This window comes from Artibeus jamaicensis, unplaced genomic scaffold (assembly GCF_021234435.1).
Source record: "Artibeus jamaicensis isolate MK-2021 breed Jamaican fruit bat unplaced genomic scaffold, CSHL_Jam_final contig_685, whole genome shotgun sequence".
In the NCBI taxonomy this organism is placed as follows: domain Eukaryota; kingdom Metazoa; phylum Chordata; class Mammalia; order Chiroptera; family Phyllostomidae; genus Artibeus; species Artibeus jamaicensis.
This window is the reverse complement of record NW_026521924.1, coordinates 12,158,554-12,260,269: the sequence shown is the minus strand read 5'-3', so window position 1 is coordinate 12,260,269 and position 101,716 is coordinate 12,158,554. Positions and strand designations below refer to the sequence as shown.

The window sequence follows — 101,716 nt, the reverse complement described above, 5'->3', positions numbered from 1 at the left end:
TGCCCTGGGCGTTCTGCACCTCGCAGAAGTAGAAGCCAGTGTCGGCCCTGGTAGCCGAGTGCAGCTGGAGGGTGCGGCTGTGGGCCTCCTCCAGCAGGGCGTGGTTCTTGTACCAGGTGTAGCTCAGCTCACTGGGTGCTTCTTTAGGCACGTTGCAGGCCAGCGTCACTGTCTGGTTCTCCTGGATGGGGCCTGCTGGGCTCACCTGGACCTCGGCCACTGTGGGGGCAGCACCGGGCACACTGCGGGTCTGCAGCCGACTTGCAGGACAATCCCTCAGGGTCCCAGCCACTCAGCCTGATCCCTCACGGTCTGCGTCACACCCCTCCTGCAGCGGAGCCTGCTGCATCTGTCCTGTTCACCGGCATCCACCTGACATCCCACCCTGCCAGGGAGGCTTGTCATCTGTCTGAGGCAGGGCTGAGAATCCGCACCCTCATCCCCTCAGCCTCTGTGGCCTGGGCCCTTTCCCCGCCCTCTAGTCAAGACCCAGGTTCACCCCCGACTCACTGAAGATGTGGAGGCTGAGGGGGGGTGAGGCCGAGGAGCCCACGTCATTCTCAGCTTGGCAGGTGTAGACTCCAGCGTCGTCCCAGGCTGCCTGGGACAACTGCAGCACCTGACTCTGGGCTTTGAGGCGCGTCCCATCCTTGACCCACTGCACGGAGCTGACCGAGGGGTAGCTGCTGTTCACCTGGCAGGTGAGCGTGACCAGATCGCCTGGATGAATGTTCCCCTCTGAGGGGCTGAGGAGGATCTCCACACCTTTTGGGGCATCTGCAGGGCACAATGGGGGACATCGGGTAAGGGGCCCAGGGGTTCCAGGGGAGCGCTCTTCCTCTCCTCTCTCAGCACTCTGCCCTAAGGAAGCCCACCCAGATAAATCATCAGCTCCATGGCTGCACTGCCCGCCACCTTTCATTCCTCACCCCTTCCTTCACCCCCAAGAAGCTGATAATACAATGCCTGGCCTGGCACCCAGCCCACCCTGCCTTCCAGGGCTTTCTGCCTCGTGATACTGCCCACTGTCCTCTGTTTGAGTTGGGGCTGTGGGTCCCACCACACTGCTCCCTTTGGTGGCCCATGGTCACTGTTGGTGAGGGACCAAGCACCTGACAGAAGGCGCCAAAGGCAGAGTTAAACTTGCTGTCAGAATGGTTAACCCATGTGTAAGAAGGATGCCAAAAATACAAATAAACTGCATTTCCTTAAATCTTGTTCCCAAGCTTCTCTAAATATGCTAATGAAAGCTCACATTTTCAAGTGCTTTATCTACATAGATACGAAAATGGTAGAAGGCAATCGCTTTGACTGGTCAGTGTGTGCGGAGCACCGCTCTGATTTCCATAACAAAGCTAAGAGGTAGGTTCACTCTTGCCTCCCCTGCACAAACGAGAAAATAGAGGCTCTAAGAGGCAAGTAACCTGCCCAAAGCTTGCTCATCTAGTGCACGGTGGAGTCAGCCATCTGATGCCTGTGAACAGTGCTTGTTCTAGAAGAGGCTGCCTTATTTCACTGTGAAGGGACGGTGCTCGGTGAAGTGGAAACTCCAGCTCTGCCCCACAGCCTCTCCGCCATGTCTGGGTAATGCCCCAACCACCATGCATGAGCTCAGCCTTCGAAGGGGTTGACCACCCCCACCCCAGCATCCTCCAGAGCTGAGCGAAATCTCAGGGTCCTTGCTGCCTGACCCCTAAGTCTCTGGCCTCAGTGACTACAGGGAAAAGGGAGCCATCAAACAGGGCTCCTTGTGCTTGGCAATCTCTCTTCACCTGCCCCACCCAGGAGGCCAGAGGGCACCCAACTTTGCCTCAGGGGCAAGGGCTCTCTTCCTGCGCCCTGGAGAAGGAACTGGTTTGCTCTGGGAAACCGCAGCTGTGGGCTCGGAAACCGGGGTGTGGCCCCCAGCACACTCACGCTGCACTTGGAGGTGAATCTCGCCCTTTGTCTTGTCTTTGGCCACCGAGAGCTGGCAGCTGAGGGTCCGGCCGTGGTCCTGCCAGGATGGGGCCATGCGGAGGACGTCCTGGTGTCTGATGCCCGTGGCCTCCAACTTCTGGAGGTGGAAGGTGCGGGAGCTAGCAGGGTCCTGGCCCTCCCACTGCAGGCTGATGGACTCTCGCAGGCACAGGTAAGGAGTGGAGCAGTTGAAGTCCACCTCCACACCCTCTCGGAGCTCTGCCGGTGAGGCAATGGTGGGCACCCTGGGCTTCTCTGAGGACAAAGGCAGGAGGCTCAGGACCCCCCTTCACCAGGCCTGAGACCTCCTGCCCTGCAAACCCCAGCTGAGAGGCTCCAAGGAGAAGGAGACTGCTTTCTACCCCTGCCTTCACATTGGGTAAACGCATGGAGGACGCAAGGCCGGAGTTAGGCGGGGGATGGGGCCAGGTTTAGGACAAGAGTTGGGGCTGTGAGTCAGTGGGGCCAGGAGCAGCTTGGGAGCCCCTTACAGGCAGTAGCCAGGCCACCCTCTTCCTCACCTGCCACAGTGACGGCCGTGCCTCTGACGTCCAGCCAGCGGTTGACCTCACTGATCTCAAATCGAAATTGGTAAGAGCCCGAGTCCTGGGGGCTCAGGTCCTTGAGCAGCAGGTTGCACATCCTGTGCTGTGTGTGCCCCAGAAACTGGGCACGGCCACGGAAACGCTCTTGCACCAGCTCAGGGGCCCTCGAGTGGTGGACCACCTGCCGAGTTCCCGAGTAGTCGAAGTACCAGATGGTCGTGATGCCGCTTTGGGGCACCTCCACGTCGTCGGGGAAACTGAAGACGCAGGGGATGACGAGGCAGGACCCCTTCACGCCCTCCACGGACTCAGGACTGGAGACACCCCATGAGGCCAGGACTGAGGGAGGGGTAGACAGACAGGAGAGTGACGCAGGCTTGACAGCCCCACAGAGTCCTGATATGCCCTATGGAAGGTGCCCCCAGTGGGCCCCCAAGCCCTGCCTTGCCCCCAGCACTGCAGCCCCTCCGGGAGCCCCAGGGAGCATCATTGCTCCCTGCCACTGCCTCCCGTGCCTGCCCTTGAGCCTCGGCAGCCACCTGTGACCAGTCTGCCGGGCCAGCAAGGGCTGGGCTCTTGAAGGCCAGCGAAGCTTACCCGTGGAGAAGGATGAGACCAGGAGGAGAAGCCGAAGCAGGCAGCCCATTGCAGGTTCTCACACTGGTTCCGGTGCCAAGAGGGAGGTGAGCGCACCTCGGCCTCAGAGCCTGCTGAGAGAGAGTCCAGCCCTTCGTCCCCGTGCGCGCTGTGCTGGCCGGCCCACTGAAAGGGCAGTGCTGCCAAGGACCCCTGGAGTGACTGCCAGCTGGGAGCCAGGAGTCACGTTCACGGCTGGGGCTTCACCCAGGAATGCCCTCCCTTGGTGGAATGCATCGGAAAGCCCTCTGTGTGTCCCTAAGCCCCACCCCAAGTTCTGCTTTCCCAGACCCTCAAGAACCTTACCCCAGAGCAGATGAGCAGCTGTTTCTCCCTTTCCCTCCACTTCCCTGCCCCTCCCTGCCACCCAAACCAACAGGAACTGGAACCCCGAGAGGCCCAGCGACTTACTCCAAGGCAATGAGCAAGAATGACTGTTTCTTACTTGAGCCTTACCTCCTACCTCTAGCTTTACAAGCTATACGCCATATGGAGCTTGACAGAGCGTTTACCGAAGTGCTGTCTTGAAAGGCTGCTCCCTCGCTCAGACACCTTCTATGGCTCCCCATTGCCATTGAGATGTAGGCCCAATACATCCCTAACAGGTTCTCATTTCTTATCCCAGCTCTGATCCCATTCCTTGCTCCCCACACACCCTCCTTGCAGACAGTCCCAGATGCTCACAGGCTCTCCAACTGACTGGCTGCTCCCCTACCACCTATGATCTTTGATCTTTGCTTGTTGAAACTTTTTTCAGCCTTCAAGGTGCATCTTGAAGGTGGCTTCTAGCTGAAACTTCCCACTGGGGTTCCTGTACCCGCCCAGCGTCATCTCTGTGCTTGCCTTGCCCTCGGCATCGTGTGAGCCCTGGAACTGGGGACATGTGCCCTGCAGCACTGGAGAGCATCATAGATGTGGTCCTTGGGGGGCTTAGGGCTGGTGACAGGGTCATTCTAGGGGCAGCACAGGGCCCAAGGGCCCTGCACAACACAGACCCCTCCAAGCATGAGCTAATTGCCTACAGTCTACCGTACATAAGAAGGGGAGGGACCCTCCACCACAGAGTGCCCCCGATGAGGACGAGGGCTCTGGGGGGTGCCGTCAACGTGAATCCGAAGGGCAGAGGACAGAAACACGTATGACTAAAGCTATAAATCTGCTAGAAGAAGACAGGGATGAAAATCTTCATGACCCAGGGCCAGGCAAGGATCTCTTCAGTATAACAGGAAAGGTACAAGCAACAGAAGAAAAACAGGTAAATTGAACTGGATCAAAATTAGAAATGTTTATGAATCAAAGAACATTATCAAGAGAGTAAAAACAAAACCTCACAGAAAAGGAGAAGATACTTGCCAGTCACGGGATTAGTATCATACATAAGGGATTAATATCTGGAATATTCAAAGAGCTCCTACAACTCAGCACCAACAAACTCCAAACAACCCAAATTCAAAAAACGGGCGGAGGGCTCGAATAGCCACTTCTCCAAAGATGATAAAAAATGGCCAATAAACCCATGAAAAGATATTCAACAGCACTAGTCGTAAGGGAAATGCAAACCAAACCATGAGCTGTTGTTTCATGCACTTTCCAATGGCTTAACAAACCAAACCCCCAAATAACAAATGTTGGAGAGGACATGGAGGAATTAAGGAGCTTAGCGCGTGCGCTGCTGGTGGGCATATAAAGTGGCGCAGCTCCTGTGGGAAACCGCTTGGCAGCTCTTCCGAAAGTCAGACCTAGCCCTGCCTGGGTGGCTCTGCGGGTTGGAGTGTCATCCTGTGTGGGTTCGATCCCCGTGCAGGGCACATACCTGGGCTGCAGGTTCTATCCCCTGTCAGGACAAGGATGGGAGGCGACCGATCAATGTTTCTCTCAAATCAATGAACACATCCTTGGATAAGGATTTTAAAAAATGGTTAGAACAGTCCCTTTCACCACACTCACATACAAACACCCATGTTGCCAGCTTTGCAGTCCGCCCTAGTCCTGAATGCTGACTCGACAGAGGGAGGGGGAGGGCCTGGGGAGGCTGGAAGTAGGGACAGGAAACTCATGACCACTCCCAGCCCCCGGCCCATCAGCCCAGCTGATTCTGGCGGCTACCAGGGGCCACACCTGGGGAGGGCTGGGCAGACACCCAGGGCCTGCATGCAGGCGGAGCTGCCTGTCAAGATGACAAAACAGAAATGAGCCGTGCGTGCTAGGAGGAGGGATGGCTTTTGGGGAGCATCCTATCAAAGCAAAGGTGGGGGAAGGCCCGGAAGAGCACTGCCCCCCAGGAGACTCGCTCCCTCCCCCCCCCCACCTTGGCTGCTCCAGCTGACAGGTCTGGTCATTTTCTGAGACCCAGTGGCTCCTCCCCGGTTCTCTGCACAATCCTAGGCTTGCTCTACCCTCACTTTCCACACCAGATCTTCAGCCATAGGAAAGGTGCTGGCTGGCCCAGGCTGGGTCCCGTGACATGGATGCTGGCCTGAAAGGCAGCCTACTGTGCTTGGCTGGGGGCACATACGGCCCCGGAGCCTACAGCCACACTGGGTATCAGGGTCAGACCCGCTGCCTCTGGGACGTCAGCAGGACAACAGGAGGGCGTCTCACTGAGATCCCCAGCTCCCCCTGCGATTCCCATTTGCGGCCCTGGAAAGGGCAATGCTGAACCTAATGGTGGGATTTTAGACATACTGATCCCAGAATGGAACAGGGATTTGGGGTATGTGTGAGAGAACTACTCCAAATTACATCATGCAGGTGTCACAACTCTTAGCCCATTCTCAATACTCGAGGGGTCAGTTCCACCCGAGTCCAGCTTAACAGCTCAGCCTGTTCCACCCTAGAGACCAGTCTCCACCCAGGGAACTGTCCAAGAAAAAGAAAGGGCGAGAAAGACGACCCCTGTCTCTGAAAGTCTGGTGATGAAGGCTCAGGTTAAGCGGCGTCCCAGTGTGCACCAGCGCCCCCTGGTGGTTGAGAGGTGATTGTGGGTCCTGGGGAAGGGGGTGGGCATACGGGCTGACGGTGAACACTGCAGCCCTAAAACAACCTGACCCTTGGGCAAGGACTGTTTGGGGAGCACTGTTCCCCAGACCTCGGGAAGTTCCCGAGGTGCATCCTTGCAACCTCAAGTCTTGGGCTCTCTGAAGACAGTTTTAAATCCCCACTTCTACCTAGAAATGGTACAGGTTGCATCATGGTTGGAATGGCATGGCCTGGCCCATGGTGGGCTCCTAGGTTTGCTGTAGATGCGACTGCAAGTGAGTAGGTCAAGTCTGTGGGAGACCAAGTGTGCCAGGATGCCTGGGGAGGGCAGGCTGGAGCTCCGAGACCCTGACCTCTGATGCCACCGACCTAGCCCGGCCTTGGGGGAGAAAGGTCAGAGCAGCTTCACTGCAGGCAGCGAGGCGGGATTCGGTTTCTGTTTCCCAACACGGGGCTTCTCCCCAACTTCCCTCTCAGGCTGGAGAAGGAGGGAACTGGGGCGATGCGGCAGCTGGAGTGCTCTGCCTGCTGTGAGAAAATCAGGGCACAGCTGGCAATTCCAGGAGAGCATTGTAACTGTGGAAAGCCCCAAAAGTTTCATTCTGAAAGTCAGATAATCCATAAATGAGGTCCCCGGGCTTTGCAATTGGCGACGGAAAGTATCCATTTTATTCTAGCCATCCGCGCCCTCGGCCTGAGCACCGTGCCCGAGCTTTGCTGATCAGTGCTGGGGTCCTGCATTGGGATGGTGGCGCGGAGGGGGACGGGGCAGAGTGAGGGGAAGACGAAGGTCCGGCTGCAGCTGGGCAGGGGTGAAGGCCAAGTTTAGGCTGTGATTTGACGTGAAGGTGAGAATGATGGGGTTGGGATGAGTAAAGGCCAAGGCCATGGCTATGTGGAGACGATGATGATTAGTAGAATTGTCTGTGATGAGACACAACTGAGGGTGAGGTCAGATTGGAACAGGCACCAGGGCTGGGCAGGATGGCGGTTAGGATTGGGACTGGGATTAGGATGTGGGCTGGGGGCGATTTGGAGCAGTGAGGGGGTTTAAGATATGAGTGCAGCTTTGATTAGTGTCTTGGGCTTGGGTTGATCTGGCGTCCAGCTCCCACACCCAGATGCCCCACCAGTCAGCCTCAGCCCAGCCCCGCTCCCAACCCTCCGCTTGCCCTGCAGGGCCAGAGATGGGCGTACCTGCTCCACAGGGAGGGGGCTGCCAGGCTGGTGAACTGCAGGTGAGCAGAACAGGAAGGAAGTCCAGGAGCTCGTGGTGCTGCTGGTTCTCCAGGGCTTGTCACCCTGAGAGAGGAGATCCAGCCTCAGGGGCTGCTTCTGCTTTTCCCAAAACCTCAGCCCTACGGCCAGCCCAGAGGCTGGCCCGGGAGGCAGCTGCAGGCCTTATGCAATACCAGCACAGGAAACACCTCATTGGCAGGGGACGGTCCCCTGCAAGGCCGGGAACTCAGGGGACTTGAGCAAGCAAAAGTGGGATCTGGGGTCATGCTGGAGGCTCATCTCAGGCAAAGTGTGAAGTGGAAGGTTCTATTGACCCCTCTCTTGGGGGCCGCTTGGACTTTTTAGGGAGTCTGAGAGTGGAAGGGGGCTTTCTGCACACTGTTCCTCCTGAGAAGAGAAGGAGACAAACCCAGCCTGGGGAAGACGAGGTTTCCAGGGCATCCAGACCAAGGTTTTCATTCTGAGCCCTGTGGGCCCCTCCCAGAACCCCGGTGTCACCTGGATACTTTGAGAAGAACCCCATGCCCCAAGGACCAGGCCCTAGTAGGGGACACAGGGGTTCTGACATCCATGACACCCCTCAGGCTGGACAGGTCTCCCTGATTCCTCTCCTCATCCCCACTGTCCTACACCCCCTGCCTCCCACACGTGATTTCAGCAAGCCCCCTACTCCCACTGAGGCAGAAAAGGAAAGACCTCAGCATAGCTGAGTTCCTATTATAATTTTATTGAGGGCCTACTATGTGACATTTTTATTGCGAGCCTACTATGTGTCGGGCACTTGACATACGAGACAGATGTTAATTGCTCCAAACAATCCTGAATACAAGTGACAACACATTTCTTTGTTTTGTAACCCAAATTGACTTCAGCTCAGCCCCTGCCTATTAGCAGTGGCAGGGAGCCCAGTGACAGCACATCAGTCCCTCTGTCCTGTGGGCAAACCCCATGTGCAGACCAAAAAGGGCGGGAAACCCGGAATCAGACAGACCCAGGATCCCAGGCTACAGCGGCCCAAACAGACGTCTCCTGACATTCTATCCTGAAGTTCTCAGGCCCCAGAGAGCTTAGGCTTCTAACGCTCTGTCCTCTTTGTAGCCCCTGTATCACTCTTAAACTTGGGTCATTTCTTCTTTTGACCCAGACATAATGGGTTCATCCCATTGCATCCTCCACCAACCCCAACACAAAGCTTGTTAGTCCAGAGACCCAGCAGTGCTAGGCCTGGGAAGAGTATCGGCCCCAATTCTTTCGTCTCCTGTGGACTGTATCTATCCACCCCATGGTTTCATAGTGGGCAAAGCATAGTCATTACCCACTGATTTGGTCTTAGCCAAAACTTACGTGGTCATTGGATATGCGTGGACATGACATAAACAAAGTTGTGAAATGTACTTGCACAGTTGGCCTTGCCCTCTTGCATCTTGCCACGCAAAGAACATACTCCAGCTGACCCACTGGTCCAAAAAGGAGGACAGACTTGGGGAGCAGGCCTGAGCCAACCCTGCAGCCTGAAACAAAGCCCAGGGAGCCCAGCCAGACCTGCACCCACCTGCAGACAGGTGTTCACTGTTGGACGCCGCGGAGAACTCTGTGTTGCTTGTAGGCTGCAGCAGCAAACTTATACAAGAACCTGCTCAGTTTTCCTTGGGCTAAGGAGAACCAAGACTTGTCTACTTTGCCTACTCAGAGAACATTACCTTTTGGGGTTTCTTCGAGTCTACAGCGGCCAAAAGAAATTTAAAAATAAAAACTCTTAGGCTATGTTTTCAGTCAGTCACGTCACTGCACACACTTTTAACTTTCAAAACCCTCAGTGAGGTGGGTGCTGTTATTCTCATTCCAGACGTGGGAAACGAGGCAGGGGCATTTAGGAGGTTTACCCAAGGCATAATACCTTGGCTGCAAAAAGATAAATGAGACCTCACCGAAGATATATACATATGGTGAATAACCAGATGAAAAGATGCTCCACACCAGACATCATCACAGAAGTGCGCATTTAAACAACCCCGAGGCACCACTGCACACCCGTTTGAATGGCCAAGATCCAGAGCATGGACGGCACCGAGTGCTGGGAGGATGTGGAGCAGCAGAAATTCTCCTTCGCTGCCTGCGGGAATCGGAATGGTGCAGCCACTTCGGAAGACAGTTTGGCAGTTTCTTGCAAAATGAATCATACTCTCACCATACAATCCAACAATCGTGCTGCTTGGTACTTTTTCAAAAAATTTATTTGTTTATTTTTAGAGAGAGGGGGAGGGAAGGAGAATGAGAGGGAGAGAAACATCAATATGTGGTTGCCTTCCACGTGCCCCCCACTGGGGCCACCGTCTGCAACCCAGGCATTTGACTGGAAATCGAACCGGCGACCCTTTGGTTCTCAGGCCCACACTCAAGCCTCTGAGCTACACCAGCCAGGGCTGCTTGGTATCTACCCAGTCAAGCTGAAAAGTTATGTTCACACAGAAACTTGCATATGGACATTTATAGTAATTTTACTCATAATTGCCAAAACTTAGAAGTAACAAAAATTGTCCTTCAGTAGGTGAATGGATAAATAAATGGTCATATACACGAAACAATGGAATATTATTCGAAGAAATTAGCTGCATATCAAGCCATGAAAAGACATGACGGAACTTTAAACGCATATAAGTGAAAGAAGGCAATCTGGAGAGGCCGCACACGGCACCATTCCAGCAACGTGACACTCTGCAAAAGGTAAACCACGGAGACAGTGACAGCATCAGTGGTTGCCAGGGGTCGGGGAGGGAGGGATGAATGGGGGAGCAGAGAGGATTTTTTAGGGCAGTGAAAATACTGTGTATGATATTATAATGAGGGATACATGTCATTATACATCTGTTCAAATCCATAAAATATGCAAAACAACATGAACTGTCACATAAGCTATGGACCTTGGGTGATGATGCTGTGTCAGTACAGGTTCATTAGTTATAACAATTTTGTGGGAGATGTCGATAACTGAGGGAGGTGGGGCCTACGCATGTGCGGAGGAAGAGAGCATGCGGGAAGTTTCTGTACCCACCCCCATGTTGCTGTGAACTTAAAACGTCTCTTAAAAAAAAGAAAAGGACAAAGGTCATTCCACTCACTCCATTCTCCCAATAATTCTGGCCGTAAATGGTAGGCGCTGTAACTTGGACATCATTTACTACGTGAAAAGAATGCCCTTGACTCTTTAGACCACTGACATTTTCAACCTTGAGTAGGTGGCTCAAGTAGTGTGCATAACTGCATCCATACCCCTGTTATTTGGAGGGCGTAGATAGAAGGAATAAAGGTGAGGAAGAAACTCTTTAACAAGTCTTGGACTTTCGTGTCCCGATATTCCATCTCATTGTAATTAAATATATCAGATCAAAGTCTGCCCTAAGAATGGCAGATCCTAAAATAGCAGAACTTTTCAGAATTGGCAAAAAGCATGAGCAAAGATGTCAAACAATTTTTTTTAGTGGCGATGTTTGACATGTGAAATCTTGAGTATGAAATTAAAGCTGGCTAATAAATGAATTTACTTCATGGCTTAATGGTGTTACTTTGAGTAAAATTTTAATAATGTTGTTTAATTTTGTTCTGAAATAGACAAGCATAATTTTTTTTCAAATGAAAAAAAAACAACTGTGGCTCAAGTACAGGAACTCCAAGTAACACTGGTTAAAATAAAACAGAAGTGTATCTTTCTCTCCCTCAAGTAAATGTTGACTTCTAAAGCTGATATGGCAATGGCACAGTAAACATGAAACCAGACCACTTCTTAATTTTCTGCTCGGCCATCTTCAATGAGCTACTTCCATTCATAGTCCATGATGGCTGCTGAGTTCCAGCCATTACATCTGCATTCCAGGAAGTAGAATGGAGGAAAGAACAAACCTGTGTCCTTTAAAAAAAAAGGTTTTATTTATTTATTTTTAGTGAGAAAGAGAAACATTGATTGATGTAAGAGAAAAACATCAGTTACCTCTCGCATTCACCCTGACTGGGGACCAGGTCCACAACCTAGGCATGTGCTCTGACCAGAAATTGAACAGGTGATCTTTTGCTTTGCAGAATGAAGCCCAGCTAACTGAGCCACACCAGTCAGGGTTAAAACCCCTATCTTTTTTAAAAATATATTTTATTGATTTTGCTATTATAGTTGTCCCATTTTTCTCTCCTTTATTCCCCTCTCCTCTGCACGCTCCTCCCATCATCACTCCGCCACCCCTTCATTCATGTCCATGGGTCATGCATATAAGTTCTTTGGCTTCTCCATTTTCCATACTATTCTTAACCTCACTCTGTCTATTTTGTACCTACCATTGATGCTTCTTATTCTCTGTAGCTTTTCCCCCATTCTCACCCCACCCTTCCCCAACTGATAACCCTCCATGTTATCTCCATTTCTATGATTCTGTTCTTGTTCTAGTTATTTGCTTAATTTCTTTTTGTTTTTGTTTTTTAGGTTTGTTGTTGATAGTTGTGAGTTTGTTATCATTTTACTGTTCATAGTTTTGATCTTCTTCTTTTTCTTAGATAAGTTCCTTTAACATTTCATATAATAAGGGTTTTGGTGATGATGAACTCCTTTAACTTGACCTTATCTGGGAAGCACTTTATTTGCCCTTCCATTTTAAATATTAGCTTTGCTGGACAGAGTTATCTTGGATATAGGTCCTTGTCTTTCATGACTTTAAATACTTCTTTCCAGCCCTTTCTTGCCTGCAAGATTTCTTTTGAGAAATCAGCTGAGCTGATAGTCTTATGGGAACTCCTTTGTAGGTAATTGTCTCCTTTTCTCTTGCTGCTTTTAAAATTCTCTCCTTATTTTTAATTTTGGCTAACATAATTATGATGTGCCTTGGCATATGCTTCCTGGGGTCCAACATCTTTGGGACTCTGAGCTTTCTGGACTTCCTGGAAGTCTATTTCCTTCACCAGATTGGGGAAGTTCTCCTTCATTATTTTTTTGAAATAAGTTTTCGATTTCTTGCTCTTCCTCTTCCCCTTCTGGTACCCCTATAATCCGGATGTTGGAACGTTTAAAAATGTCCTGGAGGTTCCTAAGTCTCTCCTCATTTTTTTGAATTCTTGTTTCTTTATCCTTTTCTGTTTGGTCATTTTTTCCCTCCTTCTGGTCCACTCCCTTGTTTTGAGTCCCAGTTTCCTTTCCATCACTATTGGGTTCCTGTGTATTTCCCTTCATTTCAATTAGTTTAGCCTTCATATATTCCTCTAATTTGTGACTAAAATCAACCAGTTCTGTGAGCATCCTGATCACCAGTGTTTTGAACTGTGCATCTGACAGGTTGGTTATCTCTTGGTCGCTTAGAAGTATTGGCTCTGGGGCTTTGAGCTGTTCTTCTTGAGCCACAATGTTTTAGTCTGTTTGCACCTGTTACATATGAGGGGCAGAGCCTTAGGTGTTCACCAGGGTGGGGGACCCAGTTGCCAGGTTATGATGCTGTATGTGGGGACAGGGTCAGAGAGGGGCAATGGCATTTGTTCTTCTCTCTCTCGGATTTCTGTCTCCTCTGCTGCTTCCCGCAAGCAACTTGGGCCCTTCTGGTGCTAGTTCCCGGGTGTGTGGGCTTGTGCCCCCTCCAGGACCCTGTGGGTCTCTCCCACAGACTCTCTGTGAGCCTGGGAGCTTCTCCCGTCACCTTGACCCCAAAAGTTTTTCCAATTGGTGCTTTTAGGCTTTAATTCCTGGCGTTGTGGTCCTAGCCTTCATAATCTGTCTCACTGCTTGCTCCTTCGCCTGGTTTATTTGCGCGCAAATGTGTGACCGCGGTCAGCCAGCCACCTTGCGCCCTCACTGGGTCCACCCATTGCCACCCCACACCTGGGATCCGCCAACCGCCGCCTGCACTCCTGGGTTAGTCCGGGCCGCTTCTTCCGCACCACCCGCTCAGCCAGCTGCTGACCCCGCCCCTCTTACTAGTCTGGATGAATGGTTCGTTGTTGTCATACTTCCATACAGTTCGATTTTCTGTGTTTTTATTGCATTTTTGTTACTAAAACTTTGTTGTCTTTAAACTTGATTGTGCGAGGAGGCACAGTGTTTCCACCTACACCTTTATCTTGGCCGGAAGTCCATTTCTGTGAGCATCTTGATTACCAGTGCTTCGAACTGTGCATCTGATAGGTTAGCTATCTCTTTATCACTTAGTTCTATTTTTGGAATTTTGATCTCTTCTTTCATCTGGACTATATATATACACACACACATATATATATATATATATGTTTTTGTTTTTGTTTCTGCCCTCCTGTTATGTTGTCAGGGGCAGAGCCTTAGGTAGTGACCAGAGAGGGGCAACCCATGTCACTGCGTTGTGGCACTGTATGTGGGGGGAGGCGTCTGAGAGGGAACAATGCTGTTTGCCCAGCTCTCTGCTGACTTTCAGTCACTTCCCCACCTGCCCATAAGCAAACTGGGCCCCTCTGGTGCTGATTCGCAGGTGGGAGGGTTTGTGTATGTTCTAGGACCCTGTGGGTCTATCCAACAAACTCTCCTGTGAGCCTGGGAGTTTCTCCCACTGCTGCAACCCCCATAGGTTTTTTCAGCCAGAGTTTTGGAGGCTTTATTTCCCTGCACTGGAGACCTGGGTTGCACAGTCTGTCTCACTCCCCAGTTGTTTCTCCTGGTTTATCCATACACAAATGTGGGAGCACCCGCTCCACCAGCCACCACCTTACAGAAAGCCCTCTCCCCCACCTTCCTGTCTCCGCCCCTTCTATCAGTCTGGATGAATATTTCTTCTTTAACTCCTTGGTTATCAGACGTCCACGCGGTTTGATTTTCTGGCAGTTCTGGTTAGTTTTTGTTTTTAAATTTGTTGTTGACCTTCTTTTGGTTGTGAGTGTATCTACCTATGCTTCTATCTTGGCTGGAAGTCCTACAAACCCCTATTTTTAAGGGTAATTCCTTAAATTACAGGTTTTATTTCTGCTTGTATCTCACTAGCCAAAGTTAGTAACATGGCCTTATGTCTTTATTCTAATAGATGAGGTGCTCAAGTAGGTATCGAGGGCTAATTACTAAGAGATAGAGGGGGGGGGGATAAAGTCCTGCCCTTATATGGTGCGATCAGGGCCCTAATCCTATCATTCATTTTTTGGATCCCAGCCCCAGGCCCTTTTCCCAACTCCCAGACGGCACTTCTGCAGAGCCTGCTGTCTCCCCCAGAGGGCGCCAGAGTCCCCGGCTTCCTTGCCTTTGTCCTCAGACCCAATTGCCAACATCTGAGTTGTGGACAGTTCAGTGCATAGCAGCCCGAGGGAGATCTTCTGGACTGTGCTGTGGTCATTGTGGGGGCAAGTGGGAGTGGCACACTGCAGTGGTTAAGGGCCCTGCATAGAGCTGAGTTCAAATGCAGGCACTCACCCCCGTGTGATCATGGGGAAGTCACTCAACCACTCTAAACCTGAAGTCCTCCAGACAGCTCATATGAAGCCCTCCCCACAGGGTTTGGAACATAAGATGAGCTCCGTGAGCTCATAATGAGAGTCACTGAAGGCCGTGTCCTCCCTCTTCCACCCAACAGGCCCTCTACTCCCGTAGCTACACACATTTTCCACTCATTCAGCCACTCCACTCATCTGCCGTCTTTCCCTCTCGCTATCCTCCCCCGCTTACACCCCTTGTACTCCCTCACTTCTGTTCTCTGAGTTCGATGGCCCAGGGATTCTTAGGGAACCTGAAGGGCCACCCTTCTCCCCAAACCAGCCACCAGGTCTGTGGGATGACCCACTGAGGGACTGGCTTTGAGGCCAACAGGCCCACTGAGGCCTCACAAGAAAATTAAAAGGCCCAAGTTGTGAGTCTGCCCTTCCTCCTTCCTGTAAGAGGACTGTGTGTCCAGTGTGAACATTTACAGCCCCAAGGGACCCCATCTGTGCAGAGAGGGGTGGAGTTAGACACATTTCAACCACGTACTGACTTCCAGTTCTAGATGGGGGGCTGAGAGTATGTCTCTTCTGCCCCTGGCCTTTCGAATGCCGCCAAAAGCACAAAAAGAAAACTAAAAGCAGAAATAAACCCATAGGAGGGCTGACAACAAGATGGCTGGGGGCGGGGCATCAACTGCCCATAGATTTTGACTGACATCCAGAAGAGAGAAAAAGGGCTGATTGCAGTGAGGGACAAACGGAGGCAGAGGAAACCAGAGCCGAAGCATGCCTGAGAGATAGCTGACCCAGGGGCTGGAGCAGGTAAGGAGAACAGGAGTGAGGTCTCTAAGGGGGACAGTAGACACAAGGACCTCTCCGCCCCCACTGCTAAGGATCCAGACACAGGAAATACCCCACATCAGTGCCAATACCAACCAGCTTTGACCTTTGTTCATAAAGATGAATTGGTCAGCAGGTATTACCAGACAGCTGGGGGAAAAAAAAAAGAAAGAAAAGTAGAATTAAGAAAATAATAGCAAATAGCTATTGAGTTCTTACTGTGGGCAGAGAGCTGTTTAACTCGTTTAACGGCCCTCTGAGCTGGGTGCTATTGTTATGTCCTCCTCGGGAAACCGAGGCACAGAAAGGTAGCGTATCTTGGCCAAGGTCTGCGCAGCCAGTGAGGGGCAGAGAGATGGAACCTGAGCTCAGGCAGGCTGTGTCCTGCATTATACTCTAAACTACTCCGCTATACTCCCTCTTCAGTAAGCTAAACAGAAGATGAACCAACTGATCCCAGAAGAAACAGACCATGGAAAGAACAGAAGAGAACTTACAAAAGGACTCTAATACTATCACATTCATAAAACAAAAGAGAGACAGCTGTGAAAATAAAGCACTAAGGAACCCTTGGAATTTTAAAATAAGGTCACTGAAATAAAAATAAATTCCATAGAAAAGAGCATGACCATTTGTGGTTTGGGTATCCAAAATGAATTCAATCATTTTCAGGTATTAAAAACACCCTCTGATTCCCCTGCTGTATTTGCAAACCCTGCGGATTGGGTAGGATTGACAACTACCACCGCCCCTTCCCACTTGCTACATAAGAGGAACTTGTTGCTGCTGGAAGTCCACCCATGAATAGCCAGGGATACAGACAACGCCAGGGCAGAGGAAAAACATATAGTGGTTTGGGTCCTCGGTGACATCCTTGCAGTCCCTGGATCAAGCCTTACCTGAAGCTAAAGGGGTGAGTGCTTCTCTCTTTCTCTCTCAATATCCACTGATAAAACCCCATAGAAAGACTCCATTTTCCACACCTCAGTTGTGTGTCCATACCTCAGATGAGTCACCATCAAGGAGAACTGCCAGGCCTTGGGTACAAACCCTCCTTAAAGGCACTGCAATTGAACAAACCCAGGTCACACGGTTGGACTAAGGGAACAGCCACTCACCAAAACAATGCTGGGTAAACACACCAACAGCGACCACATCTCACTACATGTACAAAGGACCCAGGCACAGGGAAGTACGCACGGCAAGTGGACTTTGTGGTCACATAATGGAGATGACATCTGTTTCTTCTCTCAACAAGGAAAAAGAAAGGTAATTAGAAAACCAGAAACAACAAAATCTATTCTATGAACCAAGTGGGAAGCAAACACGTGTGAGGCATGATTTGGGGCAATTAGTGGAGTGTAAGCAAAGAAACTGTGCTTGACCTTAACATTTTGGGCAGCAAACACCCCCTACGAGGAGCAGAGGGTAGAGGAGGCACTGGACCCACCTCATGACTTGGTTCTGCAGTAAGTGGTGTTTATATCATCCTAAGACTGGTTAGTTCTTAGCTCTCAGAATGAAACCGAAGCCGAAGAATGGCAGATGTAATTATAATTACAGAACACAATGTGTTATAAAATTTGACCATGGGAACGCAAAGATAAAACGGACAGGAATTAGAAGGAGGTGGGGAAGGACGGTGGCGGGCGGCGTGGAGGGGCTGACTGTTCATACACAGTGCTGGGGCTCGAGAAACCTTGTTTGAGGCAGATGGACGAGAAACGAAGTTTTAAATGCAAGTGGCCACGGGGGAACCTGGGAGATAGCGTGGTTTAAATTCTCTCTTTAGTGATGAGCTATCATTAGATGCTCTCCTGAGTTACTAAATGGAGAAACAGAGGTAAAGAAGGTGACTTACTATTCTGACGTTAAAACTCCCGAGTAGCTAAAAAAGAAAGAGGTTCTGAGAAGTGGAACTGGGTATAGGAAGTTTTGCTGTTTGTTTGCTTGTTTTGTCCCATTCGCTGGTTGAATTTCTCTGCTGACACGTATTACACCCGCATCAGAAGCCCCCCACCCACTCCCGGCTCCACCTCCTGTGTGTGGACGGAAGGTCGACACTCCCTTCCCACCTCTTTCTAGTTTGTTTTCCTGTTTATATTGAAGAGGCTGGGAAAAAATGTACATTTCCCAGCCTCCCCACTAGCTATGTTCATGCCGACACCCCACCCAGACATAATCAATTTCTCACTTCATCAAACGGGTCAAATAAGAGTCTGTTCCAAAAATCTGGAACTGGAGCTGAGAGACACAATTTGGCCTCTGCTCGTAGCTGGAATGAAGGGCAAATAAACTCAGGAGCTGTGGAGGGATCGCATGCCTGGAGGAGAAAATTGGTAAACAAAAGGCAATCTTTTAAGAGAATGAAAACCACAGACTGGGAATATTTGCAAAACAGGTATCTGATAAAGGACTTGTATCCAAAATTTACAAAGAACTCTTAAAATTCATCAATAAGAAATCAAACAAGCCCATTAAAAATGGGCAAGCCCCGGCTGACTAGCTCAGTTGGTTGGAGCATTGTCCAGATACATCAAGGTTGCAGGTTCGATCCCTGGTCAGGGCACATACAAGAATCAACCAAGGAATGCATAAGTAAGTGGAACAACAAACTGATGTTTTTCTCTCTCTCCTGAAAATAAATAAATAAGTGATTTTTTTTAAAGGGCAAGAGGTATGAACAGGTAACTCATCAAAGAAGATATACAGGTGCAAATCAGCATATGAAAAGATGCTTCAGTCTTGGCTGGTGTGGCTCAGTGGATTGAGCTCAGGCCTGCAAACCAAAAAGTCCCTGGTTTGATTCCTAGTCAGGGCACATGCCTGGGCTGTGGGCCAGGTTCCCAGTTGGGGGAATGTGAGAAGCAACTAATTGATGTATCTTCACATATCAATGTTTCTCCCCCTCTCTTTCTTCCTCCTTTCCCCTCTCTAAAAATAAATAAATAAAATCTTTTTAAAAAGCAAGATGCTCCACATCCTGTGTCATTAGGGAACTGCAACTTAAAATAACAATGAGGTACCACTGCACACCTATGAGAATGGTCAAAATCCAGGACACTGACAGCAGCCAATCCCGGTGAGGATGTGGCCTCTCACGCTTCGCTGGTGGTAACGCAAAACGGTGCGATCGCTGTGCAGGATAGTTTGGCGGTTTTACCATACAATCCAGTGACCAGCTTCTAGGTATTCAATGGAGTTGAACACTATGTCTACACAAAACGCTGTACACAAGTGTTTATAGAAGATTTATTTATAATGGCCCAAAACCAGAAGCAACCAAGATGTTCTTCAGTAGGCGGATGGATAAATAGTGTTACATATATACATAGAGTATTCTTTAGCAATTAAAAAAAGGAGCTATTAATTCATGAAAAGACATGGAGGAAGCTTAAATGCAGGTTACTGAGTGAAAGATGCCAACCTGGAAAGGTTATATACTGTATGGTTCCTACTCTTTGACATTCTGGAAAAGGCAAGACTTTAGAGAAAGTACAAAGATCACCGGTCGCCAGAAAATGGGGGAAGGGAGGGATGAACAGGTGGAGCACAGAGGACCTTTAGGGCAGTGGAACTGCTCTGTGTGACAATGTGCAGGTGAACGCATGGTATGTATTTGTCAAAACCCACAGGCGTGCAACACACAGAGTGAACCTTAATGTAAGCTGTGAGCCTCAGCTAATACTGTATCAATATTCATTCATTAATGGTAGCAAATACGCCACACTAATCCAAGATGTTAATGATTAGGAAACTGTGTGTGAGGGAGAAGACAGATGGAAATGTTCTGTACTCTCTGCTCAATATTTCTGTAAATCTAAAACTGTTTTAAAAATAAAGTCTATTAATTTTTTTAAAAAAGCAATCTGCAGCAAGAGAAGACTGTAGTGGAACAGGGGAGAGGAGAGTCTGTGAGGCAACAGGGGGAGGACAGCAGCCCGGGGGACAGTGGCCCAGACAACAGCTCCCTAGCCGCTAGAACATGCCCAGCTCTTCGTTCCAGGCCTTGGGAAGCCCGGATGCACGCCTCCGCCCCCAGGTTCTGCACCGTACAAGACCTGCGTTTTTGACATAGCTTCTCCCTTCCTTCTGCTGCACTCAGGGAGTTTGGTTCCCCGTGTAATATTCCTGAAGCCATCGTCCAAGTGGACCAGTCTCCGGTGGTGTGATGACAGAAGAGGTCCAGTCTAGCAACCAAAAACTAATTTCTGCATATTTCAAGTTTCACGTGTGTTCTCGAGTATCATAAAAGGGATACTTGCCACATCTTATAAAACCTCCTTTTCTTCTCTGATCCACCTTGCCACATACCATGGCTGCTCCTACAATTCTTTCTTTAAAAATTCCGCAAAACAGCCCTGGTGTGGCTCAGTGGATTGATTGAGCATCAGCTTGAGAACCAAAAGGTCACTGGGCACATGCCTGAGTTGCAGACCAGGTTCCTGGTTGGGGGTGTGCAAGAAGCAGCCTAACGATGTTTCTCTCCCCCTTTTTCTCCCTCCCTTCTCCTCTCTAAAAATAAATAAAATTAAAAACTCCTCAAAACACTTTCCCCCAACCCTAGTCTCTACCCCTTTTGTCTGTGCCCTGCATCCTGACTCTGAGCCATCAAAGCCAAGCAGCCTCTGGGAAGACAGAACCCTCCTGAAGTTGGGAGGGGTGGGTGAAACCGAGAGGCAAAGCTTGTATCACGGGCAAGGGGTGGGCTGGCAGCCCCCGTCCCTCGCCTCTCACAGTGCACACTCTGCCCGGGTGATCTCATCACTCTCGTGGCTTCAATTACCGACTCCACGAGGACAGCTGCCAAGTTTCTGCCCGCAGCTCCGAACTCCGCTCTGAGCTCCAGATCAGTATACCCACAGCCTCATCCACGTTTCTCCTTGGGGTCGGATCAGATAGGATTACGTCCTGCTAGGAGTAACAGAGACCGAAAATACTGTACCCTAAACAAAACCGTTTCTTTTGCATTTAAAAGTCTAACGGTGCGCAGCCCTGGGCTGGCGTGGAGGCAGTCCTCCGTGCCAGCCTCCTTGCAGGTCACTGTTATGCTATCGCCAGGGTGTGTCCCTCAACCTCAGAGTCCAGCAAGGTGGTCAGGTCCCAGTGACCCCGTCCGCATTCCATGCTGCAGGCTGGAGAAAAGCAGGATGAGGAACAGGAAACAATGGGCAACCAGGGCCGTGATTCAGGCTGGGAGATGCCACACAACATATCTCGATAGCCAGAACTTAGTCACACGGCCGCACCTAGCAGCAAGAGGGCTGGGAAACCTATTCTGTGTGCTGGGTGGCTGCATAATTAAGAAAAAGAGAAGAGATATGGGGGAGGCAGCAGCCAGCACTGTCTACACAGCAGCCCCACAATCTCCTCCAGCTTTAACACGACCGGAACGGAATCAACCACCTGCCACCGACACTTCCGTCTCCCTCAGAGTCTCTGTGCCCCCCACAGCCCAGCACAGGGGCAGTTCCGTGGGGCAGGGGCTGGCAAGGAGAGGTGTCACCAGAGCTGCGCGAAGGGATGAGCAGAGAGAAAGTTATTCGAAGAAGCTGAACTCCTAGACCAAAGACCCCGACCAGAGGCACCCAAGTGGAGCAAGTGAAGTTGGAGCTTCCTGAGCAAAGGGCCAGGGCGCCTGCTGAGGTAGGAGACAGAGATAGGCTAGTCCTGACCGGTGTGGCTCAGGGCATTGGCCATCGCCTGCAAACCAAAAGGTCGCTGGTTTGATGCCTGGTCAGGGCACCTGCCTGGGTTGCGGTCCAGGTGCCCTGTTGGGGGTGTGCAAGAGGCAACCGATTAATGTGTCTCTTACACATCGATGTTTCTCTCCCTCACTTTCTCCCTCCTTTCCCATCTCTCTAGAAATAAATAAATAAATATTTTTTAAAAAAGAAAGATAGGCCTATATATGAAAGCGCCAGGGACAAACACACCCAGCCCCTCATCCAGCGAGCGGCTGACCCTGTCCCCTCCATCCCACCTCCTGTTCCATCCACCAGCCGGGCCTCCACCCGCACTCTTTCCTCCTCCTGCGTCTGCATGAGGGTAACTCTCTCAGGCCTCCTTCGAGGCTCAGACCAGGGTCACCTCCTCCAGGAAAGGTTCCCTATGTCCCTTCCAAGGGCTCTAATAACATCCCACTGGAGAAGGGGCTGCAAGGGGGGCAGTGTCCGTGCAGAGTTCTGAGAGAAAAGGGCAGTTCTGGTGCTTTGGGTGTTGCGTGGGGTGGGGTGTGGGGCAGGGTATGAAGGAGGCTCCGCAGGAGTAGAGACCCCAGGGCCTTCTTTAATATGAAGGAGGAGGTACCAGCTGCCCCTGCAACCATGGAGGTAGGGCACCACTGAGGCCGAGCCTTGAACTCCTGGCCATAGGCTGGGCCTCCCACATTCTCATCCCCAGTGAGGGAAATCATGCAGACGGAGGCTGTGAGCCACCCAGAGGAAGTCCACTGGGGCGGGGGCAGGCGGAGTAATTCCTGGAAGGAAGCTCGCGCACCTCAGGAATCTAGTAGAGGAATGCTCTAGAGGCCTCTGTCCCAGGACCCCCCACCTCCTGCCCCCAGGAAGAGACAGGCAGTGCTGGGCCGCCCTGCAGGGGTTCCGCCTCTGGGCTCCCGGGAACCGCCCTCCCTTCACCAGCCTGCCACTACACGCGGCACAGGCACGAGTGGACAGCCCGCTGGGTCTGCGCCCTGTTCTCTCAGTCTCAGCTTTCTCCTTTACAGAATGAGGATGCTCCCCGCCGCCCCAGGCTGTTGGGGCAGCGGGAGGAGCAGAGTAAGGTGCCCAGCTAGGCACCAGCACACAGAGACACAGTCTGCTGGTGAAAAAAGCCTCTGCCTCCCGAGGCGGCTGCGGGGGCACCTCCTTCCCGTGCACACGGATTCAGGGGTGTGCCCGCACGTGCGCGTCCGGAGCTCTGGGGTAGAGCGAGCAGCAAGGCTGAGGCACGAAGTTTTCTCCGTGGCCCGTCAGCACACATAAGCTTAGGTAGGGGATGACACGTCCTAAAGAGAAACGGCAGCCTCTGCTCTAAAACTGCCACCAGGCCAGTGGGCACCTGAAGCGGAAAGTCTTCCTAAAAGCCCCACCTGGTGGTGACCAGGGCTGGGGGCTCTCTGAGAAGACACAGCACCCACGACAAGACCCAAGGGCCAGTTTCTCTCCCAGGGCCCAACGGACAGAGGGGTGTTGTCTCAGATCAGGTCAGGACTGAGTGCTGGCCCAGGTGGAACAAAGGGTCAGGAGTGCAGAAGGCAGGTGTGCTGGAGGGGCGGGAGAGGGGCGGCCCTTTGCCCCCCCCCCACTCCCAGGCAGCCACTGCATCCCTCCCAGGCCTCGCCCGCCCCTGAAGTGAATGGGAGGACTGCCAGCCCCCACCCTGCACCGCTGCACACTCACAGACAGACAGACACTCACACTCAAAGACACCAGATACAGTGACACGCATTAACTACGCACAGTCAGACACCCCAAGAGACACACAAAACCAGACACACAGATACACACAGTCACAGACACACAAACACACCCACACACATATAAACACTGACTCAGCAACAGACACACACGCTCGTACAGACACACGCGGAGCGGCCAGTGGAGGCTGCTGCTTGGATACCTTTGCTGGCCTACTGGCCAGGTAACAACAACCAAAACTGTCTGGTGCAGGCCCTGACTGGTGTGGCTCAGTGGGTTAGGTTCTCTCACAAAGCAAAGGGTTACCGGTTCGATTCCCGGCCAGGGCACATGCCTGGGTTGCGGGTCGGTCCCCAGTAGGGGCACATGAGGGAGGCAACAATTGATGTTTCTCACATCAATGTTTCTCTGCCTCTCTTTCTCCCTCTCCCTAAAAATAAATAAATAAAATCTTTAAAAACCACGAATGCAGTACACCTCCACTGACAACCTCCTCACTGGTGGCTCCGGGCCAGTGGTCCTGACAATGAGGACAACAAGCCTAGGAAAAGTGACATCAGCTGGGGAGCCTTTTAGGTGAGCAGAGAGGAGGAGGGAAAGGACTCCTGGGAGGGAAGAGGCCCCCTGCAAAGGGTTCGGGGTGGGAGGCAGTGTGGTACTCAAAGAACTGGGCAGGCCTTGCCCTCCGAGGGGGTGGGAGGAGCGGACAGGAAACCAGGCACCTGAGCAGACAGCTGGGGCTGAGAAGCTGCCCTTGGCCTCCACGGGTGTCCAGCCTGAGCCCCTCTGGGGGCACATTTGGTGGAGGGAAAGGGGCCCCGGCTAGGGAATACCAGAGCAAGGAGGTCCTGGGGGGCAAGGTCAGTCAGCTGCCTTATAGGAGCCTAGCCAAAAGGGGTCTCCACCCTGCAAATCCCCTTCTTGGAGGCCACAGCCCAGCACCGCCAAGAGGGCCTGTGCTAGGTCGGGAGGAAGGCTGCGAGCCCCGGGAGGAAAAGAGCTGCGTGCTGCTGGTGCAGGTGCGGTGAGCTCTGAGTGAGCCCCTGGCGGGGAGTGGGGCCCCCGCCTGTGAGTACCCCTCCCTCCCTGCCCCAGACTCCAGCAGGGGCCGATCTGGCCTCAGATCCAAGGGCCTTCGCCCTCGATTCAGCCTCCTGTCTCTGACCCTAAAAGACCAGGCTAGGGATCGCAGGGTGGGTGGTCTGGGTCCAGGGACTGAAAGGGTCTTGGACAGGGTATGGCGAGAGGTCTGGGGTGGGCTTGCCCTCCCCAGCATAAGGGCCCTCCCGGAGGGGTTGGCGTCAGCCCCGAGGCGGGCCTGTTGGGGAAGGCAGGGGAGCCCCTCCGCAGCTGAGCCGCAGGAGGCCGACGAGGGGTATGGAATTCCTCCTCCTCTGCTTCCACCTCCCCTCCTCACCCTTCTCACCCTCCTCCCCGACCCCACCCCCCAGGGCTGCTCTGGAGCCGGGCCGCCAGGCGAAGGGGAGGCTCAGGGAGGGGCCCTGGACGCCGGGCTAGGCTGGGCCCCTCGGCGGAGGCCCCGCGCAGTCAGGCCCCGCCCCGGCCTCGCACATCTGGGCTGAGAGCGCGGGGCCCACCCGGCGGCGGAGCCCGAGCGGCCATCCGGCCTGGGGGAGGGGGCGGCGGGCGGGGTGGGCGGCGCGGGGCCCGGCGCACGTCGAGGGCTGCGGCCGCCGCCCAGGGCGCTGCCACAGGCTGCGGGGCGGCGACCGAGGCAGCAGGACCCAGACTGCGCTGTCGGGAGGGCGGAGGTGAGTTCTGGGGTGAGAGGCTGCGGGGCTCCCAGAGAGGAGAAAGGCACAGAGGTTAACCATCCATCCCATCCTGGGCTGTTGGCTGAGACCCCCGCCACAAACCTCCTGAACTTGGGGGGCCGGGTTGGGGACAGGTCCGCAAGCTCCTCGCTGGAGCGGGGCTGCGACTGTGGGCTCCCATCCAGACGTTGGGACCCCCCACACACTCTGCAGACAGTGAGGGGCTGGAGAGACTCCTGCGCTGTGGGATGGGGGTGGGAGCTGGAGGCTGCTCCAGGGGGCCTTGTGGAGGGCACGTCCCTATACCTGGGATTGCGTGTGTGTGTTGGAGAAGCATCTCGGATTGGGGGTCCCAGGGCCTGTGGTCCCAGAAGTTCCAGAGCGGCTGGATGGCCAGGGTGCCACAGTACCAGACTGGGGACTGGCCTTCTGACCGGGACCTCCAGTTTCTCTCTGCGAGGCTAGCTTCCGGGTCCAGGTGGGCTGGGGTCGGGGCTCCCCGCAGGACCCGGAGCCTGTCTGTGCAGCAGGCTTGTGGGGAGGGGGGAGACTGAGGGGGAGTGAGCTCTGAAACACCGACTCCCTGTGAGCGCAAAGGCAGCTCTGGAGCCCCAGAAGGCGAGGGAGGTGATGGGGCACCGATGGGGGGACGGTGGGAGGGGCTTCAGGGCCTGGGCTCTGTGGGACAGAGGTTGTTTGTGAACCGGCTGCTCCCATGATGAGGACCCATGGGGGTGGAGCAGGATGTATGGAAAGAAAAGGCGAGGACGGGAGGGGCCTCGGGAGGCCATTCCTGTCACCCCTGCCGCAGCACAGGAGGCAGCCCCCCACTGGTCTCTCTTCTGGAGGGCTCCTCTCCAGAGACAGGTCACAGCAGGCTTTGGGATTTCTGATCTGCCCCTTGGGCCTGGTTGACCCAATCTCTGGCTTGAGAGAAATGCCTGTGGCCTCTCTTTGCCTGCAGACAGATTCCTGTTCCATCGAGGGCTGGCAGGAGGCTGAGCAGTGGGGTGGGTGAGGCTGGAAATCTGTAGGGGAGACAGGGGGGCTGCAAAGATCTTCCTGCCGACGATGACTGGGAGGAAGATCTCACAAGCCGAGGACAGGTATGTGTGTGAACGGCAGCAACACCACATGCGCCCAGCGCTCTGGGGGGCGTAAGTACACAGCCTTGACACCCCATCTCAGGAATGGATCCTTGGAGAATTCTCTCCATCAGGCAAGACGTCCTAGGCTTTGTGATTCTGGGGCACACTCTAGGATGGGAGTCTCCAGTTTTGAGTCCCTACTAAGCCACACCCAATGACTGATAGATCATACCTATTGGGTAGAAGTCAGTGCCAGGAGTCAAGGTGAAGCTGAAGATCAGAGGTGGATATGAGGTCGAGGGATAGGGGTCATCAGCCCATGGGCAAGGATGGGCCAGTGCATGGGCAGAGTTAAGGATCTGTGTCTGTGGGTAGGGCAGGGGTCAGGCTGGAGTCAGAGTCTGACCTGTGCTTGTAGCCAGGAAATGAGTCGCTTTCTGTGTAAATCAAACTGCCCCACCCAATTTTTCTCGAACCCTAAGCATCACCAGGCTGAAATTAGTGGGCCCCTGGGGTAGGGTCTACCTCACTCTATTTCCAGCTGCGGACTCTGCCCAGACATGGCTTTTGGGAGCTGAGGTTGCCCTGAGCCCCGTTCTGCTTAATCGTTTCTGGGCGCGTGTGCATGGGGGGAACGTGTCCTGAAGATGGACGGGCTGCCAACCCTTCTGCCCCCACCTCTCGAGGAAATCAGCAAGATCCTCCTTCTTTAACACCAACAGACTCTGGTCTTCCCTCTCCCTAAAGAATGCAGAAGGACTGTAATAAAACTCTCAAATAAGACCAACATCTGCTGACAGAAAATTCAGAATCCACATCCTGAAGGGAAGGACCACATCGCTCCAACTCCCTACCTTTGGTCAATCACCTTGTTTACCTGGACTTAATCCCCACGAGCCCCCTGCATGACCCACTTTGCAGGAAAGGCGCTGGGGCTCAGAGAGGCATGGGATGCACCCCATCCAGGCGCCCAAACAGGCCCTTGTCAGCCCTGAGACCCCAGTGTAGGGCACACAGTGAATCACACACCCAGAGATGGGGGGTAACTGGACCAGCTTCAGACGGCTAGGGAGATGACAGGCACCCAATTAAGATGTGGAATCCAGCTTAGAGTGACGGCTCCTGCCTCTTCTTTCCTGGTAGTTGTAGGCTGTTTCTCCTCCAGCTACAATAGCTTTGGTCCAGAAAAATCTATTCATTCATTGACCGAAGTATTTCCCCATCACTTAGCTCGGAACCTGGCACAAAGAAATGCTCAATAGGTTGTTTTCATTAAAATTTTTATTTTATTTTTTGACAGAGGGGGAGGGAGAAAGACAGGGAGAGAAACATCAATGTGTGGTTGCCTCTCGTGTGCCACCCATTGGGAACCTGGCCCACAACCCAGGCATGTGCCCTGACTGGGAATTGAATCCGTGACCCTTTGGTTCGCAGGCTGGCGCTCAGTCCACTGAGCCACACCAGCCAGGGCAAAATGCTCAATGAGTTTTGCTCAAGAATCAAAGCAATGTACAAATAAGGCTGCCAGCTTCTCCCTTGTGGCCTAGATTCGATGTATGCTGGTAAATGTTTTACAGTCAACTCTGCAAAAGGGAGAACAACCTGATTTGTAGTGTTTGCTCATTTCTTTTTTTTTAATTTAATTTATTTATTTTAGACAGAGTGGAAGGGAGGAAGAAAGAGGGAGAGAAACATCAATGTGTGGCTGCCTCTCATGGCGCCCCTACTGGAGACCTGACTTGGCCAGCAACCCCAGCATATGCCCTGACTGGGAATCCAACCGGCAATCCTTTGGTTCTCAGGCCAGTGCTCAATCCACTGAGCCACACCAGCCAGGGCTGCCCATTTCTATGGTGTAAATGCTCCCAACATGGCTGATTTCAAGCTACCAATGTGATGTCAATGAATGAGGAATTGGAAAGAGATGTACAGAATCTGCTTCTACCAGTTGGTGGCAACCAGCTCCAACACACCACTCCATCACCCTGAACTGGGCTCTTGTCCCTGGCTCTCAAAGCCTATATCGACCCTGTCTATGCGCTTTCCCTTTTCTCAGCGTCACCCAGCTGCTCTGTGAGTGCCCAGGACCAGCCCCTATCTTTCCCCTGACTCGGAATCTTGGGCACCCAAGTGTGCGTCCCCAGTGCTAGCAGGCTTGAGCGTGTCTGTAAATATCCATGGTGCCGGCCATGTGGGAGTATCCTGGACGTGTCTGTGTGTGACGGGACTGAGTGTGTGTGATCTGTTTCTCACAAGAGCGGATGTACGAGTGGGGGGTGGGGCGCAGGTGACAGTGCCCAGCTCAGTGTCACTGTTCCATTAGCCAAACTTCCCTGTCTGGCCACTGGATGCATAGAGGGAGAGTGGGCTCTGGTCTTCTTTTTGTTCCCCAGGTACTGCGCGCACGTCAGCTGCAGATCTCACCTTCCTGGGAATGGCAGCTCCCTTCTCCTACCCTTGCTCGCTCCTTACCTGACTCCCACCGCATCTCCATGATTCCACAGAAATGTGGCCCTGGGCAATTCAAACAGGTGTTGCCAGTCTCCTGGAACAACCATGATTATCATGGAACCACCACAGGCGTCTTGGTCTCCTCAGCCCACCCACCTTCCTCAAGTCAGCCTTTACGTGAGGGTTCCCTTCCCTTTCCTCTCCGCACTCTGCTGTCTGCCAGTGACCCCCAAACGCGTGTCTCCACCTCAGCTCCTCCCTGACCTCTAGATCACGTATCCTGGCTACTTGGTCTGTACTGTGCCCCCAGGACTTTCGGAACTGCACCCAGAACAGGCCCCTCCCCCCCTGCGCTTCTCCAGTGTTTTCCATCTCATCACCCACCTCCCAGTTTGAACCAGACAGTGTCATCCCTGACGGCTCCTTCTTCCTGATCCCGCATATCCAATCCAGCCATCCTCTGTCAGCCCTGTTGGCTTCAGTCTCCGCTTCTGTCTCCAGATACACAGCCATAACCACCGTCCGTCGCCTGGAGCCCTGAGTGGGCTCCTGCTTCCATTTCTCGCACTGCCATCCACACTCCCCGTAACAGCGAGAGGGACTTTCAAAAACGCACATCTAGTCACGCCCCCACCTCCGCTCTGCCACTTCAGACCTTTCAAGGTTTGCTGTTGCCCTTGGTGTCAAACCAAACCTAAAATAGGGGCCAAGAGGGCCTGCCTGCAGGGTCGGGCCAGCCCAGCCCCTTTCCCCAGCCTCACCATGCTCCCCTTTCTGCCCCACTTGTTTCCAGCTGTGACCTCGATGGCATCCTTTGTAACCGCAAATTCGCTTGGGTGATTATCTGATTCTAACCAGTTTCCTCCCTGCTGGGCTGGGAGAGCCGGTGTCTCTCTGGGCCTCGGATGTCCCCCAGCACTTGGCGCAGGGTGGGCTCCAAAAACATTCAGGAGCATCCTGATTCCTGTGAAAGGCACCTGTTTAAAAGACCTTTTTGAGAGAAGCTGGGCCTGTGGGATGGGTCATTCAATGAGATTAAGGAATTGTCGTTAATTATGTTAACACACGGCAATGGCGTACTAGCAATGCATTCGGAAGTCTCTGTCTGTTGGAGAGACATACCGAAGAATTTACAGGTGAAGCAGCATGAAGTCTGGAACTTGCTTCAAAGGACTCCAGCCTAAAGTAAAGAAATAAAACATTCAGTGAGGGAGCAACGGAACAAATAAATGCCATCCTGCATGTCTGTTCCTGTTCACAGCCACCGGGCCTGGAAAGATGCTGGCCGTCCCGGATCTGGGCCTGCAGGGGCTGTACATCGGTAAGAACCCCCCACCTCTGCCCCCACCCACCACCCCACTTGCCCAGCACTGAGATGCACCCCAGTCCATACAGGGGTGCCTGTCCCAGAGGTTCTTGAAAGCATGTGTGTGTGCAGGGAGGGTTGCACACACAGGACTGCATATGTAAGTGTGTGCATGTGTGTATGCTTCACACAAGCATGCACATAGGACATAGCTATTTGTGGGGCCCCCTGTGCATCTGTTAATGTGTGGAGCAGTTCTGTGTGCAAAGGACTGCATGCATATGCATGTTTTGTGCAGGGTCTGGTGTGAGTGTGTGTGTGTCTGTCTGTGGGCAGATTGCTGTGCTCGGGGCCTTGAGTGAAAGTGCATATGTCAGCAAGCAGATCTGTGTCCACAGAACTCTCTGTGAGTGTGTGCATCTGCCTGTGGCCTCTCTGCAGGCGTGGGAAGCCAGGAGGCAGGAGGGACACTCCTCAGGAAGTCCACTCACAAAGACCTGGTGGGCTGGGCCTTCCTTCCTGCCTCCCTTCCCAGGCTCAAGCAACACAGCGACTTGGCCCCTCAAGCTGGAGCTGGTGGCAGGGCCTAAGCCCATGCTGGCCACCCGAGAAAAGGGAACCCTGAGGGTGTGACCACCATGTCCCTGCCCTCCCCAGCACCCTAAGACAGACTCCAGCTCTGTCCAGGCACTTTGTAGAGTCCCCCACATTATCAGCCCCTCGCATATGTTCTCAGGGTTTCCCTACGCCAGGAAAGACTGGGAGCCGTCAGGGCCACACACCAGGGCAGCCGCTGAGGGAGCACAGGCCTTGAGCCTGGGTCGGCCTGAAGCCAGACAGACCAGTTGGCTTTGTCCCTGGGTCTTCATGCCAGACCCTACCCGCCTCCCTATCCCCATCCGAGAATCTCAGGGCAGCCCCAGTCTTCCTCCCAGAGGCCCTGAGCAAAGCCGGGTGTGGTGGTGACGGGCCACTGCCCACGCCTCGGGGATGTCTAGCCAGGCAGACCCCTGAGCTGCCTGAGCCTCCAGTCTAGGCTTTGAGCTGCCTGATGGGGACTGTGCTGCTCCCTCCCAGCAAAAACCCAGCTCAGCCTGGGCCTGTGAGGGGGTCTCGGGGCTGGGGGGCCTCCTGCCCCTAATGCTGACTTTGGGTGTAAGGGACGACTTGGGATCCACTTCCTACTTTTGTGGACACCCCTTAGGGCCGGAGGAGGTGCTGCTTCACCTTCACTGTCCCCAGGCAGCCAGTGGGGCCAGCCCGTCCTTGGCCGTTGGGGGCGAGGAGAGAGGGCTGCTCCCTCAGGTTCTGACTGGAACCCTGAGCAGTTGGGTTTGAAGTTCCCCCACCTTTCTGGTTTCTCCAGCCACCCCATCTCCCCTGCCCTTCTACCTTCACACTCAGTCTCCCACAACCCCACAGTGCTTCTCTGTTTCTCCCCACCCCCACTGTGTCTGAGAGGTGCTGCGGGAGATGAGGAGCCCCCAAGTGAGCCATGGGTCGTCCTCCGGGGATGGTCGCCTCGAACTGATAACAAGCCCTCAGTCTGCTCCTGCCTCAGTCTCATCCTTGCTCCCCTCCCACCCAGTCCCCCTTCCTCAGCAGGGTCCCCCTCGCCTTGGCCCAGCACGGGCCGATGGGAGAGCCTCCCAGGCCTGGGTCTCAGCCAACAGCCCCCTACCCTGACTGTGACAGAGTGACTCGCCCTCTCTTTGCAGGCTCCAGCCCAGAGCGGTCCCCAGTTCCTAGCCCACCCGGCTCCCCAAGGACCCAGGAAAGCTGTGGCATTGCCCCCCTCACACCTTCTCAGTCTCCAGTAAGCCCGGACTGGGGATCTGGGTGGTGGGTGGCCTAAGGGGCATGGGGGCGGGGGGAGGCGGGCTGGTGCTCCAGAGAGCAAGGCCTGGTGTCTGGCACAGCCCTGGCCAGGCCTGGGGGACCACGGGGCCTCCTGCCCCAGCCCACTGGGGCTCCCTGCAGAAGGGTCAGTCTTAAGTGACCTTGGACCCTAGGGTAACAGTTGTACTGAGGTGAGCCCCACATGCTAACACCCTGACCTCCCCCTCCAGGATGACATCCAGAGGCCATTGCAGCTGCCTCCCGGGGCGGGTGTGTCTCTGAGCACGTAGTTTTTCAAGGTCTGCATTGGGCCCCCCAGAGCTGCCCCCCCTCCTGTTGACCATAGCCCCACCTGAATACAGGTTATATCTGGGGAAGAGGAGACATGTTGCTAAGAAGATAGTTTGGAAATTACTTGCCTGAAGTATCCAGGACATAGCCCTCCCCAAGCTCCCTGGGTCGTCTCGCCCCAGACGGCCTCACCCTAGTTATCCAGCCTGGGGACCCCTTTGTTCTCAGGGAGTCCAAGCCTGGCCTAGAGGAAGGCAGGGACCACTGTGGGGCATGTGCACAGGGCCTCTCGACTCTGAGAGACAGCCTGGTTGTGTCGCTGTGGCCACAAAGAGCAAGAGGGTCAAATACACACTGGTCCCTGTGCTGTGAAGCTGTCAGGAGGAGCATAATCGCTCCCAGCTGGGCCCGGCCGTGAACGGGCGTGAGATGGGGGTGGGACTAAGGCAGTACCGACAGAAGTTGGGCAGAGAACCAGCAGTAGGGAAGCAGGGGCTTGAGCCAAAAGCTGCACAGGGCTACCTGAGAGGCAGCTGGCATCTCCAGAGGTCAGCCTGGAGCCTGAAAAGGGGGGGAGCCCAGGCGGCTGGGCTGGCGGGGCGAACCAGGGCTGGTCTAGATCATAGCCAGGGCAGGGCGGGGCTCCCACGGACAGTCAGCCTGGCCCTTGGGCTGTCCTTGACTCTAGGTCTTGCACTTGCAGAAGCCGGAGGCCCGAGCCCCCCAGCAGGCCTCCTTCTCCGTGGTGGTGGCCATCGACTTTGGTACCACATCCAGTGGCTATGCTTTCAGCTTTGCCAGTGACCCTGAGGCCATCCACATGATGAGGTGAGGGCCACTGGGCTCGGAGATGGGGGTGGGGGGCGACCTCACACTTGCCATGGGCCTGGTCCCAGAAGTATTGCCACTGAGGAGACATGGGGCACCCTTCGAGCTCCCCCACTCCAAATCTAGGCTCCCTCTGGGGCGCCAGGGTGGAGGGCGGCCCCAGGCCTGGGCCCTCAGCTTCTACCGGAGCAGCTCCCTGCCCTCGGCAGCAAACGTTGGGCTCTGCTTTTGACCTGAAAACAATTTCTTGAACTGTAACAAACATAGGGTAAAATGCACAGATATCTGGGCTCGTATATAACACACACATGTATGTATATGTGTGGGTTTTTAATGCTTTTTAAAAAGATTTTATTTATCTTTTAGAGGGGAAGGGAAGGAGAGAGGGAGAGAAATATCAATGTATGGTTGCCTCTCGTGGGTCCCCTGCTGGGAACTGGCCTGCAACCCAGGCATGTGCCCTGACTAGGAATTGAACTGTGATCCTTTGGTTCACAGGCCCGCGCTCAATCCACTGAGCTACACCAGCCAGGGCTATATGTGTGTATTTTTAAATAAAAGCGGGTTATTATACAGTTTGCCTTATTTTAAACTTTCAGCACTGTTTCTGGACGTTTCATGTCCATACGCAGAGCTACTGATTTCTTTTACAGTTGCCACGTGCTTCACAGTGTGAATGTGTTGTAATGTATCCATCCTTCCACCTGCAGTCTGCGGGGCTCTCTGATTTCTCACTGTTACAAACAGTACTGCAGTGAATCTCCTCCCTGGAGAACTGGTGCTGAGATTTCTGTGGGGCAGATTCCCAGGTCCGATACTGCAAATGAAAACCAAGGACCTGAAGGATCAGAGGGTTAACTGGCTGACTCAAGTCACACGGTCATTTTGAAAGAGGTGTTCGAAAAGTCTATTCTGATGTCGACTGCTGTTCAAACACACATTTCTTTGAACACTCCCTCCAGACCTGCCCACTTGGATCCTTTGAATGTGTGTTACTGGGGCTGCAGCCAATAGGTGGAGCTATAGAAGACCCCAAAGCTCCCAGCCCAGACTGGAATGGTGGATCCGGGAGCTTCCCTGGGGCCTGGGAGGCTGGATGGAAGGGTGGATGGAGAGACAGACAGAAAGGTCATTGCCCCAAAGATGCAGGGACCTGACCTTCATGAGTCTGGATTGTCGTTCCCCTTTCTCTGTTTCCTCTGCATCCTCATGAAGCTAGGGGGCCCTGAGCATTTATGGCCCTGCAGGGGTCAGCACACAGCAGCCAAGGCCATGCTGAGCCCCATGCAGGAGGCAAGGACACTGTCTCTGTCCTGTGCAGGGGACAATCATAGGAAGTCACTGGGGGACATTCTGGCCTCTCACCAGGCCCTGTCCACCCCTACCAGCCACCACATCCCATTATTTCTGTGTCCCTAATATTTCTGGAGTACCCATCCACTTCTCCCCATGGCCACCATCCTGTCTCACTTGGACAGTTTTTCTTCTCTGTCCTCCCTCCTCTCCAGTCTGCTGCTACATGGGGACCAGCGACCTTTCTAAAGGCAATTATGGTTGTGCCTTTTCACTCCCCAACCTAAAGCCCACCAAGACAGACTTCTGACCTGGCACTTGATGTTCTTCCTAGCACTCCTGTGTTTTCCCTGCTGCACACCGAGCTACCCTACAGTGAGTTCTCCTGTTCTCTCAAACCACAAAGACTTTCCACACACTGGTCCTTCTGCCTGGATTCCCAGCTCCTTCCCCAAATGGCCACAGCGGTGAGCTGGCCTAGACGGGTCAGGGCACCAGAGAAGGCAGAGGAAGGGGGGAAGGATTTTCTAGGCCAGAGAACTGGGCAGGGTGTTCTGGGTCAAGGTCTGGATGCACCTGCAGGCGTGAGGTTTGGAATCTCATTCAGGTTTTGGGGCGTCTGACAGAGGTGCAGTGAACTGGGGTACAGCTGCTGAGGTGGGTCAGGTAGGAATGTCATGAATGCCTTGACGAAACTTGGCTGTGGAAGACGGCCTTGGGCAGGACAAAACAGCTGGCTGGGAGAAGGCTGTGTCTCTCTGCTAAGCTGCTGGAGAGACACACCAGGAAGTCAGGCCCAGGCAGATGGATGGATGAAGGCTTGCTGCTCCGTGTGAAGAGTGCAGGGAGGTGAGGTCAAATGGTAAACCTCTTGAGGGCAGGAGCTGAGAGTGTCGAGTGGATTCCATAGTCCCACGGATATGGAGGGTCCTGTCAGAGCAGCATTCAAGGAGATTTAACTGGATGCTGAGCACCATCCTCCTCTTCACAAGCACCCTAAGGGGCAGGTACTATTATTCCCATTTCACAGGCTGGAAGACCGAGACTGGGGGAAGCTATGTGGCCTGCCAGGGTCACACATCATCACAGAGCCGTCATCCAACCATGCAAAGAGAGGGTTGCTGCTGACCCCACTGATAGCCCTGTGTCTCCACAGGAAATGGGAGGGCGGGGACCCAGGTGTGGCACACCAGAAGACACCCACCTGCCTGCTGCTGACCCCGGAGGGTGCCTTTCACAGCTTTGGCTACACCGCCCGTGATTACTACCACGATCTAGACCCTGAGGAAGCACGGGACTGGCTCTACTTCGAGAAGTTCAAGATGAAGATCCACAGCACCACTGTGAGTCACATTCTGGCTCCGGACCTACTCCAGACTGGGAAGCCCAGCCTAGAAGAGAAGGGGCAGGCCTAATGGAGGGTGTGCAAAGCTAAAAGGGGAGGGGCGGCAGGGTGCGGTGGCTAAGGGGGCGGAGCTTGGAAATAAAGGATGGGGGCGGGGCAGGGGATAGGGTTACAGGAGGGCGGGGCTAAAGGGGAAGACAGAACCAATGTGAGATTAGAGCCAAACTGGAACAATGCCCAATGAGGGAAGCACCAGAGAATGGGGTGATTTGAAGAGAGAGAGGTCGTCAGGAAATGGGGGCAGAACTATAGCCTCCTACAGAGTTGCCCTGTGTCCCTACCAGGATCTCACCTTGAAGACACAGCTGGAGGCGGTAAATGGAAAGAAAATGCCTGCCCTGGAGGTGTTCGCTCATGCCCTGCGCTTCTTCAAGGAGCACGCCCTTCAGGTGCGCGGCTCCATCGCTGCCCACTGCAGTCAAGGGACCCCCAAGTCCATCTTTTCTCCTTAGCCCATCCCCTGCTCATCTGATGGGTAGCCACTGTCAGAGGTCGTGTTCTCCACTCTCCTGCCTTCCTGTCTTGGACAGCCTGTATCAGGCATACAGGCGTTGGTGGTGGGAGTAGTGTTAGATATTTCCAGCTTTGCTGGGAAGCCCTTCCTGAGGCTTGACTAGTTCTTCCAGCTCCCACTGAGGGCTGAAGGCACCCCCTCTAGCCCAAGCCAGCTACTTCTCTCACTGCCCTCTCCTGCTCCAGGAGCTGAGAGAGCAGTGCCCCTCGCTGCTGGAGAAGGACACTGTGCGCTGGGTGTTGACGGTGCCCGCAATCTGGAAACAGCCAGCCAAGCAGTTCATGCGGGAGGCTGCCTACCTGGTGAGGCCATGCAGGCGGAACAGTGGGTGTTGCTCGGCAGGGCCCCAGGGAGGGCCCCATACACACCTTCATTTGCCCCACTCTTGGGCCCACAGATTGATTGTGTAAAGGCCTCCAGCCTTTCCCTGCTGGGCCTTTTGGAGGGTGTTGCCACTGCGGGTGGGGCGGGTTGCAGGAAGAGGGCTGAAGGGACAAGAGGCACAGCCCTGGCCAGCTTAGTCAGTGTCTGAAGTCAGCTTTCCTGAAAGTAGCTTTCCAGAGCCCCAGATGGGGATTCGTGTGCATCGGTCTATGGAAGGAGGGCTCTTGGGAGAAAGCCCTTGGGGTGAACCAATGGGGTGAGGAGGACAGGATGTGGCCTCAGCTGGAGTCTGGCCTCAGCCCGATCCCGTGCAGAGCTCTGGAGGGAGAACTGTAGCCTGAGGTTGGCCATGGTGAGGTGAGCAGGCTGGTTTTTTGTGCAGCCATATTGGTGTGTCATTAGTTACTGGGGCACAGGGGGAATCCTCCCCAATTGAGGTGATCCCCATTCAGTGGAGGGCAGCTGTGAGCCCACAGCAGCCGACACTCCCACAGCTGGTCAGGGCACGGGAACACCCATGAGCCAGCATCAGTGTGCTCAGGACCACCACTACCACCACCACCATGGCCCTGACCACTGTGAGTTCTTAAGCCCAGGAAATAGGACTATGAAACTGAAGAGAGGTGATCTGGGCCAGTGTTTGCTGGTTTCCTACCATGAGAGATAACCAAAGGCCTGGAGAAAGGATGAGTGCAGCTCAGGAACCCCCCTCTCCCTAGAGATGGGGGGTGAAAGGGAACAGAGCTTTCCAGAGCAAGACTCACTGCTTGGTCCTGACCCTGGGGCCTTGGGACACCCTTGGACCCACAAAAGGGATCTCAGGCCTGCCTATAGACCCCTTGGAAGATACCAGGGCCACCAACCTATACACACATACCCAGGGGTCAGGCACGACCCTGGTGCCTATGCTTGTCTCTGGAAAGAGCCAACCCTGAGCCCAGGGGACGTACCCCTGCAAAGACCAGCATGGCAGCAAGGCTGTGCCCAGCCAGCACAAGCACCCCTCCAACCTCAGTGCCCCTCCTCCTGCCAGTTTACCCGCTGTTTCCTCCCACACTGTTCCCGGCTGCCAGCTCAGGAAGGGCTGGCCCTGGGCAGGAAGTAGCAGTACCTACCCACCCCCTCCCCCACCCAGTCAGAATCCAGGGAATCCCACAAAACCATAAAGGGCTTTCTGCAGGGATTCCCCCATCCTGATGCAGGAAGTAACAGCTCCAAGTGTTCTTCTCCCCGAAACTGACCTGTCTTGGTGCCTGAAATGTCACTGTTAAGAGTTTCCTTCCTCCTACATTAGATTCCCCAGGAACTGAGTTCTCCTGGGAGTGGGGAGGGCTGTGGCCACTGCCTGACATGGCCTGGCGGAGGAGAATTCAGTGGGCTAAGGGCCCCCATCTCCTTTGAGTGTGGGTCTACCATTACTCACCCCTGCCCCATACACACACTGTGGAGAGTCTCCACTGATCCCTCAGCCAGGGCCCAGATGGCCAGTCCATCCTGCTCCTGTGAAGGGGACCTTGTTGCAGCCCAGGCCACCTTGGGCAGGTCAGAAGCACAGATCCCAGGCAGTCCAGGTTTTCACTCTCCAGGGTCTCTTCCTGCTGGGGAACCCCATGGTGTTCTTGGCCATGGCCGTGCCCTTGCCCAGCTTGGTCACAGGGTGAGTGCGGGCAGCTCCCAATTTGTGCAGATGGAGGGGCCTGAGAAGCCTAGTGTGAGTGGGGTGCGATGGAGGACGTGGGAGCCCCACAGGCCCTCGTCGCCTGCCCCGAGTGCCATCTTAGGTGTGACAGCCCATGGTGCTCCTGGCCCTGCCCACCACCTATCCCCAGGCTGGTCTGGTGTCGAGAGAGAATGCAGAGCAGCTGCTCATCGCCCTGGAGCCTGAGGCCGCCTCTGTCTACTGCCGCAAGCTGCGTCTGCACCAGCTCCTGGACCTGAGCAGCCGGGCCCCAGGCAGCGGGCGCCTGGGCGAGCGCCGCTCCATCGACTCCAGCTTCCGACAGGGTGAGCCACCGGCAGCCGTGGGCTTGGAGACAGTCACCCCTGAGGGATCAGAGGATCCCTGAAACCAGAAGCTCAGTCATGTCCTACATGAAGGAGAGGCTCCCCTACCTGGACAGGCCCCAGCTGAGGGCAGAGGCTTTACCTTGCCCTAGGGGAACACTTGTCTGAGGAGGGTAGGACTCAGCCTAGCCCTGAATCTGGGAGAATGGTGGGGTCCAAGGGCACTGGACAAAAAAGGAAGTCAGCCCCCACTCTGAGCCAAAGGGGAGGTCTGCAGTTTTCCCCTAAACAGCCATCGTCTCCTCCCCTCTCCTCCTGGCCCATCAGCTGTTCCCCTCCACCCCTGACATCAGCCCCAAGCTCCTGCTGCCGGGACCAGGCACTGAGACAGCTATAGTCAACCCCATTTACCATGACAGGGAGAGGTCCCAAGTCCTGAGCTCCCCAGGTCCCCCAAGGCCTACCTGCACACAAACACAGCTCTTCGAAACCCTCCTGACCCTGATTTCACCACAGCCTGAGCCCTGGTCCTACAGCCAGAAATACTTCCCCTCAGCTGTTGGTTATAGAGCCTGGGATCACCCCATCAGCTTTCTCCACACCCTTGGGGGGTCAGCGCTGCCCTCTCCCATTTAGGAGGGGAGCAGGAGTTCAGGAGCACGGATGCTTCAGGTGCTCACGGAAGGCATCATCAGGATGAGAACTGAGTGGTGACTGAGGCACCTCCTTCTAACCTTGCTGTCCTTTGACCCCCAGCCCGTGAGCAGCTGAGAAGGTCCCGTCACAGCCGCACATTCCTGGTGGAGTCAGGGGTCGGAGAGCTGTGGGCAGAGATGCAAGCAGGTAGGGAGATGGGGAGACTGGCAGGATGTGTCTTGGGCCCTATGGGACACCATATACTGATAGCAGGAAGGAGTCATTCACCAGGTTGCCTCCAGCCCCTAGAAATCCTACTCCTCCATCTGCTATACCTAACCTGGCATTCCCCTCACAGTCCGGTGCAACCCCACCCCACTCACAGCCTCTAACACCCCGAAGTCACTCTCTTCCCACAGGGATGTTCCACGGAAGGGGTTTCAGAGCCCTGGACCATTCCCCAACACACATCTTGTGCCCCTACCTGATGGCCTTAGGTTCAAGCACCTGAAGCTTCTCACACCTCCACATTGCCACCCCAAGCAAGACTCACGACCAGGGGCAAGGGTGGAGGCTGGTAGGGAGGGGGCCCAGGGCTGAGGATGCATGGCGGGCCCCGAGTGTGTGCCCCTGCTTGCTGCTGCAGGAGATCGCTACGTGGTAGCAGACTGTGGGGGAGGCACGGTGGACCTGACTGTGCACCAGCTGGAGCAGCCCCATGGCACGCTCAAGGAACTCTACAAGGCGTCGGGTGAGTAGGCAGGCAGCGCCCTTGATACCCAGCCCACCAAAGCCCCCTGGTGGCGGGGGTCTGCACTGACTTCCTTTTTACTTCCTGCCCCACCCAAGGTGGTCCCTACGGCGCAGTGGGCGTGGACCTGGCCTTCGAGCAGCTGTTGGGTCGTATCTTTGGCCAGGACTTCATTGCCACGTTCAAACGGCAACGGCCAGCAGCCTGGGTGGATCTGACCATCGCCTTCGAAGCCCGCAAACGCACGGCAGGCCCTCACCGCACGGGGGCGCTCAACATCTCACTGCCCTTTTCCTTCATCGACTTCTACCGCAAGCAGCGAGGCCACAACGTGGAGACAGCCCTGCGCAGGAGCAGGTGGGCTGGGAGGACCACAGGCTCAGGCAGGGTGTGCAGATGAAGAAGGCCCCTATGAGGGAGGGTGTGGGCTGCAGGGGGTATAGCTGTCTCAGTACCTGGTCTGGCAGGAGGAGTTCGGGGCTGATGTCAGTGGGAGTCAGCCTGATGCACCGCTTGCACACCTGTGGCCAACCCGGTGGCAGTGGGTGGGGCATGAGTAGCCCAGCTGGAATTCACAGCCCCAACTGCGCCAGAAAAATCATGGGCCCCAGGGAAAGGGCCAATGTCTATCTCCTCCCTGCCCCCCAGCCACACATGCACGTGCACACACAGACAGACACTGTCACACATCGTGCCAGGACAGGAGGCAAGGGGAGGCCCCTCTCCTGGAACTTTATGCCTGGAACAGAAGCAGGCCCTGACTAAAGTCCCTGAGAGGATGGCGCAGTGGGACCCAGGACAATGACGTGTAGGCCTGTGTCCCCTTCACCTGCAGCGTGAACTTCGTGAAGTGGTCCTCACAGGGGATGCTCAGGATGTCTTGTGAGGCCATGAACGAGCTCTTTCAGCCCACGGTCAGCGGGATCATCCAGCACATAGGTGAGCGCCTGAGCTTGGTCTTCCATTTACCCCCACATACACCCCCAGTCGCGGGAATAACTGTGGCTGTTAGTGCCTGGAAACCCACACATCCACACACTGGAATGAGGCCCAGAATCATTGGGGACACCTGGAGGGGTCAGTGCGTTGGCGATTAAGAGCTAGGAGGGATGAATAGTCTTGCCAAGTGACCGCTAGTGCGTGTTTCCAATTTATAGTGGGGTGATAATACTGGGTTCCCCAAACTTATCACAGGGAATAAAATAAGCTGAAGTATCTACAGAGTGAGCTCAATGTCTTGCAAGCAGTAGGCGTATCTTCTCAGATCCTCCATGTAGGGGGAAGGGTGTATTGCAGGGGCGACCAGGGGCATCCAGTGGATGCACTCAGTGTTTTATTTCATCAAAACCAGGCAACCGTTTTATAGTTGAAATGGCTATTTTCTAATCGCCAGGCAAGTGGAGGGGAGGTGCCCGCGGCCTCAGCAGCTTATGCGTCCCTCTCCTCCCCTACCCTCCCCTCATTCCTATCCCCTCTCTCCACCCCATCCCGCAGAGGCGCTGCTGGCACGGCCGGAGGTGCACGGTGTGAAGCTGCTGTTCCTGGTGGGTGGCTTTGCGGAGTCGGCTGTGCTGCAGCACGCGGTGCAGACCGCCCTGGGTCCCCGCGGCCTGCGAGTGGTGGTCCCGCACGATGTGGGCCTCACCATCCTCAAGGGTGCCGTGCTGTTCGGGCAGACGCCGGGCGTGGTGCGGGTGCGCCGCTCGCCTCTCACCTACGGCGTGGGTGTGCTCAACCGCTTTGTGGACGGGCGGCACCCTCCAGACAAGCTGCTGGTCCGCGACGGCCGCCGCTGGTGCACTGATGTTTTTGAGCGCTTCGTAGCGGCGGAGCAGTCGGTCGCCCTGGGCGAAGAGGTGCGCCGCAGCTACTGCCCCGCACGCCCTGGCCAGCGGCGCGTGCTCATCAACCTGTACTGCTGCGCCGCCGAGGATGCGCGCTTCATCACTGACCCGGGGGTGCGCAAGTGTGGTGCACTCAGCCTGGAGCTCGAACCCACGCCCACCGACCGTGGCTTGGCCGGTACGCCCCCGGGCCGCCGCGAGATCCGTGCTGCCATGCAGTTTGGCGACACGGAGATTAAGGTTACCGCCGTCGACGTCAGCACCAATCGCTCAGTGCGCGCCACCATCGACTTTCTTTCCAATTGAAGGAGGTGCCAGGCGGGCTCTGCCTGGCCCCGCCCTCCTGCCGGGGCAGCTGAGGTCGCTGGAGGGTGGGTGGAGACACATCCAGAGGCTCTGGCTTTGGGAGTGGGCCCTGGCCCGCTGACTGGAAGGCTGAAGGGCTCTGCCAAGGACTGAGGTCAAGGAGACTTGTTCAGCACTCCCACAGGGAACACGTGACTCCTAAGGCAGAATGTACCAGAAGACTGGCCCTGGCCTGAACTGAATGTGGGCGTGGGGGGTGGATGCGATTGGGAGGGTGAGCCAAAACAAGGCTGCTACAGGAGGACGGAGGTTTGCTGGGCCTGAAGCGCCAAGGACACTGATGAATGGACTCGGCCCACACAGGCAGCTGGGAAGAGTAGCCCTGTGCCACAGAAAAATGACGGGAAGCTGACAAGAGGGACAGGGGTAGCAGGCCCTTCCAGGGCGTGGGGCTGACACTCAAGTACGAGTGTTAAGTGGAGAAAGGGCAGTAGCAGGCCAACATTAGAGGGTATAAGGTGATTATGAGGGAATGTGGGGGCAGCATGCTGGGGGCGGGCTTTGCTTTAGAAGATATGACTCATCCTGGGAAGGCCCCTAGGCAGCCTGTGAATGACCCACTTGAATCTTATCCCAGCCGCGGGGGGGGGGGGGGGGCCGTGCATTAGGAGGACAGGGAACACGTAAGGACCAATCTCAGCTCTGCCAGTCAACTCAATGTGCCATTATGCCCACCCTAGCATGCAACAGCTCTACCTGCCCAAGGTGACAATAAAGCATTTATGCTGATACCTCACAAGAAGGGACCCCAGTGGTATAGTGGAGGAAGCCTGGGTTCCAGGAAGAAGGGAGAAAGCTTTCAGCTGTGCATGGGGCAGAGAACTGGCCAGAACTCCTGCAGTTCATAAGACAGCTCTCTGGCCTGGGCAGAAGGCCCCTCCCCATCCAAACTGCCTCTGCAACTATTCCCTAAAATGCCATCACCTGTAGGTAACTTTGGGGCGCTCTAATACCACACAGCGCCCTTACTTCCTGGAAGCAGCTTAGCCAGAATCGTTCCTTGGCCTGTCTTCGAAGGACTGGGTGTTCTCAGAGACCTGGAGAACAAAAATCCACTGGCCACTGGTATTCACTGAAAGTTTTATTTAAGTTTTATCTCAACCGGTTGTTTAAAAACTAAATCACACACACCTGGGGGGTAGGGGCTGGGAACTGTACCCCCCTCCAATTCTCCATGGGCAGCGGTGGGAAAGAGGGAGGGGGCGAGAGGTGGCTTAGACGAGACAGCAACAGCAGCAATGGGACGATGACATCAGAGCGCCAGTTCCGTCCTCTCCCAGGCCCTGGCTGGAGCTCCTATGGCTTGCAGTGCGGGGTGGGTTTACCCACCCCAGGTCCTCCCCTCCCCTGCCCCTCCTCAGATAGCTCCTTGGGGGCTCAACCCATTTCTTCCCGCAGGAGACTGAGGCACATGGAGAGGAAGAAGCAGGAAGAGGAGAATGCAGGAGGGGCAGGAAGGTGATAACAATGAAGACAGAGGTGAGGCGTGGGTGAGGCCCCAGGACACCCCCTCCCACGCCCACCCTGGGGAGGCAGGAGGAAGCCACACCATCATGCAGCATTTGGGGAGCGGAAGTGGAGATTAAGGCTGAGGGGCCCCGAGGCGGGCCGGGGCATGGGCCTCAGTCGAAGCCGTGCCAGTCGCTGTGCTCCGAGTCGTATTCTAGCTCAGCGCCCACACACTTGACACCGTCCAGCAGCATGGGTGTGCCATGGTGCCGGTCTGCAAGGCAGACCGCAAGTCAGGATGCCAGGCCGGACCCCGGCGCCACCCGATCCAAGGAGACCCCTCCACCCTCTCTCAGGGTTCTACTAGGGGGCAGGGAGAAAGACACCCACCAAAGAGGTAGGGAACCCCAGCCAAGGTAAGGGCCCCTTTTTCACACTGGAGGAAGGCAGAATCCCCTTTTGGTGAAACCGGGGCTCCCCTCCCCTAGCCGGATGCACGCCTTGCACTCTCACCCATGACGCGTGCCTGCACCACCACTCGCACACAGGTGCCCCCGCCACCTTCGCAGGCGAGCAGCATCTCCTCCTTGAGGACGCCCTCCTTGTGCGCCGTGTACTCGCACTTGATGCTGTAACCTGTCCGAGCAATCAGCATCTCCATGGGCTCCCGCCCCTGCCCCCCGAACCCCGGCACTCACTGGCCCCACCACCACCACTGAGACTGGCCACCTTCTCCAAAGGAGCGAGGGTGGTCCAGGACCCATGTCCCCAAGGCAGGGACACAGGACTCAGAAATTTCCCATTCTTCAATGAGCGCCACAGGCCTTGGGCACAGGCCTTGGGCACAGGCCTTCAACCCCTGCCACATATTAAGGCTCCAAGGATCAAACTTAGGCTTCCAGGAGGAGGGCCTGCTGATTCCCCGAAATGGCAGGAAGGAGAGGGGGTGGGCAGGCCGGGACTGGAGCGGATCAGGTGGCAAAAGGAAAAGGCCGGAGGGGTTTTCTCAGGCCACTGAAGGGCAAGGTCATGAGGAGGTGGGGGGACATGTAACTGAAGCTGGGACTTCAGCATACAGTGAAACTGATCACCCAGCCTATGGAGGGGGCAGGGGTTGAAGCCGGCAAGGTAGGGAGAAGCAGCCCCCAGCCCAAAGCCCAGGTGGGTGCTAGGAGGGAGCCAAGCAGAGTTCCTGAGGCTCCAGCAGGTTTTTCCTTGAGGGACATGAGGAAGGAGGGCTAGGGGTCCAGAGCCAGTTCCTCAGTGGCTCCCACCATCCCACTGAGTAAACGGTCAGGCAGCGTGAGCCCGTGGACTTCTGTCTGGGGACTGAGGCCGGGGTCCCGGGACCTGCCAAGCTGCCCCACTGCAAGCCTGTGGAGAGGCATCATGTCCCCGACTGCTGCCTGTCCACACGAGATGGAGGGGAAGGAGCACCCCATGTTCTCGCTCCCACTCGTGCCCAGGCCCTGCTGGAGGGGGGCCAGCCTCCAGTGCCCCGAGCCGAGGACGCACCTTCCGGGACAGGCATGACGCTGAGGAGCTTGAGATGCAGGCTGGGGACAGGTGCTTCTCGGATGTCCTTGCTCAGCCTTTGTACCGAGGGCAAAGTGAAGGTAATCTCATACCTGTGCAGGATCTTCAGGAAGCCAACCTGCAGCAGGAAGGGTGGAGGAAGGAAGCACTTTCACTTACAACTCCCCCAGGGCCCACCCAGACCGTGCCATCTGTGGTCCTGTGAGCCTCTGCACCTGTTTCCTTGGGATTCCTGGGGGGGCCTGTATCCCCCTACCGCTCCCAGCCCAGTGACTCCAGGCCTTTCCCGGGGACCTCGCCCCACAGCTGGGCCACAAACTCCTCAGTGGCCCATTTTATAAACAATAAAATGGAAGCGGGAAATGAGTGCTGGAGGCCCCCCGGTCAGTCTTGCCATGGGTGGCACATAGCAAGCTCCCAGCCTCTGCCAAGAAGGGACCCGTCCACCTTCCCGGAGTCCACAGTCCGGGGCAGGGGCACTGGTTCTTTAGTCACTCATGTGGCGACGCAGGGCAACACGGACTGCACAGGATGAAGGATGGGACAGAATTAGAAACAATGACACTAGATCAACCATGTCAGTCCAAAGCTGGCCCACAGGCCTGGCATCTGAGCATGGACACCCGCTCCAAGGTTCAGTGTGTCCAACGGCCCCGCTGCAGGGTCCAAGCAATTTCTGTTGTATACGGTGCTCGGCAACCAATGCCCTCTGGGACAGATGCCATCCTCGAAAATGCCAGTCATGTGAAGGGTCACAAGCTGGAGTGGCTGTTGAGCAGGTAGGCTGACCGGAGTGCCAGTCCAGGGGACACAGGGGTGCATGCCGTACCCATGGCTCACATGTACGTTTCCTCTCCTGCAATGTGGTTTCTCAGGCCGGATGGCCCTGTCCCTAGGAGCCAGTTGGGACTGGCTGCATGGAACATTTAGCCTTTCAATGGGATGGGGCTGAGGTCACTGCGTGATAAAGCCCAGGCCCTGTGGCTCCCACACTTTGCAGGTGCAAGGCACGCTTCTCTCGAGAGCTTTCTTCTAGACCTGCCAATGGTGACCCGGTGATGCAGCTGCGCCACTGGCAGAATTTTCCGGTGGAAGTACTCAGAGATGTGCAAAAGATATTCATCACTGCCCCATTTATAACAGTGAAAAATAGAAACAGCAGTGACACCAGGAATAGGGAACCAGCTAAATCAGCGATGACACATATAATGGAATACCAAGCAGTTGTAAAATCTTGTAGAAAATTATTTACTGACAGAGGCAGGAGATGGCCCGTAACAAAGGCGTAAGCAAAAAAGTGTTACACTGTGATAGCAGCTTTTTGTTTTTGGAAACAAAGCTATAAAAAAGGCTAAAATGACACATCAAAATATTAACCATTGTTATTGTGGGTTCCGTAACTGGGTACTTTTAAATTTTCTTAGAGTTTTTCTCTATGAGACATGAATGGATTTTGCAATGGGGAGTGAGGGACAGGGAGCTATTTTTTTACAGTTTTGTTTCATTCTCTTTATTCCCTTGGGGAGGGTGTCAGCTGTAGAAGAAAGAGCAAGGATTGGGCAGAAGCAGGTGTGAATCTGGGCCCTTCCTCAGGGCGGTGGGTCTCCAGACACAAGATCCTTCCCCCTGCACCCCCGGGGCACCCCCTGCTCAACTCTGGAGCCCTGGTTTATTGTCCAGCCCGAGGGCCTCACTCCCTGCCCCCCCATCCCCTCCAGAGACTTTCCCTTGTCCCTCCAAGTGGATGTGGGACCCGACAGTGTCCTAGCAGTTGGAGAAGCCACACCAGAGGGTGTGTGAAGTATGACCAAAAGAAAAAAGGGTGTGATCCACTGAGCAGAAAGTATGGGGGTGAAAATCAGCCAGAGTTTGGCAAAGAAGGTAAATAAAGTCACATCTTGTCATCGGCATAATTACCTGCATAACACAGATACATTCTTCCATTTTATTTTCACACCAAGTCTATGGGGTATGAATTGTCTTCACTACAAAGAACGCGAAGCTGAGGTGACCTGCCCAAGGTCACGGACCCAGACCAGCAGGCCTGGGCCTGAACCCAGGCCTGTGACATCACAGCCCAGACACCCACCTTCCATCGCTATTGTTGGGGTGATGCTGATGATAACAACAGTTCCTCCGCTCCCCTTACCTCATTCGGGGTGACGTTCTACCTGCATTCATCCTGTTGCAACCTCACCACTTCCTGCTTTACAGATGGGGAAGCCAGCGCCCCAGGAAGGAGAGAGGCCTAGGAAGCCAGCTTAGAGGGAATGGAACAGACGGGCCCAGGAAGCCAGGCAGGCACATACCTTGACCAGAAAGCTGCTGTCACTCTCCTGGGTGACCATGACCACCGAGTCATGCAGCTTCTCATCAAAGTGGACGTGGCTCTGGGAGCCTTCGGCATCGTGGCCTGCCGCAAAGCGGATACTCCGGACTCTGGGCTTGTTGCCTACGAGGAGAGTGGGAGAAGGTTCCAGGGACTGCAGGCTTCCCCTGCCCCCAAGAAATGACTCCCCCTTGTGGCTTCTCTGCCCCTTGCAATTGCCAGTGACATCACCCAGCACCCACTGGCTGGACTCCTTTCAGGGCTGGGCTACCTCCAACTGACACTGGGGATCCTGAGGTGTGAGGCCCGGTCCTCCCACAGAAACGTACCCTAAGTACAGGTGTCAGGGCGAGTCGGGAATTGGCCAGCATGACCCCTCACTTGGAATGAGGCCGACACCAGAGACAGGAAGAGACCGTCTTCTGGACTCTCACGAAGCCCCAGGCAAAGCCATCCTCAGCTCAGGCCTCCCCTCCACAGCACTAAGCTCCCCATCTCTGGGACCTTCTCTTCTAGGTATGTTTGTGCCCAACATCCCACCTGTCTCTCCCGATGACCCCAACCTGGTAGGAGTAAGGGACAAGGACAGGAACTGTCTCTGTGGAACCCATCTGGGTGGGGGCGAAAACAAAGGGGGCAAGACCCACACTGAGCCTGCTCACCTAGGAGAGGCTGCAGCTGCCCAGAACTCATCACCAATCATTGGCAGGAAAGATGGAAGAACCCAGGGGAGCCTCCAGGACCCTTCCCAGAGACACCTTCCTCTGCTGAACCCCTTACAAGGCCCTCGGCTGCTCCCAGAGGGACTGGGTTCTCCAGAACAGGGAGGCAGGACGTTGACACAGGCAGAGTACCAAGGGCTGGGCTGAGGGCCCACCCCTGGGGGAGGTCTGTCTTACCAAGAGCATGACCCCAGTCCTCTCGGGCCCCCACGGTCCCTACACCTCCCAGGAACCCCGCTCAGAGTCCTTCCCGTGGGAAGGCCTACACCAGCCGTGTCCTGGGCTCTCAGACACTGAGTGGAGGCCCACGGGAGCCAGGCTGGCACTTCCACGTTCCCTGCTGAGACCCCCCAGACCTAACCCTCAAATCTCACCAAGCCTCCCTCGCCTTAAACCCTCCACGAGCCCTTCTGGACTCCGAATGAACCAAAATTCCTTTCTATGGCTCTACTCACCTCGTCAGTCTCAGTGCTCACCCGAAGCCCCTCATGCCCTTCATAGCCACCCCCCCCCAAGGGAACAGGGGCTGGAACACAGGGGCAAGAGGGCGCGCACCTCCAAAGAGCAGCACACCAAGGAACCAGCAGGGGTCACCACATTCCCTGCTAGGGCTCAGAGGTGCCCCAGGACCTGGCACAAATGCTGGTGCAATTACTGATGTCATCTGTACCCACATTCAGACACACGGACACACAGACAGCAGAGGCCCCGCACGCAACAATACCCCTCCAACCAGGGCCCACTAGAAGACCCTGCAAACCCCACCAAGCCCGGTCGGCACTTACCCTTGTTGGCTGCAGCCATGGATGCCCTCCCTGCCAAGGGCTGAGACGTGCAGCTCCTACTGGACCCTGCCACTCAAGCTCAGCAGCCTCCCATGCTCTAAGGACACCAGCAGGAGCCTGCAGGGTGGGGAGTGGGAAAGGCACGGGTCAGGGCCACCCACTGCCTGAAAGCAGAGACCTCTCTTTAGGGAGGACCCAAAACCCTGCTGCTCTTAGTGGCCCAAGTGGTTGGTGCCTGCGTCCTCTAGCACGGCCCACACTCCTCTACCCACATCCCCCATTCGCCAAGAGCCCTCCCCCTGCCTGGCACCCTGTTGACCCAGGGCCCAGTCAGCACGCGCTGAGCTGCAGCTTCTGGGTGCCAAAGTGTGCCCTGGGCACAGGACTCGTGTGCCCAACACCTGAGGCTGATGGCAAGGGCAGTCTAGAAAGGAGGGGACTTTTTGGCACTTTCTAGGAGCCAGTTCTAGTGCTGGTGACCCCAAGAGCTGTACCCTCCTGCAGCCAGAGCCGGCATTATTCAGGTCACACAAGCCAATATGGCCAGGTCCAGGTCAGAGTCAACAGTACGCTTGGAGGGGAGCAGAACCGAGGGCCCACAGAAGACCACATGCCCTTGGAGCTTTCCTTGCTGGTGACCAGTCAGGGCCATATACAGAACAGACGCCTGCGGAGGGGCTGCCCTCACCCCACGGCAGGGGCAGCAGGAGGTGCCCCAGGCAGCCTGTGTGAGCCGTCTGGCCCCCATGGGCAAAACTGGGACCATCTCAGCATCAAAGATAATAATAAGGAGCACAATTGACGGAAACACATGAAATACCAAAAACGAGGGCATTCAGAGATTAGGGAAAGAAGAAGAGAGAAAGCCAAACAAACAACAAACAAACAAACCCAAACCTTCCTTTGTCACCCCCCGCGGCAACAATGCCCCGACATCTTCCCTCTGAAAACTGGCAATAACGAGAAACATTTCAGTCTGTCTCTTGGCCTTTTCTGTAATGAAGTTGCCCTGGTGGTTAAAAGAAAGCTCTTCTTCACAGAAGAGTTCTCGCTATTAAAGAACAAAGGAATGACCAAATGCCAAGTAACTCTGCAAGCAGCTCCCAGTTCAGGCCGGAGGCAATGAGTCAGTGGATGCTAAACCGGGAGGGAAAAGCTTGACAGAAGTGGATGCTCAGATGCCCACATGGCACCAACAGATGACCGAGGGCTCTTAAGGGGAATGACACAAGTTGGCAATGGAGAGATGTGCCACCAGTCCGTCACACACCAACCAATCGCCCCTCGTTCACAGTGGAACCTAACACACTGATACCCCTGATGGGAAGTGGCACAGTGCCACTGACTAGCGCACGGCACCTCCCAAACTGTCTAAGCTGGATCCAGCCGAGCCCCTAGCACCGACTTCTGGCGTAGTGAAAACAGAGGTTAGTGGAACAAATTGAATGGCTCCACATCCTGGCCAGTGAGGCTCAGTCAGTGGCACCTTCGTCCAGGACACCGTAAGGCTGCAGGTTCGATTCCCCATCAGGGCACATGAGCAGAGGCAACTGATAGATGTTTCCCTCCATGTTTCTCTCTTGTATGAATGTCTCTCCCCGCCCCCTTCCCCTCTCTAAAATCAATACTCATGTCCTGTGGTGAGGATAAAAATATAAATAAAATAAATGACTTCCTCAAGAAAGAAATGAGACAAACCCAGAAGGCAGGATAGTTATAGGAAACTGATTTGCCCCTAAAGCGGAAGAAGAAAAATGTAAAAAGGGAGGTTGGGGGGGGGGATGGGCCGAAAACAGACTGTGGGGTCACCACCTGGTTTTTATAGTTTGATTGGAACACAAACACGCTTGTTGGGTTACATTTGTCTAAAACTGCTTTTGCTGTGAAGCAGGACTGCTTTGAGTAATTGCCACAGAGAGCACATGGCCTGCAAAGTCTAAAATATTTACTATCTGGCCCTTCACAGAAAAAGTTTGCCAACTGGGGTTCTAGATTAACACACAGAGACCAAGAAGGCAGGACACTCCATGGGACAAATGACCTGGTTTTTTCCACTCCGCCAGCTGCAAGAAGAAAAATAAACGGGGTAGGGGGTTTCTCACTACCTGTAAAAACTGTATCGGAGGGATAGTCAGGAAATGTGAATGGGACTGGATCTTAGATGCTGGACTTAAGAAATAAGAGCGGATCCTGTCTGGCGAGATAATGAAATTGTGTTCTGTAGAGAAGTATGTCCTATTTTTTCAGAGACACACTGAAGGATTTAGAGATGAGTGACCCACGAATGACCTCGCTTAGTCCAGGGAATGGGGAAGAGAGACCGTGGGGTGACGGCCTCACAGGCGGTCAGGGGCTGGGCCTATGGAGAGCATGACCTGGAGGTCTCTCAGCTGTTGAGCTGACTGGGAACCGGCCTCACTTCCCGCCCCACTTCCCAGTGTGAGAAGCCCACCCAGGCCCAAGACTTGCCTCAAGTGCAGGGTGATCAGCTTGGGTACCAGGAACCTCTGGTAGAAGGAGGGTCAAGGCTTGGGTCTCAGGAATGCAGGAGCCACCAGGGCAGGTATAGTTCTGGGCCAGCACGTACCTCTACCCGCTCCCAGGCCCCACCCAGCCCAGGGTGCAGGGAGGGGCACTACACCCCCACTCATCTCTGTCCAGGGCTGCTCTGGGGACATGTCCAGAAGGGCAGCCCCTTAGTCTTGGGTTACTCAGCTTGTCCCCAGGGATCTTGGCCCTTGGAGAGAAGCCTCTTCTACCCCACCCACCCTCTGAAGCTATGAGCATGTGAGAAAATGGCCATTTGCAAGGGTACCAGACCGTCTTCCTTACCTTTCGAAGGGGCCGTTCCAGCCACACCTGTACTGCCACAAGGGAACTACTGCCCAGTGCCTACAGGATCCCCGCATCTGCCGGGTCACTGAAATTCTTAATCAGTGGCCAGTGAGCGAAGGCTCCTGGGGGCTCTTCACAAAACACTCTGACCTAGAACCTGCAGGCCCCCCCGTTTCCCTGCCTGCTGCCTGCCTGGAACAATCCTGTCCCCTTGGCCTGGATCTCGGCCCCAGTACCTTTCTTAGGTAGCATACCACCACCCACTCCTGCCCATCCCAGAATAAACCTGAAAAAAAAAAAATCTTTAAAAGGATCCCCCTTCTCCCTTCTGGTATCATTTGATATCCACGTTCCCCATCTTACAAGGGCAGTGACTGTTTTTGCCAATCTCTGCGGTCCAGCACCCAGCCCAGCACCTGGCAGGGAAAAACCTGTGTTCGTATTTGTGACATGAGTGGCCAAAGGGGAGCCCGAGTCTGGCCCTTGACTGGGCCCAGCAGGCAGCCATAGGAGAGACTCTTACCAAACGCTCTCAGGAAGAGGAAGGCCCCATCCCACTCTCTTAGCCAACCTCTGCCCGAAAGGGCACGCCCCTCTCCCGTCTCAGAGTGCAGCCTCCCCTAGGCATTCTTCTAGCACTGTCCCCATCAACCGGCGCGCTGCCCGGTCCATCCTTGACGTGGAAAGCCCAGAGGGTAGGGCCTACAGCCCAGAGCTCAGGCCAGAACAAGCAGAGGGGGAGGCAAGTAAATTTAGGGGCCCAGAGGAGGCCAGAAAAAGAAAGCATCCTTCCTTACTGCAGAGTCCTGCCAGACGCTGTCCCCTGGAAGCCAGACTCTTATCTGCACAATTCCTCATCAGAAGCAGGAGGAGAGGGTCCTGAGCCCTGTCCTCCTGCGGCTGCATTCCTGGGGAACCTCTGGGCCCCTTCCTGTGGCAGCCAAGCCCTGAGTGTGACCCCAGCCTCACAGCCTCCCAGAGCCCAGAAGTCCTGGTCCAGATTCGGGCTCCATGGGCCAAGATACTTTGCATCTCTGTGCCTCAGTTTCCTCATCTGTGACACAGGAAAAAGCAGTGGCCTCTTCCACAGAGGGTTTGGTGCAGCCACTGTCTGAAGCTCTGACAACGCTCCCCACTCCACCCCCCTCTTTGCAAAAGCAAACCCCCAAAGGCCTGGTTTCTGAAGCAACGGGCAATTTCAGGGCAGCACCGGCAGAGAGGCACTTCAGACAATACTGGAACAGCCAGGAATGGCACCCCCACCCCCTGGGACTTCGGGCTTCTCAGAATACAACTCAAGGGTTGAGGGGCCTCCCTCCCCTTTGCCACCTCTTCCTGCCTTCTCCCTTCCCCACTCCCAGGCCAGACATGTCCCTAAGGATTAACAGAACAGACTGCTAGGAGCCTGCTGTCCCCCACACCAGAGGGATTCACAAGACTGATGTGAAGAATGTACATCCTGGGGAATGGCCCTAATCCAGCACCCCCCCAAGAAACTGACACCGCCCCTTACATAGGCTGTCAACAGGTCAGGGGTGATACTATGGACATGTCACAGGATGGGGAGGGCTGGAAAGCTAGAATGAGGGTCTTGGGGGCCTCTTTGGCTCTCAGTTACTCTCAGGGAAATTGGGGAAAACTTCTCTCTAGGGGATAGAGTGCTGTCAGGTCAGGTCCCTCTCAGCTTTAGAGAGGATGGCTGTTTCAAGGTTACCCCCACCCCACACCAGGCAGCGCTTAGCCAGGCCCAGTGGAGCCTCTGGCAGGAAGAGCAGGCCCAGGGACATGACAAATGAGTAGACAGAAGGACAGTTACACAGAAACCCAGAGTTCTCAGCCCCTTAGACTCCTGCCCTGCAGGATGCTAGTTGCTACTCGAGGCTGTCCCACCCTGGGGTCCGAGGCTCCATACTGGAAGGAGGGCCAAAGACAGTTTGTAAGTGGCAGGTGGAGCTCCAGAACCTGCCACCTTCTTGCCCTTCTTCCACCCCACAGCTGTACCCCCGTACCACCTCTCTGCCCCAGAGGCAGCCCCCAAGTCTCAGGTACCACAGGACAGGGTCAGCCACAGCTTGCCCTCTGCTTTGTAGCTTGGGACAAGCTAACCTCTTGGGGCCTCACTTGCCATTCATTCCGCAATCCCCACTGTCAACCTGTTCAGGGACTTTCCAAGCCAGGAACTCCACAACCTCCCACCTACCCCTCGCCCCCAACCCAGGGCTCAGACCTGGCTTAAGCACTTAGTCCATCAGAAGCACTGTCCAGCTTTTCATTCAAGCTCAATCTTGTGAAAAGAGTGCCCACACTGACCTGCTGACTCCAGAACCTGACAACAGACATAATGCACAGTTGGGGCCCCACATAAGCTAAACCAATGCCTGGAAAGGAAAGACTGGAAGTCGGGTGTGGCTGTGGCAGTTTCACATCAACTCAGTCTGGATGTGAATCCATGTCCTCCTCCCTCCAGCAGGCCACAGGGGGAAGGATAGGTGAGGGTATTCTCTCTCTCACACAAATGGGTCGAGCAGCGGTGGAAGGGAAAGGGACCCCCACCATGCCATACTCTCCAGTCTGCAGAAGAAGTGCTGCACTCCTCTGCGCATTATCCCCTCCTCACAGAACCCCTCCCCAAACCCTCAGCTGGGAGGTGCTTAAATTCCCTCTAGCCTCCAGACTGTCTGCCCCAACCTGGTGGTTCCAACAAGTAAAGGCCAGGCAGGATTCCAGGTTGTCAACCGACCCTGACTTTCTTCAATTCCCTGGGCAGGAGGAGGAAACAGTAGAGAAAGGCCCTACTCCCACTTCCTCATGCCAAGATTCAAGAGGAAAAGCAGCCCAATGCCTCCTTTCTCAGTCCAGCAGGGCCCCTGCTCACTAATAGGAACATTGGTCCAGAACCTGTATTGAATTCCTCCTGCAGCGTGACAACAGGGAGGTGCTGGCCAAGTCCCCAGATGCACTAGGGTCCAGGGTGGTGGACCCTGTATTCTTTCCCGCCTCCATCCCCGTGGGTGTGGTGCCCCCATCCCTGTCCCATTCTCATTCTCTCTGAGGAAGGATGAGGCTGGAGGACGCGCCCCCCCATCATACCCTTGCTGGGTTTCGAGGTGGCCGCTCCGCTCTGTTTCTCAAAGATAATACTGTGCCCTCCCCGCCCTGCCCTCTGTTGACGCAGTCTCCGAAGCCTGCACTCCCCGACATCACTACCCTCCTTCCTGAGGGTGCCGAGGCATTCAGGGCTCAAGAGAGGCTACCCGTCCAAGGTCACACAGCGAGGCGGTGGCAATAGCTGTGGAGGGGATGCTGATGGCGCCGACCCTGTTACGCCCCCGCCCTCACAGTGTTACACCTGCTCCGGACAGCGCCCGGCAAAAAATACCCCAGCTACACCAGGTGATGGTCACTCGCATCCCCAGGGTTGGACATCTCCCCAGCTCAGATACCAGACAACCCTCCTGAACCCGGCCCCGACAGTGGAGCGGCTCCCCCCCAACCCCCACCCCCACCCCGGCCCAACGCCCCGCTGGATGGGGTCTCATGCACTGACTGCTTAGGACGGAGGCTCAGCCGGAAAGGGATCCCCGCGAGCAGGGAGGAACCGGGAGGTGGCGGAAGGAGGCGCAGTCTCACCGCGCAGGACGCAACCCGGAGCCGAGTCTGGACACCCGCCGCTGGGGAGCTGGTGGTCGCAGCGGCTGCAGGGGGCTCAAAGCTGAGCACGAGGAGGGATCCCAGCGCAGCAGCCTCCCGCCTTACGGGCACGCCCCCGCCTCCGCCCATTGGCTGACCAAGGGGGTGGAGCGAGAATGTTTCGGACCAATAAGCCGGCGCCAGAGAACAGCCAACGGGATTTGCGCCACAGTATCACGTGCTGGGTGCCCAGCGGCTGCGCAGTGCGAGACTTCACTTACCAGGGACTTCACTTAGATTGGGGAATTATCGCGATGTAGCAGCAAGGCCGCCAAGATGTATCCAGGGGCTGGTATCCGGCCGGAGAGAGAGAGGAAAGGAGGACCGCCGCGAGTAGGCCCCGCCCGCGTCCCACCTACAGCAGTGGAGTTAGTACCTCCTGCCTCTGCCTCAACTTAGAAGGGACCTCCCCTAGACTCTGACCCCGGGAATGGCCGTAAGGCGGTCGTTCAGGGCTAGGTGGGGCACACGAAAGTAGCTTCCAAGCCTGCTTGCGCCATTGATTCGCCTCTTTCTAGGCCCTGTCCAGGAATCGCTCTGCTAACCCCGGGTTCCGGCCTCTTCCCCTTACACTCCACTGCCCTGCCTCGGAGGAAGCGCTCGGGCGTGGACCTGAGACTCGTCCTGGGAGTCCTGTTTGCCGAAATAAGCAGCAAAACAAAGAAGGCACACAGGGTGGGGGTTGGGAGAACCTGTGCAGTCTTCCGCGGGGACCGCAGCCTCTGCGCCGTGTCTCCACGGAAGCGGTCGTCATGGCAGCAGGATGGGACTAGCTCAGCGCTGCGGGGTGGGAAGCGGGCACCTGCTTAGAGCTTGATTAGCGAGAGGCGTGGCCCTCGGATCCTAAGCGGTTCTTTCCGCAGCTCTGCCTGGGAATCCATGGACACCGCCTCACACCTTTTTCTGGCCGGAACAGAATCCCTGAAGTGCCCACAGGGAGCTCTCCAGAGCATTCAGCTTCTTCCGACATAACTAGGGTAGAGATGGGCCTGATCGGCTGAGGGCCAGCTACTTTTCAGAAGGTCCGAGGTTTCTGCCTTTGGGGATCCCCCAAGGATCCTGCCCTCCTTCCACTGGATGCCACACTGTTGACAAACTAATCTTCCTGAGCTGTTGTTTCTATCGAGTATTCCCCAGCTGCAAATCGCTCCTTGCTCAGCATCTCTTTCAGGAAGAGCCTAACAAACTTTTTAGCAGTATTTCGGGTGATTCGTGCGCACTCTGGCGTTTGAGAGGCTGTCCTCCAGTAATAGCATTGAGAGATTTCCACAGTCTGATCCCAGCCCACCAGCTCCTGCCAGATGCTTTCTCACTACTCAACCCCATGTTCCCTGTGCTCTATTAGTTCCCTAATTGTATTCTGGTGTTTGTTCTACAAGGTCTAAAGTTGGCAGACAGTGGGCCGAAAGCAGGCTGTAGTTGTATTTTGTTTAGCCCACATGGGCCTTTAAAAAAAAAAAATGCTTTCAGAGAGAGAAGCATCAATTTGTTGTTTCATTTTTTTATGCATTATATGGTTCCTGACCAGGGATGGAACTCACAACCTGGGCATATCCGGACAGTGCTCTAATGCTCTAACCAACTGAGCTACCTGGCCAGAGCCATCAAATGGGCCTTTATAAATTATAATTCTTCATTTCCTCTTTTCTTTTGAAATATCAGAAAATCTAAGGACTCACATTCCAGCCTGGCACAAAGGCGGGCACATCAGTCTGCCTTAGTCCCCAGCAATCCCTATGTTGTCAACGTCAAATTTTACCTTCTGGGTCTGTGCGGACATGTGATTTCATGCTACCTTCCCACCTGGAATGTCCTTCCTACGCTCCTCTCATGGGCAAAATTCATCTGCCTTTTTTTATGTCTTTCTACCCAACTTCTCCAAACCACCCCTGGCTCTTTCAAACACACAGACTAACTTGCTAACTGGACTGCCTTCCTTATCCGTGATTTTGCTTTTCATGGTTTCAGTTATCTGCCACCAACCACTGTCCCAAAATATGAAATGGAAAATTCCACAAATGAACTACTCATAGATTTTAAATTGTGAACCATTCTGAGTAGCATGACGAAGCCTTGTGCTGTCCTGCTCCATACTGCCTGTTATATGAATTCACGCTGTATATACCACCCACCCAGTAGCCACATTGTGGCCATCTGTTACAGCTGATTGGTTATCAGAGAGACCACATTCACACAACTTTTATACTATAGTATATTGTCATTGTTCTATTTTATTACTAGCTATTGTGCACCTGTTACTGTGCCCAATTTATAAATTAAACTATCATAGCTATGTATGTGTAGGAAAAAACAGTATGTATAGGGTTTGGCACTATCCAAGGTTTCAGACATCCACTGAGGATCTTAGAACACAATCCCCGTGGAAAAGGGGGGACTGTTGTATATTCTAGTACATGTCTTGGTAAACATATGAATGCATTTCTCCTGAGTATATATTGAGGAATGGGATTGCTGAAACATAGCTGTAGTGGCTTTATAATGTGCCAACTTTCAGTGAACTACATTTCCCAGAATTCTCCTCCATGTATGTTTCCAATTAGGGTGGGCCACAACAGACATTGCTGTGTAACATTTGGAGGGTAGAAGAAAAGCAGTGGCTATAATGGTTTTTCCACTTGCAAGGTCTAGGCAGGAACTTTGTGGCCCGAGCACTTTGTTGCTGACCTGCTGGCTCACCTTTTTGACATGGGGGAGCACACAGGCCTGCAACTGCTCCTCCTTGCCCTGGATCCTCCTTCAGCTTCTTTGACTCCTGGACCAGACCGGAAAGAGCACCAGTTTCTCCAGCATGGCACCCACACCACCAAGTCTGGACGCAATGGGAACTCACATGAATTCCAGTTTGTCCTCTAGGGTTCCAGCTTGTGTTCGTGGATTCCAACTCATTTTTCCTCTTCCCCATCTTATATCCATCTTCCCTTCCCAACGGCCTGGCCTGTTAACTTGAAGTTCCAGCATCAAATGCAAAACAATAGTTTTACAGAGCGTATTCCACAGTTACTCGAAGTCAGATCCCTGTAACTTTCTGAGTCTCTGATTGAACTGATACAATAGTATAGGCGAATGTTTACTTTTATATGAAACTACCAGTTTTCTGAAATGATTGTACTCACAATCCCATCAGCAGACTCTGAGTTCCAGTTGTTTCGCATCCTCATCAATAAAAAAAAATTAGCAATTAGTCCTTACTGGTGTTGTAACAGGGCTCAGCCAAGAGGGGGACCCCAAAAAAGGGATTTGGAATGGGGTCCAGAACTCAAGGTGTCCAGGAAATATTAGAAAGACATATAAGATGTCCTCACCTCTTACCCCCCCCACCCCCGCAAAGGTGTCAGTTGGGGGATAGGACAGATGGAGCAGGGCCATTGAGAGCTGTTTTGCATAGCAACACTTTCTCAGCTAACCTCTGGAATGGTCATTTAACATATTTATAACCTTTAACTGGTTTCATAAATATGTTAAATAGCTGTGGCCATGCTTTGAGCCAGGGAGAAGGGAGTGACTTCTACCCGGGATGTAACTGGGGTGGGGACTGGTCCCCTGAGTTACAGCCCCTGCGTGAGAGCTTGGAATCGATTGGCTCCACATCATGGTGCCACACCTGCCCAGACACTATGGCAGCCCAGTAAAGCTGGGAGGATAGGGGAGTCCTGGCAGGTGTAACCAATTGTAGGAAGAGTCAGGAATGGGGCTGCAAAGGAGGACTGGTGTGGGGATTTAAATGCAGGTGTGGCAGCCATTGAAAATAGAGCCATGCGGTTTTGATGGAGTGCAGACTCCCTCTTGCCCAGGTGAAGGGAGAGCCACTCAGTTTTGGTAGAGTGAGGACCTCCTCTTGGCCATGTGAGAAGGAGAACCACACACTTTTGGCCAAAATGGGGACTCCCACAGCCATGTGAGAGAGAATCACCATGCTACTTTAGCAGAAAACCGCTACTCCCTTTGCCAGAGTAGTGACACTACCCTCTCTGCAGCCATGTGAAGGAAAGAATCATGCAATTTTTGCCAGAGTGCAGACCCCTGCAGCTCTGGTAGAAGAAGCCCACGCAGCTTTGGGGTGCTCTCTTTGGCCGTGTGGCCTGGGAAGCAGGAAAGACTTTGCCTGAAAGAAGAGTGAAAGAACTCTTCCAGTAGACCATGAGAAAGTGCCACATGGCTTTGGAGTAATTAGAGATCCTGCCTGGATGGCGACACAGATGATGGTGCCAGCGGCCTGAAACACAGATGTGTGCTTCTTTTCCTGAGTTATGGTACCCTGAATTAGGTCAGGGGGAGAAGGAAGTGCTGTGGGCATCTGTGGGTATCCAAAAGGACTTTGATATATTAATGGGGACATCGGGTCACTACTTTAAGTCTGTATAGCTTTAAATAAACCTTTCCTTTCCTTTCCACAAATCTATGGCATTGAGAGATGTCTTTCCTCTGGCGGCGGACAGACGAGCCCAGCAGGTATTAGTATACCGTCCTGGGGGAGGGGGGTGGGCAGCCCTGTTGTTCTGTAGCAGTTTTTGCCATCTCCGTGTGGGCCAAATATCCCCCTCCCCTTGGACCTCTGTTTGGTAATAGTGTGGCTTAGTGGGTTGGGTGTTGCCCCATGAAACGAAAGTTCATAGGTTCGAATAACGGTCGGGGCACAGACCTAGGTTATAGGCCAGGTCCCCAGGTGTGGGTGTAAGAGGCAACTGATCAATGTTCTCTCTCACATGGATGTTTCTCTTCCTCCTTCCCTTCCCCTTCCTCTAAAAATCTTTAAAATATTTTAAAATTAAAATTAGCAATTTTGTGAAAACACAACTCCACAAACCAAAACAGAGCAATGGACCACCAATCTTGAGCCTCTGCTCTCAGCCAGGCCCTTACGGAGGACAATTTCACAATACCTATCAAGGCGACAAATGTATGCACTCTTTGACCTCACGTGGACTGAAAGGTTTCACCTACTAAACCTGACAAACTTAGGGGAGGCCTGCATGGCAGCCTTACTCAAACATCTAAAGTAGCCACATAGGATGGTCTGAAATTAGAACTTTCTGACTAAAAGCAGGTCATGGAGGACAGTCAGGTCCTAGTCCAGAATCTTCCCAGACAAAACAAGATGGTTATGGTACTTGAGCCTGCGTGTTGTGTTTTTGTATCTAAGATAACATACCATTGGAGTGTCAAGGTCACTTCCCTTTCCCCAGAACCCTCTGGGCACATCCACCACACCAGAGGAGACCACCGATTCCCTCACTGTTAATTGCTATCATGTTAATTATGGGCTGTCAACCATCCTGCACCTACCTGTGTCAAAGAAGTATGTGTCTGTCATTTTATTTTATCCAATCCCAGAGGCTTTACAGACCCCCACTCCCACCCCTCCATTTCACCACCCCAACCACCCCCGACCCCACTTTGCTTCCTCCGGCCTCCCTAATCTAGCACCAGTGGATTTCATGATTGTAATGTATAAAATAAGGTGCAAAACTGCCATTTTCCAGAGCAGTTTTTCAACTCATTACGGTTTTGCTTCTCAGTGATTGTCCTCGGGTTGGCTCAAATAAATTCATAAAAATCCTCTACAGGTTTGAATGTTTCTTATGTTGACACTAACAACCCCAGTTCTGGAACTTATCATGAAGATCTACTTGTACACGATACTAAATTATGAATGTATGAAGTTATTCATTGTTATATTATTAATAGTAAGAGATTCAAAACAAATCAGCATGACTGGTGTGGCTCAGTCAGTTGGGCATCATCCTGTAAAGTGAAAAGTTGCTGATTTGGCTGCGGGTAAGGGCACGTGCCTGGGCTGCAGGTTCTGCTCCGAGGCACACGCAAGAGGCAACTGATTGATGTTTCTCTTTTGTTGGGAACCGCCCTGCCTGGTTTCAGAAGCTGTAATCCCCCGTGGCTAAGGCTGAGTAAAAAGACCCGGGGACCGTAAGCCACTAAGGAGACAAAGTTTATCTCCTTGGCAGGGGTGCTGCCTCTGCCCCCGTTACTTCACCTTGCCTGGCCCCCAGTGCATGACTGGTTAGCCAAGGATGGGTAAGATTCCTCAAGGGAGGGATGACTTAACACAGGCATGGTCATGAGGGGTCCCTCAGGGAAGGACTTGGGGGGCTATGGAGAAAGGGGGTGATGAACCCTCACCCCTCGACTTTGACATAGCCTGAGTCCTCAGTCTGAAAGAAGTCTCCTAATCTCTTGGCTGCCTTATGTCTCAGACCCAACTTAAGCCTGAAACAATGCCAGAGGTGGGTGCAGCCCTGTGCTGGAAAGGGTAGGCTCCCTAGGAGATCAGGCCTAAGAAAGAATGCACAAAATCCTGTGAAACCTACTTTGCTAATACCCTCCATTTAAATGATAAGGGTCCAAGCCTGAAATGAGTTTGTTTCTCCAAAGATTTATGGGGCCTCTTAGCTATCTGACCTTGGCTCTAAATAAGCCCTCATAGTTCTTTGAATATTATCTATTATTTGATCCTTACTGCCTGACAATGATTGATGAGAATTACATGTCTGCCCTATATTCCTGTGCAAATAAACTCATTAAAAGCCCATTAAGGAACAGGCTCCTGGCCCTTCTCCTTTGAGAGATTGGTCACCTTCCTCCCTGAGCAGATCATGTCTTGGTAGATTTATTCTCAACCATGCAGAATGGTGGGGGTCTTTCGGGCAGAGCCTCCCACACTCTTTCATATGATGTTTCTCTCCCTCCAGTCTCCTCTAAAAATAAATAAAATCTTTAAAAAAAAATTAGATGTCCATAAATAGAGGACTGATTAAATTCGGTACAGACAACAGAATTTTATTTGACACAAACAATAGAGCTGTAAAAGCAGAGGACGTATTCAATGTACTGATAGGGAAAAATCTTTCATTAGTCAAGATTTTCCAGAGAAGCAGAACCAATGAGAGACAGAGAGGAATTAGCACATGCAATCACGGAGGCTGGCGAGCTGCAAGGTCTGCAGGATGAGTCAGCAAGCCGGAGACTCGGGAGAGCCAATCATTAAGTTCCAGTCCAAAGGCTGGCAGGCTGGAGACCCAGGAAGAATCCATGTTTCAGTTGGAGTCCAAAGGCAGAAAAAAAAAAGCCGATGTCCTGGTTTAAAGGCTGTCGGGCAGGAGGAATTTTCTCTTACTCAGGGAAGAGACAGCTTTTTTATTCTATTCAGGACTTCAACTGATTGGAAGAGGCCCACCCACGTCAGGGAGAACAATCTGCTTCCAGTCTACCCAAGTAAATGTTCATCGCATCCAAACATGCTCACAGCAACACCCAGAATGTTTGGCCAAATACCTTGGCACCCTGCGGCCCAGTCAAGTTAGCACATAACAATGACCATCACATTATCTACAAAAGATCTCCTTGAATGGAAAACCAAGATACAGAACAGAGGGGTAGTCTGCTTCCCTTTATATTAAAAAATGGTGGGGTGAAGATAATAATAAATGTGCACATTTGTTTGTATTCACATAAGGATACTCTGGAGGAATATGCGAAAACTAAAGAAAAAGTTTCCTATTGGAGGTGTGAGAGGACCAAGGGGGGACTTCACTGTTTATATGTTTTTTTAATGATGTGCCTTTATCTACTCAAAATATTAAGTAACACCTCTGGCTGGTGTGGCTCAGTGGATTGAGCGCCAGCCTGCAAACCAAAGGGCTGCTGGTTTGATTCCCAGTCAGGGCACAGGCCTGGGTTGAAGGCCAGGTCCCCAGTAGAAGGCACATAAGAGGCAACCACACACTGATGTTTGTCTCCCTCTCTTCCTCCCTCCTTCCCCCGTCTCTAAAAATAAATACATAAAATCTTTCAAATTAAAAAAATATATTAACAAAAAATTTGAATACCTTTTTACAGGCCTTTTCCCCTTCTAGGAGTGTGAAAACAGGGGGACACAAATCATGTTTTGTTTGCATCTTTTTGTCCCTAGTATTCGGTACATAGTAGACACTCAATTAACATTTGAGGAATTAATGGATAAGTGAACCAAAGAAATCCAATTTAGTGCGGCTCCGAAAGGGCAGAGGGGAGTGGGGAGAAGAGTGGGAGAAACACACGGTCGTGGCTGTGAGAAGGGAAGTTTGGAGAACAAGAGAGATGTTTAAAGAATTACAGACTCATAATGTGTGACATAATCCACCTTCATATTTATTTCCAAGAAACATGCAATAAAATTCTCTATTGCTTTTGGGGTTTGATATGTAGGATTTTGAGATATAATTGTGTGTTAAGACACAGGCATATGTAGGTAGTAGGAATAGGTGGGGGGACCCAAGGAGGAGGACCCTCCAGGACCTGGCCCAGCTTCTGCTATGCAGAAGGTCGGCAGACTCTTAAGGGGGTGACCCCAACCGCCAAACCTGAATTCTGGGCCCACTGTGCTGTCAGGCAGAACCATGCCCTACCCTACATCCTGACCCTCAGGCCCCTTCATTAACAAACCATTCCTTCCAGTGCCACACACAGGAGCACACAGGTGTGGTCCCTGGATGAAAGGCTCAGGGGACAGAACTCTGGAGACCCAACGCAGACTACGGGGAGAAAACAGGGCGGGGCTGGGGTCCATCTGGGGAAGGCAGAAGGCCAGGCCGAAGCAGCGTTAACCTGAGACCAGGCTGAGTGCAAGGGAGGGGCACAGACCAAGGTCAGGAGTAGTCATCCATTTTTATTTTATTACTTTACGAACTCAGGCAAACAGAATTAAACTCCACATAACCTTTGGTTCATGACACTCTCTTCCTACTTGTCCATAAACAACCCACTTATGAACATCTGTAAACCCTTCACCTGCCCCAAGAACTAAAACATTACAAATAACTTATATCTACACATGCGCTTCTTGCATTTCTGCTCTCCGCTTTCCCTCAGAAGTAACCACTAGCCTAGAGTGTATCCTTCATTGCATTTTCCTCCTCGAAGCCAGATTCTAAAACGGCTCCCCACGCCCTCTGCCTCCTGATATTCAAATCTATGTGTTCCTCTCTCCTTGGATGTGGGCTGGACTGAGTGACTTATTTCAAAAAAATAGCAAACGATGGTCGTGATGGATGTTACCCCCATAAGGACATTAGCTAAACTATAACTTCCATCTTGCTAGCAGACCCTAACTCTCTCCCTTGCTGGGTGGCAAGGAAATGAGGGCCGCCACCAGCCAACACCCAGCAAGAAACTGAAGCCCTCAGTCCAACGGTCCACAAGAACCTGAACTCTGTGAATGACCGAGAGAACTTGGAAGTGAGCCCCTCCCCAGGATAACATTCAGATGAGACCACAGCTCTGGCCAACAACGTGATTGCAGCTTTGTGGGAAACCCTGAATCAGAGGACCCAGATGCCTGGACTCTTGAGCCACAGAAAGTATGAGATAATAAATGAGTGCTGTTCTAAGCCATTAAGTGTGGTGATTTGCTACACAGTAATAGATAACGAATACAAGTTCTTTTCCTGTTACAAAACGTGTTGCTATGAACATTGCTACACATGGATCCCAGGTCACAAAACACAGAGCTTAAGTTTCTCCTGGGCATATGTTGAGTCTGTGCCTAGGAACCAAATTGTGGGAGGCTCAGGATTTACAAATGTTCAGTGTTACTGATCAGAGTTAGGGTCACCCCATGGCCATGGTGTCTTGATCAGGACTGAGAGTCATACAGAGGACATATTTAGGGGTCAGTCCATGAGCAAGGATGAGCATGAGCATGAAGCTACATTTGGGGAGAATCAAGTCTGGGTTTGGAGTGAGTTGGAGGACACTGTGGTGGGCGGGAAGGGGGCGGGTTGAGGGTTGATACAATCCTTGGACTAATACGGCCAGGGTTAGAAGCTGGACTCTTCTAGTGCAGAAGACCTGACCTCTGCGATATCAACCTACCAAGCAGTGGCCTCCTAGGGCCCAGCTGCCCACAGGGCAAGACCCACTCTAGGCCCAAAAGGCTATTTCACTCGAGGGGTGGAAAGGGCGGCAAAAGAGGGCAGGACCTCGCTGCCCCAATGATCCAGGCAGAGAGAGAAGGCAAGTGCAGGAAAAAGAGGACAGCACCTTTAATGGGGGTAGCCGTGCCCCATACACCCCAAGTACTCTGAAGCGTACTTCACGGGAGGGGAAGATGACGGGTAGAGGCACAGCCGATGTCTTCCCCACACCTGGCTGAGCCCACTCCTCACCTCTTCTTCTTCAGTGGCTGTGCTTCTCCAGCCTTAAGATGGGTCCCAGGTGAGTGCCCAGGAGGGACAAGGGACTCCCTCTGCTGCCTGGGGCAGCTTCCCCCATAGCCCAGGGAACAAGGAATTAGCCTGGATGGAGACACCACTTGCCTCGCAGCTGAATGGGGACCTGGTTCTCAAGGTGTGGACCAAGCCAGGGGACTGTCCCCGAAGGCCCAACACAGGGAGCTCCAAGGTGGAGTCCCTGCCCTCTGTGTTGGACACTGCTTTGGGGTGCGCACCAAGTCTCCGCGCATGGCTTCTGGGTTTTGGAAAGCAGTGCATTCTCCTGACCCGGATATAGTGAAGGTGGTGACTTAGTCCTGGGCTTGGCAGGAAGGGCCCCCGTCCATCACCCCCTCCCCACGCTCACCCCAAGGGAGGGGCGGCCTTACTCCCCAGGAGGCTCATTGGAGCTGTTGGCCCTTCCTGCCCGTTTGTCGGTCTGTGGGTGCGTTGGTCTCTGGTGTCAGGGCTCTGGGGGACACTGGGGCATCCTGCCGCTCACCGCTGCTGCTTACGCTCCGCCTGCTGGAGCCGCCGGGAGAGGTCATCGATGCGCACGTTCTTGAGCTGCAGCAGGTGCTCCAAGCGTCTCACCTTCATCTGGAGGACCTGGGCCACACAGCACAGGGGTCAAGCCCAGAGACCTGCCGCCCTGTGTCCCCGCCTCTGCAGCCCCCACACCTTCCCAGTGCTCTCACTTGCACGGTCTCCTGTGAGGCCAGCAACTCCTGCTCCTTTTCAGCAATCTGAAGGACGACGCTTGGGTCGCCATGCAGCACCTGGCTGTACCCTGGAGGCCGGGGCCCTGGCAGCCGCCCCACCCTGGAGTTAAAAGCAGTTTAGTAGAGGCCTGGACTTTGGGCCCCACCCTCACCCTCCCAGTGCCCCTTGGCCAGGCCACCTCTCCTCCCTTCTCCCTGGCCTACTTTCCCTACCTTCCCAGGAGCATCCCAGCCCTCTGCAGGGATGTCACCTGGCCTGGTAAGGTCAGCAACTCCCAGCTTCCTTACCTGAGCTGCCTCCCTCCCTGGGGATCTGGGGCACCTTCCCCTCGGGCCTTCTGAGACAAACCTGAGAAGAGGTAAGGGGCGGGGTAACCCTTTTGGAGTCCTCTCCTCCTATCTTCCCCTCCAACCTCCCCCCCCGCCCCCCGCAAGAAGGAAATACAGGAGAAAAGTTCCTCCTGGGAGGGAGGAAAAGTAAAAGCCACTTTACCCACATCCATGTAGCCAGTGCCATCCTGGGGAGCCAGCTCCTAAAAGAATCCCCGGATCCACTGTGAGTTCAGATTCTCCCATCCCCAAGTAGCCCTGTGTCCCTTCCACTGCCCCCCAGGTCAGGCTCCCTTTAAGCAGGCACCCTCTTCCACACTTGTCACCAAGGTGGGGGCTTTCCGCAGCCTGGGCACCTCCCCCAGAGCAGTGGGAGAAGCCTGAGTAGGGTGGCACCTGTAAGGAGCCCGAGCCCTGCTTCTGGTGCCTCTGCCTCTCCTCCAGGCGCTGTCTCAGCGGAATGAGCACCAGCTCCACCACGCCTGGGGTGCATTGTGCGATCTTGCGCATCACATCCTCTGGTACGGAGAAGTTCAGCTTGTTCAGCACCTTTCTGGGGGGTAGACAGGGGCATAGCAGACTAGGTCCTTAGGAAATGAAGTTGGGGGGGGGTGCAACAGCTGCTGTACTAAGTGTGCAGCCCTGAAGGAGTGGAAGGTTACCACACCTGAGCCCTGTTCTTGGTTGTCCCCAAGTTATCTTGTCGCCTCCCCAATAAAAGAGTCCCTTGAGCACTGGCTGGTGTAGCTCAGTGGATTGAGTGCAGGCCTGTGAACCAAAGGATCATGGTTTGATTCCCAGTCAAGGCACATGCCTGGGTTGCAGGCCAGTTCCCAGTAGGGGACATAAGAGGCAAACATCCACTGACATTTCTCTCCTTCTCTCCTTCCCTTTCCCTCTAAAGATAAATAAATTTTTAAAAATCTAAAAAAAAAAAATCAAAACAAGAAGAGTCCCTAGATTTTTGTTCCCAGACAATTCTGCTTGCATTGCCTCTCCCCACCCTGCTATGGGCACAGTCCCAGCCTGGGCTGTGGAGATTGTACGAGATGGAGGGGCTGAAGCAGCCCTTCCTGGGAGCCCAGGGCAGGGGCTGGAGACCATTTTAGTGCAACCAGATATTCTGCTACCTGTTCAGGTGACCCCAGTTGCTGAGCTTCTGCTGGAGAGAATTGGCAGGGACATAATTGTGCATCTCCACCATCTTGGGGAAGTAAAACTTGATGACTTCTGCAACCAGGACTGAGGGAGTGGAAGTAGGAGGAGACATGGAAGGTGGAGGGATGGGAAAAGAGGTAGGGGGAAGGGGAAGGGAGAAGAAATGGGTGGGATGGGAGAACCAGGGGTGGCAGAGGTGGAAAGGTGGAAATGTGGAAAAAAGAAAGGGTGATAGGGAGGGAGGGGTGGTACAGAATGGAGTCAAGGAAGTGAGATCAGAGATCTGCTGGAGACAAGCCTCCAGCATACCCCAGAGGGGCTGCATCCCCTCCCCATTAACTCAGGGCACTTGAAAACAGTGGTCTCTGGTGCTCTAATAGAGAATGAATCTCCAAGGGCGCCCTTCAAGACCCTGGGGCTCCACCCTAGGCATTTATATGGGCACATACACATACTGCAACATCAAAGTCCCAGGAGAAAGTTGTAGACTCATGCAAACAGACAATGTAATAAGATCCCTCTAGCCCTGGCTGGTATGGCTCAGTGGATTGAGCACCGGCCTGTGAACTGAAAAGGTCCCAGGTTCAGTTCCCAGTCAGGGCACATGCCTGGGCTGCAGGCCAGGTGCCCCACTGGGGGTGTGCGAGAGGCAATAGATTGACCTGTCTCTCACACGTGATGTTTCTCTCTCTCTCTTTCTCCCTCCCTTCCCCCTCTCTAAAAATAAATAAGTTAATTAATTAAAAAAAAGAGATTCCCTCTAAAGATATGCACATCGGACAGACTGCAGGCCCACACACCTAGACACACAGAGGCACATATATAGCACATCCACTACATACACAGACACACAAAGATAGACAAACACATACACATACTTCCATCACTGGAGTTCCAAGAGACAGTCACCAACGTACACACACAAGCACATAGTCACACCTTAAAATCCCGGGAGACAGTCTTAGAAACACAGACACCCACACAGTCACAAAGCAACACATTCATTCATACAAGACGCCCCCAACATATATACAGGACAGGATGTGTCAATATACACGAGTGCACACACACTCGGACTCCCATAGACAAACATACAGAATATAGCGATGTGAGTGCACACACAGAGAGATGCAAAGATGCATATTGATATACGTCTGAGTCACTAAGTCCCAGGAGAGAGTCACAGACTCCCACACTCAGACACCTCCTACAACTGAAGTCCTAGGAGACAGACGTCCCCCCAAACATACACACCCCACATGCACGCAAGCATAAAGATGTGTTTGCACAAAGACCCTCTTACACACATACATATAGGACAGAACGTGGGGACACACACGGGCGCACACCTCCGTCACTGAAGTCCCGGGAGAGATTTCGCTTTGGCCGGGACAGAGGGATGTTGTCTACCCACAGGTACAGCTGGTGCAGCGCCTCCTCGTCCACGCTGCCCGCCATTGGCGCCCCCAGCAAAGGCAAGTCGTTCCAGTCGTACAGCGTCCTGCCTTAAACTCACTAGCGCTCAAGCGCCTCTTCCCTTGCCGCTGCGGGTACCCAGATTTATCTCAGACTCTTTAACCCAGAGACTCCCGTCCCAGATGGGAGCGGCCATATTGTTTTCTGAAACCATGACAACCGCCCTTGTCTTCGGGGAGCAGACGCTTCTGGGAGTTGTAGTTTACCCCGTTACCTCTTCTCAGGCCCCAGATTTAAAAAGGCGGTATAGGTGGCCTTGTCTTCCCTGCCTCCCAGGAAGAAATCTTTTTGGCCCACGCGGCCTGCTGACCAGCCACTGGCTCACCCTGGGTCCTGACAAAGCCAACTGGACCTCCAGAACCCCTGAACCAGCTTCCCCGGTCCCCCACCTAGACCCGTTAGCCACCAGTCCCAAATGAAGGCATCTGCTACTTCCTATCTGGACTGTGTGATAGTGCCTCCTCGCTGGGTCCCTCCACTGAGCTCTGAGCTCATAGGCCCATCACCGTGCCCCCTTCCCTGAATTGTTATGTGGGGGCATTTAATATGTAACCCCACATATTATGTACCAGGTAATATGTACCTGGTAATATGTACCAGGCTCCTAGGGATACCACAGCTCATGGCCGGTGCCCTGGGCAGGTCTTTTAACTCGTTAACTTTCTTACCTGCTTTATGAAGTGCAGACAGTTCTCACCTATTTGTCCCAGTGGGGTAATGGGGAGGAGAATGGTATTTACAGTGTGTGTGGTGTGTGTACCGCTGGAACAGGAGATGCTTATAGGTGTAAGAGCTCTAAGAACTCCTGTGTCCACTCCCATACCCCTCATTTCCCTCTGAAAAGCTCTTCTACACTTCCATGGGTAAGAAATTGATTTCGGTAACCAGTTCCATTTCAAGGACTACATTTAGGAGGATTAGGAAGATGGGTTCTTCCTTACTAAAGGGCCGCTTCTAGGGTCATCCTGGGGAGAACCGTGGCTTCCACACTCGTGGTGTAACTTCAGGCACATCGCTGGAACTCTGTGCCTGTTTTCTCAGTTTTACTTTTAGGGGTTTCATGAGCCCCTAACGTGCTTAGCACAGATGCTACATGGCGAGAGCCCTATTTAACATCTGTCAGTGTCATGGATAACAGGATGAGATAGATCAGCTGCAGCAAAAGGTGTTCTTGTAAGCAGGAAACAAATGGAAAGGATTTGCCTTGTTATTTGAGGTGAGACTTGGGTTGACCAGGGGCACGTGGGGAGAAGACTACTGCTCCCACCTCCTTACTCCAGAGCAGACCAGGGGGTGGGCTGAGCTTCCTCATGACTCTCAGTCTCCTCTCCAGGGCACAGGTGGGGGTGAGAGGGTGATGGTAAGGGGAGTCCCTGGTACTTTTTGTTGCCACTTAAGTCTTGAAACCTTCAAGGCCTAGAAGGCATCCCAGTATGCCAGAAATGCAGAAAGCCAAGGGTGGGATGGTGACTTCATCCTTCGTTTTAGAGTCATATATAATGGCCCTGGCCAGGCAGTTGGTTAGAAAGTCATCCCAATACGTCAAGAGCAAAGGTTCAATCCCTGGTCAGGGCACATCCCAGAATCAACCAATGAATGTATAACTAGGTAAAACAAATAGATGTTTCTCTCTCTCTCTTCTTCTCCCTCACTAAAACCACTAAATTAGCCCTAACCAGCATGGCTCAGTTGGTTGAGCATCATTCAGAAAATCAAAAAGGTCATCAGGTTCAGTTCCAGGTCAGGGCACATGCCTGGGCTGCAGTTTCAGTCCCGACCCAGGTGCAGACCAGAGGCAGTCACTGTTTCTTCCTCTCTTTTTCTCCTTCCCTTCCTCTCTCTCTCTAAAAAGAAATGAATAAAACTTAAAAAAATAAAATCCGCCCTGGCTGGTGCGGCTCAGTGGATTGAGTGCTGGCCTGTGAACCGAAGGATCACTGGTTCAGTTCCCACTCTAGGGCTCATGCCTGGGTTGCAGGCCAGGCCCCAAGTTGGGGGCGCGTGAGAGGCATCCACACATTGGTGGTTCTCTCCCTTCCCCTCTAACAATAAATAAAATCTTTAAAAAAATTAAATCATTACATTAAAAAAATTCATCCGTGCTGCTCTTGCCTTTCCAAAAGGGACCACGCCCAGGGCAGGCAAGAGACAAAAGATTACCTGGATACCACCCCCCACCCCTTAACATTCCTGAGTGGAGAGAGGAAGCAGAGGAAGGTGGGGAGGAGGGAACCACCTGGGTGATGTGCCAGCCCTAGTCAAGGTGGGAAAACCGGTTTGGGGCTCTCCCTTGGCTGGAACCACTGGGGCTTGAAGGTCTCACTGCTGTAGGACCAGGAAGCCAGGGCTGGCGGAAAAGGAGAAAGTGGGTAGGATCAGTGAGGGGCCTGTCTTCACCTTTGAACTGGGAGCCCCCCTGAAGGACACTACACATGGAGTTGCTAATTTATCTTCAGCCTCTTGGAGGTACAATCTCTCCCCAGTAATATGATCTTTCTCCTGCCACTGTCCTCACTGATAGCCATTAGCTTGGAGATGCCAATCACTGAAAGGCCTAAGGGACTTCCTCTTAAAGCCCCAAGGGTAAACTAAGGGATGCCCTAACATTCCTTTCTTTCTGCCTCTGGATCCTCACTCCTGCAAGGACCTTCATTAATGAGCCTTGATAAGCCTAGTTCCCAGATGCCTATAATTCAATTTAGCCCAACAGACAGTTGGCTCCCTCCCTCCTGTCCCAGTCAACTGACCCCAAGCTTCTCTCTAGCCCTAAAGCAGTACAAGGCCTGGTTCCTCAAACCCATCCATACCCAGGCAGGTGCACCGAGGACACCTGCCTTCCCAAGTCTAGAGAGCATTTAGACATGGAGGTGGCCCCTCATCTGAGTTAGGGCCTAGCCTGTGGCCACTCTCTCAACACTTGCTTTCATGTCCCACCAAAGCGAGGACCAAAGGGAACCGGGAAAGGGCATGTCCCCAACAGACGCAAGCCCAGACTATGAAGGATGCACCCTTGGCTGTTAAAACGTTCACCCTCACAAAAGGGGGGGTGGACAGATTTATTGAATTCAAACTGGGAAAGGAGCAGCTGGACAGCTGGACTCTGGGCCCAGCCCCAGGCCCCCTGCCCAGGACAGGACCCTGCCAGAGAAGGAGAGGCACAGGGCCTGCAGATGCCCACGAGGGAAACAAACACCCATTTTCACTCCCCTAGAGGTCTCTCGGGAACCTCCAACCTGGAAAGAAAACCGAGGGCCGAAGTAACATGGGCTGGGCCAAAGGAAGGGTTCAGGTTTGGGAAAGCAGGCAGACAGGCTCAAAAGCCTGAAGTGAGTTAGACTGTGCTTCTGGAGGTGGTCTGGGGGCAGGGATGGGGGGCTGCCAGCCTTGCGGGGGCCTAGGCTGGACCTTCCTATGAAGCCCTTCCCAGAATGGCTTTGGGGTCCCCCCCACCGAAACCTGGTATAGACGGCAGAGGGGAGAGGCACTCTCTGGCCGGGAGCTTCCAGGGCCCATCCCTGGAGGCTGCTGTGGCCTAGTCCACTGATGGCATGGTGTGGTAGCACCGGACAGCTCCCCACCTGGTCCCCCAAGCCCAGGGGCAAATGGGGAGGAAATAGGACTCTGAGAAAGAGGCAATAAGCAGGCAGTGAGGCTGACCCTAAACCTGTGCCCTGCCAAGGTGACTGGGCTTGTTCACAGGGCCTGGTGAACATGACTAAAGGATCTGGGGCTCCATCCACAGCAGCTGCCCAAAGAGTCCTTTGCCCTGGGCTGGTGCTGCCACATCGGGGTCGAGGGTATGGCTAGGCCCAGTGGCTCAGCTTTGATGCCCAAGACCCCGAACTCCTGCCTGCCTGGCATGGTTCTTTCTGGTCACATGGACCAGGTCATGTTCCAAGTGCAGAATGTGGCTCTGCACACGATCATCAATGGGGAAGGAGGTCAGATACCGCTTTACCATAGCAAAGTAAGCCATGGCCTCCCCGAAGCTGGGCACAGGCAACTCATCACCATCCTCTTCCTCATCCTCATCATCTTCATCGTCGTCATCATCATCGTCGTCATCATCCTCCTCTTCCTCACTGTCCGATTCAGAGTCCTCCTCACCTTCCAGGAAATGGAGGGTGGGGCACTGGGCCTCCTCCTGGGCGCCATAGCCTCCAAAGCTGCCACCGGCCTCCACTACCCCCCGGGCCCAGTCCTCTGCCTCCAAGCCCTCAGAGGAGCTCTCCTCCTCCTCTTCCTCCTCCTCTTCATCACTGTCATCAACATCACCCTCCTCTTCCACCTCCTCTTCCTCTCCTAACTCCTCTCCTTCCCCCCCTTCCTCCTCTTCCTCTCCTTCTTCCTCCTCCTCCTCCTCCCCTTCTCCCTCCTCCTCCTCTTCCTCCTCCTCTTCTTCCTCCTCCTCCTCTTCCTCCCCCTCGCTCTTGAGGGCAGTGGTGATGGTAGCATTTGGGCCACCCCCGAAGCCAGCCTCACGAAAGCAGGCAGCTATGTCCGAAGGCTCCACTGCCTGCCATGCTGCGGCCACAAAGTGCAGGGCCTCCATAAGGCCCAGCTGCAGGGCAGAACGATCTTGGCCCTCTAGCGCCGCCATAGCCTTGAGCAGCATAGCCTGGCGATAGTGGCCCTTCACCTGTTGGACCACTCCCCGCTCCAGCGGCTGCACGGTGCCCGGAGGGAAGAAGGCCAGCTGCACATGACGCAGGCCCGAGGTATCCAAGGACTGGGCAGCCAGGCGGCCGGCAAGTAGCAGGACTCGGCGAGACTCTGCTGCCATGCGGGTATCTAGGGCCTTCAGGTACTTGGCCAGGGCCTGGGTGGTGACACCACCCTTAGAGTTGGCTGTGTAGTCGCAGGGCAGGCCGGCTTGGCCTGCACGGGGCTTGGCTGACTTGCCTGCCACCAGCGGGGGCAGCTTCTCGCTGCCGTCCGCGTTGGCGCACAGCAACACACTCAAGCGCTGGGTGGCCCTGCGCGCCCGTCCATCGCTGCCACACAGCCCCGAGCCCTGATCAGGCAGAAAGTCGTACCATAGACTGGTCTCAGTGGCGCTGAATACGTCCTGGGAGGCGTAGCCCTCAGCCACCGACGGTGGCTGCTCTTCCCGAGCGCGCCAGCCCGTCGTACCTCCCCCGCTGCCCTCCGAGGGCACCGCAGGTGGACCGGAGGACGCTGCTGGGGCCCGGGGAGCAGTGCTGCGCGAGCGGGGGCGGGCCACGCCACTGCAGGACACTACTCCGTGGCGCCGGCGGAAGCGGTCCAGCCAGCCGTTGGAGGCAGTGAAGTCGTCCATGCCCAGCTCCTCTGCTATCCGCAGAGCCTTCTCCTTGAGAATGATGCCCTTCACTGGCAGGCCAGCGGCACGGATCTGTTGGAACCAGGCGATGAGCAGCCCCTCGAGCTTGTCGTAGGGGGACAGCTTGTTGGTCTTGCGGCAGGTGGAGGCCACACCGTACTTGCGCTCCGACGCCAGGATGGCGCGCTTGTTCTTCAGGATTGTGCTAAGCGTGGACGGCGGGATGTTGAAGCGCCGCGCGATCTCGCCCTTGCGCAGGTTAGGGTTCTCCTCCACCTCCTGGATGATCCGTGACTTCTCCCGGAACGTCAGCTGCCGCCTCTTGGGGCCCATCCCGGCGCGCCCCCCGCCCCGGGGCCCGGCGCCACCGCCGCCGCCCCGGGGCGGGGGGCCCGGGCCCGCGGCGGGGGGCACCTGGCGGCCTCTCCCGCGCGCCCCACCCGAGACAAAGCGGCTCGTGGGGCAGCGGGCGGGGCAGCGACCCGGCCGGGCCGGGGACGCCTTCGGGGACGCAGGCGGGCGCGGCGCCGGGCGGCGGGCAGCAGGCGGCGAGCGCGGGCGACGGAGGGCGGCGCGGGCACGGGAGGCAGAAAGTGCCGCGGCGCTAGAAGCGGGGCGAGCCGTGAGCGGGGCGGAGCGGGGCGGAGCGGGCGGAGCGGGATCTCGCGGGAAGCGCGGGGACGCCCGACACCGCCTCCCAGCCCTCCGCGCCCACCTCCCTCCCCGCCGCCGGGACTGGCCGCGGGGGGGCGCTGTGGCCTGTTGGACCGCCCAGTGCTGTGGCTTCCGGGAACCTAAGGGCGGGGGCGTGGTACCTGGCCACCGCGTCGGGTGGGCAGCGATTTGCTACTTGTAAAGAATAGTTGCTGTGTTTTGTGTTTTATTAAGATAAAAACTCCGAAACCCACGTTTTTGGCAGAAACTGAAAAATACAGGAAACCAGAAATCACCTTTCACCCCAAACACCTGGTGAGATACTCAGGTAACATTTTGATACATTTCCTTCCAGTCTTTTCTCTAGGCACTACCGTTTTCTTTCTAAAAATTTATTGCATAAAACTGGCATCAGACTGTTTAGATCGTATATTTGGCATCTCTTGCTGTTTTACCTGGCATCAGGTGATAAAGATTTTGTCATATCGTAATTGCCAACATGCTTTTTAATGGATGAACTTTATGTAGCCTATTATTACGCATTTAAGTTATTTTATAAGCAACATCAGTTTAAAAATCTATTTGATGGTAATCCCACAATTCATAAACACTGATCACATCTCAGTGTGGCACGTGTATACTAATAAATGTATGTGTTTGTACCTACAGAAATAACGGATATACATAGGCAAGCACACACCAGAATCTCTGAAACCTCTTCTTCCTGCACCAAACACATAAAAATGAAATTCTTAAATCATTGACTGTATTATAGTGCTTTAATTTTATTTTAAAAACTTTCCCCTCAAATGAGGACATTTCTGCATTGCATCCAGAGAGAGAGAGAGAGAGAGATCTGAGAAACATGGAACAGCGAGCTCTCACACACTGCCCGCCCAGGACCAGAGCCACAACCCAGGAAGTGCCCTAAACAGCAACTGAACAGCAACCCTTTGATGCACCAGACGATGCTCCAACCAACTGAACCACACAGGCCATAGTTGTATTAGAGTGATTTTTAAAAATCTCTTAGAGTAACATGAGGAGTAGGCAGAGAGGAAGGCTGTGACTCGCCATGGGGACAGGCTGAGTGAGGACCTGGAGGTGGATGATGCTAAAGTGAGTGCGTTTGTGTATACGAAGGAGGGAAGAGAACCAAGGGACCATTCTCTGGACTCTCCAAGGTAATGGGCTCAAGAAAGGAAAAGCAAGAAACTTGTGAGATGCAGAAAATGTGGTATATGTATACAATGGAATATTGCTAAGACATGAAAAAGAATAAAAGCCAGCTGTTTGTGACATGAATGGACATAGGAGGTATTATGTTAAGTGAAATAAATCAGAGCCCTGGCTGGTGTGGCTCAGTAGATTGAGCCCCAGCCTGTGAACCAAAGGGTCACCAGTTCCATTCCCATTCAGGGCACATGCTGGGTTGTGGGCCAGTAGGGTCCCCAGTAGGGGGTGCTCAAGAGGCAACCACGCATTGATATTTCTCTCCCTTCCCCTCTTTAAAAATAAATAAATAAAATATTTGAAAGAAAAATAAGTCAGAGAACGGCAAATACCACATGATTTAATTCATTACACGTGATTCCATTATATGTGGAATCTAAAAAACAAAATAGTGACTAAACAAAATAATACAGAAAGAGATTCATAGATACAGAGAACAAACTAATGGTTGGCCAGAGGAGAGTGTTGGGGGGGGGAGCAGGGGGTTGAAAGGGTGAAGGGTAATAAGAGATACAAACTTCCAGTTATAAAATAAATAAGTCACAGGGATGTAATGTACATTATAGGGATAATATCCAATAATATGATAACTTTGTATGGTGACAGATGGTTACTAGACCTATTTGGCGTTTACATCATAAGGCACATAAACGCCCTATCACTATGTTGTACGCCTGAAACTAGTATAATATTGTATGTGAACTGTAATAAATAATCTTTTTAATTTTTTAAAACGATTTTTTATTTATTTATCTTTAGAGGGGAAGGGAAGGAGAGAAGAAGAGAAATATCAATGTATGGTTGCCTCTCATGGATCCCCTGCTGGGAACTGGCCTGCAGCCCAGGCATGTGCCCTGACTAGGAATTGAACTGTGATCCTTTGGTTCACAGGCCCGCGCTCAATCCAGTGAGCTACACCAGCCAAGGCTAATAAATAATCTTTTTTAAAGGGGAGACTCATAAGGAACAACTGAAATGGCAGAAGAAAAACCAAGGCCGTATGTTGTTCTGGAAGCCAATGGAAGAAAGTGTAACTCACAGCTGGTTTCGTGTGCATTTCTCTTTTCGTGTGTGTATTGGCTCTTTGAATCCTGCGGATTTTCTAGTCTATCCTTTGCCCATCTGTCCCTTATATTTGCCTTTTTATTGGCTCTTAGGAGCTCTTCACCTCCGACCATAAATTTTTTGTTAAGTATATTGCAAATATATTCTCTATTTGTTCTTTAACTTAGCCTGGGGAATCTTAGATGTGAGTTTTAATCTTTCAATAGACAGGTCTGTCAGTTTTTTCTATCTTGCTTCTGGGTCTTGTGTCTTACTTAGAAAGCCCTTTCCCACCCCTGAGGTATAAATCACCAGATCTAATCACAAGATCCAAAAGAAAATGTGGGAGACTTTTCCTGTCCAGGCCAGATCAGCACTTGGCCCATAATCAGTGTGTGGCCCCCGTGCAGGGGTGAATGTTGGGCTGCCTGGCTGAGGACCCGTCCCTACATATCTTCAGGAAACCTTGCTACATCTCAGATATTTTATCCATGTGACATGTCCCTCCTGCCCCCCCATTCCAGTTTATAATAAATGTGACTTTGAGTCATTGGACGGTGTGTGGACTCCCCCCCCCCCCGTTGATTTTTCCAAGTTTTCTTCAACAAGCAATTGCCAACAGGCCCTTTAAAATGAATGGAGAATGGAACGCTTGCTGCGGGGCACAAAGAATAGCTACTAGGTAAGTGGCATGGTTATTAGGTCTGGTAGGCAGCCTGGAACAGCCTGGTCCAAGAGAAGAGAAGGTGGACTCTGGAATTCCCTAAGGTGGAGAAGTGGAAAGATGGGGCTTATGGAGGGAGGTGGGGGACCCCAGGGCTCCCGATGGGTTGGGTAAAATGAGAGGGAATAGAAATGGGTCCTGTGCACTGCCACAGTTAGGGTGAGAGCAGGTGTCTGGAAATGGCTAGGCCACAAGCATGTGTGTGTGGCTTCTTTTCTCTCCTACAAGTGGCTGGACCAGTCTCTGTGTATGGCACCAATGCTGGGCCTGGAAGTAGAGGATACTATGGGCCTGTGGATGACGGGTGGCTGCGGCTAGCCATTTGAGGGCCCTCCTGAAGTTCCTGCAGCCAAGAGTCCCAGGAGAAATATCTCCTTTCTCCCCTATTCCTTCATAGCATATGATTTATTTTTAACATCTCTGTTGAGATACATTTCATGTTCCATACAATTCACCCAATTAAGGTATCCAATTCACAGATATATAGGAACTATTACCACAGTCCGTTTTAGAACATTTTCATCACCTTGGAAAGAAATCCCACACCCTTTAGCTATCATGTCTCTATCTGTCTCCCACCCCTTCTCCAGATCAGTAAGCAATCACTAATCTACTTTTTGTATGTAGATTTTCCTCTTCTGAATGTTTCGTACGAATGGAACCATGTGTCTTTTATGACTGGCTTCGTTTACTTAGCATCATCTTTTCAAGATTCATCTATGATGTAGCATCTATCAGTACTTCATTTTTGATGGCTGAATACTGTTCTATTGTATGGGTTTGACATTTTGTTTATACAGTTATCAGTTGGTAGACATTTGAGTTGCTTACACATTTTGGGAACATGAATAATGCTGCTATAGACATTTGTTTGCAAGTTTTTGTGTGGACATACATTTTCATTTTTCTTGGGTTATGCCTAGGAGTGGAATTGCTGGATCTTATGGTAATTCTATATTTATTTGTTTGAGGAACTGCCAGATTGAGATCATGTATTTTAGTTAATCTAAAGATTATACCCATTTTTGCCCTGGTTGGTGTGGCTCAGTGGATTGAGGGCTGGCCTGCCAACCAAAAGGTCACCAGTTCCATTCTCAGTCAGGGCACATGCCTGGGTTGTGGGCTGGGGGTCCCCGGTTGGGGGCGGGGTGTGAGAGGCAACTCATCAATGTATCTCTCACATGTTGGATGTTTCTCTCTCTCCTTTCCCCTCTCTCTAGACATAAATGAATAAAATCTTTTAAAAAGTAAAATAAATAAAAATGATACCCATTCTTTGGAAAATATTTTAAAATATAGAAATTTTGGAAGAAAAAAACCTTTAATCACTTTTAATTTAAATGACACTTTTCTGTGTATTTTCTTATCTTATTTTGGGGGAATTTTTTTTTGCTTAGTCTTTTAATTATATTTTATTGATTATGCTATTACAGTTGTTCCAGTTTTACCCTCCTTGCCCCTCTCCACCCAGAAATCCCCACTCCCTCAAGCAGTCCCCACATTATTGTTCATGTCTGTGAGTCATGAATATATAAATTCTTTGGCTACTCCATTTTCCACACTGTACGTTACATCCCCGTGGCTATTCTGTAACTACCTATTTGGACTTCTTAATCCCCTTTCCTCTTCACCCATTCTCCCACACCCTCCTCCCACCTGGCAGTCATCAAAACACTCTCCACATCTATGATTTAGTCTCTGTTCTTCTTGTTTGTTTAGTTTGTTTTTTAAGATTTAATTGTTGATAGGTATGTATTTATTGCCACTATACTGTTCATAGTTTAGATCTTTTTCTTAAATAAGTCCCTTTGACATTTCATATAATAATGTCTTCGTGGTGATGAACTCCTTTAGTTTTTCCTTGTCTGGGAAGCTCTCTATCCGCCCTTCCATTCTAAATGATAACTTTGTTGGATAGAGGAATCTAGGTTGTAGGTCCCTGCTTTTCATCACTTTGAATACTTCTTGCCAGTCCCCAGTAGCCTGAAAGTTTCGTCTGAGAATTCAGCTGACAGTCTTATGGGAACTCCTCTGTAGGTAACTGCTTTTATCTTTCTGCTTTTAAGATTCTCCCTTTATCTTTAACCTTTGACATTTAAATTATGACGTGTCTTGCAGTGGGCCTCTTTGCATCCATCTTGTTTGGGACTCTGTGCTTCCTGGACTTGCCTGTCTATTTCCTTCAGCAAATTAGGGAAGTTTTCTTTCTTTCATTTGAAATTTTTTAATTAAAAAAAAAGATTTTATTTATTTATTTTTAGAGAGAGGGGAAGGGAGGGAGAAAGAGAGAGAAGGAAATTGCCATATGTGGTTGGTTGCCACTCTCACGTCCCCTAATGGGGACCTGGCCTGCAGCCCAGGCATGTGCCCTGCCTAGGAATCAAACCAGTGACCCTTTGGTTTGCAGGCTGGCGCTCAGTCTATTGAGCCACACCAGCCAGGGCTCTTTCATTATTTTTACTAAGGCCACACTTAGCATGATAGTTTGTAGCCAATATTATAAATATCTTTTCATGTCAGTAAGTATCTACATCTGTTCAAATTTCTTTTACTTTAGGAACCCTTTCTTAAAAGGCCATTTTCTAAAAGCCCACTATGTAATCATTCAATAATCAACAGTTACTTATTGGGCCCCAGGCAGGTGCCAGGCATCTCTGTTCCCGCCAGTACCTGTTCTCTTTAAAAGCTGTAGGCTATACACAGGTATCGCACCCTCACTGGCTGTTCTCATGTTGAAGGACATCCAGCTTACACTCTATGTTTTATTGTTATTACAAATGACTCAATGAACATACATCTGTTTGTACTTTTATCATATCCTTAAGAGAAATCTCTAGAAGTAGAATATTGGGGTCAGAGGCCAACCTGTGGCTGGGCCCATCTGAAGTACTGGGACAAGGGTGCAGAGGGAAATGACATGGTCCCTGCTCTTCAATAACTCAGCCGGCTTGAGAAAATGAGATTGAGAAAAGGGAAGAGGAGATTTCAATGAATAAAGCCCATACTTTCCAAAAGTTGCCCTTTAGGAGTTCATTCAATGCATACCTTCTGCATCATTGCAAAAGCTAATAACCTAAGTGTTTAGCATTAGGGAATTGAGGAAATATGTACCATTATGGTACTAATTATGGATCTATGTTCAACTCAAATAGAGAAAGCAAGGTATAAAATAATGTTTCATATACTGTTTGTGTGTTTATAAGAATAGGGACACATGTCTGCCTATAAATGTACAGACCTACCCTGTTCACTCTCATAGCCACTGACCCCCGATGGGGCTATCAAACACTTGAAATGTGGCACATCCAAGTGGAGATGTGTTATAAATATAAAATGTGCGATGGACTTGCTACCAGAAAAAAGTATATAAATATATATTATTAATAATATTTACATTAGGAACAGTATGTTGAAATGATATTTTGAATACCTTAAGTAAAATCATATATAAGCTTTTTTATGTTTCTTTTTATTTTATTTTATTTATTTATCTTCAGAAGGGAAAGAGAGAGGGAGAGAAATATCAATGTATGGTTGCCCCTCGTGGGTCCCATGCTGGGAACTGGCCTGCAACCCAGGCATGTGCCCTGACTGGGAATCAAACCATGATCTTTTGGTTCACAGGCCCGTGCTCAATCCACTGAGCTACACCAGCCAGGGCTCTTTTTATTTTTTTAATGTGGCTACTAAAAAGTTAAATTACACATGAGGCTCAGATTTGTGCCTCGCATTGTGTTTTTATTGGCTTGGACTGTTACAGATGATGCAACACACTTATAATAGTGGCTGCCTCGGAGGAAGGGTCCTGAAGGTTTCCGTGGGGTGAGAGGTTGGACTTTCACTAACTTCGTGTACCCTTTGAATATTCTCCTTTGTCTGAGTTTTCAGTACCATGTACCAATGTTTTAAAAACATTGCACATGTCAGTCCATGACCAAAAAATAGCAGAAAAATTAGCCCCCCCCCCAAAAAAAAAGAAGCTATTTGGGAACAGGCTTGGAGAAGCAGAAGGATTGTATAAGAACATGTTAATTTCTCATCCCACTGGCAAGGCTCCAGGGTCACAGCAGACCCCTTACCCAGCCCAGCGCCCCATGTGCACAGTCGGTGCCCGGTCATTCATTTCTTTCCATGGGAGGTTGGAGCCTTCTGCCCAGAAGTGTCATTGGATGGGAGGAATCAATTCTCTTACTATGATGCTTGCAATTTTTTTAGCTTATTATTATTGACTAGGTTTTTTTTTTTTTAAGTGAACACATAATCTATGATCTAACCGGCAAAAGGAGATTCAGGAAGACACACAGCTGCTGTGTGGGATGTGCTTGAAAGATCCCTCTGTGGCCTTGGCTCCTCTTCACTGGCCCGGAGGTGACCTTCTGACTGTGGGACTTCAGGGGACTGGAATATAACCTGTTCCCCCTACCACCACCACCTCTGCACACCCTATAGAAGCATTTCTGGGGTAATCTCTGCTGAGCTGATTTTGAAAATGCAACCCTCAGGGCGGTTTATTTCTGATCTTTTCAGTGGGGAGCTGCCCAGGGCAGTCACAGCCTGGAATCTTGGAGGTCCTGAGCTGGATCATGACCTCAGACTTCAGGCCTCCTGCCCAGCACACGGCAAAGGTCCTGGCATAGCACCTGGGCAAAATGTTGAGAAAGAAAAAGTCACCATCCCCACCCAGGTCATCCCTCTGAGGTGGGACTGGGGTCTTCCTATCCCCTCCCTCTACACGTCAGTCCGCAGGCCAGCCCAAACCCCACAGCCTGGCCCTCCCTTTTGACATGATCCCATGGTTGCAGCTACTGGGGAAGGGGCACAAGGCTGCAGCTCCTGCCATCCCCAGCTGTGCCCCTCTCAGCCAGAGACCACCTCTGCCCTGCGAAGACAGGATGCAAAATCTGTTTGGTTACTGCTCACGCAGTTTGGGGTACAGCCTTCCAACCTCCTTCCAGGAAAGTGGGCTGGCTGGAAGGTGATTAGATAATTACAAGATGCTAGTTTAATGTAGTGACGAATTCAGCCTTTGAGATCATCAGAGAAGCACCGATTAAACAATACGCTGCCCCATTGGCACCACATTAGCCAACTATTAATGGGCAGGGAATAATTCCCTAACTGGATTTTGAGGTCATCCACACCCTCCTCGGCCCTCACCTCCAAGCTCCATGGCTAGGTCAACCGCAGGTGGCAAACACCAGGTCCGGATCTGAATCCAGCCCTCCACCTCACTTTACCCTGCCGGCACCTTGTTTTTAACCAGAGGCATCGCGGAGCTCTCGCTTAACTGTTAAGGAGTAGTTACATTTACACAGTCCTAAAATTACACTGGGCCCTTTGGAGGCAACCTCCAGGCTGATGTGCCCCCCACACCCCGTGAAAATGAGTTTGACGCCCCTGCATTAGAGCCTCCTCTGGGGTAGCTGGGGGAAAACTGGACCCCTTGGTGTCACATCTAACCTGGAGATGTGACATCTCAGAAGCACCCACCACTTACCCATTATTCCCCACAGCGAGTCCCCTTCTTGCGTCGGGGCTCCTGGCGGGAATTAGCTTTGGGGCCGCCTGTCGCGGGGGTATGGAAGCTGCACAAGCAGAGGTGCCTGGGGAAAATCTCAGCTCCACACTTGCCAAACCGAGTAACCCTGAACGAGTTAATGAACTCGTTCTCCACGCCTCAACGACACCTTCTGTAAAGCGGTGAACACACCGCATAGTGCAACTGAGTTTGGCAAACTCCGGGAGCGGTGCTTCTCAAGTGCCTAGAGTGCTTACAAGTGCCTACCTTGTAATTGATACTAAACCGCGGGGGTCCCTCTTGAGACCACTCTAGGGGTTGTTGGTTCCCCTGGGGCTCTCTCCCGTGGGTGTGTGTAACTCCAAACCACACCCCGAGAAGCGGAATTTGGGGAACCAGGATTATCAGGCCCCCTCGCTTGTGGGTGGGGTACGGGAGGTGGGGCGTGGGAGAAACCCCAACTTCCCGGCTTCACCCAAAGCCTGGAAGTGGGCGGGGCCGGGTTGGTCTGGCCGAGGGCGTGGTCCCCGGGGTGAAAGGCGCTGTGGCTAAACCCGTCCGGCCCCGCCCTCGGTCCCGCCCTCCTGTAACCCGAGCCTCCATTGGTGGCGTCCGGCGGCGCGGCCGCTGTTATTTTTCGAATATATAAGGAGGTAGAGGTGGCAGCTGTTGCTAGAGGCTTCCCGTACTAGTGGCTGGTCCCCACGCCCCTCCATCCCCCTCCCCACCCTCCCCGCTTCCCTCTCCTCCCTCGCTTCCACCCCGTCGCTCTTCCTCCCTTCCTCCCACCTCCACCCCGGCCCGCTCCCCACCTGGTCCCGGATAGCTGTGCCCCAGTGTCCGTGGGTCTCCCGGCTCCCGGCCGTGCGGCCAGCCTCTGCACGCCCCGCCACGATGGAGCTGCCCCAGCCGGACGCCACCGCACGGAGCTCGGCTCTCAGTCCGGCGAGCGTGCGCGGCGGCGCGGTGCGTCCGAGACACCTTCCGGGCCTCCGGCCTGGAGCTCATGGCCTTCTGGGGTCCCCGGAGCGCGCGGCCACTTCCTCGCCTGTCACCACCCTCACCCAGACCATGCACGATCTCGCCGGGCTCGGCAGGTAGGGCACTCCAAGGAGGCCGGGTGTGGGTTGAGGGGTCGACACTAGGGTGTTGGACCTGGGCCTCCTGGGGACCCCGACGCGGGATCCGAATCCGAGAAGCGGAGTGAGGAGGCATCCCGGGCGGAGCCTGCTTTGGGGACCGGGGACAAGGGCGGTGAGGCCAGGACTGTGCTGCTCACATTCTCCAGGTGACCTGCTCTTGGCCAGCACAAGACTCTGAAGACCCTCTTTTTCCCCCTCCTCCTCCTTTCTCAGTGTGCTTCCACCATGCTGCCTCCCTAATTTTTGTCCAGATCGCCACCATTTTGCCCCAGGCAGGGGATCGTGAGCCTGGAGGGGGAACTTGAGGGTGGCAGGGCAGTCCAGTTCTGTCCATTGCCCCTGCTCCCTCTTCCCCTAGTTCTTTCCTGGGGTAAAGGGTTAAACGCTGGTCCTACTCCTTAAGCTAGTCTCCTGGATCCAGGCTGGGTTTTCCTCCCAGGAACGGAAACCTAAGCCTTGGCCCTTCCTCCAGGAAAGCTTGTGGACGGGCAGGAACCTAAAGGCCCTCCAGGGCTGTTCCGCTGCCTCACCATCTCCCAGGATGATCCCCAGCCCAGCTTCCTCCTTTTTTCTCCCCTTGTACCAAGGAGGATCTTTCTTAAACCAATCAACAAAGAGAAGACACTTAGGGCCTCTGTAGAAGGAGCCTGCCTTGGCCTGAGAAGGGGGCTTCCATTCATCACCTCCCTTGGGGCAGTCAGAAGCTGCATGGGCCCTGCAGAAGTGGGTGGCTGGTGGGAACATGGGCCAGCCAGCCCTGAACCCCACATTTACTTTTCTGCTTCCCTGGGTCCCTGCTCCCTTCCCAGGGAGAGCCCAAAGAGTCAGGTAGGCAGCCTGCTCACATGCCTATCCCTGTCCCCGCGGCGATCGTCTGCATCCTCCCTGTCGTCTGAGTCCTCTGAATCTTCTGATGCAGGTGAGGCCCAGGGGAGTTTGGGGGGCAGCCTGAGCCTCCCCATTTACTTGCCAATCAGACTAACATCCTTCCAACAACCTGGGGGCCTGCGAAGCCTCCCCCCTGTACACCTATGGCGGGGCTCACCACGTCCAGCCCAGGATGTTAGAGCTGGTGGCTGGGTGGGGCCCTCTGCAGGGGATGAGGTCTCACCTACTTAAAAAAACCAAAGCTCCTGAACCACAGCCCTGCCTGGGAGGCATTAGGGCTGAAAGCTGATTATTTTATCTCACTTGATCCTCAGCTATAATATTTCCACTTAAAAAAGATGCCATCTCTTCCAGAACAAATTATCCTAAACCAGTTCACAAAAAATGCTCAGCAAAGTTTTGGTTTACAACCCATGTAGAGGCATTTCCAAAGTAAATGGGAAGTGGAGCTCTGAGCATTTGGGAGTTAGTGTCAGCCCTTGGGGTCCACAGGAGGGAGGGTTTTTCTTCATTTTCGAATGTGTCAAGATCTGAAATAGAAACTGTCCCCCCCCCCCCCCCCCCCCCTTCTCTGAATAGAGTTGATACATGGTTGGGGGGAGAGTGCAGAAAATGGCACTACTTTTAAACCAAAGCACTCTGTCCCCTTAGGTCTCTGCATGGATTCCCCCAGCCCCATGGACCCTCAGATGGCAGAGCAGACGTGAGTAGAGAAGAGGGATTCGCCGTTACTAAGGAGTTGGCATCTGCCTTTGGGAATCCCGGCTGTAGCGTAAACTCACTGGGGAAGCCTGGGAAAGTGCACAGACCCCTCCAGATCTCCATGTGGGGGAATTAATTGACCCTAACTTCTGGGATTCTGCTCCCTGTCTTGGAGAAGGGTCTGCCCTCACAGGAGCAGCTGAAAGCGGGCTCAGGGCCAGGGTGGCGGGGACAGTGGCCTCTGGGAACAGCAGACACTTGATGCCAACCAGCTCTCATGAGAATACAGGCCTGGTATGTGTCCTGTTTTCTTTTCTGCCTATACACATTTTGTCTTTTGGAGGGAATATCACACTTTTAATATATTGTCCTAATTCAAAACTTTTACCACTGAGGCCAAACAGAACAGTTGCTGCAGGCTGGTGTAGCCCTGGGCCATCCTATCAGCAACCTCTGCCTTCAGTGACACTTGATCCTCTGGGCCACCCTGGACCAGCCCCTTTGTGGGAAGGACTGGAGAGGGGTCTGCTGGGCTCTGCTCAGGACATATTCCACCGCCTTGGTTGTAGGGCAGGAGAAGTACCTTCCAGAACACAGCTGTTCCCATCCAGCTGTTCGAGCCTCAGCAGGGAGGGCATCTGCCAGGCGTTAGTGAGAACAGCTGGGCACCTCCAGCCTGGACTGGGGCACTATGTATGCTTTGGGTTTAGGGCAGTGGCTGTCTTCCTCCCACTCACTGCCTTTGATCAGACTGGGCTGGGCTGCAGGGTTTGTTCACAAACAGGAAATGGGGAGAGAATTGGGTGGAGGGACCGAAGTTAGGTTTTGGTGGCAACACAGAGCTGTGCCTGCTTTACCCCAAGGCCCAGGTGCAGATTGGAAACCAAGACAATGATATTGATCAGTCCTGATGCCAGGTTGGCTGGGCACAGCCACCCCCACACATATACCTCGGGGCCAACCCCTTGACATTTTACTCCTCAGTGCCCCCCCACCCCCCACACCTGCTGTGACGGTTACACAGCTTCTCAGAAAGAAGCTTGTGTGTGTGTGCATGTGTACGCATAGATGCACAAAGCCCTGTGTGGCAGGTGGTCTCTGGTAACACAGCTAGGGGGGCGGGGCCTATCTACAGAGGCTTGTGCTCCAGCCTCAAAAGGAACATCTGTTGGAATCCCTTGCCTGCTGGCCTCTCCTAAGGCAAGAGGAGGGGGTGGGACAGAGGCTTGGCCCTGAAAATTCCATAGGAGGGAGAAGAGGATGTGACCCTACACACTTGTTGCTAGGAGGTCTGGCATGGCAGACGGTGGCTGATTCAGGGGCGCACTAAACCGGGCCCCGTCCTGGAGGGAGCCAGGATGGCCCCGCACAAGGGGAGGGAAGTCCAGCCTTGCTGGCATCCAGGCCTTGCAGACACCCACATTGTTGGCCAAGGCGTGTCACCAAGGGATGGATGAATGCCTTTCCTGGTGGCCGAATGGCCCCATGAGGTGATTTGCATACAGGTGGAAGGCCTGTGGGCAAGCTGGCGTGAACAGTTGTCTGGGTAACGCTCAGCCACCCTCGACCTACCCCAGCTGTCTCCCATTTACTGCCATTCTCTGGGCCCTCTTCCATCCAGGGCAGCCTTTTAAAGTCCCAGACTGCCTCTCATCTTCCCCCTCCCCAATACTCGGGTCCCCAGATGGCTGGCATTCTTTCTGCTTCCCCTTTCCACTGTCTGTAGCCCTTGTCCCCAGGTGTTGTGGACTGGGGACCTGATGCTGGTGGGCAGTGATGGGCTCTAGCGGGAGGTGGACTGCGTGAGACTGACTCTGCTTTCTCCTAGGTTTGAACAGGCCATCCAGGCAGCTAGCCGGTTTATTCGAAAGTAAGTGCTTGGCCTTCCTCTTGCAAGCTCTGGTGTTCTACCCACCACAGGCTACCTCTGCCCACCCCGCCCCCCCATTAGCATGGGGTGGGTGTTCTCCCAGGCCCTCCTGTGGGGGGGAGGTACACAGGGCTCTGGTGGAGGGGCATCCCGCATGCTCTTCATTACAGTCCTGGACTCTGCAGCCCTGACATGTCCCTGTTTCCTTCTGCAGCAAGCAGCTCTCCATCCGACGCTTCCAGTCCTTGCCGGTGAGTGCCCTCTGAGGCTTAACAGGAGGCTCAGGCATACTGGCCAGGACTGGGAAGGGCAGGAGGGCTCTGGGGCTCAACTCCCAGAGGGTACATTTGGTGTCAGATGCCTGGCTGTGGGAGATGCAGTTTGGGAGGTGGATAGGCGAGCAGGGGGGTTCAGGGGAGGGATGGGAGAAGGTAGGGCCTGGGCTGGTGCCAGAGAAAGGTAGCCTTCAGTACCTGCTGCCCTCCTGGCTGTCTAGGTGAGGCTTCTGGGCCATAGCCCCGTGCTGCGGAACATCACCAACTCCCAAGCGCCTGGCAGCTGGAGGAAGAGTGAGGCACGTGGCCAGCCTGCCCAGAGCTCCGGGGAGGACAAAGAGAATGTGCGCTTCCAGCAGGTCAGAGTGGAAACACCCCAGGGGGAGAAGGGGGAGTGCTGGGGTGGTTCTCTGGCATTTGATGATGCCCACCCACTCCCTGCCCCCACCTTGCCCACAGGATGGCTTTGTCTTCAAGATGCCACAGATGCCCACACATCCCAGCCATGCCCACGCTCTGGCTGAGTGGGCCAGCCGCAGAGAAGCCTTTGCTCAGAGGCCAAGCTCAGCCCCCGACCTGATGGTACATCAGGAGAGCCGATCCTTGCAGGGCAGGCAATGCCCACAGGGCGGGTGCCCCCAAAGGCAGCTGAGGGATGGGAGGGTGATTCAGAGCCTGAGGTGGGGGAACCTTTTCTCAGAAGGATAGGGGTGGGGACTGCCCCAGGTCCCCACCCTTGAGTAGTCTGCATCTGTTCATCCCCCACACAAGTGTCTCACCCCTGAGCGGAAGATGGAGGTAGAGGAGCTGAGTCCCCTGGCCCAACGTTTCTCTCTGACCCCGACCAAAGGGGCTCCTGACGAAGACGATGGGTTTGTGGATGTCCTGGATAATGACTTAAAAGTAAGCAGCCTTGCTCCATCAGGCCCCCTACATCTCCCTCCCTGGGATCTCCCAAAGAGGAGAGCTCCAAGCTCCTGCAACAAGACTATGATCTTACTCCAGTGTTAGAAGAAGAATCGGGGTTAGCTGAGTCACAGCTTGACCTCTGGCCAATCAGAGTAGAGCCGGTGGCTGGTGCTGCAGTAAGGGGAGGATGGACAGGGCAGAGGGAAGGTGCTCCCGCTTCTCGTGGCTCTGCGCAAGCCCCAGCAGCGAGGGGTCCCTGCCATCTCCTGGCTCTGGGGGGCTGCCCTGTGCGGAGGTGCTGGGAGAACAGAGAAGGACTCCAGCTTGAGGGGTTTGGCTTGTGCCTGTGGGTGCCAACATATCTTTGTTGATTTGGCCTCAGGATGATGATTCAGTTCCCTCAGGCATGGAGAGCCTCATTAGTGCCCCACTGGTCAAGAGCTTAGAAACGGAAGAGGAACAGGTGAGCTTCTGGGGTGGCCCCCTGAGATCTGGGAGGGTGGGGCCCTGCCCTCCAGGTGTGATTTCGGGGGAGCAGGAGCTGAGCACTCTGATCCCCAATCCACCACCCTTGCCAGGACCTCATCATGTACAGCAAGTGCCAGCGGCTCTTCCGCTCTCCGTCCATGCCCTGCGGCGTGATCCGGCCCATCCTCAAGAGGCTGGAGCGGCCCCAGGACCGGGATCTGCCCATACAGAACAAGCGGAGGAGAAGTGTGACCCCTCTGGAGGAGCGGCAGGAGGCGGAGGAACCTGTGAGTGCCCTTCTCAGCCAGTGTGCAGGCAAGGGCGGGGGGGTCCCAGCCAGACTGGGCATGGAGGGACAGCCTCCCCCCTGACCCTGGTTGTCATCTGTCTCACAGAAGGCCCGTGTCCTCCGCTCCAAGTCCTTGTGTCATGACGAGATTGAGAACATTCTGGACAGCGACCACCGTGAACTGATTGGGGATTACTCCAAGGTACCGGCTGGCAAGACCTCACCTCCACCCCTCACTGACTGTTCCCCGAGCCTGGCAGCTGCTTCAGTGCGGCCCTCTCTCCCCAGAGGCCCCTTTGCTTTGTCCTCTGCATTTTATTATCCTTTACTCTCACCTAGATTCATCTCTCTGGCTCTCCTTGGTTTTCTGACTCTATCACATATGTCTGGGCATCAGGTGGCATCTCCACCTTGGAAAACGTTTCCAAACTAACATTTATTTTGATCCTCCTCAAGCCTCATCCCCAGGATTAGCAGAGCTGGGGGCAGGAGGCAGGAGTCCATCGCTTCTGCTCCCCTTCATTTCCCCTTGGAAGGTTTTTCCCAGGGTAGCAGACCCAAGAGGTCCCTCTCGGTTGCTATGGGAATCAGAGCTGAATTTGAAGGTCAAGTCAGGTGTGGCCTCTGGGCTTGGGAAAGAAACTCCATCCTTCCCATGCACTGCATCTTGCCCATTTCACTTTGTTCCTCTTCTCTTTCTCAATCTCTCTCTCCCCACTTCCCTTTAGGCCTTCCTTCTACAGACTGTGGATGGAAAGCACCAAGACCTCAAGTACATCTCACCGGAAACGGTATGTGCATGTTAGACTTCCCTGGGAATAGGCCGCAGCACTGGGTAGCGTAGGGCAGGGTTAGGGGTCAGCCCCTGCCTGCCAGCCTGACCTGCTGGGACCTAATTCCATGGCCTCCTACAGATGGTGGCCCTGCTGATGGGCAAGTTCAGCAATATCGTGGAGAAGTTTGTGATTGTGGACTGCAGATACCCCTATGAATATGAAGGCGGGCACATCAAGGTGAGACAGGGTGATGAGAAGTGCTAAAGGCCCGCCAGTTCCATCCTTCCTCTGTGGGGGCACCCTCTTGTGGGGAAGGGTTCTGCCCAGCAAGAGGTGGGGTCACCCAATGGAAAGATGCAAACTGCTTAGGGGAGGGGTCTGCCACCCAGGCCCCGGGCTGTGGCCTGATCTCCAGCTACTCTTCCAGACGGCCGTGAACCTGCCCCTGGAACAGGACGCCGAGCTCTTCCTGCTGCAGAGCCCCATCGTGGCCCGTGGCCTGGACAAGAGAATCATCCTCATTTTCCACTGTGAATTCTCCTCTGAGCGTGGACCCCGCATGTGAGTCCCAGCTCCACCCAAGCTTGTGGGTGCTGGAGCCATCCTATGGCCGAGAGCCCTGAGCCCAGCCCTCCTTGGCCTGGGCCTCTTGTGGAGTCTGATCTCCCGGAGCAGACCTCACCCCTGCTTCCTTGGGCATAGCACCCTCCTCCTGTCTCCTCCGTACTGTCCTTTCCCCCAGGCCTCACCGCCCCATCCGTTACTACCACCCCTGCAAAATCTGGTTCCAAGCCTTCAGCAGTGTCCTTAAAATCCAAGGGTCCAGTCCCAGTCCTCAGCGACAATGACCCTTCTAGCGTTCAAATGTCCTTTCCTTTCCTCACCTCTTTCCCCTCACCAAGTCTTGTCCAGACCTCCTCAATGCATCTCCTGAATTTTGTCAGCCTCTCCTGTTCTGCTTCCGCTTTCCAGGTCCAAGCCCTCATATATTACTGAAAAAGATTCTGCAACTGCCTTCTAGAAACAGAGGCCCCCTTGATTTTCCTCCTTCCTTTCATTTCCCCAGCCTCTTCTGTACCCAGTAGCCAGACTGATCATAAAGTGCTTGCACACGAGTCCCCTGTGGTCCTCCAAGGCCCTCGGGAGTGCGCGCAGGGAACAGGTTCCCCACTGCCCACCTTGTTGCCTGCCCAGCTCTGATCCTCACGCCCCTGTTGGTCCCAGGTGCCGCTTCATCAGGGAACGAGATCGGGCCATCAATGTCTACCCCAGCCTCCACTATCCTGAGATGTACATCCTCAAAGGCGGCTATAAGGAGTTCTTCCCACAGCACCCGGTACCATGGGCAGGGGTGGCCACTGCCTCCATGGGAGGGTTGGACTGCCAGGAGAGGGCTTGGCCAGGCATCACCCTGAGAGAAGAAGGGAGGGCTGCCCCCCGCCCCCAAAGTTATCCATTCCCCCATATTGATTGACCCCTCCCATCCTGCCCTAGACCTTCTGTGAGCCTCAGGACTATCGACCCATGAACCATGAGGCCTTCAAGGACAAGCTGAAGACCTTCCGCCTCAAGACGCGCAGCTGGACTGGGGAGCGGAGCCGGAGGGAGCTCTGCAGCCGCCTGCAGGACCAGTGAAAGGCCAACCATGGACTTGCCTACCTTCATTGCCTCGGTAGCCTGGGCACCAGCCGCCCAGGGGCCTGTAGGCCTGAGGGTCTGCTGGGGGCCCCAGGTCCTGTCCAGGGAAAGACAGTGAGGGTGTCCTGTCCATCTGCCCCTAGCTCTGGTCCTCTAGTCTCACTCCAGCCATACTCCCTATCTGGTGCCAAACCCTACCAACACCCCGGCCCCTGGAAAAACCCAGGCTGTTGACTTAGTGAAATTGGATTACGTCCAACTCAGAGGAAGTATTTTGTATCCAGCAGGAACTTTTTGCTTTTTTCTTCCTTGTTGGGGTTAACCCTTTGTCTTCTGGTGTCCAGAAGAGCCCCCATTTTTCTAGGGACTTTGTTTGTATGTATGAGGCTGGGGGAAAGCCACAGCCCCCCAGAGGGGCCAGAGCCACACTCCTCCCTGCATTGGGGGTCGGCACTGTGCCCTGGCCCTCACCGCCCTCCCAGTGTGTCAGTGTGTCCCCCTTTCTTGTTCCCTCTTTCCTGTCCCTCATGTGCACTTGCAGCACAAACATAAGCTCTTACTCTTTCTGTTTCAGTGTTACCTGCATGCTTGATTTGTCTGTCTGATTTTTTTTTTTTTTTGGCCCATCTCAGGACATTCACAGGTGGTCAGGCAGTCACCCTAAGAGAAGAAGGGAGGGCTGCCCCAACCCGAAGTTACCCATTAGGTTACCCTGTCCAGTTGGGGTTAGAACTCACACCTTAATTAGCCACTTGGTCTATCTTCTGTTGCCTCAGAAAAGGATGTTATTCTACTCGGGGGCCCCTGGGCGAGGGCTAAAGCCCGCATCCGTAACCTCACTGGTGCTGTGAACCCTGGGGCCTGACTTGTCAGAGTTAACTGCTATCTTGTGGATGGACAGATGGATGGACGAATGGATGGATGCTGTCGATGCACTGTGCCTTGCGCCTACAAACGGCTGAGTGGAGTCATTTCAGCGAGCATGACTGGCTGTGATTGAAGTATATGTGTGTCTGTCTGTCTGTCTGAACAAAGTCTTTACAGTTTAAAGTTTGGAAATACTGAAGAGGAGATGTCATGGAAGCAGCTAAACCAAGGACAGAGCCACCTCTGACTTCTTAACCTCAGGATGTGGGGAGGGCTGGGCTTGAAGACCTTAAAGAGTCATCTGTTAGGGTCTCATCTCAATAAAGCACTGAACAAGTTGAGCAACCAGCACTGTGTCCTGTGAGGCTCTTGACAAGACCGCGCCTGATGGTGGGATAGGCCAGGGCAGTTCAGCAGATCGGGGCTGGAAGACTCCTGGAAGGCAGCCTCACGCTGTCTTCCCAAGTCTTGCCAAGAACTTGGATTCAGCCTCCCTCTTCCCTTCATCTGGCCACTCAAGCACTCCTGGGCCCATCCTTCCTAAACTTTGAGCCAAGAAGGCAAGAGTGACTCTATGACTCCTCTCTAGAACTGTCCATAGCTCCCCATTGCTGGCACAATACAGCCCCTCTGCAGCCTCATTTCTCATCTCTGGCTGACTCAAATGCTCCATACCTTACTCTTCACAGCTCCTTGCCTTTGCATTTGCTCTCCCTTATCAGAAATGCTCTCCTTTATCTGTTATTCCTCCCAGAAGCCTTTTGGCCCTGGTCAGGGAAATAAATGGCTTTCCTCTCAGGATCCCTAGGACCCAGCAGAGCTTCCACCACTTAGGAGATGCTGGGCTCAAGACCAGAGGATGGGAAAAGACCAATCTGGGAGAACTGGTCCCAGGCCCAAACCCAGTGTCGCAGGAAATCCTCTCAGAATATCACTGCTGTTACACACGCACAACACACACCCAATGTGAGCTGTTTAGGATTGCAGGACTTCTTTGCTGCCTGATAAACAGAGTGCACACACGTCCAGGGTCATTACCACTTTCTGTGGAAGTCCATCTACCTTTTGAAATAGATTGTTCACTCCATTTTGCAGATGGGAAGATGGAGGCTATTTCTAGCAACAAGAAGGGACTCCGGATTCCCAGGTTGAGTCTAAAGGACCAGTGCTTGACCGCCAAGTTTTTTATGCCTAAGTGATTGGTGTTTATTCCTGGTCCAGAGCCCCCTGCAAGGACACAATAGGTGGGGGATCCTTGGGAGGGGCTGGGCCTCTGCTCAGGGAGGTTAGGGCCCTGAAGACTCCAGAATCCCCCTCTAACACCGAGCAGAAGGCCAGCATTTATTTGGCTGAGGGCACTTGCCCCAGGAAGAGAAATAGCTGTTTAGGTGCCCAAGAAAGAGACTGAGCTCTGGGGACTGTCGTGCTGAGACGTGCCTGTCTCCCCCCACCTGGTTTTACAGAAAAGGGAGGCGACCGTATGCTCAGAGCCCACTCACTTGCCCCAGGTCACGCAGCAGATTTAAGCGGAGCAGGCATTCCAGCTGTCCAGGACTCCCACTCCTCACTTCCTGCCTTGGTCCCAGAGCAGCCAAGGGGGTGGGGCTGAGCTGCCTGGCTTCTGCTCTGAGTGTCCTCTTCCCACTCCAGCCGACTGGATCGGATCACATGGGGAGAAGGCAGCAACGGGCGCTGTGTGTCTAACAATGCCCAGGCCTCGTGCCAGGTTCTGACATGCACAGCCATGTCTGCCTGCCTCGTAATCCACCGTTTGAGTCATAGCTGCAGCCACGGGGCACTTAGTCTGCTCCACATGCTCTTATACATCATCTCCTAAGCTCCCCGGGTCAGTTTTCAGCTCATTTTGCAGGGGAAACAGAGGAGGAGGGCAGGGAGGAGGCTTCGGTCAAACCATCCACCCTGAGGAAGGTGTGGGCCTGAGCCTGGGGAGGGGGTGGACTCAGGCCGTGATACCCTCTGACTCCGGGAAGTTCAGGGATGAGGCCGCGATGGCCCAATTCCCCAACCCGCCAGCAAAAGAAGCTGTAACTTTCTGGATGTTCATAAAGGGAAGAGGAGCAGACAAGGAAGTGGTTTAAATCCTGGGCTACCAGCCAGTTTTAAAGGTTGTTTTGCTTGGGACAGGGTGGGGCAGGAATTCCAGTCTGCAAGGAGCCATGTGTGGCCAGCTCACGTGGTTAAAGAGCCGTGTGTGGATGCAGATGGGAATCTGGGCTGTGCCAGGCCCGGTCAGGTCAGTGGGTAGGCATGGGGTCTGGACATCATCTGAACTTCTCTCCAGGTAACTTGCAGTGACAAGTTTAAAAAATAATGTTTTCTTTTTAAGATGAGTAATCAACATTTTCGAAAGGGCACACATCTTAAACATAGAGCAGAGACCTGAAGAACCACCACGCAATTCAAGGTACAGGAGTATCTCCAATCCCAGGAAGTTTCTTTTCTCTTTTAAATTTTATTTTTAGACAGAGGAGAAGGGAGGGAGAAAGAGAGGGGGAGAAGAAACATGAATGTGTGGTTGCTTCTCACATGCCCCCCACTGGGGACCTGGCCCGCAACCCAGACGTGTGCCCTGACTAGGAAATGAACCAGTGACCCTGTGGTTTGTAGGCTGGCGCTCAGTCCACTGAGCCACACCAGCCAGGGCTTCCAGGAGTTTCCTTCATGGTCTCTCCCTCTTACCTGAACACTGAGGTCACCACTATTTTGACCGCTATCGCAGTAGATCAATTCCACCCATCCTAGAACTTCATTTACATGAAATTGTACAATTCTTACTCTTTTGTGTCTTACTATTTCATTCAGCATAATAATTTTGGGGATCTATTCACGTTTCCTTTAGTGGGAGTTTATTCTTGTTCACTCCTGTGTAATATTCCATTATATGAATACAGGGCCCAGCAGAAGTAACGCCAGCTCGAGTGTGGTGGGTAGGGTAGTAATAGAGATGCAATAATTTATAGTTTTCACTTGAACATTTCACCTAAAATGTTACATGATATGCTTGAGTGTAATATTATTATGTTACAGAATTACATGCTTATGATTTTGTGATAAAAAAGGGGTTATTTGTGCCAGACCCTGTATACTCCTACATTGAATTACTCATTCTACTATTCTGAGTTTCAAGTAAAAAAAAATTATATGCAGTAAAATTCACCCATTTGAGTGTGCAGTTGCATGAGTTCTGACAAATATGCACTGGTGTATAACCTCCACCATGATGGAGATATAGGACATTTTCATTCTGCCCTCCACGAATTATTTAGGACGATTTCAGATGGTACAGAGCATCTGCCCAGGAGTGGGATTGTTGGGTTATAGTGTGTACATTTGGTTTTTAGTATTTTCCACACAGTTCTCTAGGGTTGTTACACCAACTTCCTTCCTACCAGCAGAGTCCAAGGGTTCTGTTACTTCATATTCTCATCAAAATTTGTAATTTTTTAAACATTCTCATTTATTGGTTTTGGGGAGAGAGAGAGAGAGAGAGAGAGGAAGGGAGAGAAAGAGAGAGAGAAACATTGATTTGTTGTTCCACTTATTTATGCATTCATTGGGTGATTCTTGTGTGTGCCCCGACCAGGGATCAAACCCACAATTGTGGCTTTATCAGAATGATGCTCCAAATAACCAAGTTACCCAGCTAGGGCTGCTAAATTTTAACGTCTCTCTCTTAACTAGAAAATTTAATTGCTGTATTTAGCTAAGAGCTTTGTTGTCAAGGCTGAATGTACCCGCCATGACATGGCAGTAGCAGGGAGGGGTCGGAGTGCCACAGACCCAGCCTCTCCTATAGTGAAATACTAGCCTCACTCTAGATTTTTCCCCATCGAATTCTTTCAAAGTTAAAGTGACTCTGGAGTTAACTGGCTGTATGTCACTGGCGTGCATCCATCCACTGACGACAGCTCACGACCATCTAGAAAACTTACAATTTCTAAAAAGTCTTTGTCCCTGGAACTGAACACACAGGCGCCGTACTTTCCAGAGGCAATAAACTGTTGGTGCTGAAGGGTGTTTTGACAAGGAAGGTCCATGGCCATGCGGGATCTGGAAACAATCAGGGGAGGGAAGTTGTGTAATGATGGAGAAGTGGCTGTTTTGCAGCCATGAGAGTCAGGCTGGAGAGAATGTTGTTTAATGTGAAGTTATTCACAGTCTATTGTTTCAAAAAGGCAGTTGGTTATGGGACAGAAAGTAAGAAGCAACCTCGCCCAACTCCCGTGGGAGTTTGTGTGGGTATCAGGCAGTGCTGCTGGGGTTGCCTCTGCCCAGCCCAGCCCAGCCCGCACGGTTTGCACACCCCTAGGAGGGGGTGATGACAGCAGCTGCCAGGCTCTGAGTCAGCAGGGCCTGGGGCAGCGGGAGGGGAAGGGGCCTCACGTGTCAGGGCCTGAGCTGCCTCGTGGGGCCTCCTGGCTCTCAGCCCTGCAGGAAGCAAGGCTCTTTGAAAGAGCAAATCACACATGGACTAGTCCTCCTGGGGCCGAGCCAAGGACTGCTTCATGGGTTCTGGGGCTCCTTGAGGGGAGTACTGGGGGAAGGAGCTTCCTGGGTTGGGAGTACACATGGAAAATCCCCTGGGTGATGGGTAATAGGAGAAAAACTCAGCTGCTGTATGTAGGAGGCAGGTTGCCTGCTGCACAAGTCCTAGTAACAGGAGGCTGTGGATAGGGCTTTGGGTGGCTGCAGAGAAGGAAGCCATCTGGGTGGCCCATGGGAGGCTGCCCGCCCAGAGCATTGTCATCTCTGAGCTGGCTCAGGGAGTTGGAGGGAAATGAGGAGAAGGCTCGCCTGACTTTGGTCCCCTTTACTTAGGGCCACCATATCCACTCAGTCTCAGCTGGCTTGTATTCTCGAAATCCAGATCTCTCTGTCTCCTAGTTTCCTGCTCAAATCTTCAAGAAATGGCTAGATAGCTAGTCAACTAAAAAAAAAAAAAACTAAAAAAAAAACAAAAAACACTGCCTAAGGCTGGCAAATTCCACCTAATTGCTCTCCCCACATCCAGAAGTAGGTGGTAGCTTACTGGTGTATCCTGAAGTCTCAAAGTCTATGAAGATCATCAATAAGTGTTTCCAGCTGTTGAAAAACAATGTGGCTACCCTGAGGGAGTGAGCTCCCTGTCTCCGGATGTCTAAGGAGGATTTGGGGGTTGGGGGTTGGTCCTGATGTCTGTGAGAAGCAGCAGAACTTCCCAAGCCAGGCTGCCGATCAGTGATCCAGGGCCTGCTGTGCTGGGGTAGGCAGGGAATGGAACCTGCTTTCCAAATTGAGTCACCAAGTGCATCCTGATGGTGGGTACCAGAAGGGATTGGAAGAGGCACGCACCAGGCTGCCTGCCACAGTGGCACAGGCCTTACCCTGACCTGGGCAGAGAGCAGAGGAGGGTCTGGGGAGCGGGGAAGGGGCCAACGTGAGGGTCTGTAGGCAACCTGCCCAACTCAGAAGACACTGAGAAGAGCAGGCCTGGCGAGTGAGGCTATGGCCACCTCTGCCCACAGCCAGCAGGAAGGGACAGGGAAGGATGGGAAGGTGTGCCTTCCCACGCCATCCCATCTAGGCAGGTGGGCCAGGCCTCAGATCCAGCCATCTACAGTATCTTCTTTTAAGCTCCTTTAATTTTTTTTTGTGCTTTACTTTTACTTTTCTTCCTTCTCTTGTCTTTCTCTTTCACGCACACACATACCCTCCACAAACCCACATCAGTACATATTAATCGTGAGCCTGGCCCCACCACAATCTCTAGGGTAACCAGTGTAAAAGCCTCCCACACGTGAACATGTACACACATTGCCCCCAACACGCTCAGACTGTTCCATTTTGTCTTAAGGGCAGGTCTCATAACCCCAGGAAGCACAGGGACGGTCAGTCCGCACATCCCCTGCCTCTAGGTTGCCACCAGACCAGAAGACTCCATCTGCTTTCCTGTTCTGCCTCTGGATTAATAGTTGCCAACGTGTATTGATTTACCAAGTGCCTACTACATGCCAAGCTCCATTCTGGTCACTTCATACACTGCCTCACTTGGGAAGGAGTTGGGCTGCACGTAACAGAAACCCCACAAAGCAGTTTAACAAAATTAGAGCATGTGTTCCTCCTCAGCAAGAAGGCTCTGTAGTGTCTCAGGGATCCAGACTCTTTCTGCCTCACCGTCCTCGGCACATGGCTTTTGCTCTCAGGGGCATAAGCTGGCTGAGGGCTGTAAAAAGCCAGGAATAGTACCCGAGTCTGCCCCACTTAACTGGACACCATCTCATCTGAGTCCTCCACTGCTTTTAGCATAGTGGTTCAGGTCAGCTTCTCATTGCTGTTTCCTCCATATACCTGACACAGGCCGGTCCCCCATTGGCCTGGGACTTGGACTGGACTCACTGCCTGAGGAGTGGACAGAGGCTGGAACACTGTGTTCCAGATGCCAAGTGGCCCCCAGCAACCAGAGCCTTCTGCCAGCTCACTGCTGTAATCAGCTGACAGACATGAGTCCTGGCTGACAGCGATAGGGACCAGGGACAAGGAACTGAGCCAATATCACCCCCAGCTTTATGGCTGAGGCCCCACACTTTCCAGGCCTGCCTCTCCACCTACAAATATATTTGTGTGTTGTACCCAGTAAAATGGCCACATGCCCTGGGCAGCCCCTGGCCACCACCTCTAGCATCCCTTCAGTGACCCTCCTGTCCAGGTCCTATTGCCAGAAGGGTCCAAAGTGCATGCCTGGTGCCAGGTTCCCTGCCCTGTCCTTCATTTTTTCAGTCATCAAGGAGTGTGTTTAGGTTGGCTCTAGGCCTGGCTTGTGATGGTCTTGAAGAGTGAAGCTGGGTGCCATAGCCAGGCTGGAACCCATGAGAAACATCACTACCATAGGCAGCCCCTGGGTGCCAAGGGGACCCCTGAAGGCTAATGGGCAGTTTGGTTTCCCCTAAGTTTTTGAGCATATTCTGAAGGTCAAAAGGGGGAGTAAAGAGCCTTCTAGGCGGAGGGAACCACCAGTGTGGGCATTCTGAGGAAAAGAACATTAAGACACATCTGGGGAGGCTCTCGTAGTTCACAAACCGAGAATTAAAGGAGCCTGTATGTTTGCGGGCAGTGGGGACACCCACCCAGGGCAGGCACTGGGTCTCAAGACAGACCTTGTGCAGCCCCTAATACCTCTGGGTCAAGGCCCCAGTTGGGGCTTTTACCCCACAGCGGGGCTCTGGAAGCTGGAACCTGATTGTGTACCTTTTAGGTCTGAGATACAAGCCTCTTCATTATGCCTTTGCCGACAAGGAGGGAGCTTTTTAGAAGTGGGAGTGTGAAAAGGAAAAATTGGGCAGCCTACTAAATACTGCGGGCTTCATTGGGACCCAACGAAATGACTGACTTGCCAGGGACACGCAGCTGGTGACAGGGTTGGGACCAGAGTTTGATAACTTTCCACTTCAAACGGAGCCCTACCATTAAACCACTGCAGAAACCCACAACCCAGAATCCCATTTTCCAAAACCGCGTAAATATGCGTATTTCCCCTAAAAGTCAAATTTTCCGGGAATGTGTCTAATGGTTCCCACGCGAATAGGCCAGTTTGAGAAGTCCGCCCTGCACTTTCAGGTCCCGCGAGTCGCGCAAGTAGGACCACTGGAGTCTGAACCCGCCCTCTGGCGACGACGCGGCCACCCAGCGTCTTCCCAAAGGTCCGAGAGACCAGTAGCTGCGCCCCCTCGCGGTCGCTGGTCTGGTCCCGACTCCGTCCAGAAGAGACGGGTGTAGGCAATGCCCGGACCTCGGAGCAACGGGTCTTTTGTCGGATTAGGAAGGTCAACGGCGTCTGGTGTCCAGAAGTGGGAACGATTGCAACGCCCTCTCCTGGCTCACTGAGCACCGCACTGGCCGTGAGGACCCCGCCCACCCAGCGCGCGTCACCTCGTGCTCGCGCCCGCGACTCGCGTGCGCAGGCTCGTAAAAGCGACGCAGCGGCCATTGCTTCCGCAGCTGCCGAGGGAAACCGTATTTTAGTAGAAGTCTGCGGGAGTACAGGGAAAGGTGAGTGCGACTCCTTGAAGACAGCGGTCCGGGGCTGAAGGGGCAGTATACTATGCTCAGAGCAGGATGCCCCGTTAGGCCTAACGGACTAGAGCAAAGAACTACAGCCCCCAAAATGCACTGCGCTGCAGGGTTGCGCGAGGCAGTGACGTAAAGGGTCTTTGCTGCTACCATTTCTCTGTGGGCGGAGGGGTATCGGGAATCCTTTAGAGGAAGCTGTGGCGCGTTCTTAACTTGTGGCTAGAGGATCGGTGTAGGTCAGCGGGCTCGGGTTCCGAAAGTGCCTTCGCGAGCCTTCCTGTTTGACCAATTTAAACCGAC

The 101,716-nt window shown here is 53.4% G+C and overlaps 7 protein-coding genes across 19 annotated transcripts in view; 3 read left to right on the top strand and 4 right to left on the bottom strand.

The window, feature by feature from the left end:
* SIGLEC1 (sialic acid binding Ig like lectin 1) overlaps positions 1-7,464 on the bottom strand; it is a 20,469-nt gene extending 13,005 nt beyond the window's left edge. The window contains exons 1-7 of one of the 5 annotated variants that reach the window (XM_037147767.2): positions 7,317-7,464; positions 4,954-5,034; positions 3,102-3,214; positions 2,481-2,843; positions 1,918-2,214; positions 511-777; positions 1-219 (exon numbers count right to left, since the gene is read on the bottom strand). The exon at positions 1-219 is cut by the window's left edge and continues 36 nt beyond it. In XM_037147767.2, coding sequence (XP_037003662.2) covers positions 1-219; positions 511-777; positions 1,918-2,214; positions 2,481-2,843; positions 3,102-3,150 — 1,195 coding nt within the window. In that variant the 5' untranslated portion in view covers positions 3,151-3,214; positions 4,954-5,034; positions 7,317-7,464. Of the gene's footprint in view, positions 220-510; positions 778-1,917; positions 2,215-2,480; positions 2,844-3,101; positions 3,389-4,953; positions 5,035-7,316 lie in introns of those variants that run through there. The other 4 variants (XM_037147768.2, XM_037147769.2, XM_037147770.2 and 1 more) reach the window with 4 other exon arrangements.
* A 17,214-nt stretch (positions 7,465-24,678) lies between these two features.
* HSPA12B (heat shock protein family A (Hsp70) member 12B) lies at positions 24,679-42,383 on the top strand. Of its 3 annotated transcripts, none has more exons than XM_037147785.2 (13): positions 24,679-24,789; positions 29,593-29,652; positions 31,356-31,453; positions 32,471-32,595; positions 35,045-35,231; positions 35,578-35,682; positions 35,993-36,109; positions 38,021-38,195; positions 38,952-39,038; positions 39,478-39,582; positions 39,681-39,939; positions 40,418-40,521; positions 41,077-42,383. In XM_037147785.2, exons 2-13 carry the CDS (start codon positions 29,610-29,612, stop codon positions 41,730-41,732), a joined length of 2,061 nt encoding a protein of 686 aa, XP_037003680.1. In that variant the 5' UTR covers positions 24,679-24,789; positions 29,593-29,609; the 3' UTR covers positions 41,733-42,383. The 3 variants fall into 3 exon arrangements, with proteins under 3 accessions (XP_037003680.1, XP_037003678.1, XP_037003679.1); XM_037147783.2 differs by having other exon boundaries at positions 32,456-32,595; XM_037147784.2 differs by lacking the exon at positions 24,679-24,789 and adding an exon at positions 25,673-25,898 and having other exon boundaries at positions 32,456-32,595.
* Positions 42,384-42,855: 472 nt separating this feature from the next.
* On the bottom strand, positions 42,856-55,899 carry ADISSP (adipose secreted signaling protein). 4 transcript variants are annotated; one of them, XM_037147787.2, is made up of 6 exons: positions 55,831-55,899; positions 48,614-48,730; positions 47,087-47,229; positions 44,757-44,895; positions 43,755-43,877; positions 42,856-43,515 (listed from the first exon to the last, which is right to left on the bottom strand). In XM_037147787.2, exons 2-6 carry the CDS (start codon positions 48,630-48,632, stop codon positions 43,415-43,417), a joined length of 525 nt encoding a protein of 174 aa, XP_037003682.2. In that variant the 5' UTR covers positions 48,633-48,730; positions 55,831-55,899; the 3' UTR covers positions 42,856-43,414. The 4 variants fall into 4 exon arrangements, with proteins under 4 accessions (XP_037003682.2, XP_037003685.2, XP_037003681.2 ...); XM_037147790.2 differs by lacking the exon at positions 55,831-55,899 and adding an exon at positions 55,360-55,381; XM_037147786.2 differs by lacking the exon at positions 55,831-55,899 and adding an exon at positions 55,079-55,210.
* Positions 55,900-61,938: 6,039 nt separating this feature from the next.
* Positions 61,939-69,617, bottom strand: SPEF1 (sperm flagellar 1). 2 transcript variants are annotated; one of them, XM_053671015.1, is made up of 8 exons: positions 68,924-69,617; positions 67,547-67,658; positions 66,813-66,969; positions 66,580-66,619; positions 66,375-66,435; positions 66,063-66,186; positions 65,867-65,973; positions 61,939-62,263 (listed from the first exon to the last, which is right to left on the bottom strand). In XM_053671015.1, the coding sequence occupies exons 1-8, from the start codon at positions 69,030-69,032 to the stop codon at positions 62,257-62,259; spliced, it is 717 nt and encodes a 238-aa protein (XP_053526990.1). In that variant the 5' UTR covers positions 69,033-69,617; the 3' UTR covers positions 61,939-62,256. The 2 variants fall into 2 exon arrangements, with proteins under 2 accessions (XP_053526990.1, XP_037003627.1); XM_037147732.2 differs by lacking the exon at positions 61,939-62,263 and adding an exon at positions 63,894-65,351.
* Positions 69,618-72,060: 2,443 nt separating this feature from the next.
* On the bottom strand, positions 72,061-74,988 carry CENPB (centromere protein B). Its single transcript, XM_053671354.1, has one exon. It carries the CDS (start codon positions 74,683-74,685, stop codon positions 72,868-72,870), a length of 1,818 nt encoding a protein of 605 aa, XP_053527329.1. The 5' UTR covers positions 74,686-74,988; the 3' UTR covers positions 72,061-72,867.
* A 9,173-nt stretch (positions 74,989-84,161) lies between these two features.
* On the top strand, positions 84,162-93,697 carry CDC25B (cell division cycle 25B). Of its 2 annotated transcripts, XM_037147805.2 has the most exons (16): positions 84,162-84,622; positions 85,477-85,586; positions 86,207-86,258; positions 88,086-88,127; positions 88,342-88,378; positions 88,624-88,761; positions 88,862-88,984; positions 89,174-89,305; positions 89,694-89,774; positions 89,890-90,066; positions 90,175-90,270; positions 90,797-90,859; positions 90,983-91,081; positions 91,272-91,405; positions 92,069-92,180; positions 92,339-93,697. In XM_037147805.2, exons 1-16 carry the CDS (start codon positions 84,420-84,422, stop codon positions 92,477-92,479), a joined length of 1,740 nt encoding a protein of 579 aa, XP_037003700.2. In that variant the 5' UTR covers positions 84,162-84,419; the 3' UTR covers positions 92,480-93,697. The 2 variants fall into 2 exon arrangements, with proteins under 2 accessions (XP_037003700.2, XP_037003702.2); XM_037147807.2 differs by lacking the exon at positions 85,477-85,586 and having other exon boundaries at positions 84,440-84,622.
* Positions 93,698-101,159: 7,462 nt separating this feature from the next.
* AP5S1 (adaptor related protein complex 5 subunit sigma 1) overlaps positions 101,160-101,716 on the top strand; it is a 3,959-nt gene continuing 3,402 nt past the window's right edge. The window contains exon 1 of one of the 2 annotated variants that reach the window (XM_037147857.2): positions 101,160-101,395. The gene's annotated coding sequence lies outside the window, so the exon portion shown is untranslated. The remainder of the gene's footprint in view (positions 101,396-101,716) is intronic. The other variant, XM_037147856.2, reaches the window with a different exon arrangement.

What these genes read in the sequence shown, in the direction of transcription:
- CDC25B (XM_037147805.2), top strand. Translation starts at nt 84,420, where the DNA reads ATGGAGCTGCCCCAGCCGGACGCCACCGCACGGAGCTCGGCTCTCAGT. An exon ending in GGCAGGAGGCGGAGGAACCT is followed by an intron (nt 90,067 to 90,174) that starts GTGAGTGCCCTT and finishes TCTGTCTCACAG; the next exon opens with AAGGCCCGTGTCCTCCGCTC. An exon ending in AGTTCTTCCCACAGCACCCG is followed by an intron (nt 92,181 to 92,338) that starts GTACCATGGGCA and finishes ATCCTGCCCTAG; the next exon opens with ACCTTCTGTGAGCCTCAGGA.
- SPEF1 (XM_037147732.2), bottom strand. Translation starts at nt 69,032, where the DNA reads ATGGCGGGCAGCGTGGACGAGGAGGCGCTGCACCAGCTGTACCTGTGG. An exon ending in AGGGCTCGGGCTCCTTACAG is followed by an intron (nt 66,620 to 66,812) that starts GTGCCACCCTAC and finishes GGATTCTTTTAG; the next exon opens with GAGCTGGCTCCCCAGGATGG. An exon ending in CCTCACAGGAGACCGTGCAA is followed by an intron (nt 65,974 to 66,062) that starts GTGAGAGCACTG and finishes TGTGTGGCCCAG; the next exon opens with GTCCTCCAGATGAAGGTGAG.
- HSPA12B (XM_037147783.2), top strand. Translation starts at nt 29,610, where the DNA reads ATGCTGGCCGTCCCGGATCTGGGCCTGCAGGGGCTGTACATCG. An exon ending in TGCGGGAGGCTGCCTACCTG is followed by an intron (nt 36,110 to 38,020) that starts GTGAGGCCATGC and finishes ACCTATCCCCAG; the next exon opens with GCTGGTCTGGTGTCGAGAGA. An exon ending in CGACTCCAGCTTCCGACAGG is followed by an intron (nt 38,196 to 38,951) that starts GTGAGCCACCGG and finishes TTTGACCCCCAG; the next exon opens with CCCGTGAGCAGCTGAGAAGG.
- CENPB (XM_053671354.1), bottom strand. Translation starts at nt 74,685, where the DNA reads ATGGGCCCCAAGAGGCGGCAGCTGACGTTCCGGGAGAAGTCACGGATC.
- ADISSP (XM_037147787.2), bottom strand. An exon ending in CGTCATGCCTGTCCCGGAAG is followed by an intron (nt 43,878 to 44,756) that starts GTGCGTCCTCGG and finishes TTGCTCGGACAG; the next exon opens with GTTACAGCATCAAGTGCGAG. An exon ending in GGTGCAGGCACGCGTCATGG is followed by an intron (nt 43,516 to 43,754) that starts GTGAGAGTGCAA and finishes TCTGCCTTGCAG; the next exon opens with ACCGGCACCATGGCACACCC.